The 144,179-nt window shown below is 42.3% G+C and overlaps 1 protein-coding gene across 1 annotated transcript; it reads left to right on the top strand.

The window, feature by feature from the left end:
- The first annotated feature begins 84,278 nt into the window (after nt 1–84,278).
- psmb2 (proteasome 20S subunit beta 2) lies at nt 84,279–123,975 on the top strand. Its single transcript, XM_068011305.1, has 6 exons — nt 84,279–84,483; nt 90,206–90,328; nt 92,660–92,730; nt 112,730–112,892; nt 121,559–121,608; nt 122,282–123,975. The coding sequence occupies exons 1-6, from the start codon at nt 84,393–84,395 to the stop codon at nt 122,381–122,383; spliced, it is 600 nt and encodes a 199-aa protein (XP_067867406.1). The 5' UTR covers nt 84,279–84,392; the 3' UTR covers nt 122,384–123,975.
- Nucleotides 123,976–144,179: the final 20,204 nt, after the last annotated feature.

Below are 144,179 nucleotides of genomic sequence, written 5' to 3'. Positions count from 1 at the left end.
GCAAGGGTCTTGTTCATTGTGGTGGTCTGCTGTGCTGTCCATAATATGGCCCTCTAGAGAGGTTTGGACCTTGAGGACAATAAGGCCCTGGAAAGTGACAACTCATTGGAGGGAGAAGATGAGCATGACGTGGAAGAAGAGGCAGAGGGGGAGGATGCTGAACACCCTGGTGCTCCAGTTGCACAAGTAAGTGGCCGGACACAGCACAGGGCTCGAAGGTCTCATCAGGATGCCATGAATGTCAGGGTTCATTTGATTCAGGAACATTTGAAATGTGCCCCTCTGACCCAGGAGGAACGGCATGGTATGGAACTCACTCTCATTGAAGATGCAGCCTGTGTGATGGAGTCCGTGATCTGCTGAGGGGGGGTGGGGTTGCGTGTGCAATCTGTTATCTGAACAGATGACTTGTCAAATGTTCTGTTAGGGACACTGATCCTGGTTTCAAAGCTTTTTTTTCCTCTCTGAGACAGACCCTAACTGAAAGGAAAACTAAAACTGAAACTTCAGGTTTCTGGGGAAACTGAAACTGGTTGGAACCAGATAAAAGAACACAGAGCCATCCAAGCTTAGATCATGAAGGAGTGGAGCACCGGCAGGCTGAAGAAAGTGAAGGCTGGATCCAGAAGCTGTTTCTGATCCTGAAAGAACTGCGTAACCAGACCCGGCCATACAGTGCATAGGGTTGCACTGAAAGGCTTGGATAAAGGTAATACTGGTGGATCCATGCATCAAGGCTGTCATGAGAAGAGCTGAGGAAGTTCTGGAGTAGTAAGCCGTTTTTGATTAAAACTGTACCCGTGGAGTTCAGGTTGAAGGGGACCATGGGAAAAGGTCGGATGAGAATCGGTGGCTGCATCTTGGAAGAAAGGAGCCGGAAATCTACCCGAGGAAGTTCAGAGCTTTGAAGAACTTTCTGGCCGTAACTGGTGCCATATGTGCTGAGTGGACTGTCCAGTAAATCCTTGAGATCTATCTTTGTTATATCTGGTGGTTAATGTATATTGACCATGATCTGTCTGTTAATTCATGTTCAATTTATGTTAATTTTGGTTTGATTGTTAGAGTAAAAGTTATAAAAGTGAAATCTTGTCCATTTGTTTTTTTTTTATTGTGGTTGTTTGGTAAATTCAGGTCTTTTAGTTTCTTGATCTCCACGGGGATCATAGCACCTGGAACATGTAAACTTTTAGCACCAGTCAGGAAGTACATCCCTCCAAAGGTTTTGCCTTCACCATTGAGGAACCCTTGATTTCCTCACCACTTCATACTTCTTTTCTTGTCCCACCATCAATAAAAGGAGTCTCATGCATGCAGCTTCAAGTGTCATTATTTACATTGGGCTCGGAAAGGAAAACAGTGCACAGTTGCTACAGGAAGACATCCCAATCAGTGCTCTGCGCTCAGCTACTTCTGCACAGTGCTCCTCTTGTGTCCTCGGAGGTGGTGGAGGCAGCCTTCTTACTTGTCTCGGCTTGCATCTGAGATGCACGTGGCGCTCGTCCTCAATGTGGAGATGCCTGTGGGTGTATATTCAGAGGCTGCTGGATCTGCATTATTAAAGGGGCAACCTCCATCACTGGGCACTGCTGCACAGATGCTCCCACTGTCAGAAGAGTCAAGGAGGATGAAAGCATCCCATGAACGGTAGCACCCTCATCCTCCTTGGTGACATCCTCACCCTTGGAGGGCACTCCGGATGACATGAGGGAGGTATCAGCTGGGGCGCAACTGGCATTCCCTCTAAAAATCTCTGTGCCATCAGCGCCACTGACCGGTCCAGTGTGGCATACATCCTGTGAATGTCAGTGCTCAGTTCCTGCATGCACTTCAAGTGCTGTCACATATGGCTCTCCATGAGGTTGGCCAATCTCTCCATGGAGGACCTCATGCACTCAAAGCCCTGAGCCATGGTGATGCATATGTGCTGGATGGACACCTCCATTCTCAGCCCATGACCCCGCACTGCCTCAGGGAACTCCAACATGTGGGAGCACATCTGCAAGTCTAGGTAGAGACTCCTTTCCAGTGACTCCTGAGGCCCTGCATCTTTGCCCAGCTAAGCGGGGCTGATTCTGTCCTCCCTCTACAAAGGGGTCTGTCTGCAGCTGCCTCTGTCTCTGTCGCCTCCTCCAGCATGCTAGTGCCGTGCTCCTCACCCAGTGGCACCCTATATAAACGCACATGAGGACCCACCGAGGTGAGTGTATCTGCATTGCAGGACGGTGTGCTTGTAAGGAGTGATGATGTTTCTTTGGAGCTTTGCTGGTTATCTTGGCCCACTGATGGGGAGGGAGAAGGTCTCATTGGGTGAGCGTCGGTCGGCACCTATGAGAGACACAAGAGATCATGAGAGCTAGCCTTGGAGAGCAGAAGGCTTCCCCATGCAACTCAGTGTTCAGCATGATGTCAGACAGGGTGGAATGCAATGCACCCCCTTCATCAGTGCATTGTCCTCAGTAATCACCATCTCCACCATGAGTGCCTATTTCACTATAGTGGACTTTCTTGTGATCTGTGAACCTGGCTATTTCCATTGCTCCCGCCTCCACTGGTTTGATGATGTGAAGTTACAGTAATCCTCCATCTGTTTGGGCCCTCTCTTGGGCATTATGAGCCCATTTCTCCTGCAAGGACAAGAGAGAGCGAGAAAGGCACTGTTGTCCTCTATAGTGTGTAACAGTGCTGGCAGGACCTCAGCAGTACTACGTCACAGAGCCATTCTGAGTGGGTCAGTAAGTGGCCTGTGCACACACCCCTCCCATGTTCAGGAGCAGCATGTGCCCTGAGGCTCCTCAGCTGGTGTGTCTGCTGGAGGATGAATACCCAGAAGCCTGCCCTGAGGGTTGGGGATTGCGCTCACCTTGCCAGAGCACATCAAATCATTGAACTTTCTCCTGCACTGGATCCAAGTTGTTCTCACCACACGTCTGCCGCTGACAGTGGCAGTGATGCCCATCCACGCCTGCTTGGTCTGTGTGGGAATCCTCCTCCTTGCCACCCTCCAGGGAGGGGATCTCCTTCCTCTCCCTCTTGGCCTCCAGCATCACATCCACGTCTGAAAATCGTGGGGCTGCTCTGCCCTGGGTTCCAGGATTCTGATTCTCCAGAAACAATGTTGATATGAAGTTTTGTGTGATCCTTCACTGTGCAGTCACAGCAGTAAAATGGCAGCCACAGTAATGACTGCCATGGTGAGTTTAGATTAGGCCCCCCATTGAGTTGGCCCACCTCTGTTCCTGCTCCCGTGGCTATTATTTGGCTGCCAAACCCGTCTCTATAGCAATTAAGTGGTTGCTGCCGTGAAACTCTGGGCCCATTTCTGTTTCCCCCCAGCGCAGTGTCAAGACCCAAAAGCAGGAATTTAATTTGGACCTGGGAGGGGCACGCTTACTCCACATGACTTCACAATGAAGTAAGCAAAAAGATTAAGGGGAGACAGTGGCATAGTGGTAATGTTACTGGACTAGTAATCCAGAGACCCATGCTAATATCTTGGGGACACAGGTTCAAATCTCATCACGGCAGCTGGTGGAATTTAAATTCAATTAATTCATTAAAAAATTAATTAAAAATCTGACATTGAAAGCTGGTCTCAGTAATGGTGCCATGAAACTATCATCGATTGGTTCACTAATGTTACTCAGGGAAGGAAATCTGCTGTCCTTACCTGGTCTGGCCTGCATGTGACTCCAGACCCACAGCAATGTTGTTGAGTCTTAACTGCCACTCAGTTCAAGGGCAATTAGGGATGGGCAACAAATGATGGCCTGCCAGTGATGCTCACATCCCATGAAAGAATGAAAAAAATTAAAACTTAGCTTTCCAGAGGCAGCGTCCAGTGGTCCCTTTAAGCACCGATGGTTTGGCTGCCAGGTACCTGTGAACACTGGCCAGAATGTACATGTCACATGGTGCAGTCACTTGCAAGCAAGTTTTGCAAAAGTGGCCTCAAACAGGAATTAGGTCCCCTATTTGCATATAAAAATGTCTTAACATCTGTTTCAGGCATGGGCCCTGGACGCCTATGCAGAAACAATTACTAATATGGCAGTCGGTGCACTTTCGACATGGAATGAACACACACACGTCACCGCCATATTGGACACTAGGTGCACATTTTTTGGATGTAAAACTAGAAAATACCATAGAATTTCTAGGCCTGTACACCTTGACTTTCTAAAAGCTATTGACCAGCTGTCTCAATGAATGACTTAATAAAATAGAGTTTTGTGGGATTAATGGGTAGATTTTGAGTGGATAAGGAATTGGCTGCATTTTCGTATGCAGAAGATTGTTGATTAATGGCAGGGGTCCTGCGTGGGTACATAAGCATTGGAGTTTAAGCCATTGCTCTTACTCGTTTTTAGCAATGATCTGGATGAAGACATTGAGGGAAATGTCTACACGTTCATGGATGATACAAAAATTTGTGAGACTATCAGGGCCTTTTGTGAGAAAAATTACAAAGCAGATCAATGGGAGAATAGATCCAGTCTTGCAGATGTCATTTAAATAAAGATAAATCTAGTGTTTTATATGCCGGAAGGGCTAATGTCCTGTGTTCGTAAATTATTCAGGGTTGCAAACTTAAGGCTGTTGAGCAAGTGAAAGACTTACCGGAATATCTGAAGTTTCATGACCTGTGCTGCGAGGCTGTAGCACAAACAAATGTGAGGATGTATTGCCAGTTCAATCAAATACAAAACAATATGACCTTGATTAAGCCTCATCTAGAATATAGTGTCTAGCTTGGGTCACCTCACATAGAACTACTGGAAAAGATTAAATGGAGGGCTGTTGAAACCTTTTTCGTCCATTGCATTTGTATGCTTTGTATGACTGACTGAGCAGACAAAGTCAACAGCAACAGATACCAGACTGTGTGCATTGCAAACCCACTTAGTTGAATCTGCCTATATTCCTCCATTCAGTGGATAGAAATACGTTGGGTAATTGGGCAAATGGGAATTGGCACTCTCAACAGATTGGGGGAAGGATGGTTGTGTGCTGCTGCAGGCCTTAAAGGACTACAGCAGTGTACACTCCTACCAGTATTTTGGCCTACTGGCTGTTGTGAGGAAGAGCATAGACTCCAGCCCGGCTGTACTCTAGAAGGGACAAAATAAATATTCCAGAGCTTTCTAGCTACACCTTTAAAGATCCTCTGATCTGAAGGGGAAGACAGCAATCTCTACTGCCCAGTTTCTTTGTCTCTGGGCAGGAGTTTTCAAACCCAAAAAATGACATGGGAGGCATATGATTTCACTTTCACATATTTTGCATAGAATAACTTATTGCTGGCAGGAGATTCTCACACAGATTGAGGATGCTCCAGGAATGACAAATGAAGTGGAAAAGGACGGAAATCTGGCATTACGGATCTCTGCTGCTTTTTTGTTCTCCTAACACCCTGAAAACTGGGGCACATGGGGATGAGGAAAACCAGTTCCCTTCAATTATTGAGCTAATCATGTTCATAGAAATTGTGGAAATGGGGGACAAATAGCCTTCAATGTCTATTGTTGAAGCTTTAACTATGCTTTGTGTACCTACTTCTGAGCCATCTACAATGTATGTATTCTTAGATTTTATCCAGTATCCAAAATTATGACAAGTAGAACATTTAGGCCTTACATGCGAATCAACAATAAGTTGTATTTATATAGCGCCTTTAACGTAATAAAACGTCCTAAGGCATTTCACAGAGGTATTATAAAACAAACAGAAAGACACGAACAGCGTGGGTTCAATCCCCATACCGGCTGCGGTAGTTCATGGAGGCCTGCCTCCTTGCCATGCCCCACGCTTGAGGAGTGGCGACCCCCAAGCTATACATCACCAACTGCCTCTCTCTAATAGGGAGAGATTTTGGAGATCCTTTGGGACTATGGCTAGAGCATATAAAACAAAATATGACACCGGGCTACATACGGAGATATTAGGGCAGATGACCAAAAGCTTGGTCAAAGACGTAGGTGATAAGGTCTGTCTTAAAGGAGGAAAACGAGGTAGAGAGGCGGAGGGGTGTAAGGAGGGAATTCCAGAGCTTAGGACCTAGGCAGCTGAAGGCAGAGCCAACAATAGTGGAGTGATTACAGTTGGGAATGCTCAAGAGGCCACAATTTAGGAGGACACAAAGTGTCTGCAAACAGATATAGATAGGTTCAGTGAGTGGGTAAAAATTTGGCAGATGGAGTATAATGTGGGAAAATATGATGTTGTCCACTTTGGCAGAAAGAATAGAAAAGCAGAATATTATTTACATGGAGACTGCAGAATGCTGCAGTACAGAGGGATCTGGGTGTCCTTGCACATGAATCACAAAAGGTTAGCAGGCAGGTACAGCAGGTAATTAGGAAGGCAAATGGAATGTTGGCATTTATTGCAAGGGGGATGGAGTATGAATGTGGGGAAGTCGTGCTAAAACTGTAGAGGGCATTGGTATGACCAACCTAGCTATTGCATATAGTTTTGTTCTCCTTATCAAAGGAGAGTTGTACTTGCATTGGAATCAGTTTAGAGAAGGCTCACTAGGCTGATTCCTGGGATGAAGGGGTTGTCTTATGAGGAAAGGTTGAGCGGGTTGGGCCTACACTCACTGGAGTTCAGAAGAATGAGAACTAAACTTATTGAAACATATAAGATTCTGAGGGGGCTTGACAGGATAAATGCTGAAGGGATGTTTCCCCTTGTGGGGAATCTGGAACCAGGGGGCACAGTTTCAAAATAAAGGATCTCCCTTTTAAGATTGAGATGAGGCGGAATTTCTTCTCTCAGGTGGTTATTAATCTTTGGAATTCTTTTCCCCAAAGAGCAGTGGAGGCTGGGTCATTGAGTATATTCAAGGCTGAGTTAGACAGATTTTTGATCTATAAGGGAGTTCAGGGTTATGGGGGACAAGCGAGAAAGTGGAGTTAAGGCCACAATGAGATCAACCATGATCTTATTGAATGGCGGAGCAAGCTTGAGGGACCGAATGACTTACTCTTGTTCCTATTTCTTATGTTCTTAGAGGAGCACATCTACCTGGGAGGATTATGGGGCTGGAGGAAATTACAGAGATAGGCAGGGGCCACGCCAGGGAGGGATTTGAAAACAAGGATGAGAATTTTAAAATTGATGCATTGCTCAACCAAGAGACAATTTAGGTCAGCAAGCACAGGGGTGATGAGTGAATGTGATTTTGTGCAATTTAGGACATAGGCAGCAGAGCTTTGGATGACCTCAAGTTTACGGAGGGTAGTGTCATGCAGACACCCACCTGCCAACAATGAGGTATAGTAATTTTGTCATATGAACATTGATTTTAAACTGTTGCTGGATTGAAGAAATTACTTGTATGAAGATCACCAGACACTGGGCTGAAAGGACATCTGCATACTAAGAGACACTGCTTTGTGAAGTCAAAGGGCTAGTCCCTGTTCCATTTAACCCAAATGGATTTTGATCACCAGATATTGAAGGTGTAAGGAAGCACATTCCAGGCCCTGCTAAGATGATACAATCCACAGAGCCAGGACTGGGTAAACCAGCTGGTCACATGACTAACTGGCTGGTCCAGGTTTTTTGAACTAGCTACAGGACAGTTTGAATTCAGAAGGCAGTGTGCAACTGAAGCCTCTCACCTGGCTGTCTCTCTCTCTTGCTTTCTCCCCAAGCCACCGGACCCACGGAAGACATGTAAACCTCAAGAGAGAAAAAACTCCTACATCGGAACAAGTTGAAGCATGAACTGGGTCCCAACGAATTGCAAGACTTAACGGCAACCAAAGGCTCCTTCTTCTTTGGCCTCCTTGTCTTGAGAGACAATGGGTAAGCACCTGGAGGTGGTCAGTGGTTTGTGAAGCAGCGCCTGGAGGGCTATAAAGGCCAATTCTAAAGTGACAGACTCTTCCACAGGTGCTGCAGATAAAATTGGTTGTCAGGGCTGTTACAAAGTTGGCTCTCCCCTTGCGCTTCTGTCTTTTTTCCTGCCAACTGCTCAGTCTCTTCGACTCGCCACACTTTAGCCCCGCCTTTATGGCTGCCTGCCAGCTCTGCCGATCACTGGCAACTGACTCCCACGATTTGCGATCAATGTCACAGGACTTCATGTTGTGTTTGCAGATGTCTTTAAAGCGGAGATATGGACGGCCAGTGGGTCTGATACCAGTGACAAGCTCACTGTACAATGTGTCCTTGGGGATCCTGCCATCTTCCATGTGGCTCACATGGCCAAGCCATCTCAAGCGCCGCTGGCTCAGTAGGGTATATATGCTGGGGATGTTGGCTGCCTCGAGGACTTCTGTGTTGGAGATACGGTCATGCCACCTGATGCCAAGGATTCTCCGGAGGCAGCGAAGATGGAATGAATTGAGACATCGCTCTTGGCTGACGTACTTTGTCCAGGCCTCGCTGCCGTAGAGCAAGGTACTGAGGACACAGGCTTGATACACTTGGACTTTTGTGTTCCGTGTCAGTGCGCCATTTTCCCGCACTCTCTTGGCCAGTCTGGACATAGCAGTGGAAGCCTTTCCCATGTGCTTGTTGATTTCTGCATCGAGAGACAGGTTACTGGTGATAGTTGAGACTAGGTAGGTGAACTCTTGAACCACTTCCAGAGCGTGGTCGCCAATATTGATGGATGGAGCATTTCTGACGTCCTGTCCCATGATGTTCATTTTCTTGAGGCTGATGGTTAGGCCAAATTCGTAGTTCAATAGTGCAATGCGCTTAGCGGCTATGACAGGTTCCAGCTCTTCAAAGTGAGACTGAAACCAGTCAGAATTCTGCTTCACACTTTTGCCATAGGTGGTCATAGCTGAGTCATAGATGGCGTCTCTGATGTGGGACCATTTGGTCTCTGCATCCCCTGTAGGAGTGTTTTGAAGGGCTGTTACAAGTGAATTTAGAAACTTATGTAACAGCTGTGGATAAGAAATTCTGCTAGTGTTGATGCGCGGACGGCCCTTCTGCTTGGAGTGATGTAAGTTCTTTGGTTTGAGTCTAACCTTGCTGCACACCAGAGAGTGGTCGGTGTTGCAGTCCGCACTGTGGAAGCTGCATGTGATTTGAACGCTGTTTAAAGAGGCTCGCCTTCTGACGATGAGGTCCAGCTGGTGCCAACAATGTGATCTTGGGTGCCTCCAAGAAACCTGGTGACAGGGTTTAGTATGAAAGAACGAGTTGGTGATGCAGAGGTTATGATAGATACACAACTCAAGCAGTCTCTGTCCATTCTCATTCATCCTTCCAATGCTATAGTGCCCAAGGCAGGAGGGCCATGAGTTATGGTCGGCCCCAACCCTGGCATTAAAGTCCCCCGCAGGAACAGATGTTTGGTATTGGGGATGCTACTAATGATATTATGGAGTTCCTCGTAGAACTGGTCTTTAGCTTCAGGTGGGGAGCAGAGTGAACTTAAAGGACTGTAACTACCAGATATTGCCTCAAACTTTTCCCCTTTATTCCTTCTACTTTTTCTGTCTCTATCTGCACGTGCGTTTATCGTGTATGCATGCTAGCGTGGTCGCGTCATATATTTGTAGTCGTTAACCGGATTAGAGTTTAAGATTAATAAACTGCTACCTTTCTTGTTTAAATCTAAGGAAACCTGTTTGATTTCTTTGCCTTACAATTGGAGCAGTGAACAAGGATTCACTAAGGGGGAGTTAAAAACACGCTGTTTTAAAATTAAACACTGTTAGGGTTAAACTAGGCAAAGGCTGAGAGGGAACCTCCTAGACCCCTTCTCACCTGGTCGTAACAGTAGAATGTGGACAGTCAGCCAGGAGTGCATTAGAATAGTCAAGTCTGGGGGCAACAAAGGCATGGATGAGGATTTCAGCAGCAGAAGAGATGAGGCACTGGTGGAGTTAAGCAATGTTACCATTGAATCCGTGGAACATACACAGGTTTCATGCCTGCACACAAAGCTAACATACAAAAAATTAGCAGTCACGTGTTACTGAAGCAACTGATTTACAGCTTTCATTTTAAAGTCCAATCAAACATCATTGCTGCTGTTAGTTTCTAGTTAATGTTACCAAATGCTCATAGTCCAACTATTCGTTACCTTTTTATACTCTCTACAAAGTCAGAGATATAGGGAGGTTAATCTGAGGTTTCCAGTGTCATTAACATATTTAAAATGCCAACCCGCCTCCTGGCTGCCCATCCCTTGTCCCACCTCAGCAAAAACCAGAAGTTGCCAGATTCCCTACACGTTTGGGATTTTTGCTCATTTAACCCCCCACTCTCTCCCATTACCACCCCCTCACCCATGTTAAAATTCCCTGCATGGGATTTACCAACTCCATTCACCTCCCAACAAAGTACATTTGGGTAAAGCAATGAAGTAATTCTGACTCTTCAACCATTTCTGACATCCCAGCAACACAGAAGGGACAGCTACATAAGGGTTAATCGCAGTGACCAAGCAAACTTAAGGAGGAAGACAGAAGAACAGCAAAGATGAAAGCTATACAAAGTCTTTCAGCACATTCAAAGATTGTATGCAAGACATATGCATATGGGATCTTGGGCTTTATGAATAGAGGCATCGAGTAGAAAAGCAGGGAAATTATGCTGAACCTTTATAAAGCTCTGGTTAGGCCCCAACTGGAGTACTGCATCCATTTCTGGTCAACACACTTTAGGAAAGATGTGAGGGCTCATGAGAGGGTACAGAGGAGATTTACCAGAATGGTTCCAGAGGTGGGGGAATTTTGGTTACAAGGATAAGTTGGAAAAGCTGCATTTGTTCTCCTTAGAACAAAGGAGATTGAAAGGAGATTTAATAGAAGTGTACAGGATTACGACAGACTTAGATAAGTTAGAGAAAGAAAAACTGTTCTCATTAACAAATGGTACAAGAACTAGGGGACACAGATTGAAAGGTTTGGGCAAAAGATGCAGGGAGAATTTGAGGAAGCACTTTTTTACACAGCAGGTGGTAATGACCTGGAACTCACTGCCCACGAGGGTGTTGGAAGCAGAGACAATCAATGACTTGAAGAGGAAGTTGGATGGCCACCTGAGAGAAATAAGCTTGCAGGGCTATGGGGATCGAGCCAGGGAGTGGCACTGACAGCATAGATCAGTGGAGAGCTGGCATTGGATCGATGGGCCAAATGGCTGCCTTCTGTGCAGAATGACAGAATAGCTCAAAACAGATTGGCAGGAAAAATGGTGACATTAGTGATAATCTGCTATAGATAACATCACTTTATTTAAGGTATATTCCAGATGCTTACAACAAAATTGAAAAATGAGAACCCTCCTTTGAATGAAATGAATAACCATAGAGTTGCTCCAATAATTTTGCCCTCGTTAGAGACAAGGGCAGTTCCAGACTCAGCAACAACTTGAAGATCTAAAGTAATTAGTCTTTTCTCTGAATGGATGTCGACCGTCCCATGAGGAGTAGACATTTTTTATTTCGTTTTCTTTTTGTTCTGCCAAATTATTCCCTCTCCTCTCCACTCCTGACAGTATTGACTCTTTGCTGGAGTATAATTCCACTGGCACCAAGCACCTGTCAGTACCTGCCCCCAGCAGCCATTATTAATGTCTGAATTTTAATAATGTGTGTCAGCAGCCTAATTGACCATGGCGAACAGCAAAGTTAAGCCCCGTTTTGTCCTCACCTGACATCCACACACATATACTTCCGGCAGTGGTTTTATGGATAATAAATGGAGCAGGAGGAATGGCCAATATTACTCTCCTCAGACGAGGCACGCTGGGATAATTGTAATCCTTTTACTGCCAAACTGGCTAAGATCAGCTAACTAAGCACAGACTGAGGATCAAACCTGGAATCATGAAATAGATAGAGATGAAGGAGAGCATTTGGTCCATCTTAATTCATCCATCCAGAATAAAGTGCCTACACTCACTACATCCTGTTATTTAACTAATTTTTGTATGTGGCTATGGTTTTCATATGCCTGATAGCCACTGATATGTAATTATGGACAAAATGTACCACAAAGAATTGGAAAGCAATTTAGAAGTATATAATTGTGTATCAGAGATTTATTCCTTGGTGTTAGCAACCACAATCTTATGGTGCTAAATAGGATGCTGTCATACTAGATTTTTGCAACACAATAGTTGAGGCATCAGTCAGAATTTTAGTCTCTAACCATTGTTGCCTGAGAAAAGAACAAATAAAGTCCATTTCCACAATGATCGTAGATAAAATAGAGAAGTACATAACTTTGGCAATGTTTTGACAGAAGATGACTTTTATAGATACATAGCCAGCAATTTTGCAAGCTATAATTTTCCGATGAGTAAAAATTGATCCTGAGAAAGAGGTAAACAAAAATGTTTAGTTTAGTTTAGTTTAGAGATACAGCACTGAAACAGGCCCTTTGGCCCACCGAGTCTGTGCCGACCATCAACCACCCATTTATACTAATCCTACACTAATTCCATATTCCTACCACATCCCCACCTGTCCCTATATTTCCCTACCACCTACCTATACTAGGGGCAATTTATAATGGCCAATTAACCTATCAACCTACAAGTCTTTGGCATGTGGGAGGAAACCGGAGTACCCGGAGGAAACCCACGCAGACACAGGGAGAACTTGCAAACTCCACACAGGCAGTACCCAGAATTATTTTTTTGACATCAGAAACTATTCATATGTTCAAAGAAGGTGATCCTTTCAATTTGTGCAATATGATTGCTTCTGTGGAAGAGTACATAGTTTGATTTGTTTATAATCTCAGGGGACAACAGCAAATCTTTCTGAGTCTGTTCCTACTGCTGCTACTTGGGTCCTTGGGAAATGATATGGCAATTTGTCATCTTGGCCAAATCACCTTATCAACCGACTAATACAATTTGGCATGTGAGAAACTGGTTGATTGGTGTCAAAACCCAGAAATTAGCACCATAATTTTAAGAAAAATGATAAGCAATAAGGTTAACCTTGATACCTGTGGCCCTTATCATGACAGACACTGGTCCAGCATATCACTGGCATTCACCTGAAAGGTGTAAGTAACACGAAAGGTGAGATTTCCTGTCATCACTGCTGTTACTGACAAGGTTGTAATCATTGAAAATTGGCTTTCTGTGTTACTCCTTAACTCTTGCTAGGAGTCGACAATAGTATAAGGCAATATCATCGTAGACATTAATTTCTAATAAGCACTGGCCTGGTAAGTCTGCACTTCAGGACATCATCTGCACCTCACTGTTTACTTTTTCTGCATTATCCAAATCAAGAATGTGCCAGTCATTCTGCCTATGTCCTGCTTCTGAGATTGAAAGAAAACAAAGGGACTTGCATTTATATAGAGCTTTTTACAAGCACTGAACATCCCAAAGTGCTTTACAGCCAATGAAGTACTTTCTGAAGTGTAATCACTGTTGTAATGTAGGAAACATAGCAGCCAATTTGTGAACAGAAAACTCCTACACATAGTAACATGATAATGATCAGATAATTTTTTTGTGATGTTATTTGAGGGTTAAATATTGACCAGACACCAGGGATAACTCCCCTGCTCTTCCTCGAAATAGTGCCATGGGATCTTTTACGTTCACCTGAAAGAGCAGATAGGACCTTGATTTAAGGTCTCATCTGAAAGGCAAAACCTCTGACAGTGCAGCATTCCCTCAGTACTGCACTGAAGTGTCAGCCTAGATTTTTGTGCTCAAGTCCTGGAGTGGGAGTTAAACCCACAACCTTCTAACTCAGAGGTGACAGTGCTACCAGCTGAGCCATGGCTGACACACAGTTTGCCACTTATAATACGACGTGCCTATAGTTAAGACTTAGGAAAAGTATTCAGAATTTGCAATTAGTGCAGAACTTGGCCTCAAGATGTGCAAAACTGACTAATTGCAGCCCTTAATTAAAACACCCATAAGGCCAAGCTTGGCAAGCCACAGGCAACTGGGCAATCTTGAAAGCTGTAAAATGGGCACATTGGGCAACACCAGAATGTACAAAAACAAGAACAGTAGCTTCCATAACAAAGAGCTAAATAAAACAACTTAGTTGGCAGTCTAAGTTAATTGTATTACACTCAAGCCTCTTTATAAAGTTGTTTCTCAAAGATGTGCAGTAATCAAATCATTGAGTAGCTTCTAATGAGGATTAGAGCAAGGACTTGATTTTGAAGAGACTTTATAAAGGCAGCCTGCTGTGGTTTGTGCAGAAAAATAAATCCCCAGGAGAAAATTATGGGGTTGCAATACAAGCAAAGGATTCGGATTATGTCATATTATAATAGTTCATAAACACCATTGTAACTCTAAGATAATGCTACTGCCTTCACTCCTTGTTCTTTATTTTGACAGGTTTTCAACTGTGCATGGTGTTTCGACAATTCAACTCTTTCCTTCTTGTGATAGATGTATATGTATTTATGTTTCCCTGGTGTGTGTCACCCACTATAACAATCCTATTTCCTATTATGATGTCATGGATCAAGTGAATCATTAACCCGTTCTTTTGAAATAAGTTACAACCCTGATGGATCTGAAACAACTGGCCAAGTAAGATCAATTTCAAAGCTCTGCTGTTCCTTTTGTGCAGCAGAATAATTTTGGCACCAGCTATATCAAGCTTCCATATGGATCAGAAAATTGACAGTGGCAAAAATAACAGTTCTTAATACTCATATTTTCCAGTAATATTAGATTATGTGATGGAAAACCATATATAAAATATCAAGAATGCAAAATATTAAAGGGTTGAGGTAAGGTGAATCCTGAACATTGCATCAAAATAAGACAGGTTAATGAGACCAGCAGCCATAGATATAAACTTGTGAAAAACAATTTTATTCAGATATACTAAAAGGAACATTTACACACACAGAGTGATCTATATCTCGAATGATCTACAAAGCAGGGTGGTAGAGATGCAGACTTTGGTGGCATTAAAATATAGTTGTGGAGGCTTAGCTGGAAGAGCCAGATTATTGGGGGTCAGTTGGCCTAGTTGTGCTTCGGGTGTTTTTACAAACCATTCTATTTATAGCAGCAGAACTTAACAATGCATGTTCCAGTGTGATTAAACAACAGAGTCCATCTCTTTAGCAGCATATTCTATATGATGGTGCGTGACAAACATATCACACATGGTGTTTTTAAAACAAAAAATTAAAGCAGTTTGTGGCATTAACTTGGAAACTAGTATTTTGTCAATTTGACTACGGTGAAATGATTGATCCAAGGACTGATAAATGAAGACATTGTGCCCGCCTCATGTTACCATTTTTAATATCTTTTGTAATGGAAAGTAAATTTATGTCAGTTGCCTGGGGGATTCAAGGACATCTTCATTAAAATGCCTTAGGTTTTTTTATGGTGCTGCAGGGTTGTGTGAGGTAAATTTGATAACCCATATTCTCAGAGGTAAAGTCTATGGCAAGTGGAACTAAGGCACTGGGAGAGTGGGAAAACTGGGAGACAGTTGTCCGTTCATCACTCTTGTGTCTTCCTTCAAGGATGGTTCAGAGCAACATTGATGAATACTTGGGAGCAAATTTGCCTAATCACTTGGTTTGTGATCCATATAGAAAATTAACAGGAGTCTTCCTTCAAAAAGTGTTATTTTTGTGTTATTAGCATCCAATCACCTCCACCTTTATTTAAAGGAGTCTTTTGAATTATTTCATATCAACATCAAAATAACTCCAATGCCAGTCTGTGATGCAACACTCCTTTATACTGTGTTGAAGTACTCCTTTATAGAGCCCATGAGGTCACACAAGGTCTACTGATTGATGAGATACATACAGTGAAATATTGGGAACTGGAAGTAATGCTGACATCACATCTTCTTTGGCCTCCTTATCTCGAGAGACAATGGATAAGCGCCTGGAGGTGGTCAGTGGTTTGTGAAGCAGCGCCTGGAGTGGCTATAAAGGCCAATTCTAGAGTGACAGGCTCTTCCACAGGTGCTGCAGAGAAATTTGTTTGTCGGGGCTGTTACACAGTTGGCTCTCCCCTTGCGCCTCTGTCTTTTTTCCTGCCAACTACTAAGTCTCTTCAACTCGCCACACTTTAGCCCCGTCTTTATGGCTGCCCGCCAGCTCTGGCGAACACTGGCAACTGACTCCCACGACTTGTGATCAATGTCACAGGATTTCATGTCGCGTTTGCAGACATCTTTAAAGCGGAGACATGGACGGCCGGTGGGTCTGATACCAGTGGCGAGCTCGCTGTACAATGTGTCTTTGGGGATCCTGCCATCTTCCATGCGGCTCACATGGCCAAGCCATCTCAAGCGCCGCTGACTCAGTAGTGTGTATAAGCTGGGGATGTTGGCTGCCTCGAGGACTTCTGTGTTGGAGATACGGTCCTGCCACCTGATGCCAAGGATTCTCCGGAGGCAGCGAAGATGGAATGAATTGAGACGTCACTCTTGGCTGACATACGTTGTCCAGGCCTCGCTGCCATAGAGCAAGGTACTGAGGACACAGGCCTGATACACTCGGACTTTTGTGTTCCGTGTCAGTGCGCCATTTTCCCACACTCTCTTGGCCAGTCTGGACATAGCAGTGGAAGCCTTTCCCATGCGCTTGTTGATTTCTGCATCTAGAGACAGGTTACTGGTGATAGTTCAGCCTAGGTAGGTGAACTCTTGAACCACTTCCAGAGTGTGGTCACCAATATTGATGGATGGAGCATTTCTGACGTCCTGCCCCATGATGTTCATTTTCTTGAGGCTGATGGTTAGGCCAAATTCATTGCAGGCAGCCGCAAACCTGTCGATGAGACTCTGCAGGCACTCTTCAGTGTGAGATGTTAAAGCAGCATCGTCAGCAAAGAGGAGTTCCCTGATGAGGACTTTCCGTACATCACATGACCTTGGGTCAATAGCAGACATATGGAACAAGAAATTATTTAACCGTACTACAATGTCATATAAACACAATAACAACTAACTTAGAGACTTGAAATACACCAAAATGATTCAACTCATAATCCAGGAAATACACACTCCCCAGTGCTCATTGATTGCATCTTCTTGATATGAATTGGTGAATTATGTTACAGCAGCTCAGGATGTGCCAGTTCTATTAATGTCACACTGGAGTGAAGGATCCTGATTGTTTTGCTGTATTGGAGAACTCGATGGTGATTTACACTGCAGCTTTGACTTCAACTCAGATTTTAAAATGCATTAAAATTGATATTTTGAAATAATATGAATTGGCTTAAACATGATGTGATTTGCATGATCTACAGTAAAACTATAATAGATTTTGGGAAAGGTTTTCCTCTGCACTATATTAAGATGCTATTATACTGGCCTGAGAGGGTTTGTTAGAGCATCCAACTCCTAACCTAGAGGTCTCGTACAGTCAGCAATCAACCCCCAATATAAACCCACTGGGTATGCTAAACCCAGCCACCAGAACAAGCCAATGATTTGTACCAGGTCTTCCTGGTGGGCAAATGTAACAAGCCCAGTAGGGATGTCACTGTGAAAAATCTGTGCATTGGGAGTCAATGGTGCTGCAACTCAAGTACCCCATCCCAAAGCCAGTATCATAATACTTTTAATGAAATCATAAACTTGGGTTTTATAATTTTGCTGCAAATAATGAACAGAGGAAATCTTTCCCTACCCTCTACTTCTTGTCACAATTACTTAGAAAGTCACTTGATTTGTGGACTGAAACACAACTCCACACCTCATATGGATGCCAAAATGGCCATGTATCTGCCTGAAAAACATCAAGAGATCAACTGTTTTACATATTAACATTTGCATGTTCTCTAACAACCCTCAGTTCAATGCAGTAGCAAAATTATGCTACCTACAATTGTACCTTCCTATATATAACCTGTCACAGCACTATATATTTTTTCTTGTGCTCCAATACCTATACTTCTGACATACTTACCTGCACACCTCAGTATGTTAGCTAGTCTCCAAAAATTGCCCAAACTATGATCTATATAATTTTTGATGCATTATATAGCACAGCACCTTCACACAATATAGCTCTTACAGCTTTCCAATATTATGATTCTTCACACTTTATGACATCACTAACCAAAAGACTTACCTTTAAGTAAATTTAAAATCTACACAACAAAAGGTTAACAAAAGGGAGACTGACTCTTTCGACCCTGCCTATGGATAAAGATTAATTCGGCCCTTGATTACTGAAAAGAAAACTAATGTTCCAGAGTGATAATTGTCCTCTGCTGTGACCCTTACCCCCTGCTATTCTGCACCTTGTCCTCCATATGTACACAGGTCAATCCCATCAGCGGTGACTGCAGAATGTGCTGTATCGCCTGGGGCACAATCCACTCAACAGCCTGGTGCTTCCAAATGGCTATTAACTCATTACAAACACACAGAGGCTGACAGTTGGCAGAAATCACACACAACGTCTTTAAAAAGAGATTGTATCCTTTTTTTTAGCTGTCGGGAAATACAAGCTCTGTCGAAGCAAGTAGCAAATATATTTTGAGCATGCTTCATCAGAAACACATTGCAGTGTTTGGGAACAGATTACTTGTTCTATCTCCCAAACATGAGAAGTTGGGACAATGTAGGGAATATATTATATTTTATTATATAATCATTATAAAATAAATTTTTAAACCCAGATTCAATTTGAAAAAAATTGCTTACAGACACCCACCCTTGAAGAAAAGAAGGTTCGCTACAAACTGTTAGTGTCTCTAAAATGTTTTAATAACTTCAGATTGACCTGTAAAAGTGTGAGCTGAAAATGCTGATGCTGGAAAAATGCAAAGGAGAAAATCAGTGTAAAAAGTGTTGGAGAATCACAATACTGTGATGGAGAGATATAAGAATAAATCTTACACTCTGTAAGCAGGATTATGTCATGAGAATGGTATTTGTTTCTCTACTGATGCTGGAGCCCTATGCAATATGCTATGTCTGAGGTCACTAAAGATAGGAATGTATTTTATTTTGTTTCTCATAATAAGGAGAAATAATTAATAGTTGTCCTAGAATTGTGAACAGTGCCTGTCGTATGAGATGCTATAGTGCAGCATATAGGCTAAATATTGACAGTTCAGTTCCCTGTGGTATGATTTATATATATGATTCCAGTATAGGGACTCTAGAAGCTAGATGGTCTCAACTTTCTTCTTTTGTTGACCATTGTGTCTCTGTATACCTTAGACATTTCCAAACAATCTAAATATTAAAAATGAATGGCAATTCTCACATCAATGTCCCTTTTATATATTAATTACAATGAATGATGATTTACTTTATTTTTGCTCTGTTGAGATCATAAGAAGTTACATTAGTTGCTTCTTTTCCTCCAAATTTCTACCCATCTCTCCTGAAGACAGTGGGCTGAATTTTTCCGATGAGGATCAAGTCGTGCTGCCGAGGCCGAAAGTGGGAGCTGACCATGCGCCAAAAGGTGGTGGTACCCTGGGGCAGAAAATTTAGAGATCGCCACTGGGTCCGCCATCAATAGAGGATGGCGGCCCGCTTCCCAGAGCTGCTGGCCCAATCAGAGGGCTGGCAACTCAGCAGCCTCAGCAGCGCCACTTCTAGCGTTGGCCACTGCTGAGACTGCAGCATAAAGAAGAAGGCACCTCAATGTTGAGGCGCCCTCAAAGACAAATACGTTTTTTTGAGGAAGCCGGGGCCAGACAGGCCCCGATGATGGGTTGGGGGTGGGGGGGTTGGTTATTCCAGCGGTGCGCCTTATACACATGGCAACCATTGCCACCGGGTTGCCCTTCTGTAAGTCATGGAGCACCCATCGAGGAAGCCCCCACCCCACGGAACCCACTGGGAGGCTGCCAGGGTTTACCTGGCAGTCTCCCCAAGCAGCTGCAGGCCCTCCCAATGGCAGAAGAATGCTGGCGAGGGTGGGATGTGGCCCTTAATTGGGCAGTTAATTGCCTCAATTGACAGCAGCAATTGGGCAGCAACACTGCTGAGATTCTGGCCGCTGATAACAAACTGTGGCGGTGGGAAGACATCGGGCTCCTCTCCTGTCATCTTTCTCCCACCATATTACCAGCCCTTCCGCCTCCCAAGCCATTGCCATAGGATGGAGAAAATTCAGCTCAGTGACTTCTGAACTTGTACAAGTGTAGCCAGCATTTAAATACCTGACCCAAGTCACCATTCTTCATTTTTGAGCTTATCTCTGTCACACCACACGTGTACATTTCTGTGCCTTTCTATGGGCATACTTTTCAACTTTGTTTAAATTTTGATTTGAATTACAAACCCAAGTCACTGTCTTGAATTTGCAGCCTGGTTGAGATTTCTCCAGAATATCGAAGAATTTACAAGAAATTATAAAATTCTTCAAATGCAATCAAAGTGCAACAAAAAATAATGGTCATGACAAATGATGATAGTAAAACATCTCCCCTTGCTTTACAGAGTTAGGGTGACGAAACAAACATTGAGCAGAAGTACGGAGAAGAGTTCAGGGACGTGTGCTGAAGGCATGGTCGAAGAGATAGATTTTGAAGTGGCTTTTGAAAATGGAAACATGTAGCAAGGTGGAAGGGTTTAGAAATAAAAGTGCAGTTGCACAATGGCTGAAGGTTCTATCAGCAATGGGGCGAAGGGAAAGTGGGATGCAGAGGCAGCTGGAGTCAGAGGGACAGTAGATGTGAACTAGGACCTAACAGTGGAGAAGATTGCATGGGTAGGGTGGAGCAAGGCCCATGGACGTTACCATTTAAGTTGGGACCCTTGGTCAGAATTGATAACTGAGTGTATATCAAAATAGATTTGATGGGGATAAAGACTGCAGGATGAAATCCAGCAGTCACACCAAGATTGATCCCATCAATACCGACCAGTGGTCAATGGCAGGACATCCCATCCGCAAGGGGCTGAAAGGCAAAAATGTCACTAAACTCTTTGCTGCTGAAATTCTGGCACCCAGCAGTTGTCCAGAGGATGGTGTGCCCAGACTGTATTCCCAATAACCCATTCCCTGAACCTAAACTCTGTTGCCCATGTCTTAACTCACACCAAGTCCTGCTCATCCTTCTCCCCCGTGCTCACTGTTTTACCAGGCACCAATGAGATCAATGGTTCAATTTTAAAATTCTCCTCCTTGTTTTCAAATCCCTCCATAGTCTCCCCCCCTTTTTATCTGTGTAATCTCCTTCATCCCTACAATCCCCCTAGATCCATGAGCTCTGCAAATTCTAGCTTATTGAGCATTCCCGATTTTAATCACTCCACCATTGGCGGCCATGCCTTCAGCTTGCTAGGTCCTAAGCTCTGGAATTCCCTCCCTGCATCGCTCTGTCTCTCTTCCTCTCTCTCCATCTTTAAGACACTCCTTAAAACCTATCTCTTTGACCAAGCTTTTAGTCATCTGGCCTAATATCTCCTTACGTGGCCTGGTGTCAATTTTTTTCCATTACACTCCAATGACATGCCTTGGAAGGTTTTATTACATTAAAGGCACTATATAAATGCAAGTTGTTGTTGTAAGGACCCCTATGTGTAAGGGGTCTTCTCAAGCCATGACCCACCCACCACTCCAGTTGTGCCCTCTTGAGGCCAGTATGCCTCATCTCACTGAGCAGACCAACCTCTGGATTTATGCAGGGTTCCAAAGGGGCCGTGGAAGCAGAAACACCATCCCTATATATCATTGGAGTGCCTCATTTAATGTTCATGCTGTAACTGCCCTATACTTCAACGGAGCTGAACATCTGACGGAATGTATAACAGACGACCGATGTGATACCATCTGTTTTACGCTACTGCCCAAGACCAATTTCTATCCCATAGCATCATTTTCTGACCAAATACGAAACAGCTGACATTAGCATCATTGTGTTCTGCTGATCTACCAGTAAGTGGCAGTTACAGTATGAACATTAAATGAAGCCCTCTGTATATTTTCTATTCACTGCATAATTAACAGCAGAACAATTTATCTGTATAATTAATGTCATTTATCTAATGCATAATGAAACCTTTTAAAGTTATGTACTTTGTACATTTCATCAAATTAATTAATTTAAACAAACCTCAGGACTGCAAAATAAGTTGTTTGGAAAATCTTTTTAAATGAATTGAGTATATGTTAATTTTAATAGCCACTGTGATGATTTTATTTGATTTATTAAAAATTCTGGTGATCAAATTACTGCAAACACTGAGAACATTGTGCTATCAGTTAAATTGGAAATTACATTTGAGCTTACTTCATGTCTAATGATGCATACTTTATTACTTGCAACTTTCAACAACTGCTTTTGCCTAGTAGAAGACACCAGAGCAAATGGAGAGCACAAATGCACACAGTACGGAGCAGAGCACACAAGAGCTTGTGCGGTCGATTTTCAGTTTGCGCCCAGGAGTAAAACTGGTGCTGTGGATCATTCATCCATTAGAGAGACTACCTGATCTTCTGACTCAGGCAAGAGGGCTATCTAGGAGACGAGGCTAATACTTGTTGCAGCGTTAAAGGGGAAAAGAATAGGCTGGAAGAATTTCCCTGCGCAATGGATGAGTTACCAGGGAGTCTTCCAGATGATTTGGAGGGTTTTGATGTACAACAGTGAACTGATTGACAATAGAAAGGGATGCCACCTGCAATTCCCGATCAACATATAGACACGGGACAATGGTGTAAGTGGCGGCTAGTCTTGATTTGAGTTAATTAGTAAAGGCAGTCTCACAGACACTGCATGGCTGCCTATCTAATCTGCCGGAGCCTGATTGCGGAATGGGTTAAATGAACCCTTTTACATCACTAGTGCCCCTGGACGTGCCCTAAAGAACATTTCCTTCAGAAGTCTTTGCTTCCTAAATAAGAACAGTTCTTTCCTGGAGGCTATGCACAGGCAAGCTTCAGGCTCATTCGAGCATGTGGCCATTTATGTTCCTTCTTCACAAAGCCAAAGCGGACGTTGTGAACATTTCATTCTCTGGACGTCTAATTGAAACATTCAGGGCAGCTTGGTGCCAGTGATGCTTATCTAGAACAAACAGAAAGGGGTTTGTTTTCCCCAGAAATGAATGGAAACAATGTTTGTTTTAAAAACTGGTGAAGTGGGAAATGACCATTTCTAGTCATGATTCTATTTCCTTCTTGGAAAAAGGCCATCTCCTGTGCTTTATTTGGATGGGGAGGGAAGGCAGGAATTTGGTAGAAGAATGCCCTTCATCTTAAGTGAGCTTCTTATCCAAAGTCAGCATCTTATCATATTGTTAACCCGTGCCCACTCTGCTAGGGATCAGGTTCAGGTCAGCACCTCAGCCTCTCTGAGGGATGTTGACTCCATTCACACAATATTCAACTGAACATAGGCTGAAGGCAGCGTTGATGCCACTGGCTGGGAGTGAATAAGCACGGTCATCACAGAACTGTGTGAAGTACAGGGTGGTGGTTTTGTTCTCCTCACTCATGCGCTTTATTTGATACACATTGCAGGAAGGGGTGACAGTGTAGCTGGCCCAAGTAGATTTTCATAACCTTTTACTGAGCTAATCTCAGAGTGCATCCCGCTTTCAGGAGCTAATCTAGATGAAAGACCAGTAAAGCACCGAGATCTTGCTTTATGTTACTGTGAAAGACTACACAGTTTGCTTCCCCGTCCTCCAAAAGGACAGAGCTAGCAAGGAGGTAAAGTTGCCAACGAGCCATGTAATCTCAAGGACAAACTGAAAGAGGACAGACCAATTTCCGGAGTGAGACTCTATATTTGATTCACCCTTCTTCCCTTATTTTAATTTATATTGTATTTTTGAATGTATATCCTTCCAATTTTCACCCAGCCTTCAGTTCCTTGCCTAAGCAGTGAATATCAGCAGACGATTTGACCAAGGAAATCATTTAAACCAAACCTAACCACACATGCAAATACAATTTTCAGCAGGGGTTACTGCACAGTGATCATGAGTGGGAACCATGTCTTGATTTCTTTCCCCCCTCCCTAATCAATGGGCACTGAAGCCAATTGTAGTACTCTTAATGCCTCCCCAGCTGTGATCATACCGCTCAGTACAGGCCAGGGATCAAATCTGGGCTCCTCACAGACTTTTATATCGCAGTCAGTTCCCACAGCATGTGACTTACACAGTCACCACCTATTGGATTCACCAAGACTCCAGTCTAAGAAAACCTGATTAAGAAAAATACATCTTTGTGGATGCCAGCCTTAACAAATGCAGTCGGTTTATATTTGGGATTAGTGGAAGCTGCAGAAGATTCATGCTTCAGGAACCAGTGGCACAAACACTCCCCAAAGGCACCGATATTCCAATGCGCTCCATTAGCCAGCCTCCCACTTTGCATCCTCTATAAATATGAGCTCATCCAAAGCATTGTTGCCTATATCCTAACTCGCACTGAGTCCTGTTCACCCATTGCCACTGTGATCACTGATCTACTTAGGCTCCCAGTCTGGCAATGCCTTCATTTTGAAATTTATATCCATGCTTTTAAATCCCTCCATGGCCTCACCCCATCTTGTTTCTGTAACCACTCCCACCCCCCCCCCCCCCCCCCCCCAACCCAAGATCTCTACTCTCCTCCAATTCTGGCCTCTTACACCTCCACAATTTCAATTGCTCTATTGTCATTGGCTGTGCCTTCAGCTGCCTAGCCCCTAAGCTCTGGAATTCTCTCCCTAAACCTCTCCATGACTACCTCTCTCTCTTCCTTTAAGATGCTTCTTGAAACCTCTTTCTTTGACCAAGCTTTTGGTCACCTGTCCTAATATCAACTAATGTAGCTCAGTGTCAAATGTTGTTTTATAATCACTACTGTGAACCTTGTTCGAATGTCTTACTACTTTGAAGGTACTATATAAATGCAAGTGCTTGTTGTTGATATAAACTATCCAATGACTTAGCCCTATGCTGAACAGCAAAAAATCTCTCAACTGAGTCATAAATGTGAGTGAAAATTTTCCACGCTGTTGGCCAGGGGCTGCAAGAAGTACAGAATCTGTTACAAACTGCTGGATAGTTCATGATCTAAAGTAACCTGAGTTCGGACACTGGCCTGTGCTGGTAAAAACCAGTTTGAACTAATTAATTTATGTGACAGACAAGGGAGAGATCACAGGAATAGAGCCTTATTTGGACACGGTGTGATACCGGGGTCTTTGGGCCTGGGCCAATAAGGAGAAGATACGAACGAGGTGAGCAGGCCTAAACCAACCGGAAAGAAACAGCACAGCTCAAAGAGATAAGAAAGAGAATAAAAGTATGGAGAATCTCGGGCATAGAGCCAGCGAGAAACTCCGGAGACCAACCATCGCAGAAGTGGAAGACCCTGCGTGAGCAACGCGGCGACGATGTAAAAGAGAGAGAGAACGGAACACCTGGCCAGCGTCAGCTCTCCCCTTTTTCGGGTATTATCCTTTGTTTTCTGTGACTAGGTCAGGGAAAGGTCAGAGGAACCTAGTGGGTGTGCTTATCAATTCTAGTTAGCTTTGTTATTAACTGTATAACCCAGTTTGAGTTGCATGCTTTTGTCTAACCAAGTGTAAAGCCTTATTCTTACATTGTACAACAACGTGAATAAAATAAATTGATAGTTAAAGAAAGGACTGAGTTTCCTCCTCTTTGTACTAAGCCATTAACTGTAGCCGGTGGATTAGGTGGAGGGTGGCTCTCCTGTAACCCCGATATCCCAAACACCCAGCCTGAGCCTGAATTAAGAGGACTTAGACCCACGTGACGGCCAGGATCAAGTGGGTGAAGGGAATAAAGGGGCCAAGGGGGAGTTGACTCCGCGCCACGGTTTACACCACTGATCATGAATGAAGAGAAATTTCAGGCTAATGCATAGCAACACAAGAAGAACTGCATCAGAGGTCAATGTTGGAGGATTGGAAATATAGGGGAAAAAATGTAAAATGTCACAGACACAGATTTCTAACTGGAGATTAAAACTAATTTTAATAATATATTCTCATAACTGGTCCTGAGGCTTCTTGGACTTTAGCTGGCACTGCTATTCAATCAAAGCCCATTCATTGCAAGCCAGGGACGCATCAGACCCCAGTTAAAAGAGAGATCATTCAATCCTGAGGGCCATTTTAACCTAACCTAACCATCAGGAAGTTGGCAGGATTCAGTCAACCACTTGTTTTATACCCCATCTGATTTACTGAAGGCAACAGAGAGTAAAATTGGAGAGGGTGTAAGACGAACAGCCAACCCGATCCTATCAGCTTCCCAATGCCCAAGTAAGGTCAAAATGACTCCCTGTGACTTTGATTTTACAGCAGCTAACTGGAAAAGGCCCCTATCAGCAGCCTGACTGGCTACTTATCCATTTTCAATTGGAATCATTAGAGGCCTCATCTGAACTCATGCTGAACCTTAGCTATTGTAGTAACAGCAATCCAGGCTGGAGGCTTCACATAGTGAGACCAAAGAGCAATAATGAGAAAAAAAAAGTTGTGAACAAAGTAGCATCACTTCAATTTGAATAAAATAGAAAATGACAAGGTTAATGGCCACACGGATTGCATAATATTCATGTCAATCTTTTTTTTTGTTTGCTACTGTTGCTAGTCCACAAATAACAATGGGAACAGTATCATCAAAGTTAGCTATGCTAGTGTGTATTTGGTGATTGTAGCCCATCTGTAAAGATGGCTGTTGAAAGGCAAATTGGAGAGATTTTATTATAACTTGCTCCTTACTTCCAATTTTGTGTTCTTCCCAATGGCTTGAAAGTCTCCCATTTTATCATATTTATTGATCAACGTGATTTTACACTGAGCTAAAACTTTGGGCAGGAGTGGGAGGTCCGATTTTAACCCTATCTGCCTGGTGAAAATCGAGCTTCTGACAGGTAAAGTCATCCAAGTTACTTTCCCGCCATAGAACTGCCTTCGATTGCAATTTTACCGTGCTCAACTGAGCAGGCAACAAGGACACCCATCCAAGGCTGGCAGGATCCATTTGTACATATGCATGGTGGGTCCTGAGGACGTTATCAGACTCGGACTGTGATTTTACCAGGTGGCCTATGCAGGCAGCGGCAGTAAGTTTCCTGCCAGGTTAACCCAGCAAGGAAGCACATTTGGGAATAAAAGTGGTGAATTTTCTATTCTTTTTTCGTTTTACTTTCCTCGTGGGGCCAGGGAGCAGGGGTGGCATAGCTGATCCGCCCACTTTCCTGCTGTCGGAAGGTAGCCTCCGGTCTGCGCAATTTTTCCTGTTCCCCACCAACTTCCCGTTCAGAATGTGGGGGTGGGTGGGGATGTCAGCTGGCTGGATTTAAATAAGGCCACCATTAAAATCAGCTGGATCTCATCCTGCCACAGGCAGCTGTAAAATTAACTCACCGGCGCAGTTTAAACCAGTTGACAGTGAAAATTCAGGCCCATCATTTTAGATCTCAGTGCTGAAGAGAAATAGAAAAATTCCAAATGCATAAATATTAGTACTGATCAACCTAGATGTTCAAATAATTCCACCCTCCACTACAGTCAGGTTCTAAATCCTAAAATCGCTACTAAAAGTAAAAGCTGAGAGTCCTTTGTGAACTGGATCTGACCTGGGAAAGAGAGCAGAATGGCTGTACATGGGAGATAGCAAGATCCAAGATTTTCGGATGCTGCACTGGAAGCCTTGGTGCAAAGGAGGAGAGATGTCCTGTATCCACATTGAGCCAGGATGCCCTCTAGACACACACTCAGAAGGCAGTGAGTGAAGAGAGCCATGCAGGCCAATGGTAGGAGTCAAGCCCTGAGGACCTCACTGCAGTGCTGCAAGAAGTTCAATGATCTCACAGGAATGGTCAAGGTCAGTGATTTTTTTTTAAATTCTTCATGGGATGTAGGTATCACTGACAAGGCCAGCATTTGTTGCCCATCACTAATACTTCTTCAAATGCTAGATCCTACCAAGTGCACCACTGTGCTCGACCACTGCACAATTTGCCACAACCCCATCACTCACCTACCAACATTCTCTATCAATCATGCCTCAATTCTGATATTCAAATAAAAAACTGCACCCTCCCACAGTTCACAGTGCTGCAACCTTATACTCACAAGACACAAGCTTGCATACACTACCAGCTATTCAACCATGACAGCAACATCAGCCAAATAGATTGCACATACTCACTGTCATATTTCCCTTTCTCTTGCTGGACAAGGTTGCACACAACCAGAGGCAGCAAGAGCTATCCAGAGGGGAACAGATGAGCCTGCATATCCTGGCTCCCATGGAAGAGATGGTGCTGTCCATTATTGGCACACCCATTTACTGGGAGCTTCAAGCCCATCCTTTCAGGCATGGAAGTGGTACCAAGCTCTATCAGCACTCTATGGACCCAACCATGATGCAGTCCTGATAGCTGATGTCTCACTTTCCATTGCAGCACAAGGAACTTCCACCAAAAATTTAGGTTCTGTCGTGAAAACTCAGAATGAAGTCATACAAGGTCAGACTCCTGTCAAGCAAGGTCAGATTGCTGCCATCATGGCGGTGGATTTTAGCATACAAAGGGGCTTCAAGGGTGTCACCGCAGTCCAGCAATCTGTCCTCCAACAGATTACAAGGATTACTGAGAAGAAGTGACATGGCTACATGGAGCGTGAACTTGAAGGACAGGAAGACAGTATTCATCCTCCTATCCCTGCCACTCTGCCAGTATCCTTGTTGTCTAACCAGTTCAGACTGCTGCTGCCCATGCAGAGATGGTTCAGTCTGCAGCCAGGACTTCTAGGCCTAAAAGATCTGTTCAAGGTCATGCTCCAAGGCCATCTGCAGTCTTCTCCACTGAAAGTCAGGAGCCTTCCACCAGCTATGCTGCAGCCACTGGGGTAGCACTGCGTAGCAGCACTAGGACAAGCAAAGATACACGGATGACCGGCACAAAGGGAATGCACAAGGGAGATTTGTTGAATTTTCTCTGCAGAATGGCAATGTTTGATAAATTTAACTTGGAATGTTTATTTTGTAGAGGCTTTTATTTTTGCATTGTGGTCAAGCTGTGATAGTCAGTAGCAGAGAAGAGCTAAGTAGGACTGTTGATGAATGGGGAACTGGGGGTTGCGGTTACTGGTAATGCACTCTGATGAATTCTTCATGGACAGCCTGGACAGAAAGAGGCCATCTTGGTTGCATTCTCTCTTCCTCTTCCTCTTCCCTCCACTCCTCTTCCTACTTATGCTCCTGTTCCTCGCCATATAGCTGGAGGTAAGGGTCATCCCCTCATGATGACAAGTTTGTACAGCATGCAGCAGACCACCATGAATCTTGACACCCACTCTGCCGAATCCTGCAAGGCTCCTCCAGAGTATCCCAAGCCACAGAAGTGTTGTTTCAGTATGCCAGTGATCTGCTCCATCGTGTTTCATGTGGCAGCATGGCTTTCATTGTATAAATGTTGCTCACATGTGCATGGCGTGCACTCCAGAGTTATCATCCATGTTGCCAGTGGATAGCTCTTATTGCCCAGTAGTCACACTTTGTTTTGCCATGGTAGCTCAAATGCAGCTGACACAGCAGAATGAAGGCATTGACCTGCATGATTCTCTGCCTATGGTCACACACCAGCTGGATGTTAAAGGAGTGGAATCCCTTTCAGATGCTGTATATGGCAGAGTTTACATGCAGTGCCTGCAAAGTGTTGTGTGTGCAGTCAATGGCACCCTGCACCATGGAGAAGTCTGCAATCCTTTAAAGCCATATACTCGCTCTCCTTGCTGGTCTTTGGCATGAGAGAATGAAATATAATTAGCTCTCTTTGAATAGAGAGACTCAATGACCTCCCTCATACAACAGTGGACAGAAAACTATGAGATGTTGCAAATATCTCCAACTCCAACCTGGAAGGATGCTAACGTATAAATGTTCATTGCCACTGTCACCTTCACAGCCACTGGGGATGCCGTCCTTGCCCTGCTCTGAGGTTGTAGTTGTGGTTGCAGAAGGTGGCAGATCTCAGTGAAGACCTCCTTAGTGAAGTGCAGATCTCACACACAGTTTCCCGCTCAGGTTCAGGAAGAAAAATTGATCCCTGAACATTCGATGTGGATATGACCTCCTGCTGAGAGCCCTTCTCCCCATCTCCTTCTCCTCCCTCTTCCAGCAGCTTGTCGTGCTCTGCATGCCCTCTGTCATTCTCCTAGTCATGTTGTGTTCCTAGGGGATGCCTGCTAGTCTGTCTATGTCTGGGAGCAACTGGTTTGTGCAGAAGCCTTGCAGTCAGCAAAATTTGCTTGAGCACCCGTCACACCACTCCCTGGAGAATTTGGCAACTCTAAAAAACTATAGAAAGCTCCAAATTGTTGTAGAATCAAAGCAACAGCCAGAAGAAATCAACCAGGAACTAACCTGTAAGTAGTTGATCCCTCTAAATATCGCTGGTGGGGAGTCCTTCCTGCTGCTGAACGCATGTTCCACTGTACGAGTTAAGACAGGGTGTTAGAGGATGGTTGAGGAGGGTTGAGCTCCAAAATGGCAGCACTGGTGATTGATGTCATGATCTGCCTGTGCTGCATCTTTCTGGCAGCCGTTCTGCACCCGCACTAACATCCTCAACATTATGGCATCCAGCACGACTCACCCAATAAGTATGCACAAACACCCAGGATGCCATTTTGGACACCAAATGGCAACTGTAGTGCCCAAACAATAGATGCTACCAATCTGAATATCACACCAATTGGCTTAAGTTACGTCTGTTTTGTCATTCTGGTGTTATTGGGCCTCCCAACGGGTCAGCAATAAACTATCCTGTTCTTTCTGATGAAGTAACATTTATCCAGCATTGCTGTAGCATGCCATTGCTGGAAATTAAATGTCCCTTCAGTCTTTGAAGGGTTAAATCTAACCTAAGTAGGCCATCAAAATGGCTGCTGGTTCTTTCATCTCTACATTACAAGCAGTCTGACCTTGTGGTTGCCGGGTGTGGAATGGGGCAAGGAGTATAGCCAGGGGCACAAAGTTCCATACACAGTTCACTGGAGCGGTGGATTTCTTCAGCAGCTCCATGAAGCCTGTAATTAGCTGCATTTTCATGTTAATTAGCCTGCTCCTTCAGAACTTGCAGAAACCTCTCGAGGTGTGCTGTAACCTAACAAGGTTAAAGCGACAGTATCCCTTATACTGCCCCAAACAGACCGGATCCAAATACTAGAACCAGTCAAACCTGCCTCTCTCCATTAAGAATCACAGCCATGAATGGGATAAGAATAAGAAATGTACGAATAGAGTATTCGACTACTAAAAAAAAAAGCAGACTGAGATTTTTAACACCAGCCTTCAAACTCAGTTGTCCTTATTTTTCAAGTTCACTTATACAGTGTCATGTCGAAGCAGAGTATACTCTACAAGGGGTCAAAATACTGGCAAGACTGACGCTAATTCTCGAGAAACACATATTTTAAAATAACGATGAGAATTGACGGGGGAATTTTGCCTCTAGGAATCAGGATCATAAGTGAAATAAGTACAAGTTTCAGAAAGTCTTTTATATTCTCCACCAGCTGGAAACTAGGGAAGATTTCGTTTCAGCAAACTGAGCGCATCAAAATTCGACATTGCAGGAAAAATAAAATTTTTACAAATCATTGAGAATGCTGAAAAAATATCAAATATAGAAAGTTAGAAATAGAGTCATATACAATACAGAAGGAGGCCTTTTGGGCCATCAGGTCAATGCCTGCTCTAGGCGGAACAATCCAGTCAGTCCCACTCCCCTGATCAATCCTCGCAGCCCTGTAAGTTTATTTCCTTCAAGTGCCCATCACATTTCCTTTTGAAATCATTGATCGTCTCTGCTTCCACCACCCTCATGGACAGCGAGTTCCAGGTCATTACCACTCGCTGCATAAAAAGGCTCTTCCTCATATTCCCCCTGCATCTTTTGCCCAAATCCTTCAATCTGTGTCCCATAGTCCTTGTGCCATCAGTTAATGGGAACTGTTTTTCCTTGTCTAACTTATCTAAGCATGTCATAATCTTGTACACTACTATCAAATCTCCCCTCACTCCCCTTTGCTCCAAGGCAAACAAACTCAGCTTTTCCAACCTAACCTTGTAACTAAAATTCCCCATCCCTGGAACCAATCTGGAAACTCTCCTCTGCACCCTCTCAATGACCGTCACATCCTTCTTAAAGTGTGGGGACCAGAACTGGATGCAGTACTCCAGTTGGAGCCTAACCAGACCTTTATAAAGGTTCAGCATAACTTCCCTGCTTTTGTACTCAATGCCCCTATTTATGATGGCCAAGATCCCATATTCTTTGCTAATCACCCTCCCAATATGTCCTGCCGCCTTCAAAGATCGACGCACATGCACCCCAAGGTCCCTCTGTTCCTGCACACTCTTTAGAACTGTGCCATTAAGTCTGTTTTGCCTCACCCTACCACTTCTGCCAAAATCCATCACCTCACACTTGTCTGTATTAAATTCCATCTGCCACTTGTCTGCCCATTCTGCTAGCCTATTTATGTCGAGTTGCAGGCAGTTCGTTTCATCTTCACTGTTCGCAACTCCACTAAGTTTGGTATCATTGGCAAATTTTGAGATTCTACTCTGTATTCCAAGATCCATGTCATTTATCTATAGCAAAAAAAGCAGTGATCCTAGCACTGACCCTTAGGGAACACCACTGTCTACCATCCTCCAGTCTGAAAAACAACCATTTACCACGACTCGCTGTTTTCTGTCCTTAAGCCAATTTTTTTATCCAATTGGACACTGACCCTCCTATCCCATGAGCCTCACTTTTGTTAACCAGCCTTTTATGTGGTAACTTTTCAAAAGCTTTCTTAAAATCCATATAGACAACATCCACCACATTCCGTTCATCAACCTTCACTGTTACTTCATCAAAAAATTTATAGATTAGTCAAGCATGATCTGTCTTTTACAAATCCATGCTGGCTATCCTTAATTAACACAAACCTCTCCAAGTGTGTGTTGATTTTTTTCCCCTGATTATTATTTCTAAAGCATTATCCAGCACTGATGTTAAACTAACTGGCCTGTAGTTGCTAGGACTGTCCTTACACCCTGTCTTGAATAAGGGTGTTACATTTGCCACTCTCCAATCCTCTTGCACCCCACCCCCCATATCTGGGGAAGATTAGAAGATTATGGCAAGCCCTTCTGCTATTTGTACCCCAATTTCCTTTAGCAACCTGGAATCCAAGCCCTCCGGACCAGGTGAGCATAGCCAACCTTACCAGTACCTCTTACCTTTCAATTTTTAGCCTATCCATTGCCTCTACTCTCTCTGCTTCTACTGACATTTTGTTAAGATTCCTCTTCCTTAGTAAACATCAATACAAAGTACTTATTAAGTTTTCTAGTCTTGCCCTGTGCCTCTAAGCATATATTGCCCACTTTGTCTCTTACTACCCGCTTACTATTTACATGCCAGTAGAAGAATTTTGGGTTCCCTTTTATGTTAACTGCCATACAGTGCACAGTGGCGCAGTGGTTAGCACTGCAGCCTCACAGCTGCAGGGACCCGGGTTCGATTCTGGGTACTGCCTGTGTGGAGTTTGCAAGTTCTCCCTGTGTCTGCGTGGGTTTTCTCCGGGTGCTCCGGTTTCCTCCCACAAGCCAAAAGACTTGCAGGTTGGTAGGTAAATTGGCCATTATAAATTGTCACTAGTATAGGTAGGTGGTAGGGAAATATAGGGACAGGTGGGGATGTTTGGTAGAAATATGGGATTAGTGTAGGATTAGTATAAATGGGTGGTTGATGGTCGGCACGGACTCGGTGGGCTGAAGGGCCTGTTTCAGTGCTGTATCTCTAATCTAATCTAAAAAAAATACTATTTGCCAGGCTTATTTTCCTCTTCACCTTCCGTCTCAACTTATTGTATTTGACCTGGTGCTCATTTGAAGAACTCACCTGACATGCATCATACACCCTCTTTTTTTGTTTCATCATAGTCTCTATCTCCCTCATCATCCAAGGAGCCCTGTTTTTAGCTCTCTTATCTTTCACCCTTGTTGGAATGTATCTAGTCTGTACCTGAAGCATCTCTTCCTTAAAGATAACCCATTGTTCCATTGCAGTTTTTCCCATAGTTTTTGGTTTCATTTTATTTTGGCTAGATCCCTTGTCATTGCATTGAAATTAGCTCTTTTCCAATCTAGATGTTCTACCTTATATCGTTCCTTGCTTTTCTGCATTACTAGTCTAAGCATTATGATACAGGGATCACTTTTACCCACGTGCTGCCCCATAGACACTGTAAATAATTAGTAGGATACGGGTCGAGAGTAAGACATTTTAAAATGGCTGCCTTAAGTTTTCTTATGCTATTGATTATTGGGATGTGATTGATTCCCAGCAACTTCATGATCACATGGTTAGCATAGACCAGTCAGCAACACTGAAGGGTCTCTGCACCTACAGCCCACAGTGACACAGTTTTATAGGCAGATTGACTCATGATTCTTAATCTTTTTAGACATTTTCACTGAGAGTTTCTGACTGAGGCTGTAATCATCTATCTGGAAATTCCACACATCCTGCCGTGATTTCTCAACATTAATTTGAACGTGGTCTCTTCAGACTACTAGAAAAGATTGGATGCCCACCAAACCTACTAAGTATCATCACCTCATTCCATGACAATATGAAAAGGCACAATTCAACATGGCTCCTCATCAGAACCCTTTCCTATCCTGAGTGGCGTGAAACAAGGCTGTGTTCTCGCACCCACACTTTTTGGGATTTTCTTCTCCCTGCTGCTCTCACATGCGTTCAAGTCCTCTGAAGAAGGAATTTTCCTCCACACAAGATCAGGGGGCAGGTTGTTCAACCTTGCCCATCTAAGAGCGAAGTCCAAAGTACGGAAAGTCCTCATCAGGGAACTCCTCTTTGCTGACAATGCTGCTTTAACATCTCACACTGAAGAGTGTCTGCAGAGTCTCATCGACAGGTTTGCGGCTGCCTGCAATGAATTTGGCCTAACCATCAGCCTCAAGAAAACGAACATCATGGGGCAGGAAGTCAGAAATGCTCCATCCATCAATATTGGCGACCACGCTCTGGAAGTGATTCAAGAGTTCACCTACCTAGGCTCAACTATCACCAGTAACCTGTCTCTAGATGCAGAAATCAACAAGCGCATGGGAAAGGCTTCCACTGCAATGTCCAGACTGTACAAGAGAGTGTGGGAAAATGGCGCACTGACACGGAACACAAAAATCCGTGTGTATCAAGCCTGTGTCCTCAGTACCTTGCTCTATGGCAGCGAGGCCTGGACAACGTATGCCAGCCAAGAGCGACGTCTCAATTCATTCCATCTTCGCTGCCTCCGGAGAATACTTGGCAGCAGGTGGCAGGACTGTATCTCCAACACAGAAGTCCTCGAGGCGGCCAACATCCCCAGCTTATACACACTACTGAGTCAGCGGCGCCTGAGATGGCTTGGCCATGTGAGCCGCATGGAAGATGGCAGGATCCCCAAAGACACATTGTACAGAGAGCTCGTCACTGGTATCAGACCCACCGGCCGTCCATGTCTCCGCTTCAAAGATGTCTGCAAACGTGACATGAAATCCTGTGACATTGATCACAAGTCGTGGGAGTCAGTTGCCAGCGTTCGCCAGAGCTGGCGGGCAGCCATAAAGGCGGGGCTAAAGTGTGGCGAGTCGAAGAGACTTAGCAGTTGGCAGGAAAAAAGACAGAGGTGCAAGGGAAGAGCCAACTGTGTAACAGCCCCGACAATCAAATTTTTCTGCAACACCTGTGGAAGAGCCTGTCACTCTAGAATTGGCCTTTATAGCCACTCCAGGCGATGCTCCACACACCACTGACCACCTCCAGATGCTTACCCATTGTCTCTCGAGATAAGGAGGCCAAAGGAAAAAAAAAAATTTGAATAGCAGGAAAATCATGGAATGGAAGTGCAGGATTTCCTGATATGCAGAGACTTTGAACTTATTGCCTGGCAAGATTGAAATCAGTGGAAAGGTAACTCAGGTGCTTTCTATAACAGGCAGTCAATCTGCTACATCAGATTTTACACCTGGGTGGGATGTTTAACATCCAGCCCACAAATTTTGGAACAGACTGCTGCAAGCATGGACATCTTCGCAAGTTTATGAGCTGTAATTCACAAAGAATACATCGATGTTGATGTTTTTATCCTTGTTGCTTTAAATGTTCAGAACCTTTCTTTTGTTAGTTACAAGAAATTATAAATCAAAGGCAAATATTTACCTCTCTTCCTAAAATAGTGCATTGCTATAAGTCAAAGGGAGTAGTGCATGCCAACTAGTCACAGAATCGGATTGTCAATGAGTGTTCGGCCACACCTCTGCTTTGTACTGAGCTTGTCAAAATTATTGCCGTTGTGTTAGTGAAGTCTTTACAGAGCACAGCCAAGAGAGTGCTTTAAAAGGATAACTGTCTGAAGTAGCTGAATGGTTCTGAAGTAAAGGTTGGCAGTCCACTGACTCAAGAGTGGCTGTTACCCTGTCACATTTTACCCACATTGGGATAATAAAATGGGAGCATATTACCAGTAGTGTAAGGGTTCACCTACCTCACAGGAGGTGAGGCATTAGCTCCTTTCCTCAATGGAAAACCACTGTTGGACCACTTTCAAAATATTGTACACTGATTCATGTTAAACCAAGACCAGAAATGTTTAGCTAACAGGATGATCATTATGTTATGGATTAATTTCTCTTTTTGTACAGGTGTTATTATGTTATCTGTATCATCGCAGAATTTCTTTGTGTTCCCTTGGGCTTCCCATCCATTGCTTTCAAAAGGAGTTGAAAATAAGACCTCCATTGTATGCACTTATGAACATAGCCCTCCTGTTATCCCTGCTGTACAGCTCCTTGCATTTATAATGAGTAAATGAAATTAATTAATGTTGAGCAATTTTTACTGACCTGGAAACAAAGATGGCAGTTGAAAACAGCAGTATTGAATGTTGCATTCTCCTGCATATCTAAACCTAATCTAAGATCATAGACTATTCACTGCAAGTCACATTCATTTTACATTATGATGTGAAGGTATCTACAGCATGTTAAATTGCATAGACATAGTGCAGATGAGACATTTTGCAATAATCAAAAAGTCTCTTTTGCTCAGAGTCCAGTCAAATTACCTAGCTTTAATGTTTGAAGTGCTGCAACATAATGGAGTAAAATGGCATTTGTTTATATCTAGAGGGCAAAGGAGAATTCAAGATATGATGATAACAGGTTTCTGTTATCCTGATACTTTCTTTTCTGCACAACAAAAGAATGTCAGGCTCACAGAACCTTTGGTGATCTATGTGTCAGTGATTCATGTATTTTGTTGGTATATCTGCCTCTTTTGTGTTATGAAATTCTCTGAATTGGTTATCTATGTATATAACTACTTAGTGCTGTCCTGATTAAGGGATTAGCACTGGTATCAAATGGCTACTTTCAGGATTACAGAAAGGACAACTAGCTGTACCTACGACAAACTCTAATGAACTTACATTAGATCAGGACTGTCTGTTGGTGTAGTTGGTGTAATTGCTCATTCTTTTTAGAAAAGGCTTGTAGAGGGCTAAATTAGCACTGTTGTCATAAATGTGAACTTCTTGTTATAACCGTCCATATATAGCATTACTGAAAGGATCTCTTCCCTATGACCATTAATTTGTCTGAGCAAAAAACATTGGCATGTATGACGTCTTAGAACCCTTTCCTCATGGTTGTCTGTAGCCACTTTTCAGGTGAGCTGAAGCCAGTCTTGATTTCATCTTGGAGTTTGGACCCAAAGCCTCCACAGCAGCATTGAAAACATTCATGAGACAGGCTTTTATTGTGCAATTGGAGGTCTCAGCTGTAGATGCTATTCATTCAATGGCAGAACATCAGAGCAGGCAATCATTATTTTATGATGATTACTCATGGGAGATGACAGTGCATTTGTCTGTTGTACTCATGTGACCAGATCACCTTCCACTACCTGTAAAAAGAAACATAATTCCTTGATACATTCCTACTGTAATACCAGCCTCCATTTCAAGGAAGAAAGTAATAACTTGTATTTATATTGCACTTTTCGCAGTTGGGAGGTCCCAAAGTGCTTTACAGCCAATGAAGTACTTTTAGAAGTGTAGGCACTGTGATAATAGATTTTAGATTAGATTAGAGATACAGCACTGAAACAGGCCCTTCGGCCCACCGAGTCTGTGCCGAACATCAACCACCCATTTTATACTAATCCTACACTAATCCCATATTCCCAACAAACATCCCCACCTGTCCCTATATTTCCCTACCACCTACCTATACTAGTGACAATTTATAATGGCCAATTTACCTATCAACCTGCAAGTCTTTTGGCTTGTGGGAGGAAACCGGAGCACCCGGAGAAAACCCACGCAGACACAAGGAGAACTTGCAAACTCCACACAGGCAGTACCCGGAATCGAACCCGGGTCCCTGGAGCTGTGAGGCTGCGGTGCTAACCACTGCGCCACTGTGCCGCCCTAAAGCCCTAAAGAGAAAGCTGATTCACTGAGGTCTTATTCCCATACAACTCAGGAAGGGGAAATCAGCAAGCACCATGACGGCTATCCCTTTGTTAACCATGATTGATGTCTCATCCTACGATCCCTTCTCACCATTACCATTTCATTCTCCTATAGTGCATCTATCTACAGTGGTAGAGGTGGTGCTGGTCAGTACTGTAATATGTGGTGGTCTTCAGGTTTTGCAGAAGGACCACTGTGATGTTCTTGCTCTGTGAAGAGAGCAGATGGAACATTATGAGTGAATAAGGATACTTATCCATATGGGAATTGCACCAACCTGGTATGCAGTAATATGTTCTGAGACACACAGGGGTTGTGTCCATGTAGGATATTATACCAAACACAGAATATTTGAATAATATAGTACATACCACAAGTTCTTCGAAATTTTATATATCCCGCCCCCTACAGGCCCTTCATCCCAAACAGCTCAACAACAGCTTGATTGTTTGGGACCAAAGCCTTATAGTCTCTCCATGTTTAATTATAAATATTTACGATAATATCCACTGCGCTGGTGTTTAAGGTGCCATGATATAACCCATGGAAATCCTGTCCTCAGTACTTTTTCTTCCCTATTGGGGGAATATATAATACAATTTATGCAACCCTGCAGTTTTACTTCTATGCTATTTGCTGAATCCATGCTAAAATTTCTTGTGCAGTACACCATTTTTTGCATGCCTGTATATCTTTAACAATTCTGACTTTTCTTCACATTCAGATAGATCTGTGCCATGCTGCAGTCATATTCATGCCTTAACCTTGTGTTCTTGTAAATTTTTCCAGATACCATTCCACCTTCAAGTTGCTGATACAGAGGTCATCATCTCTGTGATGTATTCTTTCTCCTCCATTGCATATTTGGGAGTCACATTCCTGCCACCAACAATGTCCTTGTTATGCTCCAATGCAAAGTGCATGAGGATTAATAGCACCTGGCCATTAAAATGAGATTTTCTCAAGTCGTTGAGCCATTGTCTACTACAATTGCACACTGAACAGCTAGACAAATTAGCTTTCCAACATTTATACCAGTTAAATGACTCATTAACTGCTCAAGAAGCATTAAATAATTATTGTGATCAGCTGTTATTTTTCATTGTCACTAATAAAATTACATTCTCCAAAATTGTACCTTTGAAGACATATGTTTCCACAATTTCTTTAGCAGTTTGTTAGTCCTGACACTTTCTGAATAAAAGGAATTTCAACCCCTTCATTACGATTGATTTGAAAAGGAAACCTCCAAAACACCTATAAATGAAGAAGATAAACCACTCACCTTCAGCAGGAGATTCTGATAGAACAATCCCATTGCAATTGTGACATTCAAATACAATGAATTTCCTCCAAAGGAGAAAAGTCAAAGGAAAACTCCATTTGAATAAATCAGCAAGTAGAAGTCACCAGTCAGGGACATTACTCCAGGATATGAACATATGAACTAGGAACGGGAGTAGGCCATTTGGCCCCTCAAGCCTGCTCCACCATTCCATAAGATCATGTCTGATCTGTTTGTGGACTCAACTCCACTTTCCTGCCTACCCCCAATACCCTTTGACTCCCTTGTTTGTCAAGAATCTGTCTACCTCTGCCTTAAAAACATTCAATGACCCTGCCGCCACCACTCTCCAGGGAAGAGTTCCACAGACTCACGACCCTCTGAGAGAAAAAAAATCTCCTCATCTCTGTCATAAATGGGAGACCAGTAGTTTTAGTCTCTCCCACAAGGGGAAACATCCTTTCCACATCCACCCTGTCAAGTCCCCTCAAGATCTTTTATGTTACAATCAGATCACCTCTCATTCTTCTAAACTCCAATGATTACAGACCCAACCTGTCCAACCTTTCCTCATGAGATAACCCTGTCATCCCAGGAATCAGTCAAATGACCCTTCTCTGAAGTGCTTCCAATGCAATTATATTTTTTCTTAAGTAAGGAGACCAAAACTGTACACAATACCCTAGATGTGGTCTCACCAATGTCCTCTACAACTGTAGCAAAACATCCCTACTTTTATATTCCATTCCCCTTGCAATAAATGACAACATTGCATTGCCTTCTTAATCACTTGCTGTACCTGCATACTAACATTTTGTGTTTTGTGTCCTAGGACATCCAAATCCCTCTGCATCTCAGAGTTCTGCAATCTCTCTCCATTTAAATAATATTTTGGTTTTCTATTCTTCCGGCCAAAGTGGACAAGTCCACACATTCCTACATTATACTCCATCTGCCAAGTTTTTGCCCACCCACTGAACCAATCTATATCCCTTTGCAGACTCCTTTTGGCCTCTTAACAACTTATTCTCCTACCTCTTTTTGTGTCCTCAGCAAATTTAGCAACCATACATTCTGTCCATTAATCCAAATCATTGATATAGATTGTAAAATATGTTTAAACATTTTGCTGAAACCTCGGAACCGCATAATGGCAGCAGATAATTTCACTCATGAGAAAAATCTTTTTGCCTCAGCACCCTAAGCCATTAGGTATAATCTACCATTTTCACAAGCAACTTTGTTCAGAATAAGTTTTCTTTTATTCATTTCGGGGGATGTGGGCGTCACTGACTATGCCAGCATTCATTGCCCATCCCTAATTGCCCTTGACAAGGCGGTGGTGAGCTGCCTTCTTGAACCGCTGCAGTCCTTGGGGTATAGGTACATATGAACATAGGAATTAGGAGCAGGAGTAGGCCACTCGGCCCCTCGAGCCTGCTCCGCCGTTCAATAAGATCATGCTGAACTGATTTTACCACCTACCCCCGAAAACCTTTCACCCACTTGCTTATCAAGAATCCATCTACCTCTGCCTTAAACATATTCAAAGACTCTGCTTCCACCGCCGTTTGAGGAAGAGAGTCCCAAAGACTCACGACCCTCTGAGAGAAAAAATTTCTCCTCATCTCTGTCTTAAATGGGCGACCTCTTATTTTTAAACAGTGACCCCTGGTTCTAGATTCTCCCACAAGGGAAAACACCCTTTCCACATCCACCCTGTCAAGACCCCTCAGGATCTTATATGTTTCAATCAAGTCGCCTCTTACTCTTCTAAATTCCAGCGGGTACAAGCCTAGCCTGTCCAATCGTTCCTCATAAGATAGCCCTCCCATTCCAGGTATCAGTCTAGTAAACCTTCTTTGAACTGCTTCCAATGCATTCACATCTTCCTTAAATAAGGAGACAAATACAATACACAGTACTCCAGATGTGGTCTCACCCGTGCCCTGTATAGCTGAAGCATAATCTCCCTATTTTTGTATTCAGTTGCCCTCGCGATAAACAATAACATTCTATTAGCTTTCCTAATTACACGCTGTACCTGCATACAAACCTTTTGCGATTCATGCACAAGGACACCCAGATCCCTCTACATCTGCAATCTCTCATCATTTAGATAATCTGCTTCTTTATTATTCTTCCTGCCAAAATGGGCAACTTCGCATTTTCCCACATTATACTCCATCTGCCAGATTTTTGCCCACTCACTTAACCTATCTATATTCTTTTGTAGCCTCCTTATGTCCTCTTCACAACCTACTTTCCTACCTACCTTTGTGTCATCAGCAAATTTAGCAACCAAACCTTCGGTTCCTTCATCTAAGTCATTAATATAAATTGTAAAAAGTTGAGATCCCAGCACAGATCCCTGTGGCACACCACTTGTCACATCTTGCCAACCAGAAAATGACCCAGTTATGCCTACGCTCTCTGTTTCCTGTTAGCTAGCCAATCTTCTATCCATGCCAATATATTATCCCCTACACCATGAGCTTTTATTTTTTGCAATAACCTTTGATGTGGCACCTTGTCAAATACCTTCTGGAAATCTAAGTACAAGACATCCACCAGTTCCCCTTCATCCACAGCACATGTAACTCACTCAAAGTATTCTAATAAATTGGTTGAACAGGATTTCCCTTCAACAAAATCATGTTGACTCTGCCTGAATCCCTTCAATTTTTCTCAATGTCCTGCTATTACATCTTTAATAATAGGTTGTAACATTTTCCCTGAGACAGATGTTAAACTAACTAGCTTGTAGTTTCCTGCTTTCTGTCTTCCTCCCTTTTTGAACAAAGGAGTTATTTTCCAGTCTAGTGGAACCTTCCCTGAATCTAGAGAATTTTGGAAAATGTAAATTAACTCATCAACTATCTCACTAGCCACTTCTTTTAAGACCCTATGATGAAGTCCATCAGGACCCAGAGACTTGTCAGCCCGCAGCTCCAACAATTTGTTCAGTACCACTTCCCTGGTGATTGTAATTTTCTTGAGTTCCTCCCTCCCTTCCATTTCTGACTTACAGCTAATTCTGGGATGTTACTTGTATCCTCTATAGTGAAGACCGATGCAAAATACCTACTTGATTCATCTGCCATCTCCTTATTATCCATTATTAATTCCCCAGACTCACTTTCTATAGGTCCAACGTTCACTTTGTTAACTCTTTTCTTTTTAAAATATCTATAGAAACTCTTACTGTCTTTATATTTCTAGGTAGCTTTCTCTCGTACTCTAATTTTACCTTCCTTATCAATCTTTTAGTCAATCTTTGCTGTTTTTTATATTGTGTCCAATCTTCTGACCTGCCTCCCATCTTTGCATAATTATATGCTTTTGCTTTAAGTTTAATACTATCTTTAACTATTTTCGTTAACCGTGGATGGTGGGTATCCCACCTTGGAATTTTTCTTTCTCATTGGAATGTATCTATTCTGTGTATTCTGAAATATCCCCTTAAATGTCTGCCACTGTATCTGTATTGACTTATCCCTTAACCTAATTTGCCACTTTACTTTAGCTAGCTCTTGCTTTCATGCCCTCATAATTGCCCTTATTTAAGTTTAAAATACTGGTCTTGGACCCACTCTTCTCTCCATCAAACTGAATGTAAAATTCACTCATTTTATGATCGATACTACCTCTTCTTTCTTTTTCCTTTTCTTTTCTTTTGGGCCTCCTTATCTCGAGAGACAATGGATACGCGCCTGGAGGTGGTCAGTGGTTTGTGAAGCAGCGCCTGGAGTGGCTATAAAGGCCAATTCTGGAGTGACAGGCTCTTCCACAGGTGCTGCAGAGAAATTTGTTTGTTGGGGCTGTTGCACAGTTGGCTCTCCCCTTGCGCCTCTGTCTTTTTTCCTGCCAACTACTAAGTCTCTTCGACTCGCCACAATTGCCCTCATAATTGCCCTTATTTAAGTTTAAAATACTGGTCTTGGACCCACTCTTCTCTCCATCAAACTGAATGTAAAATTCACTCATTTTATGATCGATACTACCTAGGGGCACCTTAACTATGAGGTCATTAATTAATCCTATCTCGTTGCACAATACCAGGTCTAGTATAGCCTGCTCTCTGGTTGGCTCCAGAACGTAATGTTCCAAGAAATTATCCTGAAAACATTCTATGTACTCCTCATCTGGGCTACCTCTGCCCATCTGATTTTTCCAGTCTATATGTAGGTTAAAATCCTCCATGATTATCGCCGGATCTTTCTGACAAGCTGCCATTATTTCTTCCTTTATACCCCATCCTACAATGTGGTTAACATTAGGTGGCCTGTACACCACTTCCACAAGTGACTTTTTGTCTTTATTCTCATCTCTACCCAAACTATTTCTACATCCTGGTTTCCTGAACTTAGGTCATCCCTCTCTATTGCACTAATACCATCATTAATTAACGGAGCCACCCCTCCACCTTTTCCTAGCTTCCTATCCTTCCTAAATGTCATGTACCCTTCAATATTCAGGTCCCAATTCTTGTCATCCTGCAGCCATGTCTCTGTAATGGCTATCAGATCGTACTTATTTATTTCTATTTGCGCTCTCAGTTCATCTGTTTTGTTTCAAATGCCACGTGCATTCAGATACAGGGCCTTTAGTTTTGTCCTTTAATTATTTTTGTAACCTCTAGCCTTATCTGTTGATTTACTCTAAGATGTGTACGCTCTGTCCCTTTCTGTCATAGTTTGTTGATCATTTCCCATATTAATACCTTTCTCTCTTGCCTTGTCTCTACTCCTTGATTTACCATATCTTCCCAAATTTGATCCCTTGCCCCCACTATTCAGTTTAAAACCCTCACCACTTCCCTAGTTATACGGCTCACTAGAACACCGGCCGCAGCACAGATAGGGGATAGGCTAGAGAATAGGCTAGAGAATAAGCTAGAGGATAGGTTAGAGGATAGGATTGAGGCTAGCCTCTCTCCACTCTTTTCAATGAAGCATCTCCCTGCTGTCCGTGCTCTTTTTCAAATGAAGCCCCTCCCCGCAGTCCTCGCTCTTTTTGAAGTGAATAATAATTTGAAGAGGTACACCAACAGTGCTGTTAGGAAGGAAGTTCCAGGATTTTGACCCAGCAACAGTGAAGGAACAGCGATATAGTTCAAAGTCAGGATGGTGCGTGGCTTGGAGGGGAACTTGCAGGTGGTGGTGTTCCCATCCATCAGCCGCCCTTGTCCTTCTAGGTGGTAGAGGTCGCGGGTTTGGAAGGTGCTGTTGAAGGAGCCTTGGTGAGTTGCTGCAGTGCATTTTGTAGATGGTACACACTGCTACCACTGTGCATCAGTGGTGGAGTGAGTGAATGTTGAAGGTGATGGATGGGGTGCCAATCAAGCAGGATGCTTTGTCCTGGATGGTGTTGAGCTTCTTGAGTGTTGTTGGAGCTGCAAGTGGAGAGAATTCCATTAAACTCCTGACTTGTGCCTTGTAGATGGTGGACAGGCAGTGGGGAGTCAAGAGGTGAGTTATTCATTGCAGAATTCGCAGCCTCTGACCTGCTTTTGTAGCCACAGCATTTATGTGGCTGGTCCAGTTCAGTTTCTGGTCAATGGTGACCCCCAGGCTGTTGATTGTGGAGGATTCAGCGATGTTAATGCCATTGAACACCAAGGGGAGATGGTTATATTCTCTCTTGTTTAAGATGGTCATTGCTTGGCTCCTGTGTGGCGTGAATGTTACTTGCCACTTATTAGCCCAAGCCTGGATGTTGTCCAGGTCTTGCTGCATATCGGCACAGGCTGCTTCACTTTCTGAGGAATCGCGAATGGTGCTGAACATTGTGCCATCATTAGTAAACATCCCCACTTCTGACCTTATGATGGAGGGAAGCAGCTGAAGTTAGTTAGGCCTAGGCCACTACCCTGAGGAACTCCTGCATTAATGTCCTAGGACTGAGATGATTGACCTCCAACAACTACAACCATCTTCCTTTATGCTAGGTATGACTCCAACCAGTGGAGAGATTTACCCCTGATTCCCATTGACTCCAGTTTTGCTAGGGCTCCTTGATGCCATACCTGGTCAAATGCTGCCTTGATGTCAAGGGCAGTCACTCTCACCTCACCTCAAGAGTTTTGTTCTTTTGTTCATGTTTGGACCAAGGCTGTAGTGAGGTCAGGAGTGAGTGGCCCGAGCGGAACCCAAACTGAGCGTCACTGAGCAGGTTATTGCTGAGTAAGTACCGCCTAACATCACTGCCATCGACCCCTTCTATCACTTTGCTGATGATTCGGGAGTAGGCTGAGAGGGCAGTAATTGGCCAGATCAGATTTGTCCTGCTTTTTGTGCACAGGGCATACCTGGGCAACTTTCCACATTGCCGGGTAGATGCCAGTGTTGTAGCTGTACTGGAACAGCTTGGCTAGGGGCACAGCTAGTTAGAATTAGAATTAGAACATTACAGCGCAGTACAGGCCCTTCGGCCCTCGATGTTGCGGAGCATAGGTCTCCAATACTATGGCTGGAATGTTGTCAGGGCCCATAGCCTTTGCAGTATCCAGTGCCTTCAGCCATTTCTTGATATCACGTAGAGTGAATTGGATTGGCTGAAGCCTGGCATCTGTGATACTGGGACCCTCAGGAGGAGGCTGAGGTGGATCATCCACTCAGCACTTCTGGCTGAAGATTGTTGCAAAAGCTTCAGCCTTATCTTTTGCACTAATGTGCTGGGCTCCCCCATCATTGAGGATGGGGATATTTGTGGAGCCTTCTCCTCCTCAGATCAGTTGTTTAATTGTCCACCACCATTCACAACTGAATGTGGCAGGACTGCAAAGCTTAGATCGGATCCGTTTTTTGGGGGATTGCTTAGCCCTCTCTACTGCAAGCTGCTTCTGCTGTTTGGCATGCAAGTAGTCCTGTGTTGTAGTTTCACCAGGTTGACACCTCATTTTTAGGCATGCCTGGTCCTGCACTCTTCATTGAACCAGGGTTTGTCCCCCCGCTTAATGGTAATGGTAGAGTGGGGGATATGTCTGGCCATGAGGTTACAGATTGTGGTTGAATAAAATTCTGCTGCTGCTGATGGCCCACAGCGCCTCATGGATGTCTGGTTTTGAGTTGCTAGATCTGTTCGAAATCTATCTCATTTATCATCGTGATAGTGTCACACAACGCGATGGTGGGTACACTCAGTGTGAAGACAGGACTTCATCTCCACAAGGACTGTGTGTTGGTCACACCTACCAATACTGTCATGGATAGATGCATCTGTGACAGGAAGATTGATGAGGACGAGGTCAAGTCTGTTTTTCCCTCGAGTTGGTTCCTTCACCACCTTCCACAGATCCTGTCTAGCAGCTATGTCCTTTAGACTCGGCCAGCTCGGTCAGTAGTGGTGCTACCAAGCCACTCTTGCTAATGGACATTGAAGTCCCCCACCTAGAATACATTTTGTGCCCTTGCCACCTTCAATGCTTCTTCTAATTGGTGTTCAACATGGAGAAGCACTGATTCATCAGCCAAGGAGGGGCGGTAGGTGTTAAATCAGCAGGAGGATACCTTGCCCATGTTTGACCTGATGCCATGAGACTTCATGGGGTCCCGAGTCAATGTTGAGGATTCCCAGGGCAACTCCCTCCCAACTATATACCACTGTGCCACCACCTCAGGTGGGTCTGTCTTGCCGGTGGGACAGGACATACCCAGGGATGTTGGTGTCTGGGACATTGTCTGTAAGATATGATTTCATGAGTATGACTATGTCAGGCTGTTGCTTGACTAGTCTGTGGGATAATTCTCTGAATTTTGGCACAGCCCCCAGATGTTAGTAAGGAGAATTTTGGAGGGTTGACAGGACTGGGTTGTCATTGTCATTTCCAGTGCCTAGGTCGATGCCAGGTGGTGCGTCCGGTTTCATTCCTTTTCTTGGACTTTGTAGTGGTTTTATACAACTGGATGGATTACTAGGCCATTTCAGAGGGCATCTAACAGTCAGCCACATTGTTGTGGGTCTGAAGGCCCATGTAGGCCAGACCAGGTAAGACAGCAGATTTCCTTCAGTAAAGAACATTAGTGAACCAGATGCGTTTTTACAAAAATGAACAATGGTTTCACGCTCACCACTGGACCAGCTTTTTAATTCCAGATTTATCAATTGAATTCAAATTCCACCATCTGCTATGGTGGAATTCGAACCCATGTCCCCAGAGCATTATCCTGGGGCTCTGGGTTACTCGTCTGGTGACATTAGCACTATGCCACCACCTCCCCCAGTACACACAGGAATCCTATTCTACATGTCATGAAAACATGCTATGCTAAATGATGGCTTTTATTTCATTGGTTGGAAACCTACATTAAACTTGCAAAAGGAAATCCGGAATCCTAAATTCAACTTTTAAAAAGACAGCAGCCAAGATGGCCACCACAAATTGCATTGAAATATCTTACATTGCGAGGTATCAAGGTGGAGATTCATGTCTGAACAAGCCTTCATCCAGAACAATGGCTTGAACAGTTGAAGGAATTATCTGGTATCACCCTTGTTAGCAAGACATTCAAAGCCATCTTGGAACATTAACCCTAGTGGAGATGAACCTCCAGGGGGTAACCATTGAAACAATAAGACCTGAGAGAGATTGAAATTCTTAGACTTGGATCTCATTAAAGTGAAAAAGAGAATACACTGAGACAATCAAGTGACACTCTGTCCATCTGTGTGAAAACTTGGAGTTTCTTTTAGACACCGCAGACAAACTTTGAGTGCTAATCAGTGCAGGACCCCAGTGGGGACTCTCTCTCTCTCTTCAGGTAATTCTGTAAGTTTCGAACCCTGTCTATGGACTGCAAAATATCCAAGTCTATCATTGCTGCAGACAGAGACTCTGGGGAGAAAGCCATCCACATCACTGTCTCCAAGAAAACCCTGAACCAAGTGGCCAGCTCTACCAGCCAGAAATATCAGGACCATGAATTCAGCCGGAAGACAACTAAATTACCAGACTCTACAGACTGTATATTGTTTTATTTGTTCTGGACTCTAATCCAACTAATCTGTTCTTTATCACTCTGTAACCTATTTGAGTGTGTGATTCTTGTGTGTGTGTGTGTGAGTGAAAGTTGGAGCATAGTTTATTAGTTTTACTAAAATTGGGTGTTGATTTTAAGTATAATAAACTAACATCTTTCTTGTTTAAACTCAACAAACCCTGTCTGATTGGTTCTTTTATGATCATAGCACATAAAGGGTTAAACACTCACTGAATTAGTAAGCACATTCACTGTTTAAAATAAATAAACCCTATTGCAGTCAAACAAGGAGGGACAAAAGCGGAGCCTTTCGACCCCTCCTCACCTGATCGTAACATACATAATAGGTTAGGAGGGATTTAAAGGTGGCTTACCCATAGATATGTAGTACCTATATAAGTATACATATTTATCTTTGATAGCTACATAACAGATATGTAGGTGACAATTTTGGCTCAGTAATAGCTCTCGCCTATGAGTCAAAGGTTGTGAATTCAAGTCCCATTCCAGAGACTTGACAACATAATCTAGGCTGGCACTTCAGTGCCGGAGGTGCTGTCTTTCTGAGACATTAAACCAAGGGCCCGTTTGCCCTCTCAGAGGGATGTAAAAAATCCCATGGCACTATTTGAAGAAGAACGGGGTGTTCGTTCAGTGTCCTAGCCTGTATTTGTCCCTCAACCAACAGCACTAAAATACAGATTATCTGGTCATTATCTCAATGCTGTTTGTGGGACCTTGCTGTGCGTAAATTGGCTGTCGCCCAACATTACAATCATGACTACGCTTCAAAAGTACTTTGTTGGCTGCAAAATATTTTTGGATGTCCTGAAGTCATAAAAGGTGCTATATAAGTGCAAGTTCTTTCTTTCTTCCTTCTTATAGTTTTAGCAGTACTAAGTGAAGAATAATTTAGGCCTAGCGAACAAATTTACTTACATCAAGGACATTCTTGCATTCCAACTGCACAAATCACATGTTATTTTGCAAGATAGCATTTGTACTGTGTCTCCTAAGAGGCAAATTAAAGGGTTAAATATTTTCCTTTTAAAATCACAGAATTATAATTTACAATGCCTGGAAACATAACTGTGCAGGATGAAGTTGAAGATTAAAGTAAATGATTAAAATAATTAAATACTTCAAGTTGACAAGCAGAACCATAATTTTGCCTTCAGACATTTGTCTGTAATTAGTTAATTAATCCTAACGCAAATTAGGAACAATAATGAGCCAGTGAAGCTGAACACATCAGGCATCTCAGAATTAAAAAAAATCTTTTCCTTCTGCCCGATCTCTGCTTTGGCCTCCTGCTAAACCAGCCTTTAGCTGAGGTACAATGCAAAATCATTCATGTCATAAAGACAATTGAGGACAAATTGTACCTAAGCAGTACTGGATGTCCTATTACAGACTTTTAATTTATTGTAAAGTTAATACTGGTATCTTCCTACTATTGTACTTCATCATAATGAGAATATACAAGGATGATAGCAAGAACTTGCAAGACAGTGACATAATTTTGGGTTTAGATAAGTCAGGTGGTGTGAGACCAAAACTGACCTGCCAATGTATATTATCTGAACATTGCAATTAAGCTGCACCCTTTATTCCACCTTTGAATATATATTTGGCATAAAGAGTTCCTGAGTATCAAATGAACATTATTTCTCAAAAAACAAGTATCACTGTTACCTTGCTCATGTTGTTGTTGAGTTGAGGGAACTGGTACAATAGTTGTGATCCACCATCACTAGTATGGTAGCCTTAACATGAAAGAGAGTGAAAATTTCTGTAGAGATTAAAGAAGCAAAATACAACCACGTTCTCAACCAGAAACTGATAATAAAGAGGTCAACAGACAGCTACAAAGAAATACACATTGAGGGGTTCAGATAATATTGTTCAACATAAGAGTCAAGCTTGAGCATATTATGAATGTCATAATCTGAAGCAAGGGTAAAATAACAGAGACAAAAAGTCCCCTTGCCATCAGTATAATATTCTATTGGTCTTGTTAGGGTTGGAATCATAAAGCCTTCTGGAATGTGGTGCCTGCCAATAAAGATGGTATTGTTATATATTTAAACTACATGTCATATGAATCCCAACATCACTTCATTTAAAAGTGCTGGAAATCGGAAATAGAAACTGAAAATGCTAGAAATACTCAGCAGGTCAGGCAGCACCAGTGGAGAGAGAAACAGAGTTAATGTTTCAGGTCGATGACCTTTGATTTATTTTTATTATTCTTCACAGCACATAAAGTTAAAAAATTTACATGATTTAAGGAAGAGGTTTGGAGCTGACAAATGATTGGTGCAGATTAAATTAAATTATGTATATACAATCTGATTTGCAATGAAATGATTTGAAGTCTGATTTTACCACTTACTACCAGGAAATCGAATGCATTTTATGTATTACAAAGAGGACATTGCACATTACCATGTATCACACACCATCATAAATACAGGAACATATCTACTATGTCTAATAGAATCTGTAAAAACAGAGCTTAATGGACACCTGACTATGATTACAAGAAATAATTTAATCATGGGACTCAGAAGACATTATAAATTGTACCAGTGAAGCTCATGTAGTTAATAACCATGATATGAACTCTAGGATTAGATTACAGTATTACAATGATCACTCTAAGGTGTCTGTTACTGCATATATAACATAAATTCTATTTCCATTTTATGTGGAAGTTTCAGTCTGATTTTATGCAAACAGTGGTTGCTAGTGTGCTTCTCATCACTAATATGTGATAATGTTCTCCCTGAAGGATCTATGACTAGAAAGTCAATAGGCCAGTTTAATGACAATCAACTAGATAAGTCTGAGGCTAAAATTGCTTTGCCTTTCTGACACATTCGCACTGAAATGCAGTGGAAGTGCAGTGGAAAGATCCAGAATTTGTCCAGGACCCCGATTCAGCAGGGGTCAGGGAATCAGCCTGGACCTCTGAAGAAGGGTGAGATTTAGAGTTCTAAATAGTCCCACTTGTCTGAGGGGCAAGGAGGGCTCTATGTGGGGTCTCCAGGAATGGCCCTCAATGATCTCCATAGCAGCAAGTGACAGAGTTCCAGCAGAATGAAGCTGGCAATAGGTATGTGCAGGTGCCGATCCCACTCACCCTATGAAGCCAGCACGGTTAAATCCAAATGGCAGGTTTCCAGTGTAACTGCTGATATAACACGCTATGGGTTTCGGGAGCCTTTATCTATAGTGTACATTGTACAACAGAACAGATCTGCAATATCACTACAGTGCCAGTTTTGTGCGATTTAATCATCTGCCTCGACTAAACAACCAACACAATTTTACAATTTTATTAAAGTTCACATGAAAATGTTGTCATTGCATAAACACAACATAATTATTGTATTCAAAAAAAAGTCATAAATCAAACTAAAACACAATTTTACATGTAATGTCTGATAAATGGTACAATACAGGGACTTTGCTAAGTAGTGATGCAGATAGTAGTCACCCAGATAGTGCCCCTGCTGGCTCACCTTATGTGGAAGTGATCCACTCAGACCAGCAAAGTCCCAGGTTCAATTCCCACTGGTGTGATAGGAGAACTGATCTCAAACAACAATTGGGTGTTACAATTGACCTCAGTGGTCCAGTGCAATGGGAGGGGGGGGGGGAAAAAATTGGCAAGAGCTCCTGATCCCGAATACTATTGAATGACTCCTGCTGGAAGATGTGATTCTGTGGATACCAGGTGAGGAAAAGGTCAGACCAGGTTGTGCTCCCCATTGTCATCAAATAACGCGGTTCATTGTTTAAGTCAATGTTGGCCATCAAGTTCTATAAAGGACTCAATTATAATGTCTTGATCCAGAGCCACTCTTAAGAATGATGTAATGTGCTGTACGAGAGAGTGGTGGTAGGAGGTTATGCAGCTATGCTTACCCCCACCCCATGCAATTAAATCCTGATTTCAGTTGACAATCTGAAGCTAGATAGGAAAAAGCAGGGGAAAGCTATAAATAAAATTGTTTTGTTTTAATAGAGTCCTATCACTTGCTGTAAAGAAGGTGGGTTAATCCTGTCTCTTAGCTTAGGTAAGGAAATAAAACTGCTGACTCCTAGATCAGCCAATATCCTAATACCAGAGAGGCTATGAATATAAGCCGGAGATCTCCAGAGCAACTAGTCTACCTATGGCCACAGATGAAAGAGAGATCACGATATCCCCCAGGTCATATTTTATTTTACTGGTTTAGCCTCAAGAATGAAGAATGACCAACTAAAAAACAAATGTAAAAGCAAAATACTGCAGATGCTGGAAATCTGAAATAAAAACAAGAAATGCTGGAACCACTCAGCAGGTCTGGCAGCATCTGTGGAAAGAGAAGCAGAGTTAACGTTTCAGGTCAGTGACCCTTCATCGGAACTGGTTCCAGCATTTCTTGTTTTTATATTATATAAAAAACAAATGTGCTGGAAATACTCAGCAGGTCAGGCAGCATGTGTGCAGAGAGAAACAGAGTTAACGGCCAGGATTTGATGCTTGCGACAGGGATCTTGATGTCCGGGAAAAGCAATGCCGAGATCTCCTCGTCTCCTCTTCTCCGGAAGGTCTGCTGAATCCAGTGCCAATCAGGCACTTATGTGGACAGTGGCGGGCCTTCCACTGGATCAAGGACCCTGTGGCTGGACATCCCGCACTTGGAGAGCTGCTGGCCAATCGAGGCTGACAGCTCTTCCATTGGACAGCGCTATCACAGAGGCGATGGCTGCTGCCGGAGGAGCACCTACCGGAGGCCCAGGAGCGTCATTGGACCCAGGCCACAGGAAGGTCAGGGCAGATGGGGTCTCGGAGGAGGGGGTTGTCGGGGGGTCACAAGCGAGGGCAGAGGATTGGCTGTCTGCGGGCCTCCACTTTCCCAATGCCGGATCCTTCTTTCAGGCACAAAGTGCCTTTTAAAGAGGGACATCCCTCCACCACAACCCCGGTGCCAGTAAGCAGCCTGCACGGTTTTTCGTGCCATGCTTCCCGTGCGGTGACAGGGCCGCACGGCTAATTGCAGTGGGATGAGGCCCTTAATTGGGGATTAATTGCCTAGTTAAGGGCCTCAGTTGGTGGCAGGACAAGAAGGCATTCACAGGCCTTCCCGCCCTGGACTAAATTTTGGCAAAGGCAAGATGGTGGCAGGAACCCCACCTCACCACCATTCCACACGATTGTATGCTCCCCCACCTCCAACCTACCACAGGAGAGAGCATAAAATTCCCCCCAATGTTTCAGGTCAATGACCTTTCATCATGAAGAATGACCACTTGGACAAGGTGTTATCATGCCCTCAGAATCATAGGAAAGAAAATTGGGGAACGGAAATGATAGGGGAGGGCGGGGGTTAGAGTAATGATCCAATTCGATAAAGCATGCCACAACAAAAGCTAACTGGAACTAAAGCTGGTACTGTTAGAAGGAATTTTAATATGGCCAACAGCTCTCTCTAGAAAAATGTTTCAACTCTGTATAATTTATTCCACTTTAAGAACAATTTTGATGTGCATCTCTAATACTCAAATCTCAAATTCAGTATTTTGTCCAGTTACGCTTTGCCATTGGAAAAGGTGTTGGGAGCACCCTGGGGTAAGAATTCACCTGATTACTATTGTGTAGCAGTGATATAAATGTGATATCAAGGTATATTTGCCTCTGGGCATAAACTTAAAGAAAAAGGGGTAAATTGTTTGCCTGCACCCCAGCCAGTTTCCCAGGTCTAACACATTTTAATATTTTTGGCAAGATTCCCACCTGCTTTGGGGAGCTGACCCTGGAGGAGGGAAGAAAATCAGTGTGGCAAGTCTTGACCTCCTGCTGCTGTCAAATGAGGCTGCCTGGGGCAGCTGAAAAGTAGTTAGTTTTACTGAAACCAATATAAAACTTCACAAGGCTGAGGAGTTGAATTTATTGTTTAATTCCCTGCCAGACATTTAAGTTTAAGTCCCCTCTGCATACTGTGTGCTGAATTCTTCCGTGCAAGGTGAAGACTCACCGCCAGGGCTTCAGTGGGCAGCGGGACCCTGGGGCAGCATTTTGCCATGGCAGCCAATTAACAAGCCTCCACTGGGGCCTCCATTCAATGGAGGATAGCAGCCCTCCCGCAAGAGCTGCCAGTCCAGTCAGAGGGCCGGCACAGAGTGGTGGCCACTGCTGCGTCTGCATCACCAGAGAGAGAGCACCTCAATTGCAAGGCGCCCTCAAAGAGAAGGTGGGTTTTTGTGGGAAGCCAGGGCCAGGCAAGCAGGCCCCAGCGATCAGGGATGGGGGTGGGCTCGTGGTGCACCGGTGGTACCGTTGCCACTGGGGTGGCCATTGCCGATGGGGTGGGGAGGGGGACCCCTCTGTGGGCCATAGAATGCCCATAAAGAAGGACCCCCTGTGAACCCACTGAGAGGCCGCCAGGGTTTACCTGCCGAACTCCCCACGTAGCGAGGGGCCCTCCTGACACAAGCAAAATGCCTGTGGTGGGCAGTAAGTAGCCATTAATTTGCCACTGAGCTCCCCACCGTTGGCATTACGCCATGGCAGCAGGAAGATGTTAGGCTCCCCCTCCTGACGCCTTCCCCCACCCTATTGCCAGCCCTCCCACCTCCACACCCAGCCCCCACACTCTGGGAAAATTCAGCCCTATAGAAATGCTGTACATCAGGAGCACACAGTTTTCCTACCAACATATGATGTATTTCTGTCATTGGCACATCATTACAAAATGCCCACCCATACAAGTGGATGTATCGGGCATCTGATTTTACTTCTGATGGAAAATGCTAGATGCGGCAGTGGGTGGTGGAGCCCACTTACATTCAGCTGGGGTGCTGGTGCACTTCCAGTGGAAAATTGGCCAGTTCATTCTTTGACTACACCATCCTTGGTTCTTAATAGCAGCTAACTAAAAGGATTTTTTAAAAGGGTTATAACCTTCCTCTTCCAGTGGTTCCTGCAATTTCTCATTAAAACACAGTCTGAAAGAACACTTCTATAATTTTGCTAGAAGTATTAAGCAGACGAAATCTTCACAAACGGCTTCATGATGTAGCACCTAGAGGATTCTTTACCTGCTTAGTAATGAAGGAGTGCATATGACACAGTGTGGGACTGAACATGGAGGAAAACATGGAAGGGAACAACATCTTAAAATTGAGGAGGTTTTTTTTAACAATTAAATAGAAACATTTTCTCCATAAATGACATGTGACAGAAATGTGTATAAATTTTGAAATTACAAAAGGTAATCAGTGCTCAATGACTTATTAGCAGCAGCAAAAGATTCCAATTGTCAGGACAATTTTGACCAAAGGTAAACATCAATATGTGTACCAATCTCTGGAACAAATGTGTTAGTTGGAACCACTGTAGCATGAAGTGAAAAGCTAAATACTAATGGTGTGTTGTGCTTACACAAACATACACCTTCAAATGGATTTTTGTCTTCAGAATAGGGAGTGCAAGAGTTGAGTGCCTAATGAGGGAGTGCAGCATTGTTGGTGGTCCTGATCTTTGGATGAGAAGTTAAATAAAGGCCATATCTGCCTGTTCTGGTGATTTAGGTGGATGTTAAAAATCCTTTTAAACTGTTCAGGAAAGAGGTGTTCTCTGAATCTCCTGGCCACATTCCTCCCTCAATCAATACTAGTTAATATTTATATTTTTAAATTCATTCTCAGGATATGTACATCACCAGCAAGACTAGTGTTTAGCGCTCATTCCTAATTTCCTTTGAGGACGTATTCTACTTGAACTGCTGCAGTCAATGGGGAGAATATACTCCCACAGTGCTGTTAGGTGGGGAGTTCCAGGATGATGAAGGAGCAGTGATATATGTCCAAGTCAGGATGAGGTATGATTTGGTTGGGGAACTTGGAGGTGATTGTATTGCCATGCACCTGCTGCCCTTGTCCTTCTAAGTAATGGAGATCACAGATTTGGGAGGTGCTGTCAAAAAAGCCTTGGCAAGTTGCTGCTTTGCATCCTATAGATAGAACATGGCGCTGGCAGGGTACGCCAGTGGTGGAGGGAGTGGATGGGCTGCAATCAAGCAAATTATTTGTTCCTGGATGGTGTTGAGCTTCATTGCTAATCGCAGAGTGTTACTATGAGCATAATGGCTGCCCCCACTCTAAGGTGATGCTTTGAGTATGGAGTGCTGCGAGAGCTGTCTGAGGAATGTGACAAATTGCTGTCTAACTATACGTTTTCTTTATTTTTTAAAACACATTTTGGAATTGCATTTTCTTTTGTTGTCTGTGTTTTCCATTTCTGCAGTAACACTCACACAGGATAATGAAACTGTCTGATGATTTTCAGTCAGTCATTCAGTACACTTCTGTTGGCCTACCTGCAATTTATCTTTACCAGCTTTTACATTGGTTCCCTTAATTTGGAATCCAGTAGCCCAGTATATGTGAGCTGGTTCCTATCATTGATGTGGTTCGATCCATATTTTAGACTGGCAGCACTGGTTTAAAGAAAGGGTTTAACAACATAAATATTGAGAGCTGGTACACGGACATCAGGCTCTAAATCAAAGGAAGAACAACACAAGGTCAATTTTTAGTTACACTGCCAAGAACTTTCCTTATGAAGGTATATTTAAAGTGGTGGTATTAACATACAGGATGAGGCTTCAGGCAGGTTAAATGGGTTGCTCAGAAAACTCTCTGGCAATGTTGTCCTATAAAACACTGTGGCCCTTTCACAAGTTCACATGGTGGAGGCAACATAATTACTGCAGTGTGAATTTTTGTCTCGTGATGTTTGCATATTTATCTCAGGATTATTAAAATTACAAAATTCATCAAAGTATTGCCTGTTGCATCCTCTGTATAACAGTGTTCGAAACATTGCACTACAGGAACAAATTTAAGACAATTTAAACTTGGGGTGGGAATCAGGGTTACGGGGGCCAAAGCCATTGGCAAGCCACCAGGCATCACTCCCTCACCGGAGGGCGAGGCCCAGGAGATTTTAACCCAGGCCTTAGTAGCATGGACCAACACCGACTACCACCCAAAGCCACCAAGCAGGAGTCAAAATTTGTAGGGGGTCAAGCTGCTACCATGGAAACAGTCCCTGTCAAGGTAAGTCAGAAGTGGGTTGGGGGAGGATGTAGGGAAAGCCTACAATCAGTGGAGCACTGGTGGTGGGGTTGGTGCTCCGACTCCTCCTGTCCCTCAAGCAATCTTTAAACAGAAAAAAAACTTACCTGAGCCTCCTGAAGACAAGGATCCTGAAGCCAGCTGTTTCTGCTGGAATTGAGCCAGTGTAGTCCATTGTTGGGTCTGCTGTTAAAATCGTGTGCACATCCCAAGGACATTGTGGGGATGCTACTTTGCCATTTAATTTAGGCCCTCACTCTTCTGAAGCAGGTGCATTGGCCATGCCTGAAATCAGGCAAGTTAAGGTGGGGGTGGGAATTTATTGGGAACGTTATGCAACTGATTCCACCAACTTAACTCCTGACCCCCTACTACATCATCATTCCCGCCAGGTCTCAGGCCTACTGTTTTTTAAAGTACTTGTTTGTTCGTACAGAAGCAGAGGGAGTAATTATATTTGGCATTTCCCGATTCACACTGGACAGCCACATTGCTTGCCACCTGAACGGTGAATTATATCAGTAATGGTTCTAATGAAGACATTCATGTTGCCATCAACCAAACACATTGTTGGAAAGAAATTTCACAGCAGTCAGTGTTGGTGGTCAAGAGAAGAACAAAAAGCAGAGGAATCAGAATCAACTGGAATAAAAAAATGTGTCAGATGTCGCTATTTTTAAACAAGTCCCCATACTCTGACTGGATCAAAACTGACCTTCAGAGAAAGAACAGAAGGAGTTTCTGCAGCGTTTTTCCTGAAGCAAGTTTTGTGTGGCTGCCGTGATTCCTTTTCTTATAATTTATTACCAATGACAGCTGAAAGCGCATCGCCCAGCGACTGGACGTGAGGATTGTCAGATGGAATCTGTTAAGGGCTAAGACATCATCAGTGTTCCTGCACTCCACTCTGTCAGTGGTGATTATGTGACAAGTCAAATAATGACTGACAGCTCCTAACCCACTCAACTGTGCATTTCTACAGCATATCTTCCCCAGTCTGTAAAACCCATTTAACATCCAGTTTTATACACATCTCACACATCTGGGAACTTGAAGTCTTATGATCCCAAAATATAGTTACCAGTATTTTGACAACAATGAGTCCTTTCTAACTTTGTTACATATTTTATGCAATAATGTTTTATGATCAATATTTATTGTTCATAAGAAACTGTTTTAATTACGATCATCACAAAGTGCCAGAATTTGGAGACATTATAAGGGTTGACTGAACACAACCAGATCCAGACAAAAACAAATGTGATACCAGATTAATTCCCACTTAAATTGAAAATTCCAATGTATCATATTCTTTTGTTCACTTTCCCTATATGGAACTGCAATGCACTATAGAGCTCACATTCTATGGAAATATAATGCTCATATCCCTTCTCATTCTTTGAAATACAATGAGGGTGAAATTCGACAAGGGCAGGGACACAAAACAGTTGGAATCACATTTGCCATATGTTATACAACACAGTTGATATTCAGTTCAATCGAAGACAACACAACTGAATATCGGCGGCACGTCTAACGGATGATTGATACAATAGTACCTGTTTTGCACCTATGAGCAATCTCATCCCCAATGTGTTATAATCCTTCCAATTTTATCTCAGTATATAGAAATACAATGCACCCTATCTTTTGCCATTCACCCATTGTATATGGAAATAAAATGTGCTGTGTTGTATAAGTAAAAATCTGAGCCACTGCACTATTGTCCAATCATTGCTTCAATCTATGAAAAGACAGCAGTGATTTGCCCCATCACTATGCTACATGTGCTTGATTAGTAATCCAAAAGTGGGAGCAAGGGAAAGCAGGAATAAATCAATAACAGGATGGAAACACAGATAAAAGTTTAAGAATTAAGAGTATTGCACAAGAAGTGTACTGTATCATATAACATTAAAGTGTGTCAGTTTGAGTGCTATTTTTCCTAACATATACAGCTTAACGCCAAGGTGGTAAAGATGAAAATCTACCCCATGATTTCAAATACAAAGAACCAGAAAACTTTAAGGAAATCAAATCAAGATCCACAATTATGCTTACTACACCCAGCTCTACTGCACCACCACCTCTCTTGACCCCTTCACTGCTTCTGATTAGTCATGTTGCTTGTCCAATAAGCAGTATTGTATGAAGAGAAATCTCCTCCAATTAAATATTATAAATTCCAAAGCCATTGCCTTCGGTCCACATCACAAACTCCATTCCCTAGCCACCAACTCCATCCCTCACCCGAGTGCCTGTCTGGGGCTGAATCAGAGTTTTTGACACTGAGCTGAGCATCATACCTCATATGCTCTCCATCGCTAAGTGCCTACTTCCATCTCTGTAGCATTGCTGTCTCCACCCTTTCCTCAGCTATTTGCTGCTGAAACTCTCATCCATACTTTTGTTACCTCTGGACTCGAAAACGCCAAATGTTCTCATGACCAGCCTCTCACTTTGCACTCTCCAGAAACTCGAGCTCATGCAAGCCTCTGCTGCATGTATCCTTAATTGCAGCGACCCATTTACCTCAGACCCACCTGTTCGCTGAACTACATTGAACATAAGAACATAAGAACGAGGAGCAGGAGTAGGCAATTCAGCCCCTTGAGCCTGGTTCGCCATTCAATACGATCATGACTGATCTCATCTTGACCTCAACTCCACTTTCCTACCCTTTCTCCATAACCCTTCAATCCTTTACTAATTAAAAGTCTGTCTATCTCCTCCTTAAATTTACTCAATGTCCTGGCATCCATCGCACTCTGGGGTAGTGAATTCCATAGACTCACCACCCTTTGAGAGAAGTAATTTCTCCTCATCTCTGTTTTAAATCTGCTACCCCTTATCCTGAGACTATGTCCTCTTGTTAGATTGCCCCACCAGAGGAAACATCCTCTCTACGTCTACTTTGTCAATTCCCTTAATCATCTTATATACCTCAATTAGATCTCCTCTTATTCTTCTAAACTCTAGAGAGTAAAGGCCTAAACAGCTCAATCTCTCTTCATAACATAAACCCCTCATCTCTGGAATCAATCTAGTGAACCTCCTCTGAACTGCCTCCATGCAACTACATCCTTCCTCAAGTAAGGGGACCAAAACTATGCGCAATACTCCAGGTGTGGTCTCACTAATGCCTTGTACAGTTGCAGCAATACTTCCCTACTTTATACTCTATTCCTTTAGCAATAAATTCCAAAATTCCATTTGCCTTCCTTATTACCTGCTGCACCTGCATACTAGTTTTCTGCGATTCATGCACGAGAACACCCAGATCCCTCTGCACCGAAGCACTCTGGAGTTTCTCTCCATTTAGATAATAATTTGCCTTTCTATTCTTCAACCAAATTGGATAACCTCACACTTATCCACGTTAAACTCCATCTGCCAAATTTTGGCCCATTCACCTAACCTATCTATATCCATTTGTAAATTTCTTATTTCTTTATTGCAACTTATGATCCCACCTATTTTAGTGTCATCTGCAAATTTGGCTATAACACCTCCTATCCCTGCAACCAAGTCATTAATATAGATTGTAAATAGTTGGGGCCCGAGGACTGAACCCTGTGGCACCCCAATAGTTGCATCTTGCCAACCAGAAAAGGACCCATTTATCCCGATTCTCTGTTTTCTGTTGGTTAGCCAATCCTCTATCCAAGCTAATAAATTGCTCTTAACCCCATGTGATCTTACCTTGTGTATTAACCTTTTGTGCGGCACCTTATCAAATGCCTTTTGGAAGTCCAGATATACTACATCTACTGAATCCCCATTATCCACTTTACTTGTTACATCTTCGAAGAACTCTAGCAAATTAGTCAAACATGATTTAACCTCCACAAAACCATGCTGACTCTGATGGATTGCGTTTTGACTTTCTAAATGTCCTGTTATTACTTCCTTAATAATGGATTCTAACAATTTCCCAATGACAGATGTTAAACTAACTGGTCTATAGTTTCCTACTTTCTGCCTCCCTCCTTTTTTGAATAAAGGCATTATATTAGCATTTTTCCAATCCACTGGAACCCTTCCCATATCCAGGGAATTTTGGAATATCATAACCAATGGATCCACTATCTCCGCTGCCACGTCCTTTAAGACATTGGCTCCTGGTCTGACAATTGCTCTATTTTAAAATTCTCATCCTTGTTTTCAAATCCCTCCATGATCTCACCCTTCCCTATCTCTGTAACCTCCTCCAGCCCTACAGCCATCCGAGATCTCTACACTCCTCCAATTCTGCCTTTTGCATATCCCCAAATTTAATCATTCCACCATTGGCAGCCGTTCCTTCAGCTGCCATGGCCCTAAGCTCTGGAATTCCCTCTCTAATCCTCTGCAGCTCTCCACCCCTCGCTCTACTTTTAAGATGCTCCTTAAAATCTATCTCTTTGACCAATGTTTTGGTCACCAGTCCTAATATCTTCTTGTGTGGCTTGGTGTCAAATTTTGATGTTAATGCTCCTGTGAAGTACCTTATGTTATTTTACTCCATTAAAGGTACTATATAAATGATAGTTGTTGTAGTGTCAAAAGTTCAACCAACTCCCCTAAGTATAGTGTTGGTATAGTTTTGGTGAGAATTGGGGTTTTACTTTAAATCCTAGAATTGAAACTACACGTTCTAAGGCTATTTGCACTGTCAGAGAAAATGAACCAAAATTATCCACTATTTATCTTTTAAAGACACAGGAAAGAACTGCTTTATAAAACTGATATTTTGTGAAGGTTGGAATTTTCTGTTTTTCTGTTGCATACCTATTGTGCTTTACTACACAAACATTTGATGTGAGGGTGTGACTGGTCAAGATTTTTCATTGGCACTGGATTCTGGAGTTGAACTGTGAACTTTTGAAATGATGCTAATACAAAATCACAGTGAACTGGTAAAACTAGCACCACTTCAGGGTAACCATAAATCGACAGGAAACATTCAAAAATCCTACATGTAAATATGCCTTAAAGGGACCTGTCAAATATGGTTATTGTGTCAGGATTACATTCACTACAGGCGAATGAAGTGAATGAAAGCAATCCCTGATAACCTCATCCTTTGAGGGTCAATCCCAGTTACTGGCTCTCTGCAATCCTGACAGTCTATTAGCTTTAGTAAAGAGTAGTGTGAAGAAATGATGATTGTTCGATTCGAACTGGGGTGAGGGGTTCAACCACCATGTAACAGGGGAATTTTTTTTAAAAATCACTATTCATAAATTTTATATATCAGAACCTTAGAATCTTTGAAGCTACATGATGTGCGCTATAGTATTTGTAAACCAGATGCCTGAAAGATTCATCATAGCCTTTAACATTGTGAATTGAGTGATATAAACTGACAATTACATTGTGTCATTCATAATTAATTGAAACATTTCCTCAATTAAAAAGATTATAATACCACTGAGCGTTAACAATTCACATGAAATTCTGGTATGTTTCCAGACATAGATCCCTGAATAGTAATTGAATATTGATGCACAAGCATACCTGTGAGATTATCACCTTCTTCCAACAGGGCGTTGAGTGCTGAGAAATGGCCAGTTGAGTGTTGAAGCATAGATTTTATACAGAAAGAGATTTTCAATCTGATCGAGTGCGTCTCCAAAGCTGAGTTCATGTGAATATGGCCATGATCAGCAAGTGAGCAAGTTTTAATGATTGTGATGATCAGCAAGGAGAGTTTGATGTAACTGTTTGACTTTCAAAGCCATTTTAGAGGGCAATTGAGAGTCAATATCTTAATATAGACTGGGATAGAAATAGTGTAAAGGACAAAGAAGGGGAGGATTTCTTGAAATGTGTGCATGGGAACATCCTTGATGGCTGTGTTTCCAGCCCAAAAAGGAAGGATGCAGTGTTGGATTCAGTTCTTGGGAATGAAGTAGGGCAATTGGAGCATGTTTCAATGGGAGAGCATTTGGGAAACTGTGATCTTAATATCATCAGGTTTAAAATAGTTCTGGAACTGGACAAGGTACAATCAAGCAAAAAAAAACATAGCCCTCTTCCAGTTAACTTCAGTGGATTCTGGCTCAGGTGGATTGCAATCAAAAATTGGGAATAATTGAGCAATGAAAGGCCTTCAAAGAAGAGATAGTTTGGGTGCAGAGTAACCACACTCCCATGAAGAGGAAAGGAAGGGTATCAAAAGCTACAGCTCCCTGGATGACAAAAGACATAGAGATTAAAATGAGAACGATAAAGGAAGCTTATAACAATTATAAGTTTCATAACACAGTAGAGAACCAAGCTGAATATAGAAAGTACAGAGGAGATTTTAAAAAGGGAATAAGAAGGGCAAAAGGAAAGAGTATAAGAACAGATTAGCAGCTAACTTAAAAGGGCACCCAAAAGTCTTTTATAAACATAAAGGAAGAGTGGGACCAATAATTGACCAAAAAGGAGATATTCTTACGGAGGCAGAAGGCATGGCTGTGCACTTTGCATCTGTCTTCACGAGACCTACTACCAATGTAGTAGTAAAGGTGGAGGCAGTAAGGATATTGGATAAGATAAAAATAAAGAAAGAGGACGTGCCGAAAAGGTTGGCAGTCTTCAAAGTAGAAAAGTCCAGATGGTCCAGATGGGATGCATCGTTGGTTACTGAGGGAGGTAGGAGCGGACATTGTGGTGACATCAACTCAACATGAGTGGCTGTTAAGTGCCAAGTGGCAGTACATTATCTATTGCAGAGACCAGGTCACTAGACCACCCTGCCAATCTCCAGGATGTCCTCCTCCACAGTGGTCATGGTGGCTATGGCCTGCCCTCACTTCAAGGATTCTGCACAGTCCATTTGCTCCCAGACAGGGGTACAGTAGTTTGCATCCCCTTTAACGTACAGCATGACAGGGAGAATGAACAGAGGTGACAGAGAGCAGGACAAGCTGCTGGAAGAGGAAGGAGCAGAAAGGGGAGAAGGGCTCTCAGCAGGAGGTCATATCTGCCCAGAGTATTCAGGAGCAATGATCCCACCTGAACCTCAGCAAGGAACAGTGTGTTCAATGTCTCTGTTTCACTAAGGAAGTCCTCCTACACCATTAGCTCTAGTGCCCTCCAAGGATCTATTCTTGGCCCACTCCTATTTCTCATCTATATGCTGCCTCTTGGCAACATCATCCGAAATGCAGCATTCGGTCTCACACAAATGACATCCAGCTCTCCATTATCTCTCTTGACTCCTTCACTGTGCTAGATTATCAGACTGCTTATCCAACATCCAGTATGGATGAGCAGAAAATTCCTCCAATTAAATATTGAGAAGACTGAAGTTATTTTTTCAGTCCCTGTTCCAAACTCTGTTCCCTAACTAATGACTCTATCCCTCTCCCTGGTGTTATGGACAGAATTGAGAGAGAACTGAAGCCCCAGTTCTGTTCCTTTTCTGTCCATAATCAGTGTGTTTTTTGAGAAGGAAGATGTGTCTATTTTCTTTTTATTCATTCATGGGATGGGGGCGACACTGGCCAGACCAGCATTTATTGCCCATCCCTAATTGCCCTTGAGAAGGTGGTAGTGAGCTGCCTTCTTGAACCGCTGCAGTCCATTTGGGGTAGGTACACCCACAGTGCTGTTAGGAAGGGAGTTCCAGCATTTTGACTCAGCGACAGTGAAGGAACGGCGATATAGTTCCAAGTCAGGGTGGTGTGTGACTTGGAGCGGAACTTGCAGGTGGTGGTGTTCCCATGTATTTGCTGCCCTTGTCCTTCTAGTTGGTAGAGGTCGCAGGTTTGGAAGGTGCTGTCTAAGGAGCCTTGGTGCATTGCTGCAGTGCATCTTGTAGATGGTACACACTGCTGCCACTGTGCGTCGGTGGTGGAGGGAGTGAATGTTTGTAGATGGGGTGCCAATCAAGCAGGCTGCTTTGTCCTGGATGGTGTCGAGCTTCTTGAATGTTGTTGGAGCTGCACCCATCCAGGCAAGTGGAGAGTATTCCATCACACTCCTAACTTGTGCCTTGTAGATGGTGGACAGGCTTTGGGGAGTCAGGAGGTGAGTTACTCGCTGCAGGATTCCTAGCCTCTGACCTGCTCTTGTAGCCACAGTATTTATATGGCTACTCCAGTTCAGTTTCTGGTCAATGGTAGCCCCTAGGATGTTGATAGTGGGGGATTCAGCGATGGTAATGCCATTGAATGTCAAGGGGAGATGGTTAAATTCTCTTTTGTTGGTGATGGTCATTGCCTGGCACTTGTGTGGCGCAAATGTTACTTACCACTTATCAGCCCAAGCCTGGATATTGTCCAGGTCTTGTTGCATTTCTACACGGACTGCTTCAGTATCTGAGGAGTCACGAATGGTGCTGAACATTGTGCAATCATCAGCGAACATCCCTACTTCTGACCTTATGATTGAAGGAAGGTCAATGATGAAGCAGCTGAAGATGGTTGGGCCCAGGCCACTACCCTGAGGAACTCCTGCAGTGATGTTCTGGAGCTCAGATGATTGACCTCCAACAACCACAACCACCTTCCTTTGCGCTAGGTATGACTCCAGCCAGTGGAGGGTTTTCCCCCTGATTCCCTTTGACCTCAGTTTTGCTAGGGCTCCTTGATGCCATACTCGGTCAAATGCTGCCTTGATGTCAAGGGCAGTCACTCTCACCTCAACCCTTGAGATCATGCTCTTTTGTCCATGTTTGAACCAAGGATGTAATGAGGTCAGGAGCTGAGTGGCCCTGGTGGAACCCAAACTGAGCGACACTGAGCGGGTTATTGCTAAGCAAGTGCCGCTTGATGTCCCTGTTGATGACACCTTCCATCACTTTACTGATGATTGAACCCCTGAGCATATGGCCAATTTGAATAACCAGCAACACATTTTTCATGGGTTTAAATAAAGAGGATTATTTTTATTCACACTTTCACCAAAAGTTTAACGCCACATCACTCACTCACCACTCACACACACACACTCGAGAAAGAAAGCCATTAAAATGATAGTGCACTTTTACAAATTGCAGACAAAGGAATCGTTCGTAAGTCATGTGATTTTGCTCTTCTTCGGGAAAAAGGCATGTCTTGCGGGCCCGCTGAACAAGGCATTTTCACTCCTGAAGTGTAGTTAGGGGGATTCCATAGCCAGAGTCATATATCGAAGTCGTTGTAGAATTCTCTCGAAAAAATGAATTTTTAGCAGGTCATGAAGTTAGTTGCTTGTAGTCTCATTAATAGGAGGTTGGTTTTCTTGGTGGACTTGAAAAGGAACAGGCTTGGAAACCTTAAGATATTACAGCCTCCAGTTCTTTTAAGGCATAATGGTACTGCCTTGTCTGCTTTTTTCTGCAGTCTGAATCATAGAGTCATAGAGTTATACAGCACAGAAACAGGCCTTTCGACCCATTGTGTCCGTGCCGGTCATCAAGCACCTATCTGTTCTAATCCCATTTTCCAGCTCTTGGCCTGTAGCCCTGTATGCTATGGCGTTTCAAGTGTTCCTTTAAATACTTCTTAAATGTTGTGAGGGTTCCTACCTCTATCACCCCTTCAGGCAGTGTGTTCCAAATTCCAACCACCCTCTGGGTGAAAACATTTTCCTCAAATCTCCTCTAAACCTCCTACCTCTTACCTTAAATCTATGCCCCCTGGTGATTGACACCTCCACTAAGGGAAAAAGTTTCTTCCTATATACCCTATCCATGCCCCTCATAATTTTGTATACCTCAATATACCTGTATTTTAAAAGGAGACCAACTTAGCAGTCCCATGATATGACTTCTCACAGTTACTTTTCCAATATGGTGGGCGTTTAGGTTTATAAGCCCTATCCTGGTTTATTGTTGTAAGACATTCATCCTGAGGATGGTTAAGACAATCACTTTCTTTGTTTCAGGAGAAATCCATTCAATTCAGGAATGTCTCCTGATGGTTTCAGGATGAGCGTTGATGAAGATATCCTTTTGTCCTTTCGAGAAATAAGTCAGTTTTTGAATACACAGATCAGGTCAGCTGACCTTCAGCAGCCATCTTTGCAGCCCATGTCCACTTTTAATGTCCATTGTGGTTCATTTAAAACAAAAGGAAAATTCCGTTCCAGAAGATTTTATGCTGGATGCAATCCATGTTTAAAGCTATGAATAGGAAATCCCTTTACTGGGCAAGACATTGGCAACATTCTAAGATTAAACCAGTCTGTTCACAACCTTGGTGTCACACTTGACCATGAGATGAGCTTCTGACCTCATATTTGTGCCATCACTCAGACCGTCGATTTCCACCTCCGTATCATTGCCTGACTTCACCCTATCATAGCTCATTTGTTGCTGAAATCTTCATTCATGCCTTCATTATCTCTAGACTTGCCTATTCCAATGCAATCCTGGCTAGCGTCCCACATTCTACCCTCCAGAAACTTGAGGTTGCTATGAACGCTGGATTTTGTAACATTATTACTTTTTAAAAATTGTGATTTTTTAAAGTTTAAGATGGAGTCCAGGAAGTCAGCTGACCTCACATCCATTCTGCTTCAGGACAAGACAGAAATCTTTGTTACGAGTGCAACAGAGAGCACAGATCAAAGACTTTTTTTGAAAAACGGGGACGGCAGGGGTTTAACACTTGAAGAACAATGGGTTTCACCCTCCCAGACTTTTGGATCGTAAACAAGGAGTCAATGATTCTGAGGATGCAAATATCCATGGCAGCTGTTAACACCTGGAAGCAATGAATAACCTAGGTGGCTCTATGAAACCAGACTTCTGGACTTTTCATACTGGAAAAGGACAATAAGCTATTGATGTTTGATTCCAGATAAATTTAACAGATTTTTTGAAGGCAGACAGGTTGTAAAAAAAGGAAACCAGTTGTGGTAGCCTCAAGGGAGAGAGAGGGAACACCTACTCTCAGAAAATACTGATACAGTGAAGAGCTGCGAAGAATCTGTTTTAAAATGTGAGGTTTGCGGAGAGGTAAAAGCATAACAGGATCACCAGAATCATCTTATTCAAGGACGTCCAGGTCAAAAGTGCACAGAGGAGTGAGCAAAGAGGACACTGACTTTGAGAAAGGTCTGTGAGATCCAACCCATTGCAACTGGGAGGAGTTTGGGACTTTTAGCCACAAAGCTTTCACCATCAAAGAGGACAGTGTAACATATAAATGTGGTGTGAAGTTTTCAAGTATTTTAATAAATAAAGAAATTTTTTTGTACTTTTGGATATCAGCTACTTACAAAGTACTATTTACTTAATGGGAATTTCTTTTAGTTCAGTTGTTAGAATAAAAGTCTTAAAACATGAAATTTTGTCGTGTATTCCATTAAATTGGTCTGGGAGTTCATATCTCATATGTTAACATTAACAGTCCAACTGAGGTCATAACAGGTCATCCAAATCTCTGATGCCTCTGCCTTAACTCACAGCAAGTCCCATTCCCCTATCACCCCCGTGCTCGCTGATCTGCATTGGCTCCTGGTCCAGCAACATCTAGATTTCAAAATTCTCATTCTTGTTTTTAAATCCCTCCATGGCCTCGCCCCCCCAACCCCATCTCTGTAATCTCTGTCAGCCTCACATTTCTCCCTATAAATAAAGTAGCCAAGCATACAAACATCAATGGAGAGCAGCACACCTGTAGCTAGCAAGCCAAATAGTATGTAATGTCAATGCAAATTACTTTTGTTGACACAATAGAGCTATCTACACCATGTCACGGGGTGGTAGCTGGGTCTTATCAGATGACCTCTGTGGATTCACACTGTGTCAGGAGCGCAAATTCATCCAATAAACCATGAAACTCAAGGAGAGGATTGTTATTCTGATTATTGAGATGAGGCAGTAGATATATCAGCACAGGAAGACAGACCATTTCTCACATTGCTATTGTCACAAGACAATTTAACCCATGATGGTCAATGTTTGTGCACATCTCCACCTGCTTGTAATATGTGTCTGAAGACAGGGCAGCCAACGAAAGGGCAGTGATCTCCAAATCAGGAGAATTTTATAGGATGGAACAGAAGAGTCATGTAAAATAGAAAAGCAGAGTGGGTCAGGAAGGGACAGAAAGATTAACGGTAGGTAGCCAAGCCTAGTTTATTCATCTTGACAGGCTATAAAACTTGGCCCTGGATTCCAAAATACAGAAATAACAGGGTCTCTCATGGACAAAAATGTCATTTACTCACCAAAACTAGTGATAAAATTAGATAAACACAATTACAAATAATTCAGTTCCTCCAACAAAGTGATTCTCTTAAATTCATTTATGTCTCTATCTCAGTTTATCACTGTCGATTCCGATTCAGCTCTGACAAGATAATTATTAACAAAAAGTATTTCTGCAAAATGTTGAGCAGTTGTTACTGCATGTATTATTCAGTTATAAAATGTTTAGTCATTATTCGTAAGATTGTACTCCAGACTAACCAATTTACATTCAAGCCAAAACTCTTAGCAAAGGTACACTTTTAACATAATATAATGATATAAAACAGACAACTTTCAAGTGACATTGGCTACTCAGGTTATCTGCCCTAAAACTGGATAGTAAATGGTGTACATTGCAGTTACTGATCTTTGACATACTTGTAAAACTTGTCCTTTAATCGAATTAGCAGCAAAAAAAACGTTAATGACTGTTTCTAACATGGTCATTGAAACAGAATAAATTTTTATTATGTCTTCCCCAACAATTTTTGAAACTGAAAATTCAGCATGGACTTTGTTAAGGAACTGTGGACAGTTCATCATAGATTAAGGTGTATTAAAGCTATCTGTTATAATGTATTTACTAACTATTGTAGATGGGTCAGCAGCATCCTGCTTTTGCCAATATCACTCAGCCCCATAACACCGTACTCTTATATTCATGAGGAACATATAGTGCTGACTTCTGCAGATTCTTTGGATTTTCTTGCCTGTTTTCCCCTCAATACAAGTTCTGGAACAATGTGATTCCAAATGGATAGCAGAAGAATTATGACATTTATAGACAAGTAAGAGTCCAGCAACTTTCAACATGTCACTGAGCTTGTATCCCAAGTGAAATTAATGCATGCCAGAGCACAGAAATCGAGACATTCCCTTAGTGACTTTTTCCATTTTAAAATGAGTTTACACAACACAAACCTTGACATTTGTGTTTTAGAATAACCTAGCTGCTAGGTAATTTTAAAACACAAGGTTAAAGGGTTGGAGCAGGGGTATCCAACCTTTTTGCATGGGGGTCACATTACAATTTTTGTCTTATATAGGGGGCCGGTGAAACAATTTCGGAAAGATAAAGGCATTAAGAATTTATCTTACTATCAATCAAAACAACAACAAATGTGCATTTTTGTGAAGAAGCTTGAAATGAGAAGACTTACTTTCTCATCGCTATGTTGGACACAGACTTACAGAGATACCTGCATTTTTTTTTGCTTGCACAAGTAGTCAATGTCTGCCCGCACACTTCTTGTAGCAAAGTGGAGTAATCCGGATAGACGTTCATCTGTCGGGAGTGATCTTGATCGCTCTCGCTACCTCCTCTCTCCATCTCTCTCTCTTTTTCTCTCCCTCACACTCTGTGTCCCCCCTCTGTGTTCCCCCCATATTGTACCCCTCTCTGTGTTGTCCCCCCCCCCACTGTGTCATCCCCCCTCCCCGTATTGTTCCCTCAACTCAGTATCAGTTCCTCCCCTCTGTGTCATTTCCTCTCACTCAGTGTGATCACCCATCTCTGTATCGTTCCCCCCCTCTCTGTTATCTCCAGTCTCTGTGTCCCCTTTCTCTCTCTCTCTTTCCCCTTTCTCTCCCTCTTCCCCCCCACCCCCTCTGTTTCTCCGGTCTCTCTCTCTGTCCCCTTCTCTATCTCCCCCCCCTCTATCTCTCTGCTCCCTCTGTCTCTTTCTCTGCCCCTCTCTCCCTTTCTCTGCCCTTCTCTCTCTCTCCCCCCTCTCTCTCTCTGTCTCCTTCTCTCTCTGACCCCTCTTGCTCTGGCGCCTCTCTCTCACTGCCCCCACCCCTCTCTCTCCTGCCCTCTCTCTAGGCCCCCTCTCTCTCTTTGTCTCCCTCTCTCTCAGTCTCCCCCTCTCTTTCCCTATGCCCCCTCTCTCTCTGACCATTGCTGAGAGCAGGAACAGTGGTTTCTTAACTTTGGCTGCTTTGTGTTCTTCAACTCAGGTACAAAATAGCATGCTCTTCAAAAATCAGAACCTGCCAGAAAGCCCCGAAGCTGTCCAAAGTTCGGAAACCATTCTTCCCACTCTCAGCATCTGTCAGCTGTGAATATGGAAAGGAGTCTTAATTAGCATTAGATAAAGATCTGACCTTAGATATTCCAATTCAGCTGTGAAACTGACATTGTGATTTCTTTTTAAAGTCAGTCTGGGGAAAGTAGAAGCCAATGGGAAACTTCTCATCCCTGAAATTACCAGTCATAGAGCTCAAATTGTTTACACGAGCACTGGTGTACGGACACGTTGCCGACCCCTGCACTGGGGGGTGGGGGGAGTTCATCCTGCTGCTTAATGCATGGTCAGCAAGGTTAGGAGAGGGCATTGGTTGGAGCATTGGCTCCAAAATGGCACCACTGGCATCAAATCACATTGTATGCTGTTTGACGTCATAATCTGCCTCTTCTGCATACTTCCAGTGAACATCAGCAGTGCACGTGCTAATCTCCTCACCAAGGTGGCACCCAGCACAATTCCCAGCAGAAGTGTGTGTGCCTGTACACTTTGCATGCTATTTTGTACCCGAGTGGCACCCATAGTGTCCAAACAACGGGCACTACCGAGCGTAATTTTACACTCACAAACTTTAACATGCATTTCATTATATGCAAACAGCTTTGTTCCCAAGGACAAAACTATGGGAGTGGAGTGTATTTAAGCATCATTTTGTACATATTTTAAAAGCTGTTCTCAATGGATACAAGTTCAAATATCATTTTTTGACTGCTCATATTCTGTTGGTTGAGGTTGGAGGCAGTGTGCTGCTCTTCAAATATCTCCAGATTTCCCAGCTGTATTCTGCTCTATTCACGCCTGCAGATCAATCGATTGGAGAGAAAGGTAGTGCTAATCACATGGGCTTTTGCTGCAGACAGCAACTTGGAGTCCATTTTCACCTTCAAATACAAATCGATTTCTCATGACTTCCTTGCAATATTACACTCAAATAACGCTTTCACAGATACAGGCTTACTGTGAAGAGTAATCAATGACTCACACATACTCTAAAGGACAGCATCATTCAGATTAATTTTTCTAGATGCCCTTTAACATGTTTTGTGGTAGTTTATTGGCTGTATACAAGCTGTTATTGTTCATTCCCCAGTCTCCCACTCCGATTGCAATGTGTCCTATATTCTGTCACTTTGGGATAATAGACAGTGATATCTCGGCATTTGGCATCATCCTGAACTTCATTTGCAACTTTCAAGGCAATCTTTCTATAAATTCCCACTGTGGGACATCACACATGAGCATTACAGAAAATGTCAGCTTTAGGGTTCTTCCAAGCCTAAGGCAGGATAAGAGGGGCAACATGATTTCTCAGTGACTTTTGCCATGGAGATATCAAAGAGAAACTACTCAAAAGTCACTTATTTCCTTCCAGGACAATTTCAGTTTCATATAATAACAAAACCAGATCTATATTCATTAACAAAGGCAGAAAATGTTTCATTTATCTATTTTACCTATTTGACTTTGCAGGTAATTCAGTGCTGCACAAAATCATTATATATTCATTGAACCAGGAAGGCATAGATCCTTTTTGAGGGGACAGAGGAGTAATGCCCTCCCATGTATCATGACTTTCCATGCAGGGTTCAAGACCCCAGGTACATTAAATTATATTGGAATACTACTGATTTTCATCCCTTTATGGAGAAAATCAACATTCTATAGGTGCAATTGGGATAACGTTTTGAAAAATGCCATCAATGAGCAAAATGATGCACTTAACCATTCATTGCGATGCCTTGTCAATTCAGTAGCCCATTTCCTCAAATGACAACTGCAAAGTGGTTTACAACCAGTTCATACCATGGCCTTACTTATCGCCAACCAAAGCTACGAACAGACAGACTCATAGAAGGAAATATCCAACTGAGAGAGATTGCTTTGGCTGCATTAACAGAAATAACTGATTTTTGTGTGTCCATTATTACAAGAGAATGAGATGACGTACATATTCTGACGTGTTGCTGATGGTGACAATTACAAGTGGACTGATTTTTTAAAGGTTTTCCCTTCTTAAAAGATCATGAGGGGAATTTTATGCTCTCCCCCATGGTGGGCTTGGAGGTGGGGAGAGCATAAAATCAGGTGAAATGGTGGCTGTGGTGGGGGGGCCTGTGAATGGCCTTCCCACCCCGCCACCAATTGAAGCCCTTAATCAAGCAATTAAACCCAGTTAAGGGCCTCTTCTCACTGCAGCCGCAATTAGCCATTCCTGTCGCTACACAGGAAGCACGGCACGCAAAACCGTGCGGGCTGCTTCTCGGCTCCGAGGTGGGGTGGGGGGGCGGATGGTGTCCCTCATTCAAAGGCAATTAGTACCTGAATGAGGGACCAGGCATCGGGAAGGAGAGGGCCCACAGAGAGCCAACCCCTGACCTTGCTACTGCCGTCCCACACTCCCCTCCACCGCAACCTCCCACCTTGCAAGACCCCTCCCGCCCTGACCTACCAGAGGCCTGGAAGCAGCGTCACTCCTTGGCCTCTGGTAGGTGCTACTCCAGCAGCAGTCACCACCTCCGCGATGGCACTGCAGCTGCTGGCCTCTGATTGGCTGACAGTTCTCCAAGGGTGGGACTTCATGCGAAGGAGTCCTCAATACTGCGGAAGGCCCGCCGCTGTCCACTTAAGTGCCTGAATGGAACTAGATTCGGCAGGCCTTCCGGAGAAGACGCAATGCGGGGATCTCGGTGATGCTTTTTCCAGATGTTGTGAAGTTCGCCACCAGAATAAATCCCGGCCCATGGGTGTGAAATTGATCTATGCCAGTGGAATAAATCAGACCTGTATCAAATGACTGCACCATATTGTGGCCAGTTTTCTTTTAAATTGACTTCAATGGAAAATAAATAAGGTATGGTGTAAAATGGGCTGTTCATTCGCTATGAGCACAGTTTACTTTACTGCGTTGATCAATTTCATCTCCACTATCCCCACCCCCCACCCCCACCCTGACCCCACCCCACTCCCACATCCCCCCATACCTTAGTGAATGCTGGACTCACAAATGCAAAACAATCTCAAATTCTTATTTTACACTTTCAACAACAATTTGCACTTACATAGCACCTTGAATGTACTAAAACAACCCAAAGTGCTTCACAGGAGTGTTATCACAAAATTTAACAAAATTAGGACAAGTGATCAACAGCTTAGTCAAAGAGGTAGGCTTTAAGGAGTATCTTAAAAGAGGAGACTGAGGTAGAGAGGCGGCAAGTTAGGGTCTAGGCAACTGAAGGCACATCCGTCAATTCACCTCCTTGTTAGATGATCAGGGAGAAACAGTGACTCTCGTTGTAAAGAAAACCACAGACTAGACTGTGCATACCTCCTGGTTAATGGCTAAGCAAGTTTAACCATTGAGTAGTACAACAATGCAGACTAGGAAGTTTCCAGGTTCATTCCATGATCTGTTTAGTTAGCTGTTTTCAGCCAAGTGGAGTTAGGAAAGCTAAAATTTGCCTCAGTAGCCTTGGCATTGTTTTTCTTCCTAATCCAACATTCCTGCTCCTGATCCCTATCTAGTTCTGCCTGCCAGAAGTTCATGTTGTGAATTTTGGGTGAGCACAGGATCAGGTTCATCTGAGGACAGTGTCAGGTTCAGCTAGGAAACTCCCACCCCATGGTTGCATAGTCTGTTGGCACTCAATATCAAAGTTCATACATGAATATTGACTTCAGGGCATGGTACCTCAGGGTGACTAGTACCTCTGGAACCTACAAAGAGCCAAAGCCATCAGAAAGGAAGATAAGAAGATTGTTTGAGGAAAAATTAGCAAATGGTTTTCAAAATGATGAAGCGCAAGCAATCTAAAACATTGAGAATAACGTTGATTTAAAAAGGTGATGGAGCTGATTTAAAATTCCACATATTGGTTATAGTTGGTGTCTAGATTTGACAGCACTATATGGCTCAACAATGTAAAATAGAAAAGTTTCAAGGGACATTCTAAATCTGGTTTCTTTACACTGTGTCTCCATGATCATCTAGCCTGAATTCACGCAAAGCATAAATTAAAGATTTGATTTTTTTTGCTTATGTGTCCAGCATTCACTAAGTTACCAGGAGGTGAAATTGGTCTGCAGCAGTAGCGTGGAATGGGCTCCTGGAGAATGTGCTGTTCATTTTACACCATGCCCAGGCACAGTGTAAAACTTGTTTGCTTGACTTGCTACGAGCCTGTTTCGTGCTATTGGTGCCCACCAATTTTATCCCTGTGCTCTTTTCAGAAAGGGAATCATATAAAGTTCAATTAAATTGCCAGCAACTTTGTGTTTCCCAAGATAAAAACACAATATAAAATACACCCATCATCCCCTGCCCCACCTGGAACCAGTTTACTACTCCAACCCTAATTATATGTGCGACTGCATAATTTACCAATGCGACAAGCCTGTGAATGTGTAGGAACAATGTCAAGATGTCACATTCAGCTGTTCTATCTAAGCCTAGGTCTGAGCCTAATGGGTGTTGCATGCCCTTTTCCCATGTTACGAATGTAGTGTAGATTTGGCAATAGTAAATGTATGCCCGTGTTAGAATGAAGATTTCAACCTTCAGTTTTATCATTAGGTTACTGAAAAAAACATTGGGTTTGAGCCATCCATTGAATGGATTTCAAGAACTAAAGTCAACTACACTCGCTGCTCACTATAGACACTACTCTCTACACACACTGTTCACTACACTTATTTCTCACTGGGAGAAGGTGGGAGAATGGCATTAGGTGAATTGCTCATTTGGAGAGCCAGTGCAGACACAATGGGCCAAATGGCCTCCTTCTGTGTTGTAACAATTCTGTGATTCTGTAATTCTGTGAAGTAATTAATGATTCTAAACCCATGAGGGTCATTTTAACTTTTGCCAATAGATAGAATGGGTGATATTAGATCAGCTACACGGCAATATATAGGAATATCAGGAGAGGTGGGTGATGGGAAACCAATCCAATATACCATTTTAAACTATTGCCACAAGTTAAAATTACCCCAATCACTCTACTAGACATAGGTTTGAATAACTCCAGCCAAAAGCAAGTCAACTGCCAGGATCTATACTGGAAAGCTATTTTTCATTTGACTGCACCACATGACTGAACATATTTTATGAAGTTATTTCCCCTTCTACTGGATTCTCTTGAAATGAGTGACTGGTTCCTTGCAGTTTCTATCTTTGTAATCATGGTGTAGGTAATACTCCTTTATTCTCTCCAATTTTTCTTTCCTCTACCTATCTTAGTGTTTTAAATTGTTAATTTGCTACTTTGTGCATTACTTCATTGTAGATTGATATATTATCTGAAAACATTTATGAAAAACTTAGCCAAATTTTTATCAGCACTCTGGGAATAAGATAAAGCTACTGAATGTGTTCAATAAATGAAAAATCTGCCACTGCAGGCAGCTGGGTTTCAAATGGCAGATTCAAAATGTTAGCAAGTTGCAATCCCCAAAGGAGTGCACTGTCATATCAGGATGAGATTGGACGAGGTAATTCAGGAGGATTTATACTGATGGGCTAGAACATGGTTCTTGTCAATTCATCCGGCAGCAACCTACTGATATAAATAGTGCCCTAGACCCAGGGTTTTTAGTCACTTAGATGTTACTTTGAATTCAATAGGTTGAGGCTCTTATCACTTAAATTAAGAAAAACAATCTGTACAAATGCAAGCTTGTATATATTTTGTGGTATAGATTTCTCCCCAGTAATCATATATACACTTATGCCATCCCTCTTGGTCCATCAAAAGGGAATCTTAGAGAGTCCTATCAGTAGACAACATGAATGTCACTTCTTGATCAATGGTACAGGAGATTTCCTTTCTGCACACAACCTAGTCGAGGTTCAAACTCAGGACTCCCAACAGTTTAGCATTGTAGTAATATCACAACAAAAATAGAACCTAGTCTACACACTGCAGACCTTCAAAACATTTTTAACCATTGAATAACTGCAGTTCAGACCCACACTGGTTAGTTTCAGTCTCCAAACACATAACACCTCTCATTGTTAGCCTTGCCAGCCTCTCCTCCTTGACTAACTGCACTAGACTTTCTACGGCTTTGGAGTATATACCTTTCAATACTTAGACACCGTTAAATATTGGTGTGGGTACATTTCAGTATTTAGCATATGCAAACAGAAGTATGATACAAATGGAAGTACTTATGAAACAGTTAATTGATCATAGTGGAACCTCTCTATTGATGCCATACACAGGTCTTACAACAAATTGGCCATTGTTCACAGATGGCTGTTTAATTCACAATTAGCAATTCCATTTGTTAGATCCTTATAAGACTCATGCTTTATCCATAGCAGGAAATGAAGAACACTTAGCTTCTGCCTCCAATTCCAACACTCACTCAATCCTGGGCCAGTCATTTAGGCAGGCGCAATTCAGTGATTGAGCTGCACAGGTGTCTGCTCATGGGTTCTCCCAGACTCACGCCATAACTCCAGACGGGAGACCGGAAGAACTCAGGAGATGACCAGCAGCAGCCCAGTTTCAACAGGTCTCCACCATTTCTAGGATTTTCCACCTTCACATGGCAAATATCATCAAGGGGCAGAGACCAGAAGGCTGGGGACTCCTTATGCCAGGAGGTCCTGCTTCTCTAGCTTATTTGGGACCTAGCATGATACTAGAGTCCAGCTGCTTGGTTGGCATCCTTCCATCTATGAAAGATGATGGACATGCAGCAAACAATCCATTTAGGTGGGGTGTCTTCTCTTGATGCACCTTTGCTGATGGCTGTGAAGGCCAATCCTTGAGAGGCAGGTTCTGCCACAAGTGCTGCACGTGAAGCTGCTAAGTGGCATTGTGAGTTGTTGTTTTTGATGTTGGCACCTGCTGCCAAGCTGCTGTAGCAACTGGCCATCGTGGTAGTGCACAGCTGTCCACAGGATGTGTTGCCATTTCCTCTTTTGCCAGCTAGTGACTCCCAGGTATGATAGTTGACATTTAGGGCCTTCATGTCACGGCTTGCAAGCATCCTTGAAGTGGAACTTTGGGCATCCCACTGGTCGTCTGGCCCCGACTACCTCACCATATATAAGTATGGGTATGCGACCGTCTACCATCCCGTGGACATGTCTGATCCACCAAAGCTGCCTCTGTTTGATTAGCGCCAACACACAAGGCTACTCAGGCAGCACCTTCCAAACCTGCGACCTCTACCACCAATTTGATTCACTCCGCATGATATCAAGAAACGACTGAAGGCACTGGATACTGCAAAGGCTACAGGCCCTGAAAACATTCCGGCAATAGTACTGAAGACCTGTGCTCCAGAGCTTGCTGCACACCTAGCCAAGCTGTTCCAGTACAGCTACAACACTGGCAGCTACCCGGCAATGTGGAAAATTGCTCAGGTATGTCCTGTACACAAAAAGCAGGGCAAATCCAACCCGGCCAACTACCGCCCCATCAGTCTACTCTCAATCATCAGTAAAATGATGGAAGGTGTCATTGACAGTGCTATCAAGCGGCCTTTGCTTAGCAGTAACCCGCTCAGTGATACCCAGTTTGGGTTCTGCCAGGACCACTCAGCTCCTGACCTCATTATAGCCTTGGTTCAAACATCAACAAAAGAGCTGAACTCAAGAGATGAGGTGAGAGCAAGTGCCCTTGACATCAAGACAGCATTTGACCGAATATGGCATCAAGGAGCCCAAACAAAACTGGAGTCAATGGGAATCGGGGGAAAACCCTCCGCTGGTTGGAATCGTACCTAGTGCAAAGGAAGATGGTTGTGGTTGTTGGAAGTCAATCATCTCAGTTCCAGGATTTCACTGCAGGAATTCATCAGGGTAGTGTCCTAGGTCCAACCATCTTCAGCTGCTTCATCAACGACCCTCCTTCAATCATAAGGTCAGAAGTGGGGATGTTCGTTGATGATTGCACAATGTTCAGCACCATTCGCAACTCCTCAGATACTGAAGCAGTCCATGTAGAAATGCAGCAAGACCTGGACAACGTCCAGGCTTGGGCTGATAAGTGGCAAGTAACATTCACGCCACAAAAGTGCCAGGCAATGACTATCTCCAACAAGAGAAGATCTAACCAAATTAAAAGCAAAATACTGCAGATGCTGGAAATCTGAAATAAAAACAAGAAATGCTGGAAATACTCAACAGGTCTGGCAGCATCTGTGGAGAGAGAAGTAGAGTTAACATTTCAGGTCATGACGTTTCATCAGAACTCATCAGAATCTAATCATCTCCCCTTGACATTCAAAGGCATTACGATCGCTGAATCCCCCACTATCAACATCCTGGGGGTTACCATTGACCAGAAACTGAACTGGAGTAGCCATATAAACACCGTGGCTACAAAAGCAGGTCAGAGGCTGGGAATTCTGCAGGAGTAACTCACTTCCTGACTCCCCAAAGCCTGTCCATCATCTACAAGGCATAAATCAGGAGTATGATGGAATACTCTCCACTTGCCTGGATGGGTGCAGCTCCAACAACACTCAAGAAGCTCAACACCATCCAGGACAAAGCAGCCCGCTTGATTGGCACCCCGTCCACAAAGATTCACTCCCTCCACCACCGACGCACAGTGGCAGCAGTGTGTACCATCTACAAGATGCACTGCAGCAACACACCAAGGCTACTCAGGCAGCACCTTCCAAACCCACAACCTCAACCAACTAGAAGGACAAGGGCAGCAAATACATGGGAACACCACCACCTGCCGATTCCTCTCCAAGCCACACACCATCCTGACTTGGAACTATAATGCCGTTCCTTCACTGTTGCTGGGTTAAAATCCTGGAACTCCCTTCCTAATAGCACTGTGGGTGTACCTACCCCACATGGACTGCAGCGGTTCAAGAAGGCAGCTCACCACCACCTTCTCATGGACAATTAGGGATGGGCAATAAATGCTGGCCTGGCCAGCAATGCCCACATCCCATGAAACGAATAAAAAAAACTTGGGATCTCTGCCTTTGAGAGGACTGGCACATTTGTGATTTTGTCCTGCCAGGATGTACCCATTATGCACTGCAGACAGCGAAGATGGAAATTATTGAGTTTATTTTCCGGTAACTGTATTTTATCCATGTTTCACAGCCAAACAGCAAGGTGCTGAGAGCACAGGCCTTATAAACAAGGTATTGCATCTCTGCCCTGAGCACACTAAATAACACCCCACTGGAAGTGGTTAGAAAATTCTGGTACCTTGGGTCCACATTGACAGACAATCTGTCCCTTGATGCAGAGCTTAATACACACATAAGGAAAGTAGCTACATGCTTAGGCCGACTCGTGAAACGCGCATGGGATAACACCAAGCTGACCCCTAGGACCAAGCTAGAGTACAGTACGCACAGTGAAATTGGGCATACTTGCTTCCAGATGGGAGTAACCTGGCCCTACAGGAGGAAGGGGTGAGGTGCAACAGCAAAGTAGTCAGCAAGGGTCCTAAACTCCTAAAGGATGGAATTTTATTTTTAGATTTCATGTTCTGCCTGTTACATAAGGGAGCCAAGTGGACAGAGCTGGAATATCGAGAGGGGCCTTGGCAATGGCCTTTAGTGGTTTATAGGCACCAGATTTTCCAATTAGATGGGGCAGGCCAGGACTGGAGATACACTGGCAGTGGTGTGGGTGCTGTCCTGTCCCATACAGATAAGGGAATGGTAGCATAATGGTTATGTTACTGGACTAGTAATCTAGAGGCCTAGATTAATAATCTGGAGATATAAATTCAAATCCCACCATGGCAGCTGGGGAATTTAAACTGAGTTCGTAAATAAATCTGGAATTTGGGGGGGGGGATAAAAAGCTAGTATCAGCAATGGTGACCATGTAACTACCAGATAGTTGTAAAAGCCCATCTCATTTACTAATATCCTTTAGGAAATCTATTGTTCTTGCTCTACATGTGACTTCAGACCCAGAACAATGTGGTTGAATCTTAACTGCCCTCTAAAATCTTAAGGACAATTAAGGATGGGCAATAAATGGTACCCTTGCCAGCAACACCTCCATCCTGTGAATGAATTAAAAAATTGTGTGTCCTCTACTGACCCTACAAACCTCAGCGGGGTCGAAGCTAGAGGACATGATCCCAATGAAACTACTGTATTGGCAGCCTGTAGCATATTAGGGCTATTAACGTTTATTTACTTGGTGGCAATAGCAAAGTGTGAAAGCAATAAGACTGGTGGCCATTTTATAAAGGTTATCTTAAGCACATATCAGGGCCAAACTGGAGCATTCTACAACTAAGAGAAATAAAGAACTGCTTTTAGGAAGAGCCATTATTAGTGTAAACAACTCCCATGACATACATATTGTTGCATTATTTCAATTATTTTTGAAATGCAACTGCACATCGAGGTATAAATTACATTGCAACAGCTGGATATACAAAAAGAATTTAAGATGCTGGGATTTAGGCTTCTGAATTATGTATTATTATGATTATAATAATCTACAGGGTGTTTGTAAAGTCCTTGTGCAACTTTAATAACTTTGGATATATACATAATAGCAACTTGTAAACAGCATATGAAAGCATAATTCACAAATGTTTAGCAGCATAGAGTTCAAATTTCATAACGGCCAGCTTTTGTGATGCATCATTCAATCCAATATTCCAACTTGTTGACAACAGTCTCCAGTCTCCTCACTGATTTAAGGCCTCCCAGATCATCATTTACTGATACAGTTTCTTTAAACCGTCATCCAGTTGTTAATTGAGTTCCTACGTGGCACATTTTTCCTATAATGAAGAGTGAAGTTTTATTCTCTCAGTTGCTATGGACTTCAGTTCTGCTAGCCATAATACACAGTTCACCTTTTCCTCTACTGTTGTCATTTTTAACGAGTTTCAGCATCTGAAATAAAATGAAAAAATATTATCCTTAACTTTATGAATTATGCTTTCATATGCCATTTATAGTTTGCTTCTACCATATGTATATCCAAAGTTATTAACATTTAAAGTTGCACAAGGGCTTTATAAGCACCCTATAGATTAAAAATGGCATATAAGTGTATATAAGAATGAAAATACTAGAACATTTTACTGCCAGAAAATAGCACTTTTAATGCCAGTTTTCCTTTTGTAACCTTGAGTAGACCAGGCAACAAAAAGATAATGTTGTTCATTTATCACACAGCAAGTGGTTAGGATCTGGAATGCACTACTGACAGTGTGGTGGAGGCAGGCTCAATTGCGACATTCAAGAGGGAATTGGATTGTTATCTGAAAAGGAAGAATGTGCAGGGCTTCAGGGAGAACATGGGAGAGTGGCGCTAGGTAAATTGTTCTTTTGGAGAGCCAGTACAGGCACAATGAGCCGAATGGCCTCCTTCGAATGCTGTAACAACTCTATGATTCTGTGATTCAGAGAAGCCCAACTCTGGGATATTTATTAATCCAGAGCAGCCCAACTATGTGATATTTATTGATCCAGGGCAGACCAATTCTGGGATATTTATTGATCCAGTGCAGCCCCACATGTGGATATTTATTGATCCAGTGCAGCCCCACACTGGGATGTTTATTTACCCAGAGCAGCCCAACTGTATGATATTTATTGATCCAGAGCAGCCCAACTATGTGATGTGGGTGGCACAGTGGCGCAGTGTTAGCACTGCAGCCTCACAGCTCCAGGGACCCAGGTTCGATTCTGGGTACTGCCTGTGTGGAGTTTGCAAGTTCTTCCTGTGTCTGCGTGGGTTTTTGCCGGGTGCTCCGGTTTCCTCCCACATCCAAAGACTTGCAGGTGATAGGTAAATTGGCTGTTGTAAATTGCCCCTAGTATAGGGAATATGGGATTACTGTCGGGTTAGTATAAATGGGTGGTTGTTGGTTGGCACAGACTCGGTGGGCCGAAGGGCCTGTTTCAGTGCTGTATCTCTAAATAAAAATAAAAATTATTGACCCAGAGCAACCCCACACTTGGATATTTATTTATCCAGAGCAGCCCAACTATGTGATATTTATTGATCCAGAGCAGCCCAACTCTAGGATATCTATTTATCCATTGCAGCCCCACACTGGGATATTTATTGATCCAGAGCAGCCCAACTCTAGGATATCTATTTATCCAGAGCAGCCCCACACTGGGATATTTATTGATCCAGTGCAACCCCACACTGGGAAATTTATTGATCCAGTGCAGCCCAACTCTGGGATATTTGCCCCACTGTTACTGCATCAAGTCCCGGCTGCTTGGTCACGTGCGCCGCCTTGGATTCAGTTCTCGCGGTCTCTGGCGCTCTGACGTCAGCGGCGGTGTGGGATTTGCTGTCTCAGAGTTGAGCCTGCACTCTTGCTTCCACTCTCAGTCCTTGGTCTGTCAGCGAGTCCAAGTCCGAGTAGACCGCGCCAATGGAGTACCTGGTCGGAATACAGGGCAGGGACTTCGTGCTGGTGGCCTCTGACATGGTGGCGGCCAGTAGCATCGTCGCCATGAAGCACGGTAAGGTAACGGGGAGGGAAGGCCGCAGGCGGCATGGGGGCTGTGGCCGGTATCACCGTCTGTCCTCTTGGGGGTTACCGAGAGCTAGTGGAGCTGCTGTTGCTGCACACGCCACAAACAGCAGCCTCATAATGGACCGAATAAATAAGTAAACGTCCTTTAGGGGGTTGGGTCCATAACGATGAGCGTGAGCAGCCTTCAGTCTAGTGAGGACCCCAAAGTATAGAGAAAGCAAAGCTGCAAGTTCTTGCAATCTGGCATAGAAAATTCTAGAAATACTCAGCATCTGTAAAAATAACATCATCGATTCATATAACACAGAAGATGGCGATTCCACCAGTGGGGGAACAACTGAATTCTGGGTTGGCCAAGAGGAACACGGATATCTGAGGGTTGTGGGGCTGTAGGAGATTACAGAGATGGAGATGGTTGAGGCCATGGATGGATTTGAAAACAAAGATGAGAATTTCAAAATCAGTTATCCAGGAGCCAGTGTCGGTCAGTGAGTGCGTGGGTGCTGGTGAACAGAACTTGGTGTGAGTTAAGACATGGACAACAAACATGACCCCAAGTTTTTAGAGGGTAGAACATGTGATGCTGTCAGGTGTGCATTGGAATATTTAAGTCTGGAGATAACAAAACCCGGATGAGGGTTTCAGCAGCAGATGAGCTTAGGCAGAACTGAGTCGGGTGATGTTATAGAAGTAGAAATAAATGACCTTCGTGATGGTGCACATACATGACCATCGGATAAACCACCCACATATGACACCAGTGTTGCAAACTGCCTGATTCAGTCTCAGGCCATTGCCAGATAGAGGGCTGGAGTTGGTGGCCTGGGAGAAGAGTTTGCGATGGGGACCAAAGGCAATGGCTTCAGTCTTCTCAATATTTAGTTGCAAAAAATTTCTGCTTATCCATTATTGGATGTCGGACTAGCAGTCTGACAATTTGGAGACAGTGGTGGGGTCGAGAAAAGTGATTATGGGATAGAGTTGAATGGTGTCAGCATATGTATGGAAATTACATTTTGGATGATGCTGCCCCTTGGCATGTATATGAGAAATAGGGCACCATGGGTATGGATTCTTGAGGGGGAATGGGTATCTGTGGGAATGGGAGGGGAAACTAATGTAGGTAATTCACTGGCTACAACTGGATAGATAAGAAAGGTCAGTGCAGAAGTGTTGGAGGAGGATGGTGTGGTCAGCTGTGACAAAGGCTGCAGACAGGTCGAGAAGGGATAGTTTATCATGGTCACAATCACATAGGATGTCATTTTGTGGCTTTGCCACTTCTGACTTTCACTACTGTGGCACAGCAGAAAGCTGATTTCAGGGATTCAAATGTGAAGTTCTTGGAAAGAGGAGCACAGATTTGGGAGGTGGAGGTGAGATTGTGATTTAGCAGATTGGTAGCTGCAGAAATGTCATGGTGAATGAGGGGCAAAGGCTGGACAGTTTTTAAAAGAGCAGTTGTAATTGAATTGGGAAAGATTTTTACCCCCAGGGGAGGACACAAAAGGAAGTAGGGTCCCTTTAATAGCTCCCCCCACATAAACCTCCTTATCCATATTCAGGGCCACTCCCTCGACTCTGCCATCTCACATGGCCTTGCTACACCCATCGTGCCAATCACAGATATGGCCGACTCTGTTCACTTCCTTGTATCACTCTCCACTCATAATCCCCTTTCCAACCCTACTTCCTTTTGTGCCCTCCCCTGGGGGTAAAAATCTTTCCCAATTCAATTACAACTGCACTTTTTAAATCAAAAGCTGTCCAGCCTTTGCCCCTCATTCACCATGACATTTCGGCAGCTACCAATCTGCTAAATCACAATCTCACCTCCACCTCCCAAATCTGTGCTCCTCTTTCCAAGAACTTCACATTTGAATCGTGCCAATTTCCTTCCCGTTCAACTCACCCTTCCCTATGCTGACCCTGGGGATTCTGCTAGTGGAACAACTCTCATCGCCCCCTCCCAATCTCCCTCCAGAATGTCTGTTCACTTATCACTAAGGTCTTTCTCATCCATGAGCTTATTATGGATGATTGAATTGATAATATGGCCTTCACAGAAACCTGGCTGAGGGGTGATGAGGCACAGAGTAACTGTCATGAAGTAATTGGGAGGTCTCACTTATCGTAGTGGATTACAATACAGATCAGTGATGGCATACAGCATCCTCTGTACTGTTTACTGTGGTGAGAAACAGATTGGAATACTGCCTGCAGGCTATCATTCCAACATGAGTTTTAAAATATACCTTGAATCCAATTCACATCTAATTAGCAATTACAGTGTAAGAAGAGTCCTGTTAAATCATCTTACATACGAACATATGAATTGAGCAGGAGTAGGCCACTCAGCCCTTCGAGCCTGCTCCGCCGTTCAATAAGGTCATGGCTGCTCTGATTGTAACCTCAGCTCCACATTTCCACCTACCCCCAATAACCTTTCACCCCCTTGCTTATCAAGAACCTATCTACCTTTGCCTTAAAAATATTCAAAGACTCTGCTTCCATTGCCTTTTGAGAAAGAGAGTTCCAAAGATTCTCTGAGAGGAAACATTTCTGCTCTGTCTTAAATGGGCGACCCCTTATTTTTAAACAGTGACCATGGTTCTAGATTCTCCCACAAGGGGAAACATCCTTTCTGTCCACCCTGTCAAGACCCCTCAGAATCTTATATGTTTCAATTCAATATGTTTCTTACTCTTCTAAACTCCGGCAGATACAAGCCTAGCCTGTCCAACCTTTCGTCATAAGACAACTTGCACATTCCAGGTATCAATCTAGTCAACCTTCTCTGAACTGCATCCAATGCATTTACATCCTTCCTTAAATAAGGAGACCAATACCTCACACAGTACTCCAGATGTGGTCTCACCAGTGCCCTGTATAATTAAAACATAACCTCCCTACTTTTGTATTCAATTGCCCTCAGAATAAACAATCACATTCTATTGGCTTTCCTAATTACTTGGTGTACTTGCATACTAACCTTTTGCGATTCATGTACGAGGACACCCAGATCCCTCTGCATTTCAGCTCTGCAATCTCTCACCATTTAGATAATATGCTTTTTTATTCTTCCTGCCAAAATGGACAATTTCACTTTTTCCCACATTGTACTCCATTTGCCAGATCTTTTCCCATTCATTTAATCTATCTATAGCCCTTTGTAGCCTCCTTATGTCCTCTTCACAACTTACTTTCCTACCTATCTTTGTGGCATCAGCAATTTTAGCAACCATACTTTTGGTCCCTTCATCCAAGTCATTTATATAAATTGTAAAAAGTTGAGGCCCCAGCCCTGATCCCTGTGGCACAACACTTGTTGCATCTTGCCAACAAGAAAGTTACCCATTTATACCTACTCTATTTCCTGTTAGCTAGCCAATCTTCTGTCCATGCCAAAATGTTACCCCCGATAACATGAACTTTTATTTTCCACTATCACCTTTGATGTGGCAACTTATCAAATACCTTCTGGAAATCTAAGTACAGTACATCCATTAGTTCCCCTTTATCCACAGCACATGTTACTTCAGAGACACAGTGGCGCAGTGCTTAGCACCGCAGCCTCACAGCTCCAGGGACCCGGGTTCGATTCTGGGTACTGCCTGTGCGGAGTTTGCAAGTTCTCCCTGTGTCTGCGTGGGTTTTCGCCGGATGCTCCGGTTTCCTCCCACATCCAAAGACTTGCAGGTAATAGGTAAATTGGCTGTTGTAAATTGCCCCTAGTGTAGGGAGGTGATGGGGAATATGGGATTACTGTAGGGTTAGAATAAATGGGTGGTTGTTGGTCGGCACAGACTTGGTGGGCCGAAGGGCCTATTTCGGTGCTGTATCTCTAAATAAACTAAATAAATAAATAGAACTCCAATAAATTGGTTAAATATGATTTCCCTTTCGCAAAACCATGTTGACTCTGCCTGATTACCTTTAATTTTTCTAAGTGCCCTGCTTTAATGTCTTTAATAGCTTCTAACATTTTCCCTATGACAGATGTTAAGGTAACTGGCCTGTAGTTTCCTGCTTTCTGTATCCCTCCCTTTTTGAATAAAAGTTCTTTTGGGCATGTGTTTCAGAATAAATAGTTGAAAGAGAGCAATGTGTTTGGTCCTCTCCCCCACAATATTCAACATTAATCTGAACATTGTTTTTAAAAGAAAAAGCATTTAAACATTGGCAGAAATAGCTATTATTCATAATTCATAAAATGATTTTAGTACGTGTTAGATCATGCTTCATTTAAGTGCAGCAAGACATTTTAGAAAACAATAAGTTTAGACATCTGAAAACTGTCTCTAGTAAACTATAAAGAGTATTGAAAACTGTGTCTGTATTAGTTGTAACATCAGAAACTGGATGATAGTAATTGGGCGGCGCAGTGGTTAGCACCGCAGCCTCACAGCTCCAGTGACCCGGGTTCAGTTCTGGGTACTGCCTGTGTGGAGTTTGCAAGTTCTCCCTGTGACCGCATGGGTTTCCACCGGGTGCTCCGGTTTCCTCCCACAGCCAAAGACTTGCAGGTTGATAGGTAAATTGGCCATTGTAAATTGCCCCTAGTGTAGGTAGCTGGTAGGTGAAAGGTGTGGATGTGGTAGGGAATATGGGGTTAATGTAGGATTAGTATAAACGGGTGGTTGTTGGTCGGCACAGACTCGGTGGGCCGAAGGGCCTGTTTCAGTGCTGTATCTCTAAATAATAAAAATAAAAATTATTTTAAGCTGGGATTGTGTAGATCTAATGTAAGTAATCACTATAATTTGGTACATAGATGCAACAAAATGTCCTCAAGCAGTAACATTTTCATTGAGATATTCATAACTGTATGGTCCCTGAACATTTATATCCAGAATCATTACTTTTTGAATAACTAGCTACGGTCCATTTTTTCAGTCTGCTTTTCCAGGCTTTGCTTTGGCTCACAGTATTATTCAGCATTATTCAGTAAATTGAAAGTGAAAGTATAAATGAGGAGTAGTGAACTACGTGTTTCAAAGGGACAAAATGGAGGTAACAGTATAGTATCAAAGCCACTTCACTGCTTGTCCTCAATCAAGGAAGAAAAAGCTGCCATTTAGTGAGGGTGAAGAAAAACTAATTGGTTAACCCCAGATTTTTTGGTGATTCTTATTGCTTTCATTTTCTGGGTTGAGATTCAAATTGTTTATTTTCTAGGTCCCAACATATCATGGGATAGATCCAGGAGTCATTCACTGTTGGATTTGTTATAGCCTGTAACCCGCCTGATTATGAATGAAAGGCAAATGCTTATTGATGCACTACATCTCAAAGTATGGTGATAGCAATTTCTCCCTGATCAGGCATTGTTTTCAAACCTGAGAATCAGAATTTTTTTGTGTTGAACTTGAGGTATATGGCAGACAACCCCTCTATAAGCCTTGAACAATATAAGGAGCTACATAATTCTGAGGTAGAATAATTCACTTCAGATTGTCAGAACATGTGAGCATGTCAAATGACAAAGCTAATTGTGTGCATTTTGAAAATTGCTTCATGGCCAGTTTTGAGCGAGTCACTTTCTGTCCTTACTGCATACATTATATTTTTCTGTGATCAAGTGCATGAGCAAAACTTTTAGTTGTTTGCTCATTTAAATCTTTAGATTTAAAATGGTGGATCTCCAGATCCTGTTGTCAGTTATTGCTATGTGGTTTCTAATTTCCCTTTTTCCTTGTTTTGTTTAGATTATGATAAAATGTTTAAACTGAGCGAGAAGATCATGTTGCTATGTGTCGGAGAGGCTGGAGACACTGTCCAGTTTGCAGAGTACATTCAGAAAAATGTACAGCTTTACAAAATGAGAAACGGTGGGTTATTGGTGGGCCTAATTCACTACTTTCAGGACTTGTCAAGATTTAAAATCATGTTTTCTTTTTAACAAGCAGTAATTGTTTATTTGTTTGACAGAGAGCAACTGAAATGTTCATTGACTGCTTTTTGTTAGTATCGTCTCTAATTAACCTGCAACTGTCATGATCTGTTTAGAGCTATTGTAGGTCCAAGGTTTTGAGAGGAAAAAATGAGAATTTAATTTTTTTCACCCAAATTCATAGTCATATAATATCCTTAACAGAATCTGTTTTAAAAAGACTTTTAAAAACGTATTTTAAAAGTCTGTGCAGTTCTGCATCACTTTATATTTCCTTTAAGTTTTCTGTCTGTTTAAAGGGACAAATTTTAAAGTTTTTGTAATGTTTTTTGAGTAGGGAGTATAGGTTGATCAATGTGCTTGGCAGCTTAAGAAGCCCGAGACAAACCAAAAAGTTGTGTTTAAACTGGTTACATCACAGAATTCAGTCTGCTGTGAGTCTGTTCATTAATGTGCTTTTTTTTTCTAAAAGCAAAATACTACAGATGCTGGAAATCTGAAACAAAACAAAAAGTGCTGGAAATACTTAGCAGGTCTGGCAGCATCTGTGGAGAGAGGAGCAAAGTTAACATTTCAGGTTTCAGAACTGCTGAAAGGTCACAGACCTGAAACGTTAACTTTCCTTCAGTCTCCACAGATGCTGCCAGACCTGCTGAGTATTTCCAGCACTTTTTGCCTTTTTTGTTCTGTTGGGAGTCTAAGAATTTCTCACATGGTCACCTTTGGTTCCTGGTTTGATGGCCTATTTCTTGGCCACCTCTACTGCTGCAACATTTTCAGGAGTTGATGCTTCTCGGTCACATTAGTAACTTCCTGGGCTATAAAATGCACCTATTTATTTTTCTGTTGTTGCAACATTGTTCATGGTCATTGAACTTGCTTTAGCTGACCACTATCTTGGAAATGTCAAATTTAATTGTGTCCTGTTACTAAAATGACATTGAAGCCTGTTCATTCTTAGACATTTTGTAATTTAACATTTTAAGAGGCTGGGTTAATAGTGTAATTTTTAGGTTATATGTGCATTTTATAAAGATATGTCTTGTGTCTTAACTTGCTATAATAGAATGCAAACAGTGTGTTTTTATCTTGATGAAAGTGCAGAAAATTATTTGTTGCCAAAATTTTGGTGGGACCTCATTTTTGTCACTGCTTGTTTTAGTTCTAGCTCTGAACTATAAAGATTTGCTCAGAGTTGAGGAATGCATTGATGTAATAAAACCCTGCTTCAATTATTCATTGCAGCACAGTAACTGACAGTTGAGAGACTAAGTTTCTGTTAACACACTTGCACTGTACTCAGTGAAATTGCATCTATGCCTAGGAATTGAAATTAGGCAGAGCCAGACCATTAGCTTAGTAATTGAATGTTTAATTGATTATTGAACCAGTCAAAAATTTGAATATGTTGAGCTGGAACTTGTTGATATTGCAAAGGAATTTGAGATACTTATTTTTAGTAAAAGAATGTGATTCAGTTTAGTTTTCTTGTCTTATAGCTTCAGTACCACAGTTGTTTCATGAAACTTTAACAGGTATACATTTTCAGAATTACCTGTTTTATACTTTGGTATGCAGTAAACATTCTGTTGCCAAGGTTTCTTAACTCATAAAGGCCTGCCAAGACTTACTTGTTTTGCAGAAACAAAAAACAGCTTGTGCCTTCACTGGGTACAGTTGCAAGTCTGATTGAAATATACAGCACAGTTGTCAGTTAAAAATTGCTTGTGAACTTCGTCGAGGAAGCTGAAAAACCATTTTTCATGCATAGTTGTTTTACTGACAGCACCAAGTTCAGGTAGTTATGAAGTTGACTTCGAATGTTGATTATTTTCCATGCTGTTGGGGAGAATTAGCGGGGCTTGGGGGAATCTCTCAGTGCATTACATATTGCAACTGCATGGTATATTCACATTGTAAACTTCCTGTTCAGACTTGTGAGCTAGTATATTCTGTGTAGATGAATTGTTTCCTTATCCAGGCTCGTTCTGCTGATTATCTGGCTGAGACTGGGCTAGTATACTTACTGTACTACTCTGGCTATGGGTTTGTGTCCCAGCACTGCCCTATTACTCTAGTATAATACAATCATTTGTTTTTGCTGGGGTTAGGAGGAAGAATATTGGCCAGGACACTGCTCTCCTTTGAATAGTGCCATGGGACCTTTTGCACCTACCTGAACTGGCATTTGTTCCAAATTACACATCATTAGTGGTGATAAAGTGTGCAAAGAAGTTGGAGACTATTCATCGTTATTTCGTCCTTGCAGGTTATGAACTGTCCCCTGCAGCAGCTGCCAACTTCACTCGTAAAAACCTGGCAGAGTACCTCCGAAGTCGGGTAAGTAAACGGAACAAGACTGGGATGGATAACTTGTAAAGTGTTACAATTTCCTGTAAGAATGATTTTAGATTTTTGTTAAAGATGAATCCATATTATTTTTAACTTAGAAGCTGCTGTGATCTCTAAAACAGAATGCACAAAAACAGGCCATTTGGTTTACCACGCCTATACCAGTACCTTTCTCCACATGAGCGACAATCTATAATCACAATATCCTGCTCATTCCCTAGACACTTTAATTTTTTTTTTTTACAAGCAGCTACCAAATTCCATTTTTTAAAAACCTTTATGGACTCTTAAAGGTTTGTAACAGAGATTACCACATTCTAACCAATATATCGAGAAATTCTAACAGCTTTGTTCTTTTTGTGATAGCTTAAATTTGTGTCCTCTCATTACTGTTTTGTCAACTAGTGAGAACACTATCACTGCTTAACTTATTGTAACAGTTCATAATCTTGTCAGCATTAATGGGGGGGGGGGGGGAAACTGATTTCTCAAGTCTTTAAAACTGTAACCCCTCCCCCAGCCAATCACTGACAACATTAGAGATACAGCACTGAAACTGGCCCTTCGGCCCACCGAGTCTGTGCCGAACATCAGCCACCCATTTATACTAATCCTACACTAATCCCATATTCCTACCAAACATCCCCACCTGTTCCTATATTTCCCTACCACCTACCTATACTAGTGACAATTTATAATGGCCAATTTACCTATCAACCTGCAAGTCTTTTGGCTTGTGGGAGGAAACCGGAGCACCCGGAGAAAACCCACGCAGACACAGGGAGAACTTGCAAACTCCACACAGGCAGTACCCGGAATCGAACCCGGGTCCCTGGAGCTGTGAGGCTGCGGTGCTAACCACTGCACTTACTTTCTTCACTGCTTTTATATTCCTATAATCGATGCCCCAAACCATACACTCTACTCCACGTGCAATCTTAAGATCCTGTACAAATTCAACATTACCTCCTTGCTTTATATTCTAATCTCCTAGATATAAAAACGAGGATTCCAATGTTTTGCTCTAGCCTGATCTGCTGGAGCTGCCACCTTTTATAGGCCTACGTATCAGAGTAACAATATACCTCTGTTCTCTACTTCATTTAAAATCTTACTATTTTATGATTTCTATTCTTACTTCAAAATGCATTTCTTTTCATTTTCAATGTTGAACTGCATCTGTCACCCACCTGCCCAACCTGCAGATTTTCTCTTTCTGTTTATCAAATTACTTCTAATTTGCCATTCGCCTGCTGAGGTGCGCTCCCACGCACCACGCCCCTTCAAAAACTTGGTGTAGAATCCTATGCAGTGGCTATCTCAAATAAATTAATTTTGTGGAATTATTATTTGAAACTATTATAAATCAAGCATAATTTTACAAACTTTCTCAAACTGGAAGTTATAAATGTAAGCACGATATTTAGCTTAGTGAAATTTATAATTTAATGCACCAAGTTTTAACATTTTTATTGATTGCACAGCTTGTTATAGCATACCATAATGAAACATAGATATGTGCCTGTCATTCTGATCCCGAGCATTGAGTTTCCAGTGTAGGAGAATATGCCATAGGAGGGTGCCAAATGGAGTCCAAGTGCTTCTGAATGTGAGGGAGGAAGAGGAGAGGTTTATCCGCAGCTGCTCTCATTCACTATCTAGCAGCTAGTTTTAGAGCATTATTGGCAAAAGTTTAAGGATTGATGAGCTAAAGTAACGCATATGACAGCATAGGAATTGGAGAAAATATCTAACATGAGGAAGTTAGAATGAGGATCTGTTAAAACCTCCACTTCCAAAAGGGGCTATAAAGAAGAATGATCAAAAATGTTGAGATGTGATTTTCCCCTTCCTATGAGGAATTGAATTTGTAAGCCTGCCAATTGTGAAACAACAATAGTCAATTTCTTAATAAAACTGTCCACAAAATCCAGCACTGTTCCCATTATCATTAAATGATCTTTTTTTGTCAACTGAACACTATAAAAAGTAACACATTTGATTATTCAGTTCAGTTTATAATACAAGATGAGAAACATCAAAATAGATTATAGGTTATCAGAGGGGTTTGAAATGTTTTTTCATGTTGGATAACACTGCAGCCTTCACATTCCAAGCTTGTCTGTTCACAATATGTACTGCATGTAAAACAAAAGTAATTTTAAAATAATCATCAACTGCTTGCATTTATTTAGTTCCTTTAACTGTTACATAGGCGTACTCGAACAAAAATGGATGCAAAACCAAAGAAGGACATATTGGGAGGGGTAACCAATAGCTTAGTCAATGAGTTGGGTTTTAGGAGCATATTAAAGGAGGTAGACTGGAAGAGTGTATGGTGGGATTTCCAGAGTAAAGAGGCCAGAATCGGAGTAATAGGTTGTATGACTGGAAGCAGTTAGAGATGGGGAGGAAAGAAACCATGATTTAAATACAAGGATGAGAATTTTAAATTGGAGACACTGGGGGACTGAGAACCGATTGTAGGTCAGCAAGGACAAGAATGATGGATAAACAGGACTTGGAGCGGAATTTTTATTGTTTTTAACTCATGACTTCATCATTAACTGTATCACTAGCCCTCTGTCCAACCCATCACCTGCCAATGTTGATTGAAAGAATTGTTTAAATGCATTATATCTTAATCCATAATTACTGTTGTTGTTGATTTATATTTGGTGCATTCAGGAACTTGCCAAGTTGGACATTGCAGATATTCACTTAAGAAACAGTGCATGAATTTTTATTTATTCTTCTATATGTATGTATGCATTGTTTGAGACTCAGACAAGCAATGTAAATTATCTGTATGTTCAGTTCCATTTCTTACAAAGCTAAGCATGTAAAAATAATTTTTAATCTGACCTGTTGTCTACATGCTGTTGCTGGCTAAAACCTCCCTCTTCCAATTAAATGAAGTCGAGACACTGTAGCCTGTCTAGCAGTTGGTGAAGTGATATTGCTGCTTTGGTGACTGCCAAACAATGACTAATGTTAATGGCAAGACATAGTTGATCAAATTTAAAGGGCTACATGAATATTATGTAACTTTAAGAAAGACTATTCTAGGATCTTGCTCTGGGGTGTTAATTTAAATTGTGAGTAGATAAAACGTACTTTGACTATCACCTGATTGAGATTCAATGTTGAGTGTGCGAGGGAAGTTACGTTCCCTGTTTCTGGCCTTGTGGCTAATTAGGCCCTTTGAGTAATTTCCATTTTCACATAAAGTGTGAACCTATGGGAATTCACAGAATTACTCGAGCAACTTTATTTACCCACAGTGCTAAAGCACAGACTGACTGGTAGTGAGGATGTTCAAATGTTACAGTACCAAATGCGGATTTAGTTCAAACATTCATACTCCTACTTCCCCAGAGAGCTGACTTTTGGTAATGGCGCATGATTTGTTAGAGGAAATGAGTGAAAATGAATGTGCAAGATGTCCTACTCAAGCATATACTGCCTTGGGATTTGACTGAGAAGTAACTATCTAGTAAAGCTACAAGATTAGATCATCCACACGTCACTGATTGGATTGGGGGGTGATAATCTGTCGGGGGAAAAAAACAAATTGAAGATATTAAATTTGTTTTTATTCCATTTCCCCCCCCCCCCCCCCCCCCCCCAGAATTAAGGATGTCACTTAATATATTATTGGTATATTTTGATCCATATCCCATGAAATTGCAGAATGGCACTCCAAATTGTTATTTCCAGTGTAACCTTGCCATAGTTCTTTATTCAGTCAGTTTACCAGTAAACTGCTAAATTATTATATATTTGTAGCCGTTGAGCTGCTGTTCATGTATCTCTACATTTGAGAACATATATGGCAATCTGTCACTTTGTGGTTCCTATAATCCTAAAATTCTCCTACAATGTGCTAAGATATATAGCAGATGTAAAACAAACAAAAATAGATAGAGTACTCTTCATTCTTCGAAAGTGTGCATCCTCCATGCATAATCTTACTCTTCTATCCTTGTAGGCACTTGGATTTGCATAGCTTTTTGGGGAGAGATTATAGTTGTGAAATTCAGTCCATCTCCAGGTCAAAATGAACAGTCACAATGGTACACAGGTCCTGAGGCTTTGTCAGATATGGAAGGATTTCGCATGCTGCACTGCCTATTTGCAGTGTCATGACAATATTTTCACTTTCATTTTCATGCTCATTACGTGCTTTCTAGAGAATCTATCATGCTAGGTTATCTTGTATAATAAACATTCTCTATTCTTCATTTAAAGGAGGGAAACTCTAAGTGAATAGCTGTAGCAGGCTCCTCATGCGCTCTTTGTTTTTCATACCAAGACTACATTCAAGGAAGTAACTATTATAGTACCTGTAGTTCAGTGTAAAAGATGAAGTTAATGTAGGTATTTTGATATCCAAAAGTGCTTTTAATTGGGCTAATGAAAAAATGGAATAAATCTATTGGGCCTCCTCTTCGAAAAATTAGCATGAATGATTTTTTAATGGTGAAATTTCTTGATAAAAGGCCTTTGTAATGACTGCCAGTTTTATTACTTTTGAGTTCACGGGCTGAAGGTATCCCCATTTGTGGGAGCAAGTATTGTAACCACATGCAACCCCCCCATCCCCCACTCCCTCCCACTTTTCAGAAAACACATCTGCCCATGCCAGTGCTCTCCCTGCTGTGTAGTCCATCTGGAGCAGGCAGGCTGGCTGTCGGGCAAGTCCAGGCACGGGCAGACTACGGGGATCAAACACGGGGGACCTCGGCTACACCTTGCGACCTCCACTAACCAAAAACTTGTTAATTACCTTATTACTGAATTTATTTTAATCAGTTGTAACAAGTCACAATTGCAATGTTCTGGCAAGGGAGCTCAGACTCGAGCATTTGCAGCATTTACCTGTGCCATATGTTGCTAATCACATGATCTGTGTCAGACACCTAATCAGCTAGTCTCATCAGCCCCCCCATTGCACTTTGCACAGAAGGGTGGGCAAAACATCCCAATTAAATTATCCATAATTGATGATGTTGTATTGGCACTGAACCTTGCCCTCCCTTGACACCTAACATTTTTAGTTAGCCAGCTGTTTAATTTTCCCTGGTGGATTGGAACTGTGATCTGAATGGAAGAATGTGTTTAAAGTGAGCTAAAGGATGGAACGACACTTATTTACCAGAGCTGCGGTCGCTGCCTGCCCTGGATTCTAGACAGCACAACCAGCTGCAGTTATTAACTTGATCCCACCCCCTCAAGTGATAAAATTCATGATGCTTAATATGTTTGACAGGGTCTTAACCTCTGGAGTCTTAAATTTGTAGTTTTGGAACAGTAAGCATGATTGGAAACACTGTAAGCTTTAATATTTTTGGAGTAAATTTTGAAATGTATTAATGTCAGCACAATATGGTATTTCTTCCCCCAAGTGGTGCATCAGTTATCCAAGTTAAGAATTTTGTGGATTTTATGTGAAAAATATTTTTTAGTTATGATTTGAAATGACTTTTTGGGGAGAAGATGATTCGCATTTATGATTTAAATATTCCATTCCTTATTAAAAGAGTGAAATATTTGGATTACATTAATCTATTGACAGAATGGCACACTCCTCGTTAAATGTGCACTCAGAGTTGTGAACAGTAACATGATGACATCACACTGAACAAGTCCCAGCTCGTTCAGGTTATGTTTCTCAGTTCATACATATGTCAATCTTCCAGCTAATAGACTGTGTTAAAAACATGTCATTGTTCATTTTATTATGTTGCCTCAGTGGCGATAGATAGACATACACAAAGGCCCAGTCCAGAAACTGGCCAGCATATTTGGTTTTGTTTCCGGGAATTAGAAAAAGATTTCTACACTTTTTCTTAGATGAATTTAAAGGTGAATCTTGCACAGCAAGTTGTTGCAACAGGTGAAATATGTTTATTCAAGTGCATTAGAAATACTGTGGAGGATAAAAATCACTATCAAACATAATTTGAAAATAGTATTTTTTGAAACTTAGAACTAAATAGTCAAGTATTTTTGTCATTGATGCAGTTAGTTTATGCAATCTCCAAAAAATCAGATCCATAACTGTTAAGATGGTTAACTGAAATCCAAATTCATCTTAATCTAGCAGAGCTAGAATATTAAATTTATTAGTGAGCAAGTTTGTCTTTTTATATATAAATTGCCATAGGTAACAGCCAAGTTCTTGGAGCTCCTCCAATGACACTGATTTCAAGCTGTGTAGCAAGTTTCCAGTCAGGTAAACTTGCTCTGTGCGTCTCCTTGTATGAGCAGGACATTGAGGTAACAACAGTTTCACAGCTGACCAGAAATATTTAGCTTGTGATTGGTATGCTAGTTACCAAATCTGAAAATTCTTAGCTTCTTTGACCAAAAATATAATTTTGTTTTTGCTACTGAATGCTTAAACAAGATAAGTGCTATTGAGAAAACACCAAACTGGCAAATGGCTGTTTTGAATGATAGAGCATTAAACTTCATGTTGCGATCATGTAAAATTCTAATTTCAGCCATTACTTAAAATAATTTGCCTCTACTCGCAAGTTTGTTTGGAACTCTGGGTGTATAATTTCATAGTAACTGACCAACTCATTTTAGGAGACCAGAAAACAGACAAATCATGCCTACCGTGATGTTTCCCATTGGATAGAAAAGCAGCTTTGATGGTAGCATTGGAGAAGTCAGTGATCCATATTATCAACCTTCTGGAGGAAAACAACATTGAGGCAAGAAAGTGAGCAGGGGAATTAATTGTTTTCCCAGTTTCTCTCCCCTAAACCCCTCCAGCAAAAAAACGAAAACTTTATTCATATCTGCCACTTAAAAATACAAGTTAAATAGCACCTCTGAACCAAGTCGGAAACAGTGAAACTGCTATTATTTCCTGATTTACATTTAGATGACCAAAACCCTAATTGTTAATGTTTAGACTATTAAATATAAATAAATACAAAATTTAAGCAGTGTTTGGTTGCGACACCAATGTTCAACATGACAGGAAAATTTCTACTGCACCATTTGCTGCATTTACTATTACTTTAATTTCTATGTAGTATTCCCCATTCTTCCATTTCAGGATATAAGTAAAACTTTAATGACGTTTTGTTGAAAGCCGGAAATCTGATTTCCAATGACACATTGTAATCTCTGTTTGCTGTACACAGTTTTTTTTTAATTAAATAGCAGAGAGGAAAATTGACTTTTACTAGACAATAATTGAAGCATTTGTCTCCCATTTACAAAGCTACAAAAAATTTATTTTGATTAAGACACAAAGAACTATAATTCCATCAGCTGAATTGTAAAGGATAAAAATCCTTAACCCGATTTATTTCATGAATAACATTTAATATTCGTGCCTGTCTTTTGCCATGTGTGATGTTTTTGGAGCATGGAACCTTTTAATGAAAATGACCATTTCACTCCTACGATATTTTAAAATTCGAGGCACATATTCAGGGACTGGTTATGTAAACCTATTCAGAGGTTTTGTTCTAATGCTATAACGTGTGAAACTTATTTGGCATTCATTTGATAGAATAGATATGTAGTATTAATGCCTCTTTTATTGAACCACTTCCAAACCATTTCTTTAATTGTGCAAGTTCCCATTGCTGACTAGTCCCATATAGTGGAACAGATTTGACAACATAATTACTCAGAATTCAAGAATGCAGCTTTAAAACAATTGTGAATGTGCAATTTGAGTTGAATTCCCGGCTTTGTTATTGTGGCTGGGCTCCTCTCCGATGTCAGGGACAATCTATACAGGACAACAATATCAAAAATGCAGCAGAACCACATCGTCAACAGAAATTCTAGCATACCTGCCATTTAGTTTTGCTGTAAGATGGATGACAAATTCCATTCCCAAGAATAATTTTGGTATCTCCAATGCAGGTTTATGCTATCGGATTGTCTCCTTCAATGCTGTTGCATTCTGATTCAGTCTTGTATGGTAGTGTAAGTCATTACCCATTGACTTCATCGCAAAATCTCTGTCGTTATGTGCACAAATATCATGTTCAGTTTCATGAGATACCTTGATGTTGCAGTTGTCTCTCACTGAACCCTTAACATACTGTACCACTTAATTACTATATTTTACACTTCCCCATGACATCTAAGTATCGATTTGAAGACGACTTCTAAGATCAATTTTAACATGATTTCTTCTACGGACAGGTTCAATATATGAAATAATCTTGATTCTATTTGCATCTGAAAAATTTAGTACCCTTTCAGTTTTTTGTTATTCACCAAGTTAACTCATCTCATTTTATAAGATATCTAGCTCTAAAGAAATATGTATAATAATTGATTAAATATTTCACAAGAGCATTACTCAACACATCACAGGTTTTTCATGTGATTTGTATCATGTTTCAATATTATTTGAACTTTTCATATTTTTGGTTATCATGCAAATTAATATAACTGCCAAGGAGCATTAACACTTTGAGCTGTCTTTTGGGTCTTCGAAGGTGATTGTTCAGACCAGGGGGGTTTTCAAGATGGAAGCCAGAGGTTAAGTATTAAATGCATGGGGAATCTGAGACCCACATAGTAGAGCTGTGCAAAGGAAACCTGACGCAAGTCTGAATTCCAGACCTGCAGTACATGGGTAAAGGCCTGCTACCTGACCTGACCCCGACGGGATCCGACGGCATGTGTCGGGTCTGGCTTCCGGGTCCAACGTTTGGACTTGGGTTGGGTTTCCTTTGCACACCTCTACCACATAGATCTTTATTCAGCAGTAAATCACTAAGCTGATAGGTTGTCCAGAAAATATGCATTTTAAAGTTTACCATCAGCCACTACAGAGAAATATTAGGAATGCTTGTTACTGCAAGTGAAATTGCAGGAAACCAGTATTTGGCACTTAGTACTACTTGTGCTATTTTTACTGATGGCTATGGAATGCAGTGATCATGAGTTTTAATTTCCTTGTGGCATCTGATAGTAAATTTAAACCTCTATTTAAATGCGTTCATACTGAATTCTGGTGCTTTAAATTCCTTGTGCACTATGACTAATTACAGCTGTAACAGAGGCTGAGGGGGGCATAGTTATGGGAGCTGGAGAACTAAGTAGGAAAGTAGTTCCAATCTCTACTGCCAAATGGGTATCACTGGTGTGGAAAAATAAGAACTGTTTACAATTCATACACCTCATGGATGGTATGAATAGCCTATTTTATATGGCGTAAAAGGAAGAAAGCATTGCAGCTTCTGCAAGAAGCTCTGATATGTTTTTTTAAGACTCCAAAATGTTGTAAAATATTTTTCTTGGACCCTCCAAAGGCTGTAATTGAATACACTACTATAAAATATAGTTTCAAGCTATAGAGAGTTTTACAGTAAATGCCAGGAAAATTTGTTTTTAAAAGTCTAAACAACTGATTATACAAAACTTCCAGCTTCGAGTTTGGCTTTAATAATTAAACTTTGAAATTGTGAAAATGATTACATTTAATAATGTAACCTTAAATTAGCACCAGTAGATTTTATTTAATTACTGCCTGAACCCGATTTATTTAATTTCCATCATTGTGTCCCAATTAACAGGTTTCAGCTGTATTCATCTCTGTTCTGAATCTGGCTCAAAACCTGACTATAAACTCATTCATTATCAGAAACAAATAATCTTTTGATGTTTAATCTTTACTGTGGAATAAATTGTATAATAAATTTGCTTATTATTTTGGTCCTTTTTCTCTTAGAAAACCCTGCTAAAATTAATGATTTTGATTTACACAGAAAATGATAAGTGTAAAGTGTTGGGATAACAAGGTGCTTGTAATCCATGACACAAAGGGAATCATTAAATATAGCCATTTTAATTGAAAGCTTGTGAAAGAATGTTTAATGGGAGAAACTACTAGATGCTGTGATTTGATGTTTGTGTATTCGTTCAATTTTTGTACAGTAGTTAACGTAAAGGTATTAAGATATTGAATGCACTTTTTTTTTAAAAATGCAGTTGAAAGTACATTGTCTGCGTCCCAGTTAGCTATCTTCCCAATTTATTCACCAGAATCTTCGTGGAGCCAAGTGCTGTGTGAGACACTCCCTTGTTGCAAAGCCCGGAAAGGACAGTTTCCTCCTTCGTGTCACAAATCAGCCCTGGCCTCCGAAAAAATGAGTTCATTTTATTTGTGATACCTTTGTCTTCATTCTGTGCCTCGGGCTTTGCTGTATGTTACGTGCAGGGCCAAACTCATCTGTCCACTGTTTTCCATTGTCTACTGGGTTGAGTTGTCTGAATGTAAAAAAATATACAGTTGGGGGAGGGGGGGCGCATTTGGCATCACTATAATTTAACGTTATATATATAACGTCGTGTCCTGCACTCCTTTGGACCCCACCAGAAAGGCCGAGAGGGGGGTTTTGACGACTGGGCAACTCTCAACCTCCATAAATTTGCCCAGGCATGCGCCATGGAGAGGTCACTCCATAGTTGCCTCACAGCGACTGAAACAACACGGAAGGCAGCAGTTACGGGTTATAAGTCCAGATAAATTGGCGTAGAAACTGGGCGCCACGGGTTGCCTTTGTCGGTGGGAGAGGTCATTGCACCTCACTGGACAGCTACCGCCCGCCTCAAACCGGGCAGCCCCCGGTCAATAAGGTTCTGTCCCGCCACAGTCTGCCTGCTTCAATGGGTGCTTGGAGCTCAGGGTCATTGCCCGAAAGGTGGACTGATACACCGCACCAAACAACATGAAAAAAGGAAAGAAGGTACCAGCCCTTCGCTTTGCAAGCTGGAACGTCAGAACTATGTGTCCTGGCCTATCGGAAGACCTTACACAAATCAACGATTCTCGGAAGACCGCCATCATTAACAACGAGCTCAGTAGACTCAATGTGGACATTGCAGCACTTCAGGAGACTCGCCTCCCCGCGAGTGGCTCTCTAGCAGAGCAAGACTACACCTTCTTCTGGCAGGGCAGGGATCCTGAAGAACCAAGACAGCATGGAGTGGGCTTCGCCATCAGAAACTCCTTGCTCAGCATGATAGAGCCTCCCTCAAATGGCTCGGAACGCATACTGTCCATCCGACTGCTCACCACCTCTGGTCCAGTACACCTACTCAGCATCTATGCTCCAACACTCTGTTCCGCACCTGAAGCGAAAGACCAGTTCTATGAACAACTCCATAACATCATTAGCAGCATCCCCAACACCGAACACCTATTCCTGCTGGGGGACTTTAATGCCAGGGTTGGGGCCGACCATGACTCATGGCCCTCCTGCCTTGGGCGCTATGGCGTTGGAAGGATGAATGAGAACGGGCAGAGACTGCTTGAGTTGTGTACCTATCATAACCTCTGCATCACCAACTCGTTCTTTCACACTAAACCCTGTCACCAGGTTTCATGGAGGCACCCAAGATCACGTCGTTGGCACCAGCTAGACCTCATTGTCACAAGGCGAGCCGCCTTAAACAGTGTTCAAATCACACGCAGCTTCCACAGTGCGGACTGCGACACCGACCACTCCCTGGTGTGCAGCAAGGTTAGACTCAGACCAAAGAAGTTGCATCATTCCAAGCAGAAGGGCCACCCGCGCATCAACACGAGCAGAATTTCTCACCCACAGCTGTTACAAAAATTTCTAAATTCACTTGTAACAGCCCTTCAAAACACTCCCACAGGGGATGCTGAGACCAAGTGGGCCCACATCAGAGACGCCATCTATGAGTCAGCTTTGACCACCTACGGCAAAAGTGCGAAGAGAAATGCAGACTGGTTTCAATCTCATAATGAAGAGCTGGAACCTGTCATAGCCGCTAAGCGCATTGCACTTTTGAACTACAAGAAAGCCCCCAGCGATTTAACATCCGCAGCACTTAAAGCAGCCAGAAGTACTGCACAAAGAACAGCTAGGCGTTGCGCAAACGACTACTGGCAACACCTATGCAGTCATATTCAGCTGGCCTCAGACACCGGAAACATCAGAGGAATGTATGATGGCATGAAGAGAGCTCTTGGGCCAACCATCAAGAAGATCACCCCCCTCAAATCTAAATCGGGGGACATAATCACTGACCAACGCAAACAGATGGACCGCTGGGTTGAGCACTACCTAGAACTGTACTCCAGGGAGAATGCTGTCACTGAGACTGCCCTCAATGCAGCCCAGCCTCTACCAGTCATGGATGAGCTGGACATACAGCCAACCAAATCGGAACTCAGTGATGCCATTGATTCCCTAGCCAGCGGAAAAGCCCCTGGGAAGGACAGCATTACCCCTGAAATAATCAAGAGTGCCAAGCCTGCTATACTCTCAGCACTACATGAACTGCTATGCCTGTGCTGGGACGAGGGAGCAGTACCCCAGGACATGCGCGATGCCAACATCATCACCCTCTATAAAAACAAAGGTGACCGCGGTGACTGCAACAACTACCGTGGAATCTCCCTGCTCAGCATAGTGGGGAAAGTCTTTGCTCGAGTCGCTCTGAACAGGCTCCAGAAGCTGGCCGAGCGCGTCTACCCTGAGGCACAGTGTGGCTTTCGTGCAGAGAGATCGACTATTGACATGCTGTTCTCCCTTCGTCAGATACAGGAGAAATGCCGTGAACAACAGATGCCCCTCTACATTGCTTTCATTGATCTCACCAAAGCCTTTGACCTCGTCAGCAGACGTGGTCTCTTCAGACTACTAGAAAAGATCGGATGTCCACCAAAGCTACTAAGCATCATCACCTCATTCCATGACAATATGAAAGGCACAATTCAACATGGTGGCTCCTCATCAGAGCCCTTTCCTATCCTGAGTGGTGTGAAACAGGGCTGTGTTCTCGCACCCACACTTTTTGGGATTTTCTTCTCCCTGCTGCTTTCACATGCGTTCAAATCCTCTGAAGAAGGAATTTTCCTCCACACAAGATCAGGGGGCAGGTTGTTCAACCTTGCCCGTCTAAGAGCGAAGTCCAAAGTACGGAAAGTCCTCATCAGAGAACTCCTCTTTGCTGACGATGCTGCTTTAACATCTCACACTGAAGAATGCCTGCAGAGTCTCATCGACAGGTTTGCGTCTGCCTGCAATGAATTTGGCCTAACCATCAGCCTCAAGAAAACGAACATCATGGGGCAGGATGTCAGAAATGCTCCATCCATCAATATTGGCGACCACGCTCTGGAAGTGGTTCAAGAGTTCACCTACCTAGGCTCAACTATCACCAGTAACCTGTCTCTAGATGCAGAAATCAACAAGCGCATGGGTAAGGCTTCCACTGCTATGTTCAGACTGGCCAAGAGAGTGTGGGAAAATGGCGCACTGACACGGAACACAAAAGTCCGAGTGTATCAGGCCTGTGTCCTCAGTACCTTGCTCTACGGCAGCGAGGCCTGGACAACGTATGCCAGCCAAGAGCGACGTCTCAATTCATTCCATCTTCGCTGCCTTCGGAGAATACTTGGCATCAGGTGGCAGGACTATATCTCCAACACAGAAGTCCTTGAAGCGGCCAACACCCCCAGCTTATACACACTACTGAGTCAGCGGCGCTTGAGATGGCTTGGCCATGTGAGCCGCATGGAAGATGGCAGGATCCCCAAAGACACATTGTACAGCGAGCTCGCCACTGGTATCAGAGCTACCGGCCGTCCATGTCTCCGTTATAAAGACGTCTGCAAACGCGACATGAAATCGTGTGACATTGATCACAAGTCGTGGGAGTCAGTTGCCAGCATTCGCCAGAGCTGGCGGGCAGCCATAAAGACAGGGCTAAATTGTGGCGAGTCGAAGAGACTTAGTAGTTGGCAGGAAAAAAGACAGAGGCGCAAGGGGAGAGCCAACTGTGCAACAGCCCCAACAAACAAATTTCTCTGCAGCACCTGTGGAAGAGCCTGTCACTCCAGAATTGGCCTTTATAGCCACTCCAGGCGCTGCTTCACAAACCACTGACCACCTCCAGGCGCGTATCCATTGTCTCTCGAGATAAGGAGGCCCAAAAAGAAAAAAAAAAGAAAGATAATTTTGTTCTTTAATCCTTTTTAAAAGCTGAATATCTTCAGCTTTTAACGTTGCGATTAGTTTTGAAAACTAAACTCCTGTTTCGAAAAGTCTGGTTGTTTGAAACAAGTGAGCCATTTCCAATTCAGAAGGGAAACTACTCAGATTCTTAAAGCCCCACCTGAGAGCTAGCTTTCCCTAGTTCATCAATGCAAAATAATATAGACCAATGAGTTAATGAGAATTAGCCTATACCACATCAGAATCTAACCATGTGGCATTCAAGATGGTCCCGATTGTCGTTTGTCTGCAAAATTATGACTGGTGCAGCAGTACAAATTGCAACTGGACCCACAAAGCTTCCTCCGCCATTTCTACTGCTTGTGGAACTCTGTTCCTCCTATGCAGATGTAGAAGATAAAGCATGCATTGGATTATAGAAAAATCTGGCTTGTCTGTCAGAATGGAAAAGTAATTTTTCAAGTCCTCCTTTGTTTCAGCAGCTACTAGAGGCATATTTGAAACTTAGCTCTTAATTATTCTGGAGCTGTTACTTTAAAAAAAAAAAATCCACATTAAACAAATCTGCCATTTTGAAAGCTAATTCATCAGTGATTGAACAGTTATGTTTGCTGCAATAGGGGACAAGTTCTGTGACACATCTGGTGTTCTTCTAGAATGATCTAGGCCTGTGCTACCTTGTGCTTAATTGCTTAGGAGTAAAGTTACAGCTAGTTACATTTCTAGAGAAATATTAGCTCAGTTGCAGTAACGGTAATATGTGCTATCAGGGTTCATTTTTAGTTTATTACATTTTTTTTGCAAATGTGAATGAAGGTTTCCCTCCAACTCTTAAGATTAATTTGCACTGTGAGCAGATGATTTCCCTTTTGAGGGACAATATGTTAATGTCCGAAGTATAATAAATTGGCCTTTGCTGAATCCTCTCATTTCTGAGGGTTCTATATTTATTGTTTGGTTTGACCTTTTCTGGTGAGAGAAAAAATCTTATCTTCTGAAAATGTATTTCATTCTTCACATTCTGAGGTAAGTGTAGGTACTTTTGTGTATGTGCGTGTTTCTCTGTGAATTGAATGTTTTCAATTTGTTAGTGTATCCCCACCCCGTCAAACTGGAGGAGAGAAATAGCTTAGCTTCCCTAAATGGTAAAAATTATTTTTGTTTTTTCTTTTTTTAAGTCTGCAGAATTAGCTTTTTTTTATAACAAAATGTGGTTGGATTACTCCTGTGGGAATGGAAGAGTGAGATAGCAGAGATGATTATACAGTATTGTGTGCAGTTCTGGTTCCTTTGCCTGAGGAAGGGTATACTTGCCATAGAGGGAGTGCAGTGTAGGTTCACCAGACTGATTCCTGGGATGGTGGGATTGTCCAATGAGGAAAGAATGAGGAGACTGGGCCTGTATTCTCTGGAGTTTAGAAGAATGAGAGGTGATTTCATAGAAACTTACAAAATTTCGTAAAGGGATAGACAGGGTAGATACAGAAAGGATGTTTCCCCTCATTGGGGTCTAGAACCAGGATATACAATCTCAATAAAGGGCAAGCCATTTAGGACTGAGATGAGGAGGAACATCTTCACTCAGAGGGTGGTGAATCTTTGGAATTCTCTGCCCCAGAGGGTGGTGGAAGCTCAGTCACTGAGTAAGTTCAAGACAGAGATGGATAGATTTCTAGTTGCTAATGATCAAGGGATAAGGGGATAGAGCAAGAATATGGTGTTGAAGTAGATGATCAGCCATGATCTAGAATGATGGAGCAGGATCGAAGGGCTGAATGGCCTACTCCTGCTCCTGTGTTCCTAATAGTAAATAGTATCAACTTTGCAGTTTACAAAGGTTGATTTCTTCCCACATCACTGGCCTCATTATCTCACCATGTGTGCTGACTCTGAAGAAAGGCCATGTTTCTACAGGTTATTTCCAATTTCCACCATAATTTTTTTGTTGTGTGCAGCCTTTTCATTTGAAAGCACAGTACCTTTAAATATTTTAGCATGACTGTGCACATGCAGTATCTTAAAGGGGACAATTTGTGAGCAGCCTGCGTGGTACCTTCCAGGTTGTTGCACAGTTACGTGCAGCTTACGGGGAACATTGGTCATTTCTATCTGTAATGCCACCAATGCATAAACCCATTGTAACTGCTGTGCGCTGATTTCAAATAGTGACAGAAGCGGATCTCATCTGGGAGAGGAATATTGTACTATAACAATACAATATAATTGGCAAACTGTGTTGAAACTGTAGCTGCTTTTCTATTATGAGATCCTTTGCTAATGCCACTGATTCCCAGTAGCTTGGGTCTTGTGCAGCTGGCTGCAAGGCAAATTTTACACTGCAAGGACTTGTTAAAGCTGGCTGCCAGGAAGACTCATGTTTAGGGGCTTTTTAATGATTCCCAGCAGTTTAGTATTGAGCTTCCAGTCCACTGTACGAGACCTATGCTTTTGGGAATTACTGGGAATCTTGAGCAATGTAAAAGCTTCTTGTATTTGTATTTATCTAGTGAATAACAAAATACATCAAGTCTTTTGTCCTCCTATCCCACCAAAGACTATGGGGCAAAAGGTATGGTATTTGCTAATTATGAAGCTCAAATCTCAATCATGACTGGAAGACCGTTCAAACCTTACCATGGAGGCACGTTTGCCTGTGCTGGTTAAGTTGACTAAAGACTGGGCTCCTCCTGATATTGCATGGGGGTAATCTGGCTAGCTAGTTGACCAAGAGGTGGTGATGCCTATTTCCAAAGGATATCTGTATCTGAGCCATCTTGCTTTTTCAACCAACACGAATAATGTAGATGGGTAAATACAGGCTTTGGAGTAAAATTATATTGAATTTAGATTTACCCAAGAGGCTGAACTCTGATAGTTTGGGGTAGGTTTACATCCTGGTACAGCAATTAGTTCCGCATGAGTCTCCTCTAGGAGTGGTGGAATCAAAGAAAACTGGAAGAAGAGTTGTGTTTCAGTTGTTCCTGGTATAATTAACTCAGATCATTTTTTTTAAAAACTGACTTGCTTAAAATTTTGATACAGTGTGTATGGTAACTGTATTGGAATCGTATCAGTGTTTGATTAGGTAGTAAGTAAAGCTGACTCTAAAGATGATGTAGGTATGATAAAAACTTAGAGCGTGAAACAGGTTTTATTGTTGCTTTTTCCAGATGATTGTTCTAATTCTTCTACTGAGATTAATCAATGCTGAAGAGCCAATACTTCAAACCTTTAGTCATTTGCCTTCTGTTCAAAAGTAAAATGGCAGCTTCACAGATCTGTTATAGGTCACTTGTTTTTCCCTGACCCTGAACTTCCAGCCCTATATTATGATTTGTTTTTTGTCGTCTCCTCCCCCCCCCCCCCCCCCCCCACCTAAAAGAAGGCAGAGGCTAAAGATCTGATGTACCTTGTTTTTTTTTAAGAATAGGTTTGATTACCATGTTAGATAACTTAGAAGGTAAATAGGTTGGCACTGGTTGGGTATTTCTTCCAATATTGCATTGATCTGCTGTGATTGGTCAGGAAGTCAGTCAGTATGACTTCCAGATTCAGTATTTTATTCTTTCTCAAGTTGTGCCGGCTGTTGGTGCAAGTTTCTAAAGATTTAATTATGGCTGCTGGGGGTTGGAAGAGGTCCAATTTGAGATTAACGCTCCCGCTCCCCTGCTCAGTAGGATACTTCCTCACTCTCTGCTCTCTGCCTGAACTGTGAGCTTGTTTCACCAGATGTCGCAGAGAAACTCGTCAGTAACCTGCCTCTCTCTTTTTTTTTTCCTATTTGTTTTTTAAATTTCTTTATTAAGCCCTGTTAGCTTGGTTGCCACGTCTGTGTAATTTCACACAGTTTGCTTGCTAACTTTTAATAACTACTGGTGTTTGTTTTTCTTTAATCAAGACCAACGAATCCTTGCATTTGTTAAAGAATTCATATTGAAAAAGTGTTTTTAAAAAAAAAAATACACTCAACGGCTCAGTTTTGAAGTTTTTTTTATTTAAAGCTGTCTGTGACTGATAGTAAATCCATTAGAAATAATACTGTCCCAAAATTGATACGTTGATAATCCAATGAGAGTTAGATCTAACTGCAGCTTTTTCAGTCTTTGCTCGAGTTTCAATTAAGCCTCAAAGACTGTTTTGTTAAGTCATTCACATTGCTTGTTTTCTCCTGTGCCATTTCCACTTGTTCTATGGATGCACTGAATATAGGACAGTCCTCAGATCAGTCGTGCATTTCCTCACTCTCTGCTCTCAGTATCCAGGAAATAAAAACTCCCTGTCTTAATTTTAATTCACATCAAAGGTTTATTTTAAAATTACAGAAAATGGAGAAACTGGTTGCCCAGAATTTTTTAAAACAGTGATCTAGACCTGCTGAAAGCTCTTTCTAGCCACCCTTCATACCTGTGTAGTACCAATTTTGAAAATTCTTCAGTGGGATAAATTTTATATACCCTTGGATGCATAGTAGAGACCTTTTGTCTGAGATGTTAAGCCAATGGGACATGATAGCCTGAGGAGCATGACTTGTGTCCATTTTTACAGGTTTGTTCTACATGGGGCATGAAGCAACCCCTTCCAATTCCCCTCGTAATTGTGGTTCTACACAAGGTACATTGTTCTCTTGCACTACTGAGATCACAAGCCCATTGCTGATTACTGGCAACCTGAAGTTACTCACTCTCCTGTTGTTCACCATCAGCTGTTGACACCAGCTAAAACCTGGGGAGAGAAAATACTTAGGACATGCAAAATAACTACGTGTATGAGACTCAGTTGGATATGCATGGGGTTGTTGGTCTCTGATTTGTAGGTATGAAAGTAGTTGTGCCATTTGTTAATATACAGGTCTAAAACAACTCTGGACCATGCTGTCAATTTGCTCCTAATCCATCTTTTTACATAGAAAAATATATCCTCCTTTTCTTCCAGAAAATATTGAAGAACAGACGTAAGGCACAAGTCAAGCTCAAACAGAAGTGACTAAAACCCAAGAGTTTACAAACTCTTTTAAATGCCAGTTGTTAATTTTCATATTGATTATATTTTTTTAAAAACTTAATTATGAGTCAGCCAAAGTGATACGGTGTCACTAGTAATGCAGTGTTCTGTGCTTTCAGACACCATGTTATGTTAGCAGTAGGAGTGGCGCAGTGGTTAGCACCGCAGCCTCACAGCTCCAGCGACCCGGGTTCAATTCTGGGTACTGCTTGTGTGGAGTTTGCAAGTTCTCCGTGTCTGCGTGGGTTTCCGCCGTGTGCTCCGGTTTCCTCCCACAAGCCAAAAGACTTGCAGGTTGATAGGTAAATTGGCCATTATAAATTGCCCCTAGTGTAGGTAGGTGGTAGGGAAATATCGGGACAGGTGGGGATGTGGTAGGAATATGGGATTAGTGTAGGATTAGTATAAATGGGTGGTTGATGGTCGGCACAGACTCGGTGGGCCGAAGGGCCTGTTTCAGTGCTGTATCTCTAAACTAAGTATTTCAGCATTATAAGGTTTAACCCTCGCCCCGCCCGCCATCAATGAATTAGCAGGAAGCCAGCTATATATTTGCCAGACATTGACATATAGCAAAGGAAAATCACAGTGGTTCGATTTTATTAGTTTATACCAAAATAACTATACAGTTTCAGAATATTCAAGAATTGAGCCAGTTGGTGTATAGATGTCATTGTCCACAGGTGAGAAATGTCATTGATGTTTCAGGCCAGTTAAGGGTACTTCTATGAGTTTTAATTCTTGATTAACTGTGTAGCTGCTGGTACATGAGTGTTTTGATTCTGGCCATCTATGATTTTATCTGTCTGATAAATATTAATCAATTTTAGTTCATTTCCTTTTATAAGAAATTGTTTCCAAGCTCCAATTGTTAGTCAGGATGTGAGAAATGCATATGAAATTTATTTAGAGAATTAAAAAGTGCTGTTTATCAGAAGAGTTCAGTCAGTTTGTTTTGAGTGGTGATTACTCTTCTCATGAGTCTAACTAACTTTATTTTTTAGACGCCCTACCATGTGAATATGCTTCTAGCTGGCTGTGATGAACAGGAGGGCCCTGCACTGTACTACATGGACTACCTGGCAGCTCTAGCTAAAGCCCCTTTTGCTGCTCATGGATATGGAGCTTTTCTGACACTCAGTATCTTGGACAGATACTATAAACCAGGTGGGTGTAATTTGTGGTGAAAAGAGGCTTGAAATTATGCTAGACAGCTGCAGATTCTTGTGCACTTGCCCTATTTTCCAGATACTTTGCATCACAGGATTGAAAATAGTTTTCTGAACATGTGAAAACCTAGATTTACGCCGCAATAATGATGTGCAGTTGTCCTAGAACCATGGAACTATTACGGCACAAAAGGAGGCCATTCAGCCAGTCGTGTCAGTGCCGGCTGAAAAAACAAGCCGTCCAATCTAATCCCACCTTCCAGCACCTGGTCCATAGCCTTGCCAGTTACAGCACTTCAGGTGCATGTCCAGGTACCTTTTAAAAGAATTAAGGGTTTCTGTCTCTGCCACTGTTCCTGGCAGTGAATTCCAGACACCCACCACCCTTTGGGTGAAAAGGTTTTTCCTCCTGTCACCTCTAATCCTTCTACCAATCACCTTAAATCTGTGCCCCCTGGTAATTGACCTCTTCGCTAAGGGAAAACGGTCCTTCCTGTCTACTCTATCTAGGCCTCTCATAATTTTGTACAGCTCAATTAAGTCACCCTCAGCCTCCTCTGTTCCAAGGAAAACCATCCCAGCCTATCCAATCTTTCCTCATAGCTGCAAATTTCGAGCCCGGGCAACATTCTTGCATATCTCCTCTGTACTCTGTCCAGAGCAATTATGTCCTTTCTGTAATGTGGTGACCAGAACTGTAGGCAATACTCCAGCTGTGGCCTAACCAGCATTTTATACAGTTCCAGCATTACATTCCTACTTTTGTATTCTATACCTCGGCCAATAAAGGAAAACATTCCATGTGCCTTCTTCACCACTCTATCTACCTATCCTGCCACCTTCAGGGACCTGTGGACACGCACTCCAAGGTCTCTCACTTCTACCCCTCTCAATATCCTCCTCTTTATTCCCTCATTTAGTATGCCCTCCCCAAGTGCATTACCTCACACTTATCTGTATTGAATTCCATTTGCCACTTTTCCACCAATCAAATCATTGATATCTTTCTGGAGTCTACGGCGATCCTCTTCACTATCAACTACATGGCCAATTTTTGTGTCATCAGCAAATTTCCCAATCATGTCTCCCACATTTAAGTCCAAATCATTACTATATACCACAAACGGCAAAGGACCCAACACTCAGCCCTATGGAAGATCACTGGAAACAGTTTTCCATTCGCAAAATGATCCGTCTACTACCCTTTGTTTCCTGTCCCTGAGCCAATCCTGGATCCAGCCTGCCAACCTGTTTCCCCTGTATCCCATGGGCTTTCATTTAACTGACCAGTCTGCCATGCGGGGCCTTGTCAAATGCCTTACTAAAATCCATGTAGACCACATCCACTGCACTACCCTCATCAATCCTCCTTGTTACTTCCTCAAAAAACTCAATTAAGTTAGTAAGACATGACCTTCCCTTAACAAATCCATGTTGACTATCCCTAATTATTCCGTGCCTTTCTAAGTGGCAGTTTATCCTATCCCTCAGAATAGATTCTAATAATTTACCCACCACTGAGGTCAGACTGACTGGCCTATAATTATTTGGCCTATCCCTCGCACTGTTTTTAACCAATGACAGAGCGTTTGCAGACCTCCAATCGTCTGGTACTTCACCTGTAGCTAGTGAGGATTTGAAGATGATCCTCAGCGCATCCGCTCTTTCCTCCCTGGCTTCCTTTAACAATCTGGGATGCAATCCATCCGGCTTTTGCGATTTATCCAATTTCAAGGATGTCAAACTCTCTGGTACTTCCTCTCATTATGCTTATCGTATCTCATATTTCACACTCCTCCTCTTTAACTACAATGTCTACATCAACCCTCTCCTTTGTGAAGACAGAGACAAGAAACTCATTAAGAACCTTGCCCACATATTCTGCATCCACGCATAAGTTCCCTTGTACATCTCTGATAGGCCCTACCCTTTCCTTAGTTATCTTCTTGCTCTTAATGTATTGATAAAACATCTTCGGGTTTTCCTTGATTTTACCTGCCAATAATTTTTCATTCCTCTCTTTGCTTTTCTAATTTCCTTTTTTACTTCATCCCTGCACTTTCTATACTCCTCTAGGCTTTCTAAAGTATTAAGATTTTTATGATCGTCATAAGCTTTCTTTTTCTGCTTTAACTTATCCTGTAAGCTTCGAGATAACCAGGGGACTCTAGATTTGGCAATACCACCTTTTATCTTTGTGGGGACATGCCTGCACTGTGCCTGTAGTATCTCACTTTTGAATGCCTCCCATTGATTTGCCACTGATTCTCCTTCAAGTAACTGTGTCCAGCCCACTTTCGCCAGGTCACCTCTCAGTTTTGTAAAATTTGCCTTCCCCCAATTTAGAACTTTTACTTCTGCTTTATCTTTGTCCTTTTCCATGATTATGCTGAAACTAACAGTATTATGGTCACTATCTCCAAAATGGTCACCCACTATTACTTCACCCACTTGCCCAGCTTCATTACCAAAGACTAAATCCAGAATTGTGCCCCCTCTCGTTGGGCTTGTTAAGTGCTGGCTAAAAAAAGTTCTCTTGTCCTGTTCATACCAGCAGCCTTGCATTTTGTCACTGTTGGTCACTGATGTTCTTCCAGTTCTGTGTTGGCCACTTACCTATGCTAATGTATTCAATGTTGGCTCCTTGATTCAGCAAAACAGTCTGCGATATCTATGGCTTATTGATTTGTTTTAAGACTTATTCTCCGTTTTAATATTCAACAACCAAGCTGCTGTCGGACACTGTTGTTACCAAAGAAACTCCAGTAGGAAGCAAACTTTTTCCTCTCGAGCAGCCAATTTAGTGAAGCCAACCGTGAAAAACTGGTAGAAATGAGCTTTCTAACTATCAAATAATTTAAGAATTCAACTGTTTTCTTCTTGTATAGTAAAATGAATCATTTGATGTTTTAGTGAATTAATTGTCAGTGATTTTGCACACAGTTCAACTGACTCAGATTGTGTAGACTTCTCTGCCATTAAGGAGTGTAGGAGAGGAGGAGGGCAAGAACAAATTTCAGATGTACCCTTGTCATTTTTTCTCCATCATCTTCTTGAAAACAGTTTGCAATCCCATGATAATTAGATTTTAATCTTGTATTGTAAATTCCAAAACACACACAACTACTTTAAGATGGGTTTTTTAAATTCATTCATGGGATGTAGGCGTCGCTGGCCAGGCCAGCATTTATTGCCCATCCCTAATTGCCCTTGAGAAGGTGGTGGTGAGCTGCCTTCTTGAACTGCTGCAGTCCATGTGGGGTAGTGCTGTTAGGAAGGGAGTTCCAGGATTTTGACCCAGCGACAGTGAAGGAACGGTGCAAGAGTTCCAAGTCAGGATGGTGTGTGACTTGGAGGGTAATTTGCAGGTGGTGGTGTTCCCATGTACTTGCTGCCCTTGTCCTTCTAGTTGGTAGAGGTCGCAGGTTTGGAAGGTGCTGTCCAAGGAGCCTTGGTGCATTGCTGCAGTGCATCTTGTAGATGGTACGCACTGCTGCCACTGTGTGTCGGTGGTGCAGGGAGTGAATGGCACCCCAACTACAAACAATCAAGCGGGCTGCTTTGTCCTGGATGGTGTCGAGTTTCTTGAGTGTTGTTGGAGCTGCACCCATCCAGGCAAGTGGAGAGTATTCCATCACACTCCTAACTTGTGCCTTGTAGATGGTGGACAGGCTTTGGGGAGTCAGGAGGTGAGTTACTCGCCTCAGGATTCCTAGCCTCTGACCTGCTCTTGTAGCCACGGTATTTATATGGCGACTCTAGTTCAGTTTCTGGTCAATGGTAGCGCCTAGGATGTTGATAGTGGGGGATTCAGCGATGGTAATGCTGTTGAATGTCATGGGGAGATGGTTTGATTCTCTCTTGTTGGAGATGGTCATTGCCTGGCACTTGTGTGGCGCGAATGTTACTTGCCACTTATCAGCCCAAGCCTGGATGATGTCCAGGTTTTGCTGCATTTCTACACTGACTGCTTCAGTATCTGAGGAGTCACGAATGGTGCTGAACATTGTACAATCATCAGCGAACATCCCCACTTCTGACCTAATGATCGAAGGAAGGTCATTGATGAAGCAGCTGAAGATGGTTGGGCCTAGGACACTACCCTGAGGAACTCCTGCAGTGATGTCCTGGAGCTCAGATGATTGACCTCCAACAACCACAACCATCTTCCTTTGTGCTAGGTATGACTCCAGCCGGCAGAGGGTTTTCCCCCTGATTCCCATTGACTCCAGTTTTGCAAGGGCTCCTTGATGTCTAGGTCAGGATCTGAGTGGCCCTGGCAGAACCCAAACTGAGCAGGTTATTGCTAAGCAAGTGCGGCTTGATGGCACTGTTGATGACACCTTCCATCGCTTTACTGATGATTGAGAGTAGGCTGATGGGGTGGTAGTTGGCCGGGTTGGACTTGTCCTGCTTTTTGTGTACAGGACATACCTGGGCAATTTTCCACATTGCAGGGTAGATGCCAGTGTTGTAGCTGTACTGGAACAGCTTGGCTAGGGGCGCGGCAAGTTCTGGAGCACAGGTCTTCAGTACTATTGCCGGAATATTGTCAGGGCCCATAGCTTTTGCAATATCCAGTACTTTCAGTCGTTTCTTGATCTCACGTGGAGTGAATTGAATTGACTGAAGTCTGGCATCTGTGATGCTGTGGACTTCAGGAGGAGGCCGAGATGGATCATCAATTCGGCACTTCTGGCTGAAGATTGTTGCAAATGCTTCAGCCTTCTCTTTCACACTGATGTGCTGGGCTCACCCATCATTGAGGATGGGGATATTTGTGGAGCCACCTCCTCCAGTTAGTTATTTAATTGTCCACCACCATTCATGGCTGGATGTGGCAGGACTGCAGAGCTTAGATCTGATCCGTTGGTTATGGGATCGCTTAGCTCTGTCTATCGCATGCTGCTTATGCAGTTTGGCATGCAAGTAGCCCTGGGTTTAAGCTTCACCAGGTTGACACCTCATTTTGAGGTATGCCTGGTGCTGCTCCTGTCATGCCCTCCTGCACTCTTCATTGAACCAGGGTTGGTCTCCTGGCTTAATGGTAATGGTAGAGTGGGGGATATGCCGGACCATGAGGTTAAAGATTGTGGTTGAGTACAATTCTGCTGCTGCTGATGGCCCACAGCGCCTCATGGATGCCCAGTTTTGCATTGCTAGATCTGTTCGAAATCTATCCCATTTAGCACAGTTGTAGTGCCACACAACACGATGGACGGTATCCTCAATGTGAAGCCAGGACTTCGTCTCCACAAGGACTGTGCGGTGGTCACTCCTACCAATACTGTCATGGACAGAAGCATCTGCGGCAGGCAGATTGGTGAGGACGAGGTCAAGTATGTTCTTTCCTCGTGTTGGTTCCCCCACCACCTGCCACAGACCCAGTCTAGCATCCTTTAGGGCTCGGTCAGTAGTGGTGCTACCGAGCCACTCTTGGTGATGGACATTGAAGTCCCCCACCCAGAGTACATTTTGTTCCCTTGCCACCCTCAGTGCTTCCTCCAAGTGGTGTTCAACATGGAGGAGTACTGAGTCATCAGCTGAGGAAGGGCAGTAGGTGGTAATCAGTAGGAAGTTACCTTGCCCATGTTTGACCTGATGCCATGAGACTTCATGGGGTCCAGAGTCGATGTTGAGGACTCCCTCCCTACTGTATACCACTGTGCCACCACCTTGGTGGGTCTGTCCTGCCAGTGGGACAGGACATACCCGGGGATGGTGATGGCAGTGTCTGGGACATTGTCTGTAAGGTATGATTCTGTGAGTATGACTATGTCAGGCTGTTGCTTGACTAGTCTGTGGGACAGCTCTCCCAACTTTGGCACAAGTCCCCAGATGTTAGTAAGAAGGACTTTGCAGGGTCGACAGGGCTGGGTTTGCCGTTGTCGTTTCCGATGCCTAGGTCGATGCCGGGTGGTCCGTCCAGTTTCATTCCTTTTTATTGACTTTGTAGCGGTTAGGTAAAACTGAGTGGCACAAAGAAAATTACAGCACAGGAACAGGCCCTTCGGCCCTCCAAGCCTATGCCGATCCAAATCCTCTATCTAAACCTGTCGCCTATTTTCTAAGGGTCTGTATCTCTTTACTTCCTGCCCATTCATGTATCTGTCTAGATACATCTTAAAAGACGCTATTGTGCCCGCGTCTACCGCCTCCGCTGGCAATGCGTTCCAGGCACCCACCACCCTCTGCGTAAAGAACTTTCCACGCATATCCCCCCTAAACTTTTCCCCTTTCACTTTGAACTCATGTCCCCTTGTAATTGAATCCCCCACTCTGGGGGAAAAAGCTTCTTGCTATCCACCCTGTCTATACCTCTCATGATTTTGTACACCTCAATCAGGTCCCCCCTCAACCTCCATCTTTCTAATGAAAATAATCCTAATCTACTCAACCTCTCTTCATAGCTAGCGCCCTCCATACCAGGCAACATCCTGGTGAACCTCCTCTGCACCCTCTCCAAAGCATCCACATCCTTTTGGTAATGTGGCGACCAGAACTGCACGCAGTATTCCAAATGTGGCCGAACCAAAGTCCTATACAACTGTAACATGACCTGCCAACTCTTGTACTCAATACCCCATCCGATGAAGGAAAGCATGCCGTATGCCTTCTTGACCACTCTATTGACCTGCGTTGCCACCTTCAGGGAACAATGGACCTGAACACCCAAATCTCTCTGTACATCAATTTTCCCCAGGACTTTTCCATTTACTGTGTAGTTCACTCTTGAATTGGATCTTCCAAAATGCATCACCTCGCATTTGCCCTGATTGAACTCCATCTGCCATTTCTCTGCCCAACTCTCCAGTCTATCTATATTCTGCTGTATTCCCTGACAGTCCCCTTCACTATCTGCTACTCCACCAATCTTAGTGTCGTCTGCAAACTTGCTAATCAGACCACCTATACTTTCCTCCAAATCATTTATGTATATCACAAACAACAGTGGTCCCAGCACGGATCCCTGTGGAACACCACTGGTCACACGTCTCCATTTTGAGAAACTCCCTTCCACTGCTACTCTCTGTCTCCTGTTGCCCAGCCAGTTCTTTATCCATCTAGCTAGTACACCTTGGACCCCATGCGCCTTCACTTTCTCCATCAGCCTACCATGGGGAACCTTATCAAACGCCTTACTGAAGTCCATGTATATGACATCTACAGCCCTTCCCTCATCAATCAACTTTGTCACTTCCTCAAAGACTTCTATTAAGTTGGTAAGACATGACCTTCCCTGCACAAAACCATGTTGCCTATCACTGATAAGCCCATTTTCTTCCAGCTGGGAATAGATTCTATCCCTCAGTATCTTCTCCAGCAGCTTCCCTACCACTGACGTCAGGCTCACCGGTCTATAATTACCTGGATTATCCCTGCTACCCTTCTTAAACAAGGGGACAACATTAGCAATTCTCCAGTCCTCCGGGACCTCACTCGTGTTTAAGGATGTTGCAAAGATATCTGTTAAGGCCCCAACTATTTCCCCTCTCGCTTCCCACAGTAACCTGGGATAGATCCCATCTGGACCTGGGGACTTGTCCACCTTAATGCCTTTTAGAATACCCAACACTTCCTCCCTCCTTATGCTTGCTAGGCCATTTCAGAGGGCATGTAAGAGTTAACCACATTGCGGTGGGTCTGGAGTCACATGTAGGCCAGACCAGGTAAGGACAGCAGATTTCCTTCCCTAAAGGACATTAGTGAACCAGATGGGTTTTTACAACAATCGACAATGGTTTCATGGCCATCATTAGACTAGCTTTTAATTCCAGACTTATTAATTAAATTCAAATTCCACCTTCTGCTGTGGTGGGATTCGAACCCATGTCCCCAGAGAAACACCCTGGGTCTCTGGGTTACTAATCCAGTGATAATACCACTACGCCATCACCTACCCTGTTCATGGGCTATAATCTCTCTGAAGCTATTTTAAAATAAAATATCTTTTAGATTTGGGAATGTTCATATTATATGTGACCCAAAAAATTGTATTGGCTAACAAAATAGACAGAAAAGCTTTTGTCCAATTAAAGCAGAATTCTGGAAACACAAGAATTGTATTACTGCTGGACTTTTGACTAGCTGGGGTCAAGTTTTTTGCACTCCATTTAAAACATACTAGTGCTTGAAGGGTTAAAAACCTTGCTGTTCCTTTTAAAGTGTGCAATGAAAAGACTTGGTCTCACTGTGTTAAGTGGCATTGACTGTATCACAGATCCTAATGGCCGAGGAAGAGCAGGTCTGCACTCTTAGAAGTAAAAAGCACGTGTCACTTGCATTGATGAATCTAATGCTCAGCAGGAGGCCAGTGAAAGAACTGCACTAACTGCAGCCGGCATCTGCAGATGGAGCTCATTTTCACACTGTTTGTAATAAATTGAATCTAAGAGGTGCCTGTCCTTTTCCCGAGTTTGGACCAGGAAAAGGAGGCAGATTCTGATGCGCTTCGATTTCCAAAAACTAATTGATTCGTTCCAGCTTGCGGTTTGAGTGGGACTGATTCTGTTTAAAAATCCTGCTTTACATATGGACTGTGTTCAGCTGTGAGTCAGATAACTTCTGTTTTCAAGTCTGGACTTTATTTAATTTTGTTGTTGGCGGGGAGGGGTTGTTTTTATTTGAGAAGATTTCAAAAATTGGAACAATGTGTGTTTGCAGATCTCACACGCGAAGAGGCAGTGGAGCTCTTGAAGAAGTGCTTGCAAGAGGTGAGGTCCAAATCCTGATTACAGTTGTAAAGGAAAATTTGCTCTATACAAAGGACAGTGTGGGATTTCTGAAATTTGCTACATATGTTTATATTTTCACACATGACATCAGATGAGAAGACAGTCTGGCCCCTACATTTCCCATGTAATGCTACTCTGATCAGGCAGCAGTAGGTGTGCTCATAGAGCAAGATTTTTTTTTTCTTTTAAAGAGTGCAAGTTGGCAGTTGCTGGGTTTTGAAATTATAATCTGCTCTGGATAGGAATCTAAAAAGGAACAGTGTGTTCATCGTTGCATTTTATGCAAGTGTTCTCTGGCATCAGTTGAGTGGAATGTGGGTTGCCACCTGACCTGAAATGCTCTCTCTCTCCAGTATGTAGCTATAATCTCACTATTAAGATTTTTTTTAAAGTATCTACAGGGCATGAAGGGACAGTTCTTGGTTTAAAAGAATTCTACTTACAGTATCCTCAACCTTTTGAGTCACAACTGACATCAGGAGGAGCAAGAACTTGTGTTCTGTTAATCTGTTGTATTCCATCTTTACAGATTTCATCAATGCAGTAGAAAATTATTTCCCTTTTGTATCTGTATAGGATAAAATTGTCATTTGTTGCTAGTCAGGATGTTAGTTTTGTGAGATTCACTTGTAATTGTTTTTTCTTTTTTCAGATCCAAAAACGATTTATTCTGAATCTTCCCTCCTTTACTGTTCGGATCATTGATAATGATGGTGTTCATGATATGGAGCAGATTTCTGTGTCAGAAATATAATTTTACTTTCAGCCATATTTTGATTATTTTTTTAAAACTTTCTGAAATTTGTTATGTATATGAGCTCAGAATAAAGCCTGAGGTTCACACTAAGTTGTAGAGTTTGTTTGAAAATGTGGGGCAGGAGACGGGACCGAGGCAGGAGGGCTGGAAAATTGGCCTTGGAGAGCGGAATGCCAGTTTGCCAACATGTTCCCACCTCCAGGCCATTTTAAAAGGGGACGGTTGTGGGGGGAGGGGGTAAGCAGCGGGTAGCCAATCAAGCCCCTTAAATGCACTGGGGAGTTTCTGTGATCTTCCACTCAGCAGTAGAACTGGCCACATCACTGGAATCATGGCCAGTGCATGGAGGCAGCCTCCCAGTGGCAGAACAGGAGTTGGGGGTGGGGTGGCCGCCAGCGCTCCCAATAACTTGCTTAAACCCCCCCCATGACCGCATCTGTGAGGTCGTTATAGCTGCGCCCACAGGCCGCCCTGTGGAGGAGCTCCCCCTCCAAAGTATCGGTCTGTCAGCTGTGGCCAGTATAAATTTCACCTTCAATATAAAGTCTTCAGAGGGCACCTCAATCTTGAGGCCTCTATTTCTCTGTTACCTAGATCGACAGGTCCCATCTCTTGACAGTGGGGCTGCAAATGTGTCAGTGCTGGAGGGCCTCCTGTTGGCCCTCCAGCTTCAAGAGCCCACCTGCCGTCCTTAGCTGGATGGCGAGCATGTGCCCTGGCCACTGCCAACCATTCAAAAATTGAGTCTGGCTCAGGAGACCAATGCAATGCAGGGTCAGGACCCAAAACAAAAATCCTGTCTGTAGTCTCGTGTTCATGCATGAACACAATTTGCATACTTCAAATTTATATTGGTACAAAATTGATTGGCTTATGTGAATTTTGGAAGCTAAAAATTCTTAAGCAATTTACAGAAAATAAGAATTAACATTACTGAAATACTATACATAGAATTGTTTCAGAACTAATAGTGTGCCAGTTTCTAGTATCTTTGATTTTGAATTAAATTAATAGAGTAGGGAGGAATGACTTCATTCCGTTCATTCTGAGATGACCAGCATTTCTTGTATTAAGATGCATTGCTGCAGCAGAACAGAGGACACTGAACTTTTTATCTGATCCATGCAGTAACACCTGACCTCGGAGTGCTTTATGATTTGACATGGACAAAAAGTGAAGAAATGATTTCATGCTAAACATTGACCTGTATCCTGCTGAGCATAAAACTCACCCCAAATGTATCTGAAAAGTGTTATCATACATTACCATTATCACAAACATGTAGGTAATCAACTGGAAGCAGTTTTCATACTCATTATATAAAAGCTTTGAAACTGAAATTCACCAAATGAAGCAAGAGAATCTTTACAATTGCAAATTTCAGTGTCTGCGTAGACAGGTGCCTATCCTGTCCTGATTTCCCCAGTGTTGTGCTGGATCCAGCCCACTTTACTCAGAAGCTCTGAACACCTGTTTCTGATTAGGCAACATTCATAAAATGTTACCCACTTGTGATTATTTTTCCTGTACTGCTATGGGTCATTAATAGAAATGTGCAGAATTCTTGCGAATAAAATTTATTTCGCTCATTTTCTGAATGAAGTTATTCATTTGTCATTGTAGAAGAACTTTAATCAGAAACAAGTGATTAATTTAAACCTATTAATTGCATCACATCCACTGATCGAAATTAGCTGAAAGAACTTTTTTTTTAAAAAAGCCTGTGATTATTTGAAATTGTGAAAGACAATCTTTCAATCAGGCAATACTACAGACCCCACCACTGATTTGCATAAGGTCTTGAAGTTGACTTCAGCTGCTGTACATGGCCTAGCTGAAATCATTCCCTGGCTGGGGGGCCAAAAGCTAATTTACAAACTTTGATTTTTATTCTACACTATTTAGGATTATCACTTACTGTAAATCTACTTACAGCATTGGAGTAATTCTAGCATCCATTTGGTGGGAGAAAAAGACTTTTCCCATAAAGCTCAGAGGGATTTAGGGCTCTCTGACTTGGACAAACTAACATTTTGAAAGTGGAAAATGTGGAATTTTGGATCACCCACTAATTTTCAACACCAGTGCCCTCTATTATGGTGTATAATTGAGGTTCAGTGATAAGACCACAATATAACAGTGTTCATTTGTGGTTGAAATTGGGTTCAATATTTTTACCATTTTTAAAAAACTGAACTGAACTAACAACTGTAATTTCAGCTGTTCATATCTGTAGGGCACAGCAGTCAGGATTTTATTGCTGTTTTCTCCTGCCTATTAACATAATTCTTCATTAACCGCATGACCCTCATACCTCCTCCCATTGCTGAGAGCAATGGACTTTGCCATAACTTATCCCAAGGTTGCTTTATTTCAGTTAGCAAGAACCATGGTTTTCACCAGGCTGTTCTATGCCTTCTTTCCTCTTTGAAATGCTCCATTATTTCAGCTGACCATTTCATCTGTTGAAACTCCTAGCATTTTGCTCTGATAAATTGAGTCTTTAGCAGCCAGCCTTGTGGCTTGAACCTGTCACTAAAGGAAAGGTCACTGCTGTTGTGTGGATCTACTGTATCTAATTAATGTGGCTAATTAGAGTGGACGTGTGCAACGGTTTTAGTAATTTAAAAATTGTGAAACCAAACTATATTTTCCTAGTTTGTTGGCATTAAATCTGTTTAAACGGCTCAGCAGATTGACTTGCCACAATTGCAGTTATGAGAAGTAACAAAATTCTCTTTGACTGTTCACCTGTTCCTTTGTTTTTTTTTTCTGTCTCATGTCTCAATGAGGTGATCTTTATTCAGTGGTGCTCATGTGCACAGAGGTGATTAATAGACATTTGATAATTATTGCTCCAAAATAAACTCGTATTAATCAGTTTGAAAGTAACATATGTTTCGCCTGAGGCTGGAGACCCTCCGGCTTCCCCGCTGAGAGGGGCTGCAAGGCAGCAAGTGTATTACTTCTCTCGTCACAGACACACAACCAGCCAGCAGCTTTCATTGAAAATTTCATGGCATTCAGAGTCTGCAATGGAGAAAATATGTTGAGTGAGGCTATATAAACCTTTTTTAAAAATAAACATTTGGAAGCTGTTTAAAATTTTAAGAGGATTTGATAGGGTAGATAAAGCAAAACTATTTCTCCTGCTGGAGCAATCCAAAACAAGAGAGCATAACCTTAAAATTAGCTGACCATTCTCAAGTTAAATCGGAAAGCACTACTTCACACAAAGTTTGTGAAGATCTCTTCCACAAAAGACTGGTTTCTGCGTCAACTGAAACTTTCAAGACTCGGCAATAAATGTTTGATTAATAGCTCGATACCATTACCTAAGGTGGGTGCATTGGGTTGAGGTGCAGATCAGCCATGATCTAACTGAATGCCGGAATAGGCATTATTTTGCATCAATACTTAAAGCAATGTCATTGATACTCATCTACAATTAATACTTTGTAACCAAAGGCTTTGATCAGTTCTCCAAAGCTAAATGTGGGGCATTCTTGCATAGTTTATTACATTTAAAGGTGCACTGGGTGGAAATTGTCCTGTTCCAATTCATTTATCTTGTATTATTTATTTAGTCTGTACACCTGGTTCACACGTAGGCTGCATATATACAACATTCTGGTAACTCGAGCTGTTTTTACACTGCAAGACCTGCCTGAGCACCACAGGTATTTGATTCACCAGTCTCGTGCAACTCACTGAAACTTGAAGGTAAATCTGCCAGATTCATTTAGGCCACCTGTCATGAAGATCCCCAGCAGACTTTGCAAACTTGATAGAATTTGGTATTGAGTCATAGTGTGCTGCATTAAACCTGTGCATAGGAATCCAAAATGCATGCCGAGGACTTGCAAAGTATAAAATCAACTTAAAAATGCAAAACACAGTGGCGCAGTGGTTAGCACCGCAGCCTCACAGCTCCAGCGACCCGGGTTCAATTCTGGGTACTGCCTGTGTGGAGTTTGCAAGTTCTCCCTGTGTCTGCGTGGGTTTCCTCCGGGTGCTCTGGTTTCCTCCCACATGCCAAAGACTTGCAGGTTGATAGGTTAATTGGCCATTATAAATTGCCCCTCGTATAGGTAGGTGATAGGGAAATATAGGGACAGGTGGGGATGTGGTAGGAATATGGAATTAGTGTAGGATTAGTATAAATGGGTGGTTGATGGTCGGTACAGACTCGGTGGGCCGAAGGGCCTGTTTCAGTGCTGTATCACTAAATAAAGCAGACTGGAGTAACAATGCAGTTGTGACTGGCTGTTACTTGTACCCTACCTACAAGGGGAGTGCTTTGTGTACGTATGCTTACATGTGCATAAAATGCAGCTGCTCTGATATTTTTTGTAATATTTTTGAACAAATACCAATGTCCACTGGTTCATAATGTGAACAAAGATACTATATAACTGCCACAGGGGATCTAATGGACTGTGGAGAACTTAAAATTGGCTTTGTACTGAAGTGGAGTTAAAACAACACCTGGTAAGAATCTCAAGAGGTGCAAGATAAGCTGGATGAGATCATCTATCATTTACATTTAGTGCAGTCAGGAACAGAACCTGATTCAAGTTATGCTGCCACTTTGGCATTGATGTGCACTCAGTACCATTTTACATCAGTACAAAAATAGCAGTAATATTCAGTGCCTTTGTCTAATGAACACTTCACAAGCTACCATCTAAATTATCTGAGAGTTTCTTTTCCCAAAGCAAATCAGCTTTTGTACTAAACTGTCTTCCTAGGTATCATCCAATAAACATATCGAGCATTTCTTTAAATTCCACCATGAGCAGTGTACTCAATTTAGCAAAATTGGGGTACTTGATAAAAGGACTCCTCCATCTTTGCTAGCTGCACAACTACTGAATTCTTAAATGGTCCCAGTGTTATTTATACAAGATGCATACTATGACAGTCATTTGACTTTGTATAGAGTTAATTTATTTCCTGAGAAAGTGTGAATCCACCCACCACTGTGTGCTTGGACTCGACCAACAGAATAATCACTGTCCTTCCCAGGTTTAATAAAAGCAAAATACTGTGGATGCTGGAAATCTGAAATAAAAACAGAAAATGCTGGAAATACGCAGCAGGGTCTGGCAGCATCTGTGGAGAGAGAAGCAGAGTTAATGTTTCAGGTTCCAGGTTTCCTTCCTTTGAAACTGTCAAGAGTTTTGAAACTGTCCGTTCCCCGCCTAGTGCTTTTCCTCACTGTCCAGTTCAGTAGGACTGCCCTTATTTGGTTTCACGCTTAACTATCCAATTGTAGTCAGAGCATCTGCAACAATGGTTTCTCTGCCTGTCCCTGCTCTGTTGCCTCTGTAGTTCCCCAGGGATCTATCTTTGTCTCCCTCTGTTTTCTCATGCACAAGCTGTTTCTTGGTGATATATTAAGATATAGCATCAGTTTCCACATGTTTGTTGATGACACCCAGCTCTATCTCACCACCACCTCTCTTGACCCCTCCTTTGCCTCTATACAGCCTGGCTGTTGGACATCTAGTTTTTGATGGCTGTAATTTCCCCAGTTTATCATTAGGAAGACTGAAACCATTGTCTTCAGAATCCACCTCAAATTCCCATCGCCCTACTGGCCACTGCCTCAGGTTGAACCTGACTGTTTACAAACACAGCCTCCTATTCTAGCAAAGCTGAGTATCGATGTGCTTCACAAAAACTGCCTACTTCCATCTACATAACACCGCCCACCTCCATCTACCCCAGCCTCAGCCCATCTTCTGCAGAAATTCTCATCCGTTCTTTACATAGCGCTGGACTCAATTATTCCAATGCTCTCCTGACCAGTCTCCCATTCTCCCAAGTCCCACTGACCCATCACTCCTGTCCTTGCTAACTTCTCATTGAAACATGATGATTTAATACCTCCTATTAAAATTCTCATCTCTTCCGGCACTACCATCCAGTGCTCCAACTCTGGCCTCATGTATCCCCCTCCCCTCCCCTCCCCACCCCAGCGATGGCTATACCTTCAGCCATCTAGTTCCCATGCTTTGAAATTCTCTCCTTAAGCCCCTCTGCTGCCTTCACTTCCTAAAAACCCACCTCTTACCACGCTTTTAGTCATCATCCACTAATGACTCGGTGTCCATTTTTGTCTGATGATGCCTCTGGGGACATTTTTCTGTGTTAAAGATGCTATATAAATGCAAGTTGCTGTTGTGCATAATGAAGCCTGGCCGTTATTTGGGTTCACATTGGATACTGAAGTGTGGATGCAGAAGGCTGCAGTCGTTTGCTAGAATAGTGAGTACAGGTAAATAAAGACTTGCTATAGCCTTGTAATGCAATTTGTCCCATGGTCCGGAATGAAATCAGTGTGACCACATTATGATGCATTGTGATAGTCTTTGACATATTGCCTTCTTACCAGACAGTTATGCCACTGGATGTTGAAGTAGAACACATCTGTATAAACTTCAGTCTTCAAGTGTTTAGTTCCCTGGAAAGAAAGAACTTGCAATAATCGTCCCTCCCAAAGCACTTTACAACCAATGAATTACTTCTTTATTGGGTAGGCAAATGCTGCAGCCAATAAAGGAAATTTTAGTAAACGTCGAGGGCAAGAATAGCAGTTAAGAGGGTGCATATTTTAAAAATATATTACTTTGATGCTACCGTGTATCTATTGCATATCTTTGACCATCACAAGGTATCTTATAGAATTTGAGTTGATGACCTATAATCACAACTAAAATCTTAATATTTTTGTCATTATATTAATATATATTATTAAACAAATAAACTTTTCTGAATCCTTCCTTTCGTTGATTAGACCAATGCATGAAGATGAAACTACTCCCAATCTGAACATTCATTGGCTTCTCCATTGCACTGTAATATCACAGCTGAAAGAAAATCTCCTGCAGCGGATGGATACTCTCGATGGGTTGGCATTACATGATAAAGTTGTAATTAAATCAGTCCCAATGTCTTCAATGTTTTTGAGACAAATTAAAATTATTATAGAGGGCTGTTTAAAAAAAATAGGTAAATGATCATCTGAAAAAGGCTAATATTACACTGGGACCTTTCATCAGAACATAGTCGCTCCCAAAATTTTAACACTTAGATTTTCATTGTTTTCTGATGTAATTCTGTAATTAAGGCAGCCATTTATATGTATATATTTAGTGGTGAAAATGAATCGTTAAATAGGAAACATTAAAGACATGGTAGAGTTTAAGTTTCACCTTTACGGCCTGTGACGTTAACTGGCAGGGGGGATAAAAATGGCTTTTGTAAAACCCACCTAATCTTCACCCATTAAAAATCAATAGAATGTAAATAATTCATATTCTATAAAGGGTGGGCAAAATGCCCCAACACATTACTGCCCAAGCAGTGAGGATGATAAACTATCCCATCGTCTCCTCTTGCTAAATCACTCGTCAGGACGGGTGACTTTGCAGATACAACAGCACCAAAGAGACACATAAAATGGAGCAAAAACAGGAAACGTTATCAGATATTTATAACTTTTCATACTAGTGTGAAATAAGATTGGATTATTAATTTAATAAATTGAACGACCATTGTAACATGAATGGCAATTACAATTTTATATTTCAGAAATAGCCGCCTGTTATACGCCCAGCTTGATTATTCGGTTCTATTGAAGCCTGTGGAAGTCAATATAACAGGCGCCCGATGCGATACTGACTGGTAGAGCAAAATGCATTCCTACGCCTAAAAATCCACAAGGATCACGTTTTACTCACTTAACTTCAAAAATAGTGAGAAAATTGGAACTTAATACTAAATTCGAACTCGCATTTATCAAAAATAGTTTTACCCCATTGTAATCCAACTAAAAAGTATCCATGGTTATTGAACATCTGTACTAATATTCCTGAAACCCCATCTGAGAGGTTTTCTTCCTTTGAGGGCTGCAAAGGCATTTACACGTAACAAGAGCTTAACAAGCGTACCTGCGATAATTTAAACAAGGCGCCAATGCTTTTAATATTAAGCCAAGTATGATTTGTAATTTTCATCTATTCTGTGATGGGAAAAGAGAAGTGCCATAGGAGAGTTATTCCTCCAAAGTTTAACCCTTCTGAGGATATTAGTAGCAATTGTGCCGATCTGTTTTCCTTTGGTTGTACATGATAAAGAGTTGTGTTGTATCTGTATGAAATTTGTATCAAATTGTGCTTTGCTGATTATTATTGTCGCTATTTGTAGAAGCAGATTAATGATTGGTGGGAGTTTCTTTGTTGGCTGTTTTGAATTAAAGCAGCAAAATATGAAAGTCATTATTCCAATCTATTTGCACGTAGTTGATGCTGGCTATTTTTGAATTTGCAATTATTTTCCAAGAAATTTCCAACAGACAGAAACCTTAATCCCTAATGTCTGACACTAACTGAATCTGACAAGGAGTTTTTAAACCATGATTTGTCAGCACCCTGCAAACACAATCAGCCTTTTTTTGGTCAATTAATACTTTATAGACTTGAGGCTAGAAATATCTGACGATGATATTAGCGTACGGATGCGTAAAGCATTCCCACGATATTTTTCGGTCTGCTATATAAACAGATATGTTAACCCGTTTACTTGTATCCATTTGCCAATGTCTGCAACATTATCCATTTTAGTATTTGACAAATTTCACATTCTTGACAAATAAGATGCCCTCGATCACTGCATCACATCATATCAAGTGAGCGGATCACTTAAACAATCAATAGCATATTTCTCACCGATTGTATATGTATATAGGGTAGATGTTTTTATTCACTGATCTTTGCTGACTTGAGAAGGCTCATTACAGGAATGACACTAGCTGTTTTACCTCTATGTCCATGTGTACATGCAAACTATAATTTCCTCCAAAAGTATAGAATGTATTCATAATTTTTTAAACCTTATTCAGGGCAAGATGTCGAGGGATACAAATAAAGCAAAAGGAGTTTCTCCAATGGCTCTAAGATTATATCTGTTAAGTAGTTATACAGATCAGGATTTTTAGAAAATGGAAGCATCTCCCAAATCAGCGTGTTAGTAGAAAAATATTTGTCAAAATTAATAAAACAAGCTTCTGAATGGAAAAGGTGGGAACGTAAAACTATTTTGGACAAGACAGTTCAATCAGCCTCATTAGTTTAATTACTAAATCACCATGAAGTGCTTTCTACATCAATATATCTTCACTGTGCTAATAATCCACATAAATACTGCATATTGACCACCATATGTAAATTCACTGCATCTGGTTTGGTTAGTTGTGAAATGTAACAATTTCTGTTGCTTGAAGAAAAGTGATTTGTGCCTCCATGCACATAGGAGTAGCTCCAAGGAACTGGTTCCATCAACCTACTTCAAGCAACCCCAACTGGAATAACCTTTTCAGCAGAATAAAGTTGCATTTTTTGATTTGTTCTAATGTTCTTTCCTATTCTGAAGGTGTTAACCTTACTGGGGTACAGTTCTCCGGGGGCTGATGGTAATCCATTGCATCGCCCAAGTGGCCAACCACCAAGTGTGACCCGAGAGAGTGTGTTCTGACTGTGGAGAGTGCCACATATGAACTGAACCATGTCCTCATCCAATGTCCGCATGCACACTTACTGCTAAACATCACTAGATAGCAATGAGGAGTAAGAACCTTGGCTGATTTTTCCGCTTCTTAGCCCAAGCCACTGAGGACAATTGTAGCACCTCAGCTGCTGCCCTGGATGATGTTGACTGACTCAGCACAGACCGGAAGCAGCATTTCAGAGTAAAGATGAGATATTCACTGGCTACTAGTATAATGATTGGTTTATTTTTGCATAATCCAAAACTTTTATTCTTCTCTATTATATCCCTACAGATGGGTACAATGAAAAGATAAAGTGATGTAAAGTCATTTCTGCTAAACTTTGATAAAGTTCTTCAGTTCTCAAACAGCTAAACAGCTCTGGTTATTTTCAGCTCTTCTCTACCGGTAATACTTGGCCTTTGCTGCCTAGATTTCTCTTGTAATCAGCACCATATGTTTGATTCACAAACGATGAGGAAATCCGAGGTCAGGTTAATGGAGACTGGGAGAAGGCACTTGGTTTAAGAGAGTGCCAGGCTAAATGATTCAATAGTCAAACTAAACGCTCGTGTGACTGTGTCCCATAATTCTATTATACACGTTAAATTCATTGGGTCTCGAAGCATTAGCCTCTTTTTCTAAACGCTGAAGTTTTTCAGTTAAATAGCATTGTTGATGACAGATTAGAACTCGATAGGGTGTGTGTGTGTTTGGAAACAGCTGCAGCCGTCAGCTGCCTCTCCCCATTGTCGAGGTCAGAGGTACTTGGTCATTGACAATACCTCTATTATTACCAGTTTAATGAAGCACAGAGTGACAGGGTAATCCTGGCTTGTCACAGTTCACTATTCACTGTACACTCTCGGCGGCCCTCTCACATGAACCCCCCAAATATTTATTTCCAAATCAAGGCTCGACAGGAGCTCCAGCCTTCAGAGAAATTAATTGCCAATAATCTGATGTCATGAAAGAAATAGGACCTAGTTGATACCCTATATTTAGTTATTTTTATCTATATAATACATTTAATGCAAACAACATTAAAATTGTTGAATAAAGCAAAGTGCAGAACAAAATTAAGATTTTTTAACATTGTGAGGATATTTGATTAAAAGCCCTCTAGTTGTGTGAATTCCTCTTCTACTTAACACTTGATCATTTTAAGTTTATAGGGAACTTGCTGGAGGGGAGACTAGATGTGAGCCCTTGTCTGTCAATTCTGGCTCATGACATGGTCTTGGATGCAGCTCAATATTTCTAATTTCCTGATTACATTCAAACACTGAAAAAGCTGGGTAAGAACAAACAACCACAACCCTCAATCACTTGAAAATAATTAGTCACATGCAAACTTCATAAATGAAGTTCTTTATATAGACTATTAGGAATTGCAACCATTAGAAAATGGAAACATCTCCTAATTCAGTGTCAGAAGCAGAGCATTTTTCATTTTGGTCCACAAGTCTTTATCTGTCAGGAGCTCATCTTCCTTTTGCAGGGTGCTGTAACCTTGGCATATTTCAGTCTGTATCCTGCTGTTATAGGATCATACTCGTGTGGCCAAGTCTGATTCTCACTCCAACCTGACATTCCAATCTTAAAAGACACTTCTATACCTTTTTACATTATATCAAGTGATCCCAGGGAAGATCTGCTTCAGCCACTCTCTACTATTTCTCCTTCCATCCTCCTAATCAACCTCAGAGACCTGCAATTCCCTTTGTTATATGCAAGGAAATCCAGCTCTGTTCTTTAAATTTGACAATAGCTCAAGACCCGTGAAAATGTGTGTTTCCAATTGCATGGGGTGTGCAGAGCTTGGATTATTCATGCTGTTGGCAGCAATGAATACTGTGCGTTTACAATGAATTCCATTAATGTCAAATCACCTTTATACTGGTGCTCCAGAACACCAGCACTCAAATGAAACCTGCAATCTCCAAGCACCACTCTCCCCTTTCTGTTGTACCTATGCACTTCAAATTTCCTTTGAAGGATCAGTAGAAAGGAGCCTCCTAACATTTGCTTAGGGATTCATGAAACCTTAGGTCAGAAGATTTATTTTCATTGTCAGCAGTATACTATAAGCATAACAGTTCCTCTTTCTTCATCATGTCTGGAACCTCATCATTGTGCTTAATGGTCTCCCAAACCAAAAAACAGAAAAGTCCACGAGTTGTGTTTCTGTTGGCCTGATATACAGCGCACACTCTCAACCCACTTACTTTCTCTCACCTTAACTTTCTACGTCATTTATGGCCAGAGAACTTAGGCCAGGCTGGCAAAAGCCAAGATTTAGGATCCCCAAGTGTGTACAGAGATACTACTGGAATTTAGACAATGAAAGCCGTGCATCTTAGTACTAAGCTATATGATTCTTGTCCAATTGGGACCACTTTACCCATTAGCACATTGCTGCTCAGGATTATTCAGAGCTGTGTAGGAAGAAGCCTAGACTAACCCTCCAGTCCCCGTTAATGAGCTAGGCTGGCTGGTTGATCATTGTAGCACTGTAGACCTGCCTTGGTCAAGTGTCAGATTGCTGAGTCTGCCACGGAGGGGGCTCCCAGTGGCAATGGCCGTCCACATGGCTCCGATGCCGCCACTGGAGTGTTCACCTCTTCGATCGCCAGGGCCTGCCTGCCTGGTCTGGCACGTTACAAAAAAAACTTATCTGGCTTTCAAGGGCACCCTCTTTTTCTACCTGCAGCCTCACCCTCTTTTTCTACCTGCAGCCACCTCTATCGTTAGCCCTGCCAGAATTTCCAAACTGCCGGCTCTACAGGCAGGCAGCTCTGAGAGGCAGGCCACTGTCCTCAATTGGACAGCAGTCCCAGTGGTGGCCTCTTAATTGGCCGCCACTGGTAATATCCCGTCAGGGGTCCCACCATCCCCCCACATGGGCTTGGGGATCCTCTTTTGATCCCGGGGGCGAGATTACTTACCTGTTGGAAAAATAGCAACCAGGCAGTGTACCTGGACATCGGTGAACCCTGCAACTGTATTGATTCTCATTCTTAAATTATTACTGTTACATTCTTTGTCTTTAGAACCTGGAGCCCAGAAAACCTCTGAGTTAGGCAGCTTCTAAAAAACAGACTGGATTGTGGAATGTCTGCAGTATTAATGTTATATTACAAGGCTTCAAGTCATAGTCCTCAATTCCTCATGAGGCCAAGAACTTGAATATGAGACTAGAACTAAAAGCTGGGTCATCAGCAATTTTCCCTCAAAGCTGCGCACATTCACGGTCACACAGCAATCATGGAGATACTGCACAGGCCACTCACAAGCTGTCCCCTTTAAGATACCATGCATACGCAACTGCGCAAAAAAATTTAAAGATGCCACACATTGAAATAAATAGGTCACACACAATAAAGAAATTTAGAGGGATCATTGGTCAACAGTGAACAAAACCTACCAATGGCACTATAAGGTTTATGGGGGAAAACAATGTATGCCAATTACCTGTGGCAGGCAGTGCTGTGGGCCACTAACTGCGCAGCCCGTTTGGGTTCCTTCAATGGTAAACCTGGCACAGGTATTGGCCTAGGGTGCCTGCCCCCAGGGGAAAGTGACACAAATCTGTGTAGCAGTGCTAGAAATGGCGCGGTGAATAAATTCCCCCCCACCCAATCGTTACTCTAAAGTATACTTGAAACCATTATGTTTACCAGCAATTATTGAAAGATTATGTAATGAATGATAGACAAATCTAAACGTAGGTCACCATAACACTGAATGACCTTTTAAAACAATATTGTATGACATTTACAATGGTGAATCTTGTTATATGCATTGCATAGAAATGTGTGTCAGGTGTGTATTTCCACTGAAAACCTGACAATAGCATTATTTATCACGCAAGATGCAACACTGGGACTTGGTAATAATATGTACCTCAGGATATTGGTATGAATTAGTTTATAGGAGAATTGTATGTTGCAGGATTTGACTATAACTGCATACTTATTAAACACTAACATCTCCTCTATTTATTTCTCTGGAAGCTTGAACCATGCTGTATGTAATAAAAATGTCATTTTCATTTAAGTTGCAGGTTTCTATTCACATGCAAAATGTGAATATCCAAATATGACAGTATTGTATGTCAGGCCAGTTTCACATAAGTTTGGTGTTTTCTGATTTAACATTTGCTCTTAACAAGGACTCACCTCATGATTATTAATATTTATCCAATGATCCAGCTTTTCATTTGGTTGTGAAAAAGAGCTGCAAATCTGAACTGGAATTATTGGTACTGGAATCACTAACATTGTAATTCTAGTACTGACAGTTCAGGAATAAATCAGTTAAAAATATTACAGTTATGATAAATAAAAAGGATTAAGAGTAATAATTCTGCCAGCCTACCAAAACACCCATTTTGAATTCAGGTGGGCTGAGCAGAATAACACCATGAATTTCGCTCATTTGCAGTCTGGCCGCATTTCATGGATAGTCCATCACTTTGCCTGATTTGGATGGGGAGGAGTCAACTAATTTAGATGTGTGCTAAGTCAATTGTTTAATTTTACAACCATCAGCACATTTTTCACCTCCACTGTCTCTAAATTGTCACGCTGCTTATTTGACATCAGTACTGGATGAGCATAAATTTCCTGCAACTAAATATCAGGAAGAGTGAAGCCATTGTCTTCGGTCCCTGACATAAACTCTGTTCCCTAGGCACTGACTCCATCCCTCTCCCTGGCAACTGTGTGAGACTGAATCAGACTGTTCACTGGTGTCACATTTGATACTGAGATGAGCTTCAGACCACATATCTATGTCATCACTAAGACCGATATTGCCACCTCTGTAACATCACCTGATTCTGCCCCTGCCTCAGCTCATTTGTTGCTGAAAGCCTTATCCATGCCTTTGTTATCGCTAGACTTGACTATTCCAACGCACTTGTGACTGGCCTCCCACATTGTCCTTCCATAAACATGGCAGCACCAAAACTCTGCTGCCTAACTTACGACCATCACCACTATGCTTCTACATTGGCTCGTGGTTAAGTAGCACATCGATTTTAAAATTCTCATCCTTGTTTTCAAATCCCTTCATGGCCTCACCCCTCCTTATCTTTGTAATCTTCTCCAGCACTAAAACCCTCTGAGATGTCTGTGCTCCTCCAATTTTGGCCTCTTAAGCATCCCCAGTTTTATTCACTGCACCATAGGTGGCCATGCCTTCAGTTGCCAAGGTTCCAAGCTCTGGAATTCCCTCCCTAAACCTCTCTGCTTCTCTTCCCTTCTTTAAGGCACTCCTTGAAACCTACCTCTTTGACCAAGCTTTAGGTCTTCTTCTCTATTATCTCCTTATGAGACTGGATGCCAAATTTTCTTTGATAACATTCCTGTGAGGCACCTTGGGATGTTTTATCTTGTTCAAGGAGCTGTATAAAATGAGTTGTTGTTGTAATTAGTACCTCAGGAATGTTGATGGTACTGTACAATAGACACTAATTTTAAATGAAATGCTTTTGCACTCCTTTAGGCAGTTACATATACTGTTTCAGTACAGGGAAATAAACTTTAAACATTGAAGAGTGCCACATGGGACTGAAGGTTGAAGTCACTGTGTTCAGGACTAGATTCAGATTTCTTGGGGCCAAAAATATTCAGGGGCCCTCCATACATCGCACAATTCTTCCCTGCACAATCCCTCCCCCCAATCCCTCCCACTGCACAATCCACCCAACCCCTTCCCTCACACAATCCCCCCCCCCCCAACACATTGCCTCCTGGCACAATAACCCCCACACAATCCCCTCCCATCTTCCCCATGCAATCCCCCCACCCCCCCACAAAATCCCCCCAAACCACGACCAATTAAAGCACATAGCATTCATAGCAAAATGTATGAACAGATAGGCCCATGAAATATTTACATGCAGCATTAATAATAAAGCAAAGCATATCACTATAACTATACTTAAATGGAACTGATCCAGTGGTTATATGCAGTTTTGTTTGCATTATAGGACAATAACCAGGGACGACATATTTGGCTGGGGCCCCTCACCACAGACCAGGTAGGCCCAAGCATTAAACTGTCCCAACTTCATTGCAGTCATATTAAGCACTAGCATCAAACAGGAGCAGCTCAATCTCTACAGGAATGCAATGATAAAGCATCAATTTTAATGGGCATACTCCACACCTGTAGCAACACTTGCTGTTATCAGTATAGCTGTAACATGGATTTGGGGTAGGCTGCCGCACTGGGCATTGGGGTGGTTCTGCCCTGGAAAGTATCGTGGTGTGAATTTCATATGCGTTTCAATCCTTGAAGTACGTTTCTTTTTTAAGTGTATAAATGATTGGTAACTATTGCAGATGTCTTTTGACACCTGTTAAATAACAGTATATGTAACGCACAGTGAAGATACAAAGAAGGAATTACAACGAGACTTCCTTTTGAAAAATGTTGCAGGTTCTCACTACACAAAGGGTTAATACATTTAGAGCTAGTCTTCCTTCTTCCTGAGCCACTGAAAGGTCTTAATAACCAGAAACATTGTCCATTTTTCTGTCATCCCTTTGTTACATACTTCAGTCATCCTATATAATACTAAGTTCAAAGTTGGTTCCTGGGGCACATATGGAGGAAAGCAGGTCAGTGCCCCCCTAGGACTGGTAGGAAATGATTGACAGCTGTGTGCTAAGTTGATTGTGGGTAATTATTTTTTTTTAAGGCACTATAACAATAAATTAAAATTTATCAGGACAATATGTGGATGGGTTACTTTTTGATGCATCTGGGTCCTAGTGCCTGTCAGATAGTTCAATTATAAATCTGGTAGCTGGATCGTTGTAGAAGTGCAGATACCTGTCACAATGAAGCAGAGGTTGAGATGATCACCTAGGACCTAACTTGTCATATGATCCTAGTTGTAATCCTGAATCTTTTCTCTTTATTTTCCCATCTCTTAGGTGTCAAGTATTGACCATCTCAAAAAAGTGAATGCCTAGTCATCTCTCTTTGATCTGTCATTTCTGAGTCCCCACCATCAACATTTTTATTTTGATCATTCTTGATGTTTCACTTGACCAGCTATATCAGCAGCATGGCTACAAGAGCAGGGCAGAGACTGTGTAATCTGCTCTCACCTCCTGACTCCTCAGACCTTCTCCCTCATCTACAAGGCACCCAAGGAGTGTGATGGCATACTCACTACTCAGCTGGATGGGTGCAGCTGCAATAACATTCAAGAAGTTCCACACCATGCAGGCTAGAACAGTTTGCTGATGGGAACTCCTACCACTGAACTCAATAGACACGCCTTCCATCACTGGTGCACTATGCCTGGAGTATTTACAGTATGCAGGATGCACTACAGTAAAGGGGAGATGATGGTGTAGTGGTAATGTCACTGAACTAGTAATCTAGAGGCCCAGGTTAATGCCCTAGGGACATGGGTTTGAATCCCATCACAGCAACTGGTGGAATTTAAATTCAGTTAATAAATTCAATTAATTCATTTTTTAAAATCTGGAATTTTTTTAAAAAGCTAGTCTCAGTAATGGTGCCATGAAACTATCATTGATAGTCTTAAATATCCATCTGGTTCACCCATGTCTTTAGGGAAGGAAATCTGCAGTCTTTACCTAGTCTGGCCTACATGTGACTCCAGACCCACAGCAATGTGGTTGACTCTTAACTGCTCTCTAAATGGCCTAGCAAGCCATTCAGTTGTCAAGGGCAACTGGGGATGGGCAACAAATGCTGGCCTTGCCAGTGATGCCCACATCCCATGAAATATTTTTTTTTTAAAGTAACTCACCAAGGTTTCTTTGATGATACCTGTCTCTACTGAAAACCTTACCACCAAGAAGTACAAGAGCAACCAAGTTCACTTCCAAGTCACACATCATCCTGACTTAGCCATATATTTTTGTTCCTTTACTATCATTGGATTAATATCCTAAAATTCCCTGCCTATCACCATCATGGGAACACCATCACTGCAAGGAGGTTGGAGCAGCAACCCAGATCCAGAGGACAAATAAAAGGTGCCTTACCTGCTAGGGAAAACTCCTTTATCATTTTCCACATGAAATGCAGCCAGCTTCACTAGAATGGAAAATCAGGAGAGATGTAAACCAAGCTGTCAGTTTACTATTGACTGTTTCCCACTACAACCAAAGTCGAATTTCACTCCTGATTTACTCTAAGGCCAGTTCTAATCAACTTGAGTGCCTATTGCATGCAAAGCACAAGCAAAATGGCCAATTAAAGTGGATCATACACTATCCACACCTGTGCTCTCTGCCCTACCATAGACACCTATTCAGTCCTCTGCTCCTATCTTATTCCATCATATTGCAACTGAATTCTTAGGACACTGTTGAAATAAAATAAGCTAATTTCATTCCCCCTATTGGTGCAAGGTGCATGTCCACACAAAGTCTTACACTGATTTAGTTTAGTTTAGTTTAGAGATACAGCACTGAAACAGGCCCTTCGGCCCACTGAGTCTGTGCCGACCATCAACCACCCATTTATACTAATCCTACACTAATCCCATATTCCTATCACATCCCCACCTGTCCCTATATATTTCCCTACCACCTACCTATACTGGTGACAATTTATAATGGCCAATTAACCTATCAACCTGCAAGTCTTTGGCATGTGGGAGGAAACCGGAGCACCCGGAGGAAACCCACGCAGACACAGGGAGAACTTGCAAACTCCGCACAGGCAGTACCCAGAATCGAACCCGGGTCCCTGGAGCTGTGAGGCTGCGGTGCTAACCACTGCGCCACTGTGCCGCTCCCCTTTACAAAAGTGTGCGATGTGTGTTCCCTACAGCTCTGTCTAAATGATTCCGCATTGGAAGGAAGAAGTGTGGTGCTAACTGCTGAGTACGTATCTCAGTTTGGAGATGGCCCTGTTCCTCCATGAGAAAGGACCTTATACTTACAATGACAAATTTACTGTCTCATTCTGAGGATAAAGGGGAGGAGAGGGGTTGGATCCTAATTGAAAACTAATTGGTCAGGGGTACACTTGTATAATGGTTATGCTGCTGGACTAGTAATCCAGAGGTCTGGACTAATGATCCAGAGACATGAGTTCAAATCCCACCATTGCAGCTAGGGAATTTAAATTCAATTAATTAATTAAATAACATCTGGAGTAAAAAAAAACTAGTATCCATACTGGTGGCCGTGAAGCTACCAGATTGCTGTAAAACCGACCTGGTTTGCTAATGTCTTTGAGGAAAGGAAATCTGCAATCATTATCTGGTCTGGTCTATATATGACTCAGACCCACAATCTTAACTTCCCTCTGAAATGGTCTGACAAGCCACTCAGTGTATTCAAGAAGGTAGCCCATTACCACCTTGTCAGTTAGGGATGGGCAATAAGTGCTGATCTTACTGGTAACACCCACATCCAGGAATGAATATTAAAAAGATTGACCATCATTCTTAAAACTGCAAAAATTGCAACATTTCTGTCTTCCATACTCTAGGACCATGCTAATAATCACTTGCTCCAGTTCCAGTACATATGCTACCTGAGCATAGTTTGTGGTTCTTTTTATTGTGCTTCCTTCTTCCTCAAAAGTTCAATGAGCAATAGAGATCATTGACGATCACAGAATCGTTTCAGTGCAGAAGGAGGCCATTCAGCCCATCGTTTCTGCACTGGCTCTCCGAAAGAGCAACTCCCTCAATTCCATTCCCCTGCCTTCTCCCCATAACCCTGCACATTCTTCCTTTTCATATAACTGTCTAATTCCCTTTTGAATGCTTCAATTGAACCTGCCTCCATCACGTTCTCAGGCAGCGCATTCCAGACCTTAACCACTCGCTGCGTGAAAAAGTTTTTCCTCGTTCACTTTTGCTTCTCTTACCAAATCTGTGCCCTTTCGTTCTCGATCCTTCCATGAGTGGGAACAGTTTCTCTCCATCTACTCTGTCCAGACCCCTCATGATCTTGAATACCTCTATCAAATTTCCTCTCAGCCTTCCCTTCTCCAATCTATCGTCATACCTGAAATTCCTCATCCCTGGAACCATTCTTGTGAATCTTTTCTGTACTTTTTCCAATGCCCACATGTCTTTCCTAAAGTGCACGCCCAGAACTGTACGCAATACTCCAGCTGGGGCCGGACAAGTGGTTCATACAAGTTCAACATAATTTCCTTGCTCTTGTACTCTATGCCCCTATTAATAAAGCCCAGGATTTATTAACCGCTCTCTCAAACTGTCCTGCCACCTTCAATGACTTATGCACATATACACCCAGGTCCCAGGTTGATGTGTGAATCCCAGCAGTGGGTTGTTCAACCAGGAAAGTATCACAACAAAACTCATGCTATTCTCACTCAATGTTTACAAATGTCCTCTATTTATCACATAACACTAGGTTGTATTGAAGGTTGAAGGTTTCTTCAGGGTGCTTTGTATAACAAAATTGTGAATGCATTGAAATGAACAATTTTGCTACATAAAGTGCTCGGGGGAAACATTCCTTTCCAGGGTGGGAATTGGGAACTCTGGCTGACTTTCCTCTCCCTAACCCAGGGAGATGAATTGTCATATCCTTATTATAATCCCAATATTATATTAGCAATGACCTGAAATTGAACCTGGGACTTTATAGTCTGTATGTAGCCAGTTACATGGCAGTTTTACCAATTCAGACATTAGGCGATCTCACAGTTTGCATTTAATCATAATGCAGAGCAGGTCTGTGTCCAGTAGACTTCAACTATGAAATGATTTCAGTAAATAGAAGGATAGGAAGACTCCATTGTAAACTCTGACACCGTCTCCTGCAGAATGCCTACAAGAGGTGGCTAAACAATTAACAAAGGGCTCATACCATTTGGAAAATGGAAGGAGGAGCTGTCTGTAAAAGTGCACAGCAGATTATTATATATTTAATGGAACATTCATCTGGTTGTTATACATCTGACTATGTTGTTCACATTATAGTAAATTTTACTAAAAATCACGTGATGTATAATATGGGTTTTATTGTACAATCTGGAGGAGCACACAGCTCCAGCCAGGCTGGTTTCTGTTCCTTCCCATTCTCTTTGTGTTTCTGTAAATCTCTCTCTTTCTCTCAATGCCTGTACCTGTGAATATTCTGTCCTTTTTTCTTCCTGTGTCTTGTGTCTGTCTGTCAGCACTTTTAGTTTTTGTCTCTCTTTCTCTATCTTTCATTCTATGCCTGTGTTCTCTGTTAGTGACTTTCTTTCTCTGGATCTCTGCCAATCTTTGTGTATGTGCCTTCCTTCTACTATTTTCCTTTGCAGTGAAAATATTAACTAAATCTTTCTTTAATATAAAACATATTTATAGTTTTCTCTTGTTCATTTTCTCATTATTTCTGCCTGCCTGCTCTCTCACCCACACACATTTGGATATTGTTATCACGTTTGTGGCATCACAACAGGTGCTCTGCTCCTACATGTTATGAAAATTCTATTTTACACACAATTGAACTATGTTAGAAATGAGTAAGCCCCAAAACTAACGTTTTATTTCTGTTGCCTAGATCGAGGTAAAATGTCAAATGGATTCTTTACTTAGTAAGCAGTTTATATGAATTCAATAGTACAGAGACAACAAGGTACGTAGACACATAGATTAATAAGAGGGTACACATTGGTCTTTTCAGCCTTCACTAATAGAAAAAAATATAAGCAGGAAAGGTTAACCTCATATGCATTGTGCAAGTTGCAGTCTCAGTGACAGCAATTTGTGGGGCTCACTGTTTTTCACATTGACACAGAGATTGGAGTGGTTGCTGTACCCACAACATCAAAAGCAACTCAATGGGCTGACAAAGGGATTAAAGGCAATGGCACTACACAAGGTTTTCACAACATCCAAAGACTGATTAATTCTTTCTTTCACGGTTTATATAATTGCATTATTGTGTCACAACATATAGGATACACTTCACCCGCCCCTCACCTAATATTTCCTCAAACTGGTAGATCAACAAAATTCCTAACTCATTATTTCAGTAGATATATTATCTGAAACAATCTGAGATAACATGATACAGAGACAGGTGGATAGACAAAGACAAGTTAGTCCCATCAGTCTTTACTGATAAAGAATGTAACAGAAGTGGACTTACTTATGTTGTAACACGAAGATTCTTTCCTGTAACTTTAATCCTGTGATATCACAGGCCAACCTAGGTAATCTTTTAACGAGTGGCAACAACAAAGGAAAATGATCAGTTTTAT

The sequence above is a fragment of the Heterodontus francisci genome, chromosome 31 (assembly GCF_036365525.1).
Source record: "Heterodontus francisci isolate sHetFra1 chromosome 31, sHetFra1.hap1, whole genome shotgun sequence".
Classification (NCBI taxonomy): Eukaryota; Metazoa; Chordata; class Chondrichthyes; order Heterodontiformes; family Heterodontidae; genus Heterodontus; species Heterodontus francisci.
This window is presented reverse-complemented; position numbering and strand designations above follow the sequence as displayed.

What these genes read in the sequence shown, in the direction of transcription:
- psmb2 (XM_068011305.1), top strand. Translation starts at nt 84,393, where the DNA reads ATGGAGTACCTGGTCGGAATACAGGGCAGGGACTTCGTGCTGGTGGCC. An exon ending in CATCGTCGCCATGAAGCACG is followed by an intron (nt 84,484 to 90,205) that starts GTAAGGTAACGG and finishes TGTTTTGTTTAG; the next exon opens with ATTATGATAAAATGTTTAAA. An exon ending in CAGAGTACCTCCGAAGTCGG is followed by an intron (nt 92,731 to 112,729) that starts GTAAGTAAACGG and finishes TTTATTTTTTAG; the next exon opens with ACGCCCTACCATGTGAATAT.